The sequence below is a fragment of the Aedes albopictus genome, chromosome 1 (genome assembly GCF_035046485.1).
Source record: "Aedes albopictus strain Foshan chromosome 1, AalbF5, whole genome shotgun sequence".
Classification (NCBI taxonomy): Eukaryota; Metazoa; Arthropoda; class Insecta; order Diptera; family Culicidae; genus Aedes; species Aedes albopictus.
In genome coordinates this window covers 227374525-227513040 of record NC_085136.1, presented here as the reverse complement: position 1 = coordinate 227513040, position 138516 = coordinate 227374525, and the positions used below count along the sequence as shown (strand labels likewise).

Here is a 138516-nt window from a genome sequence, read left to right as displayed (position 1 = left end):
TGCTTCTTGTTTGAGATGAATGTGTAGTGGGGCAACGTCAAAGAGAACTTCGAGCGCTGCCGTGGGAGTTGAAGAGAACGCTCCAGACATCGCTATTAAGCACATCCTTTGGTGATGGCATAATTTTGATTAAACCGTTCTCACTTCACCCTTTTGCCACCACACAAGACATCCATAAGCCAATATTGGACGAACCACAGTTGTGTAAATCCATTTGATATACTTGGGTTTTAGACCCCAAGTTGTACCAAAAGTACGCCGGCATTGCCCGAAGGTCATACAAGCTTTCTTGATTCTTTCAGGAAAGCTTGGAATCAAGAATGACTCCAACGTACTTTACCTGTTCAGTCACATCGATTTCAGAATCAAAGAGACGCAAAGGTCGAACGCCATTACGGTTTCGCCTTTCCGTGAAAAGAACAATAGATGTTTTACTCGGATTAACCGAAAGGCCATATTGGCGACACCAACCCTCAACTACCTGAAGGGCGTTTTGCATCAGGTCGAAAAGGGTGCTGATGCACATACCAACTAACAATGTTAGGTAGTCGTCGGCAAAACCATAAGTAGGAAAACCGCTATTATTGAAGTTGCCTCAATAGCGTATCTGCTACGAGATTCCACAAAAGCGGTGATAAGACTCCCCCTTGGGGGCATCACAAACACTCAATTTCCTAATCCCTGCTAGACGCAATGTCGAGAAGAGATATCGGTTTTTGAGCATTTGGTGAATCCAATTGGAAATCATTGGAGATATACCATGACTCCGTGCGGCTTCCAATATGGCATCGAAAGGCACGTTGTCAAAGGCACCCTCGATATCTAAGAAAACACCCAAACAAGATTGCTTTTGAGCGAATGCTTTCTCGATATCGTAAACAACCTTGTGTAAAAGAGTCACAGTGGACTTACCAGATTGGTAGGCATGTTGGTTCACATGAAGAGGCACGTTGGCCAGATGAACATCACGGATGTGATGATCCACAATGCGTTCTAAGCATTTCAGAAGAAAAGAGGTCAAACTGATAGGTCTGAAACTCTTTGCTTCTTCATACGACGCACGACCCACTTTCGGAATAAACTTTACAGTAATATCCCTCCAGGATTTGGGAATATAGGGTGGGGCGGAGCAAGATGGGTCGCGGGGCAAGATGGGTCAGTGCCATTTTCGGGCGCATTACTCATGTTTTGATTATGTTAATAATTTTGTTAGATGACCAGCATGAACATACAAAATTTTGGAGCATTGATTGAAAAATTATTCACTCTCATTGGAATTAAAAAAAAATGGTTTTTAGCCATTTTTCTTATGCGATACATTCCATATAATCCCCATATAAACGGCCGCGGGGCAAGATGGGTCACCTTCAATTTTGAACGTATTTTTGGAGCATTCCAAAGTTATTTATTTTTTGTTACAAGACTATCTCATTAATGACTTCAATCAAGCGGAATGAACGCTCAAAATTATAACATAAAATTATGATATTTTTTTAGTGAAAACATCGATTTTCAAGTCGCCTTAGGACCACTCAAATCGTTAAGTTTTTTATATTCCAAATAAATTTATAAAATGTTCACTAGTAGCTCTTGTTTACTCAGTATGGATATGGAGCATATATGAATGCCGAACAAATTTCATATTTTGAAGTTTTTCGTTGATAAAATGTGAATTACTTAAAAGGTGACCCATCTTGCCCCGCACTTTTTTCACGGTGCAAAATCGATCACTTTTTAAAATTGCTTGTTTAACGTCATATTTTGTATTTAATTAACTTTTTATCGACTTTTAGCATAGCTAACTAGTGTAATAAAGATTAGCGGACGAATACAAATCAATACGATTTGTATTTAAAAAGTTATGGTGATCCATCCTTAGGTGACCCATCTTGCCCCGCCCCACCCTACCCTGTAGCAAAACTGCAAACAAGTAGTTTTTTCAAAACATGTTTGAAATAATCAAATCCCTTCTGAAGCAAAATAGGATAAATCCCATCTGCCCCAGGAGATTTGAAAGGAGCAAAGCTAAAGCCTGTATCCGCAATAATCGGGACACAGAAGTATGGCTGTAGCTCTGTGATGAATCGGTAAAATTGGCCAAATAATTGACTGAGAACTCTTTGATATGTGTTTATTATTTGTGCCATATTCTATGAAAATCGATGCATTACTTTTAACTGTGGATGAAAAACAAACAGACGTGGTTTTAAGCATTTTGTACAATCATGACTTATTTCCATTCGCATAACAGATGGTTCTTTTACGCTACAGTTCAAAGTTCTATGATGATAATTATGAAATTTCGTTAGCAATTATGATACTTATAGATACACTTTCTTGCAAAATTTCATCAACTTTGATCAATTGGTTTGAAAGATACTGGTGTTGATGAAGGTGAGTGTTAGTGTAATTTTTTCGTGTTTTTGATGTGCAGTGTTTGCCCATTCATAACTTTTGAATTTCTCTGCCAATTTTCATGAAATTTTCACAAAAGGTAGTTGATTATGTTTATATTATGCCTGCAAAATTTGATGATTATTGGTATAGTACTTTCAATAGTACGATCGAAACAATAAAGGGTACTGACTAATTGCTGTCTGAGGGGCTAAAATCTCGTTCAGTCCCAATACATGTTCCGACTATAAAATTGTTGATGGTGCATCGATTTTTTTGAAATTTTGCCTATGCAACAATTGTAGATTGAGAGGTTTGTGTTCAAAATTTCAGCCATTTCCTTTACCAAATTCAAAAGTTACAGCGCTGACAAGCAAAACTAGGGGCTGTACAAAATTCAATGGCGCACATTCCACTCTTTTATTGCTACAACCAAGAGTACTGCACCGATTCACATCGAATTTTGTAGGTGAAATGAACACATCTCAAGATTTTATTAGACTAAATTTGAGCAAATTTGGTGTATATATTGCAGAGTTACAGCTGTATTTCTGTGTCCCGATTATTGCGGATACAGGCTTTATTAAGAGCCCACTCAATCGATTCTATAGTTACAATACTCCGAGCCGAAGCTAAAGAATCATAACTACAAGAAAAGACATCAGGATCATCCGAAGATGTAATATCCACACATCCAGGGAAGTGTGTGCTGAATAAGCATTCCAGAACTTCCTCATCAGAGGAAGTCAGATCGCCATTTGGCAAACGAAGTTCGTTCACCCGGAAATCCTTAGATTTCGCAAGGATTTTGTTTAACCGACTGACTTCACTCAAGCTGGAAACATTTGTACAAAGGTTTTTCCAGCCGGATCGTTCAGCAGACCGGAGAGCTTTCCTGTAGGCCTTGCGGGCCGACCTGCAAGCCTCCGAATCAGCCGAACGTCGTCTGTTCCAACTCTTTCTACATTGTTTCCTGAGTTTCGCCAGATCAGAGTTCCACCAAGGGGTTCCTCTTGTGATCTTCACAGACCGTAGAGGGCATGCTTCTTCAAAAGCTTCCATGATGAAGGTCGTTGTAGTATCAACGGCATCATCTAAATCACTTGGAGTGTCAATGGATGGTGAATATCCATGAAATTTGGCTGCAACCAAATCAGTATAAAGATCCCAGTTTGTTGACCGAGGATTCCTGAAACGCAATGTTTGCGAAGTAACATTTAAATGTTCAAAAAAGATATAGCGATGGTCAGATAAAGATTCTTCATCTGACACATGCCAATTGGTCAGCTCGTGACTAATTCTGCTAGAGCAAAGCGTTATATCTAACACTTCCTCTCTAGCAGATACCATGAAGGTTGGGCGGTTGCCTATGTTAAGTAATGCAAGATCTGTACTACTTAAGTACTCTATCAAACTGGAGCCTCTCAAGTTAATGTCTGAGCTGCCCCAGATGATATGGTGAGCATTAGCATCACTGCCAACAATTAGCGGAAGGCCTTTTGAAGTGCAGTATGCGATGACTTGTTTGAAAGCATCCGTAGGGGATGGTTCATCATGCGGTAAATACACAGAACAATAGACGTATTTCCTGTTGAGGTTTCCAACAGATACATCAATTGTGATAGCACATACATCTCTGGTTGTTAGTTCAGAGATGAGTGTAGCAACTATTGCGTTGTTGACAAGCACACAGGCTCGAGGCATGACACGCGAGTTTGCCATTTCATGTTTACTGAAAGTGGCAAACACCGGGTTCACAAGGTTTCCTAGATAGAAATTTCCCTTACGAAAGTAAGGTTCTTGTACCAAGGCCACTTGGGCTGTACCATTTTGCATAAGTCTGCAAAGATTGATCGTTGCTGTTCTTTTATGCTGAAGATTGATCTGAGCTATCCTAACCGTAGCCACTACCCAAACTAGGTAAGATTAAACTCTTCGCAACAACAGCACAACAAAGAACCGCAACAATAAAACCACATCGGTATCGATTGGAAAGCGCCCAAGGCGAGGATGCACAGAATACACTGTAAATCGCATAATGCGAAACCATATAGGTGAAAATTTAAACTAATTAACAACATCTTCATAATCCCGCCCTTGTTTAGCCTCAAGTGATACTAAAGAAGGGCAGCTGATTGTCTCGGAGAAACACAAGGTCCACTGCACCATTGCTCCGGTTAGCGCAGTAAGGGCTACATACTGTGGAGGGCGCCCTGATACTCCACAGGCTCCGTTAGCGGTTAGGTTTTTATTAGACCCCCCTAGCCATTCATTCCTAGGCACGGTAAGCATGAAGCCGCATCACACCATGAATTAGGGGTCACCTGTTGGTGGATTCTTACCACCAGAACAGGCGGTCCGTAGTGTTATTCTCAGCCAATTGAGACAATCGCTACCGACACTACACAGCTATCTAGGCTGATCGAGAAAAGAAGTTAATATTGATGATCAACTTCATACGGACTCGAACAGCCGGAAAACTGTGGAACTTGAAAGAACTGTATGGAACTTGAAAGAACTCATTGTTCATAGAATTGGGATTTATCTGTAGTTAGTATTGTTTAGATGAGAGACACAGCAGCTCATCTATGATCGGAAGCCTTTTTTTAACAGAATTGATGATGACCTTGTTTAATTTGCATTGGAGATTGCGCCTCTCCGTTTGTTGTCAATAGTACCTCCTTCCCGGGTAGGTTAGTGCTGGCCGAGGCCCCCTGTAGTGGCCTTTCGGGACTGTCAGCTGAATTTTATATAGGTCCTTCGAATTCGAATACCAGGCGCCGGTTTTTATGGAACAACGGTTGTGACGCTCTGAATTACAGCAAAGCAACTCCAGTGTGTACACCAGTGTATCCCAACATGTCACTCAATAGATCACCGAGTCTGGAAATGTAGAATCAAGAAACCCAAACGTGCTGCACCCTGTGAAGCCCGAGTCATTAAATCACGAGGTTCGGCAACCCTGGCGCGAACCTGTAGCAAACGACCAGCGTGCTCCCGAGGCTGGAGTGAATGCGATCCTGTTCGAAGCGTTCAAGGCACTGCAAGGTAGAAACGTGAAGTATTTCCCTAAATTTTCTGACGACATTATGGAGCGGACGATTTTTGAATAAGAATTCAAAGCGTCCACTGGGCAGTTTCAGTTAAGCGATCGTGACAATTTGAGGCGATTGAACTAGGCGTTACAAGGTAAGGTATGAAATACCGTGGAATCGTTATTGACTTCTCCGGCCAATGTTGCTCAGATTATGAGGATGTTGAAATCGAACTTTGGGCCGCACAGAATAGGTCGTAGTTAACCGGTTAGAAGCCCTGAGGAACCTCGAAGTCGCAAGAGATGGCAACATCGAGTCGTCTAGGACCTTCTACAATGCTGTTGTCGGTACTATGGTCGCCATGCAGAACGCAAGGCAGATAATTATCTTCTCAACCCCGAACTCATATAACACCTCGCTGAAAAGTTGCCTGTATTCAACAAATAGATGTGGGTTCGACACAAGGCAGCATTGATGAAGCAAGACATCGTGGTGGACTTCAACACTTTTGCTCCATGGTTGAAGGATGAGATGGACAGCCAGTTGGCAAGCTTAAGGCCTGCGTTCGGTACCAAGAAAACGAGTTTCGCCGCAAAGCCAAAGCCGGTTGTATTCAACGTCAACAGTCGTGACGTGTCCATGTGCTTTGCTAATAAGCTTTCCGCCAGTCTTTCGAATTGTCAATCGAAGGCAAAGCAATTCCTCGCCCTTAGCGAACTTATCATCAAGTACGGGGCTTGGTCTTCTAGTGGCTACCGCTTCTGATTCGTATGCAGAAGGTCATGGGTTCAATCCCTGGCCCGTCCCTTTTCATCCTACTTTGTATCTTTCTATCCACTTCCTCACTCCCTCTCTCTTCTCTACATATACAACTCATGTATATTCATATGTTCATAGCCATCGCTAGAACCAGAAACGAATTGGAAAAAAGTCGTTTCCCTCCCTTCCAATTTCCATTCACAGCACAGTGTATATAACGCCTACAAGTTATGCAACCAAAGCGTGCTGTGCCGCTTGACCTTATTCACCTCATTCATCACACAATCTATCACCTTACGAACCCCCTTGAGAATCACGAAGTCGACATCGCTCTGATCACGTAAACCTGGCTCCAACTCAACAACTCAATGTATCACGAAAACTACACTAATGTTAGAGCGGATCGAGACTCGCCGAATGCCACCCGAGGGAGAGGTGTAGCGATTTTGGTGAGGAACAGATTTTTTTACTCCAAGCTGGAATCTTCGATGCTCGCAATCTAAGCTTACTATGGTGGTAGATCCAATACCAGTCAACTTCATCGCTGTCTACTATCCCGACTCGGATAATAGGGCCACGCTCTGCCAGTTCAGCCGGGATGATCGCCAACAGTGCCAAATCCAACAAAACAGGACGAATTCTGCTCCAAGAGCATGCATCCGCTCCGGAGACTCCCACCTGCATTCGTACTGGGCGAGGGAGGCCTTCTACCCTGGACTTAGTCTTATCTTCAACAATGTGGAATACAAATAGCCGGTAAAACAACAATAGCACACGTCGAACTGTCGTCGGACCACCTGCCCGTAGCCTTCACAATCGACGCTGAAATTCCAGTATCCCGGTGAGACATTTATATCCGCGCTTCGATAAAGCGAAATAGATTACATTCGCTTGAAAAGCCGATCTGGAAGTCGACTTTCCGGCAGATTGAATCAACTATTTGGACCACGATCAAGGCGTCTGAAAAGGCTGCAGTCCTTACGTGTTCCTTCCACGAAGGAAATCCCGAGTGAGCTGAAGCTGCTGATTCGTTTGAAGAATGTTCGACGCAGGCAGTTTATTCTTAGACGGGACTCGCTGATCGTAGCGATCGTACACCACCTGATCAACGTTATCAGCACCAAAAGCGCAGAGTACCGATACAGGAACTTGAGCTCTGTATAATGGTAGCAACAAATTTTGAAAGCTAACGAGCAGCCTTCGCAACACGGTCAAGTACAGCCCCCCGCCGAACGTCAACGGTAACCTCGTAATAAGTCCATCACAGAAAGACAGAGCGTTCGCAGCAACGGTTGTTGCCGCTCAGAACAACGAAGAGCCAGGCGATCCGGAACCTTCAGCGTCGGTGGACACAACAATTGACCAAGTTCGCGTTTATAACACAGCTCTTGAAACCGAAAGAGATTAAATCAATCATTCGCACGAATATCGAAAATCTCCCGGACAAGATGGAATTTGGAACAACCGCCTCAAGCACTTACTAAGAAAAGGATTGGTGGTTTTGACGTAAGTCTTCGATAACGCTTGCCTGGCCTTAGATTATTTTCCGACCGAATGGAAACGTGATAGTCATCTCGATGGCAAACAAAGATATCACCAATTCAGGAAATTACCGACCGATAAGTCTTCTGAGCAGCCTTGGTGAAGTCTTGGAAACCGTGACATGGAGATGAAAGAAGTCGTTCCAGTGGAACAGTTTGCCTTCAGAACGGGAAACTACTTGCTCGTATAACGCAAAAAGTGACACACGGACAAACCGACTAATACTTGTTGACGTGGGAAAAGATTACGACTCCGTGTGGCAAGATGCCGTTTACAAGCTCTTCCGTTCAAATCTCCAACTCTATCTGGTGAAGACTGTACCCTCGTTCTTTTCAAATCGAACTTTTACGGTTGCTGTGAAAGCTCCAGCGCGCACAACATCCCCTTTGGCGTGTCCGAAGTCCGATCCTCTATAACGTCCTTACTTCTTATGTACTGACGAGCGAGAGTCTGCAAGTGAAATAGAAAAGGCTGCTGAAGATGGTTCACAAGCTGAATCCCTAGTACACGACCGACGATCTCCACAAGCTGGTCGGTGTTGACACCATTGATGCAACTTTCATCAAGCGGGCCTCGAACGAGATCGTTCAAGACGTCCTGTGAGATGTCAGCAAATCCGCTCAACGAAGAACTTTTTTCTTTTCCTTGACATCTGTGATATTGGTTTTAAGACATTCTAAAATTCATTTTCATTTATTTAGTTAACATCAAATTCATAATAATACTGAATCAACAATTTGCCGCCATAATACTCGATTTGCAGCTGCAGCTCTCCAACGTCGGTCACGCCCAACACTAGCCAGATCACGCTCCACCTGGTCCGCCCATCGTGCTCTCTGCGCTCCACGCCTTCTTGTACCAACCGGATGGTTAGCAAACACCAACTTTGCAGGGTTGTTGTCCGGCATTCTTGCAACATGCCCTGCCCACCGTATCCTTCCGGCTTTGGCTACCTTCTGGATGCTGGGTTCGCCATAAAGTGCAGCGAGCTCGTGGTTCATCCTTCTCCGCCACACACCGTTCTCCTGCACGCCGCCGAAGATCGTCCTTAGCACCCGTCGCTCGAAAACTCCGAGTGCTTGCATGTCCTCCTCGAGCATCGTCCACGTCTCGTGCCCGTAGAGAACCACCGGTCTTATTAACGTCTTGTACATGGTACATTTGGTGCGGGGGTGAATCTTTTTTGACCGCAGTTTCTTCTGGTGCCCATAATAGGCACGACTTCCACTGATGATGCGCCTTCGTATTTCACGGCTCACGTTATTGTCAGCCGTTAGCAAGGAACCGAGGTAGACGAATTCTTCTACCACCTCGAAAGTATCCCCGTCTATCGTAACATTGCTGCCAAGGCTTGTCCTGTCTCGCTCAGTCCCACCTACCAGCATGTACTTTGTCTTAGCCGCATTCACCACCAGTCCGACCTTTGCTGCTTCACGTTTCAGGCGGGTGTACTGTTCTGCCACCATTCCAAATGTCCTAGCAATAATATCCATGTCATCCGCAAAACATACAAATTGGCTGGATTTCGTGAAGATCGTACCCCGGCTGTTGAGCCTGGCTCGTCGCATAACACCTTCCAGGGCGATGTTGAATAGTAGGCAGGAAAGTCCATCACCTTGTCGTAGTCCCCATCGAGATTCAAATGAACTGGATCAGTGCTCTGTTGAAAATGCTTTGACATCCATGTGCACAACAGAACATGTGCTCGATGAACAAATTGAGATTTGAAATTATGAAAAGAAATCCACGTACTCCGGTGAGACTCGAACTCACGACTCCCAATTCGCTAGACGGGCGCTTCTATTCCTTCAAGCTACGGAGTCACTCGACTATCTCCGTCGCCAGCAGGCCTAGAACTGAACTCGATTCCACAATCGCACATGGTTATCTTCTTTTCACAATCCAAACCCCCTTCGGATGGGATTAGATGAACATCTAACACATTGTCTGTTGTGCACATGTATGTCAAAGCGGGAGAGGAAGTTATTTTTAATTGTCGAGAGCTTCGGGCACTGCCTTCCAATCACTTATTGGTATGGCAATTAGTGTGCAGTCGGACTCTCGACGGGTCGGTCCTCGGCCGACCGAATACGGTAAGGGTGACCGTAGCACCTTACAAATGTCAATTTCTTGATTTTGCTTTGGCTGACCAAGCCATGTGGGAAATTACACTGTTGAAAATGCTTTGACATCCATGTGCACAACAGAACATGTGCTCGATGAACAAATTGAGATTTGAAATTATGAAAAGAAATCCACGTACTCCGGTGAGACTCGAACTCACGACTCCCAATTCGCTAGACGGGCGCTTCTATTCCTTCAAGCTACGGAGTCACTCGACTATCTCCGTCGCCAGCAGGCCTAGAACTGAACTCGATTCCACAATCGCACATGGTTATCTTCTTTTCACAATCCAAACCCCCTTCGGATGGGATTAGATGAACATCTAACACATTGTCTGTTGTGCACATGTATGTCAAAGCGGGAGAGGAAGTTATTTTTAATTGTCGAGAGCTTCGGGCACTGCCTTCCAATCACTTATTGGTATGGCAATTAGTGTGCAGTCGGACTCTCGACGGGTCGGTCCTCGGCCGACCGAATACGGTAAGGGTGACCGTAGCACCTTACAAATGTCAATTTCTTGATTTTGCTTTGGCTGACCAAGCCATGTGGGAAATTACACTGTTACACATGGATGTCAAAGCATTTTCAACAGTGTAATTTCCCACATGGCTTGGTCAGCCAAAGCAAAATCAAGAAATTGACATTTGTAAGGTGCTACGGTCACCCTTACCGTATTCGGTCGGCCGAGGACCGACCCGTCGAGAGTCCGACTGCACACTAATTGCCATACCAATAAGTGATTGGAAGGCAGTGCCCGAAGCTCTCGACAATTAAAAATAACTTCCTCTCCCGCTTTGACATACATGTGCACAACAGACAATGTGTTAGATGTTCATCTAATCCCATCCGAAGGGGGTTTGGATTGTGAAAAGAAGATAACCATGTGCGATTGTGGAATCGAGTTCAGTTCTAGGCCTGCTGGCGACGGAGATAGTCGAGTGACTCCGTAGCTTGAAGGAATAGAAGCGCCCGTCTAGCGAATTGGGAGTCGTGAGTTCGAGTCTCACCGGAGTACGTGGATTTCTTTTCATAATTTCAAATCTCAATTTGTTCATCGAGCACATGTTCTGTTGTGCACATGGATGTCAAAGCATTTTCAACAGTGTAATTTCCCACATGGCTTGGTCAGCCAAAGCAAAATCAAGAAATTGACATTTGGATCAGTGCTTCCCAAACTGTGCGCCGCGGCGCCCTGGTGCGCCGCGAACCTTTCCCAGGTGCGCCGCAGGATTTTTGCTTTTGTGACGAAACAAAAAAAAAACAAACTCTTTATTTGTATTGCGGAACACTTTTATTTTTTTTTTTATTAGTAAAACAAGTGTCGCTCACATTTTTTTTAAATCTTTCCTGACTCTTCGATTGTTCCATAGGATTTCGGATATCCTATTTAATCATATCAATTTAAACCACATTTAAAAATTTAAACTTTTGAAATTGTTTTTGGAATTCTTAAGCATAAGCTTAGCTTTTGATTTTACTATATCTTGTCCAAAGTTTTAATTTCATGAACATTATTTACGTTCTTTTCAGAATAATTACAAGGTCTTCGGAACAGCTTAGCGGCATGCAGGTTTTCCGATCTGGTAGTGTAAAGAGCTTTGACCTTTTTGAACCGGACTGTTTCATCAGTATTGCGGCAACTCCGCTGAACTCGTTATGCTCGGTTTCATAAATGGGGTTATATATGGCCAATCCAGGACCAAAGGGTTAAGTTTGACATTTATGAAAATAAGTTCAATCAAAGCTCACCTGGCAGGTCTTTACAATCTCTTCATGTGTCCCAGTTTGCCGAAATTTTCCAAAATAATAATAGTGTTGCTTTGCAATTTCCGCAAAAAGTTGAAGCTTTGGTCAAGCTCTGTGTAGTCATTTTCATTCAATAAGAATTCTTTAATTATTGCAAACGCTTTAGAATTTTTGATTGAATTTTGGAAATTCAGCAGCTTGTTTTACCTGTACATCTGAGTTTCTTCTTTTTTTTAAGCTTCTATGATGAAATCAACATGATTTTTGGAATCTTACAAATATTTAAACTATCTTTAAGAAATTAATTTAAAAAATAGTTTTCCAAATATTGAATTCTGAAAAAATGATATTAGAGAAGTGTTTCACGATTTTGTCTTGCACACTGTAAATTGAAAGTTGCCCAAAATTCAAAAAAAAAAATGTGAAAAACTTTGGTGCGCCGCGACATTTTTGGAAATGTCAAAGGGCGCCGCGATAGCAAAAAGTTTGGGAACCTCTGAACTGGATAGTTCACCCGAAATCCTTACGCTGTTCTGCACACCGTCCATCGTTGCTCTTATCAGTCTAGTCAGCTTCCCGGGAAAGCTGTTCTCGTCCATAATTTTCCATAGCTCTGTGCGGTCGATACTGTCGTATGCCGCTTTGAAGTCGATGAACAGGTGATGCATTGGGACCTGGTATTCACATTCTGAAATCTAGGGGTTAAAAATCTACACATAGCTAGTACTTTTCTTATATGTATATTTGTATCTAATCATGAATTTCAATTATTCTCAGCTGAAAGGTAAATCAAATCTCTGAAATTTAAATGTTAATATTAAATATAATAACGTTGAATTCCAGAAAAATGAATGGAAAACTTAAATGTATACATGGCAACCATTGCTCTGCTCAATGAATTGCGTCTATTTCTGGGTTTTGTAACCGGTACACTGGCTTTCGGATCATCACAATTATCAACGAAGATCAACTTCACTGCCTTGGAACCAAACTTTGATTTTTTTTCACTGTTGGAATGTGGACCCTGAATTGCTACTCCAAACCACTTCTTATACGGGGTTTTGGCGATTACACATCAAGGTAAACGATTTTGCACAAGAAAAGTGAGAAAACTATATTTTCAGCGGTTCATATCAACCAACACGAGGTACAGGGGATACTCAAAATAACTGGGACAGGTGAAATTTTCTCTTTTCAAAAAATGTTCAACTAGCTGTAACTCTCCGCAAAGGGCATCAAATATTCTCAAATTTTTACTGTAAGCGAATGAACTAGTTGTGTATCAGTGGTTCAAATTTGGAAAAGATCGGGCTACTGTACACGAAGTTATAAAGATTCTAGAAAAGGGTATAATTATTTGATAGCCAACTTTGAGCTGTTATATCTCCGAATTCAGTGAACCGAATGCAATGAAATTTTGATCATTTATGACTAATATCGACACCAACATTTCAAAAGGGCGTAACTGCTTTTGGAATCATCACCTTCTTTTAAAGCTGTGGATCATGTGTTATGATTTCCATGTTTTTCACAACAAGTACCAGATGGGAAAAACTCTCCTCTTTCCGACAACCACGGTGGTTTGAGTAATAGGGAGGCAGTACGACCTACAGCTTTGAAAGAAGGTATTACTTCCAAATGCAGTTACGCCCTTTTGAAATGTAGGTGCCGATATAATGAACTTTGAAAACCAGTTAACTTAATTTGAAATTATTATTAAGAAAAAAAGTTATGACGATTTCATTCATTTCATGTTTTTTCATTAAATTTATCTATTTTTCATATGCATCCAATTACTTTTTCAATTTAATGAAGGCTATTTGGTTGCTTTCCTTTGGAACATAAATATATTCAATTCAATTAGAGGGAATTTAAATGAACTATCATTACTATCTCGAGTTTTAGAACGATGATGAAGTTTTGGATAAATTGGTGTTATATTAGAAAAATAATCTAATCGAAATAATTTTCTTTCGTGTGGAAAAATTTAAGTTTAGTCAAATGTTTTTAATAGCTCATTGTATAAGTCATAAATGTTCAAAATTTCATTGCATTCGGATCATTGAATCCGGAGATATAACAGCTCAAAATTGGCTATCGGGTAATTATACATTTTTCTAGAACCTTTATAACTTTGTGTAGAATGGCCCGATCTTTTCCAAATTTTGACCGCTGATACACAACTAGTTGATGAACTTACAGTAAAAATTTGAGTTTATTTGATGGCCTTTTCGAAAAGTTACAGCGATTTGAACCTTTTTTGAAAAGTGATAATTTTACCTGTCCCAGTTATTTTGAGTATCCCCTGTATCTTATCCACTGTATTATTTGTAGATAAGCTTTGAAATGTGTTCTGGTGGACAGCGCCACTAAACCTCTAGTGCTTCATTTCTTAAACACTTGAATATTGCGAAGTTGTATGCAAGATGCTATGCTAGATTTTTTATTCAAGCTTTGATATAGGGTATTGTATCATTTGGGCAGGTGTACCTATTTTGGGCACTTGCCGCTATAAATAAGTCAATTTCAAACCGATTGATTTGATTTTTTTGTACAGAGTTAGATACGGTACGTGCCTAACTCTATACAAAATTTCAAATCAATCAGTTTGAAATTGACTTAGTTATAGCGGCAAGTGTTCAAAATAGGTACACCTGCCCAAATGGTACAAGACCCTTCCGTAATAACTTCGTGTAATAATATACTACACTACGTGCAGTTTTCATGCATGATATTCATAGCAATTTATTATATTTTGTTTTTGATGGTTTTCCGTTACAGCTTACTGTATCTTTATTTAGGGTATTGGTTCCCTTATTAAGCAAGTGGCTCCCATTTTATTCCTATGAAAAACAAGGGAATGAAGCGTTGTTTGTTTTGTTTCTTATTTCTGTATTTTTCATTAGAAGTGAGCACGTATGAAACCAAAAAGAACGGAATCAATCGGTGCAGTAATCGCTTGTTTTTGAATAGGATGAATTTGAGAGCATGAGATTACTGATGGCACACATATGATATACCCTAAATATCCAAGATTAAACTGTGAGAAAATGGGAAGATTCAGCTGTTTGTCACAAACAATGAGCGACTCCATTCACTGATGATCACTGTTGTAATTGATATAACAGTATAAGAATGTTTATTAGAAATACTATAATTAATCGTAATAGATTCACTTATTGCTACGGTAATAAATATGTATAACGTAAGTCATAAAAAAATCTGCTTTCTAAAAGCCCATAAACGCATCCAGAAAACTGACAAAATCTTGCACCGATCCCGGCGGAAATTTCTTCAGCTGCCCAAAATCACTCTCGGCCAAGGTTTGTGCCAATGTTGACGGTGTGCATCGCTTCAAGTATCCCTCCTGCGCCAGCTGGTCAGCCAGTTCGGTTTGGTGGTTATCCATCAGTTTTTCGTTTACAACCACCACCAGTGGTTTCGCCGCTCCCAACACTTCTATGCAGCTTCCGGCACCGGCATGACTGATGACCAGATCCGCCTGCTGGATGTCTTCGGCGATACTGGCCTTGAGGTCGTAGAACCGAACTTCGACGTCGTTCCCTAATAGTTCCTTGTCGATTTTAGGGTCTTTACCGCGGCCTATTTGTAGCACTAGTTTCCTACAGCCCATTCTTCGTAGCTCGGATACCACTGGTGCATCAATAACGGTATCAATTAGGTCCTCGAATTGAGTGGTTCCGACGGTCACAAAAACTCGTTCATATGTTGGTCGTTTCATCGTGGATTAAGACTGAAAAGAATATCGGATCTTTATAAATTAACTATAAATGCATCAAGTCTACTGCGATTCAAAGAAAGTTTACAATTACCTAAAATATCAAAATTCCTATTGATTTTAATACAAATAACTAATTAAAGCACCAAATCTTACTTTGGGTTGTCAGTAGCTGTGGATGATAGTCTAATAGCGTTAATATGCTGATAAAATCTTCATAGAAACCTCGATTACTATCTTATGAACGAAGTGATGTGTTGTCTGTTTTCTGTTTTGATGATACCTAGTGCATGCAATGGTTTGTCTGTATGCCAACTTTATAATGTTGTATATGATGATGTCAGGCTTGTACGCGTGAGAGCTTTCACGATTAAAGAAAGGTATGGAACGGATGATTGTGTGGTAGTAAGTGATTTTTTTTCGTTGACGGCGATGACGTTACAAATATGCAATCAATTGGAGTCTGATATATTATAGTACAACATTTCTTAAACTTTATTGATTACATTGAATTGAATTCTTGAAACAATTAATAAATTAAATAATGAAAAAGGACATATATGCCGTGATCTGCGCGGAAATTGATCAGTTGATTAAAGCTAATCACCATTAGATCCACGTGCTTCGAACGCTGAGGATGCTACAATTTGGTTTCAATGGAAGAACTGCTGTAAATCAATTATGTGATTGTTCTTGAAGATATTATGATGATTTGGATGTCAATTATGTCAAATTTTACATATGTAAATATATTTAATTTTCCGGATATGTAATATAAATTGATGAAAGATTGTTTTTCAATATATCACCTCCCATCAACACCTTGTGTATCGGTCATCGGATGGCTTGTAAAACTTTTTCAATCAACCCTAATAGGCGTATTTGAGCTTAGCTTTGAGTTTTGATTAACATATCATATTTGTATGAATAATAATATTTTTTGTGAAAACCAAAAAAGTTTCAATAAACCACGATCAAATGATTAACAGAAAACACCTAACTCTTCAATAACTTGCACTCTGAAACAGCGTCTTTATATTAGACCTGTGCGCCGACTATATTTTGCTCGGCGGCGGCCAGCCATTTTTGGCCGGCGGCAGCGGCGTCATCAGCGTCACGCCGGTGGCAGCTTTCAGCGGCGGCGTGAATCGGCTTGACCAAAATTTGACCATATTTCAACATAGGCAAAGCAAAGACGTTAGAATGAATACCTTTTTTATTTCTGGTCGAGTCCATCACTGCCGTTAGACCTACTGAGACACTTTTTTTTTACTTATTCGTTTATTTGGAAAGCTCGGCCGCCACATGGACATAACAGAGCTGAAATGATTTATACATTTTTGTTTTTACGTTGTTTACATTTTTCAAATTGTCAACAGCCATAATACTAATAGTTTGGGGAGCCGAAGTACTCGCGGCTGTTTCGAGGTTAGGGATAACAAATATTTATAATTGGAAAGGAATATTGAAACATTACCGGTATCCTAAATGTAATGCATGTTGCATTACTCCAATGCAAATCAAGCTTAATAATAGGGTCACACTATTTACACTAAGGAATCCCCCAATGATTTCAGGGAGGGATCTCTGATTGAATCCTAGGAGGAGCCTGAAAGAAACTCCTGAAGCAATCCATGAAGAAAATTCTGAACTAATCTCTGCAGAAACTGCTGTTTGAAACCCTGAAGAAACTTCCGCAGGAATCTCTGGCGGTTCAAGAATCTCTTTTAGAGATTCCTGCAGAAAATTCTGAACAAATTCCTGATTGAAGTATTCGAGGAACTTCAGAAGGAAATCCAGGAAGATTCCCCAAATTAATTCAAGCAGGAATCCCAAGGGAATTACAGCCGGAATTTCCAAAGGAATTCCTAGAGTAATCTCCGTTCCGGAGGAATTCCCGAAAGAATTTCAGGAGAAATCCTCGAAGGAACTTTAGAAGGAGTCCCCGAAGGGTTTTAAGGAGGAATCTTCGAATGAAATCCAGCAGGAATCCCTGAAGGAATTTCAGGAGGAGTTCCCGAGGGAAGCTCAGGAGAAATCCCTGAAGGAAGTCCAGCAGGAATTCCTGAAGGAATTCCAGGAGAAATCCTCGAAGAAATTACAAGAGAAATCCCTGCAGAAATCCCAGGAGGAGCGCCTGCAGAAAATCTGGGAGGAATTTCCGAAGCATTTCCAAGCGGAATACTCGAAGGATTTTCAGGAGGAATCCCCATAGGAAGTCCAGGAAAAATATCCAAAGGAATTCCAGGAGGAATCCCCGAAGGAATTATAGGAGAAATCGATGAAGCAATTCCAGAAGAAAACCCCATATAGGAATTTCAGAAAGGGTCCTGAAGGAATTCCACGAGGAATACCTGAACCAATCCAGAAGGAATCTCCGAAGGCATTTTAAAAGAAACCATCAAAGAAATTCCAGGAGGAAACCCCGAAGAAATTTCAGGAGGAATCCATGAAGGATATCCAGGAGGAATACCCGAAGGAATTCCAGAAGACATTCCAGAATGAACTCTAGGAGGAATCCCCGAAAGAAGCCCAAGAGGAATCCCTAAATGAAATGCAGGAAAAATCCCTGGAGGAACTCCATAAGGAACCCAGGTGGAATCTCCGAAGGAATTCTAAGAGGAACCACCAAAGAAATTTGACGGAATATTAGAAGGAATCTCCGAAAGAATTGCAGGAGGAATCCACGAAGGAAGTCTAGGAGGAATCCCCTGAAAGATAATCTAGGAAGAATCTCCGGAGGAATTCCAAGAGGAATCCCCGAAAGAATTCCTGGAAAAAGGCCAGGTGGAATCCTCGAAGGAAGTCCAGGGGAACCACTGAAGGAAGTCCAGGGGAACCACTGAAGGAAGTCCAGGGGAACCACCAAAGGAAGTCTAGGAGGAATCCCCGAAATTCCCGAGAAATCCTTGCAGGGATTCCAGGAGAATGCTCGAAAGTATTCCGGTAGGAATATCCAAAGGATTTCCAGGCGGAATCCTCGAAGAATTTTCAGCGGATCTTTGCGGGTAGGGGGAAGGATTTACGGGAGGTAGGGAATCGCGCTACTTGGGCTTCTATATTCGTCTGTTTTCCACTATAACTCAGTCAATCTTGAACCAATTGACACAATTCTTGGGATGCGGTGAGATAGGTATAGTATCTACCCGTGTACAAAATTTCAAGTCAATCGGTTCAAAATTGACCGAGTTACAGTGGAAAACAAACGAAAATAACAGACGAAGAAAACCACCGCCCAAGTAGCGCGATACCCTATTCTCTAAAGAATTGCTCTAAAGATTTCCAGAAGGAAATCCATGAGGAATTCTTGTGGAAACTCCATGAAAGATCCCTCACGAATATCCTGGAGATATGCCTAGTTATAATCCTCAGGGAATTAATGAAGAAACTCCTACAACTCCTGTAGGGATTTCTTTTTGAGCTTCTGGAGAAATCTCTGATGTAACTCTTGGAGGCATCCGTGAGTTTTCCTGGAAAAATCTCAATCTCAACCTACAATCTGAAGGAACCCCAGGAGCAATCCTTGGAAGAATTCCTAAAGGAACTTCTCGTGAAATCCCCTAAGGAATCCTGAAGGAATCTTGGAAGGAACTCTTAAATAGGAATCCCTGAATAAACTTCTGGGGTAATCCCTGAATTCCCCTGGAGGTATCCTTGGATCTTCGTATAAGATTCTCTGAAGGAACTTCTGTAGGAATCCCTGAAGAAATTCTGGAGGGATCTCTGAAGAAACATCTGCAAGAATCCCTGAAACTCCTGGAGAAATCTCTGATGGAATTTCTGGAAAGAACTCCTGTTGGTATTTCTAAAGGTACTTCAGAAGGAATCCCTGTAGGAACTCCTAGACTAATTTCTAAAGACCTCCTGCAGAAACTAATGAAGAAACTTCTCACGGGAATTTTGATGGATCTCCAGGTGGCATTTATGAATCCTCCTAAAAGAATCTTTAAAGGGACTTCTCGAAGGATACATGAACGAACTCCCGTTGAAATAGCTTAGGGAACTTCTGAAGTAATTCCTAATAAACACCTGGAGGCATCTCTGAATCCTCCTGGAGCTATTAGGGAGATCCCTGAGAGATCACCGAAGGAACTTGTAGAGCAATCCTTAGAAAAACTCCTGAAAGAATCTCTGAAAAAAAATTCTAGGCATTTCGAAGTATTTCCAAGAGGCTCTGAAGAAATTTCAGGAGGGATTCTTGAACAAATTCCTGGAATTTCTGAAGGATCTCCTGGAGGAATCTCTGAGGAAATTTCTGGACCAGTTCCCAAAGAAATTCCTGCAGGAACTCCTGAAGGAACTTCGGAAGGAATCCTTGAAGGAACTCTCAGACTAATCTCTGAAGGACCTCCTATGAGAATCCGTGAAGGATCTTCTTCTGGATGAATCTCTGATGTATCTCTAGGACGCATCTTTGAATTCTTTAATTGAATTTCTGAAGTTACTTCTGTCGAGATCTTCCTGAGAGATCTTCTAAAAAAAACATCCTGGAGGTATGCATTATTTTTTAACGGCTGATGATTTGTTTTCAGTTCTCAGAAATCTTTTAGACGATTCCGAAAAATCTCAATAACTTTGTGAAAGTTGAACCAAATCGTGTCAAAATATCACAGCACATAGTTCAAATAAAATACTTTCAAACTTATTTATCCAAATAAGGCTGTTGTTAACATATTTTGATTCATTCCTTACCGATCGCTTGTAGTAGCCGGTTGTGTTTACCGCGTCTCCATCGCAGACAATCGTTTCCGTAGCCGGTGGAGTTTTTTTCTCCACAGAAGTGGTTTTTTATATCCCGCGTTTTCCCCCACCGAGGACGAAAGTGTTTGTCTTAGGCGAATCGCGATCGTCGTGAAGGAAGTCGACACATTTTTGTGTACGATTCCACCATCAATTATTAACCCACGCCACCGTTCGTGGGCCCGACAACATCGAAAGCGGCAGTGAGTACGGAGGGTGCGACGAACAACAGCAACAGACTCCACTCTGTGTGTACCCCCGAGTCGTCATCATCGAAAAGCTACCTACAGCCTGTGGATAAGTATTTTCGACATACGCTCTCGTTCTATTGTTACCGAACCGCCGCAGTCTATCACGTGATCAAGTGATGGTTGTCTGCACTGAGCCAACTCTCTCGATCGCAGTTATATGCCAGTCATATATTACTGCACTATTGGAATATCATATGAATCTAATCTGAGGTTGAAAATAGGAAGTGAGAGTTATATTCGACGCATGTGGTATGACTCTCAGATGGCCATGATACTGTTATATGCCATGCATTTTACTTCTATCATGTGGGCTGGGTGCGCCATTGCATATGCAATTCCAATAATATCTTTAATATATTGAAAAAAAGTTTTCTTAGGCTGGAGCGGGAATCGAACTCACAAAACCCAAATGACCGACGCCGCTAGCCACACGACCACGAAGCTCACTTACTGGAATTGCGGAATTCTGCAAAACGTGTTCAACTTTATCTGCCAATGTTGCTTTTCCACCTGGTCAAAGTTATATGCACAGCTAATGTATCGATCGTGTTATGTGCATATAACTCCGATATGTGCAAGTGTCATTTAGTTTTATTAGAAGGTTTTTCAATCGGAACTGTTTATTAAATGATACGTATAACGATTCATTTGAAGTGAACGTGTCAGACTAGGGGTACAATGTATATGTGGTGTCTGATAAAATAGGCTCTTAGAATTATTTCAGTGTGTCTGCTAGTCCATAGCAGTGGTTCTCAACTCACGACCTGTGGGTCAAAGTGAGAAGTTGTAAATAGTTTGCTTTTTTTTTTTTTTTTTGCTTATTTTTTTTTTTCTTGTTTATTATTTTTATTATTTTATTGACGCCCCATACAGTGTGCGTCAAAATAAAAGTTATTTTGAAAGTTGATTTGAGAAGTTGTAAATAGTTTTTTTTTCTTTTTTTTCTCGTCTTCCCTTTGCTTATTATTATTACCATTTAGTTGACGTGTCATATAGTGTGCGTCAATATAAAAGTTAATTTGCAATAGACAATTGTCTTTTGCTTGTGGTAGACTTTACTACTACATGGACGATCCGAATGGAGGCGGATCGCCTCCTAAAGATATTATTGCTCGGACGCGGTTTTACCAGCCATCTTCGCCTGGGCCTTGGGTTGTCTATTTCCGGCGCAAATGCAAACCTTTGAATGTGCTCTCAATCTCTCGAGAGCTGACGCGTAAGTATCCCGGGACTGTTATTCACCAAGTGAAACAGTCCAAGCTGCGTGTAACCGCACCTAGTTACAAAGCAGCAAATGAAATTGTCCAGCACGAGTTGTTCTCATGTGAATATGCCCTATACATAAATGCACAAGAAGTGGAGGTGGAGGGGAAGATCCTCGACGAAACGCTGACCTGCGACGCCATTAAGACCGGTGTAGGCCGGTTCAATAATAGGTCGATCGCTGATGTGAGTATTCTTGATTGCAAACCTCTTCAAAAGGCATCCATGGAAGGTGACAAGAAAGTTTACTCACCGTCAGGGGCTTTTCGAGTGACATTCCCAGGCTCCGTCCTCCCAGAATTTGTGGTAATTGATAATGCTTTTTACACAGTACGTCTTTTTAGGCCGAAGGTTTTTAATTGTACCAAATGCAAGCAGTTTGGTCACAGTGCTAGCTTTTGCGACAACAAGCCCCGTTGTGGCAAATGCAACCAAGCTCATCTCGACGAGTCTTGCTCACAGGAAGCTGAAAAATGTAGCTACTGTGGTAGAGAACTTCACGACTTGCAAAAATGCCCGGCCTATAAAAAGCGTATTCAAAATGAGAGTCGCTCCATAATCAAGCGCTCCAAGAAGACATACGCGAAAATGGTGAAATCATTGAATCCGCCCGCTATAATGTCTGAGTCAGCTGTCCCAGTTGAAAATCCCTATCAGGAGTTGTCTTCCGATGATCAGGACGATGGCGAAACTGATGAGGGTGGATCTTTTTCGGAGGTACACGCATCCGGAAAAAGGAAGTCACCATCTTCTCCGGGATTGCGCCGAAAGGTTTTCTTAAAGTCTTCCCTCAAAAGTTTGACAACTACCAAAGGAGGTGGAGGGAATTTAAAAACTCCGAAGAAGCAGGTCTCTGAAGGCGCAGTTCCTTGCTGTAGCAAGGACCTAGAACCTCCGCCTCCAACTGTTAAGTATACTTCAATAAGAAATTCTCGACAAGGTGGCAAGAAAAAAGCCACAAAAGCTCCTCGCATTTCAGCAAAACCTATCAAGCCCAAACGAGGACTGTTCACTTTTAGGGCCCTCGTTGATCGCTTATATGATGCCCTCGGACTTTCCGACTCCTTCAGAGGCATACTAGACATTTTTCTCCAAGCAGTAGAAGAGTATCTTCGGAATTTGACACAATCATGGCCCCTCCTTGCTTCGATCATATCTTTTGATGGATAATTCATCAACCGAGGTTCAAGATATGATCACTGTACTACAGTGGAACTGTCATAGTTTAAAACCTAAATTAGACCTGTTTAAATTTTTGATTCACAACTCTGATTGTGATATATTTGCACTTTGTGAAACATGGCTTTCTTCTGAAGACGAACTCAACTTCCACGATTTCAACATTATTCGCCAGGACCGAGATGATCATTACGGAGGAGTACTTTTGGGGATCAAAAAAAGTTACTCATTTTATAAAATTCCAATCTCAACTCATCCTGGCGTAGAAATCGTCGCTTGCCAAATAAACGTAAAGGGTAAAGATCTTTGCGTAGCTTCCGTTTACATTCCTCCAAGAATTTCAATTAACCGCCGTCATCTTTGGAATGCGGTTTCTTCACTATCACATCCAGTTTTAATTCTGGGTGATATGAACGCACATGGTACAGGGTGGGGCGAACCATATGACGATAATAGAGCGGCCATTTTCTATGATTTGTGCGACGATTTCAATTTGAACATTTTAAATACAGGTGAAGTGACACGTATTGCATCTGACGGCAAAGAAAGTCGTCTTGACCTATCACTGGGATCAAGTTCACTATCATTCGATTGCTTGTGGAAGGTAATCGAGGATCCTCATGGTAGTGATCACTTGCCCATTATAACCACCATAAAGCATAATAGTGAAAGGTCAGACCAACCAATTCAGGTTCCTTTTGACCTCACAAGGAATATCGATTGGCAAAAATTTGCAGAAGCGGTATCTTTTGGCATCGAATCATTCAACCCCCTCCCACCTTTGGATGAGTATCGATTCCTGTCTGAACTGATATACAAGAGTGCATTAGAATCACAAAAACGACGAGTTCCAAGTGCAACCTTCAAAAGAAGACCAGCCACAATAGCCTGGGATGATGATTGCACCCAGTTGTATCTTAAAAAATCTGATGCTTTCAAAGCTTTTCGTAGGCATGGTACTTCAGATCTTTATCAAGAGTATGCTAAGCTCGAAAAACAGCTGAAGAACCTGCTGAAAGCGAAAAAGCGTAGTTATTGGCGACACTTCATTGAGGGCCTCTCTAGAGAAACTTCAATGACAACGCTTTGGAGAGTGGCTCGCAACATGCGAAACCACTGTTCTTCTAATGAGAGTGACGAATACTCCAACCGTTGGATATTCAGCTTCGCGAAAAAGGTCTGCCCAGACTCAGTCCCAGCACAACCGATTTCTTGGGAAACATCCTCAACAAACGGTTCTCTGGACAGACCCTTCACTATGCTGGAATTTTCTATGGCTCTTCTTTCATCAAATAACTCCGCTCCGGGACGCGATATGATCAAGTTCAATCTTCTTAAGAATCTCCCAGATATCGCGAAAAGACGATTACTAGATCTGTTCAACTCATTCATGGAGAACAACATCGTTCCGCCAGAATGGAGACAGGTCAAAGTAATAGCTATTCAAAAGCCTGGTAAACCAGCGTCTGATCATAATTCATACCGCCCAATTGCTATGTTATCATGTTTAAGGAAATTGTTAGAAAAAATGATCTTATCGCGACTCGACCATTGGGTCGAATCGAATAACTTGCTTTCAAATACACAGTTCGGGTTTCGCAAGGGCAAAGGAACAAACGATTGTCTAGCGTTGCTTTCAACAGATATTCAACTGGCCTATGCGGAAAAGGAGCAACTGGCTTCAGTTTTCTTGGATATTAAGGGCGCCTTTGATTCGGTTTCCATAGGAATATTGTCAGAAAAACTGCACAATAGTGGACTTCCAGGAATTTTAAATAATTTCTTGTATAATTTGTTGTCAGAAAAACATATGAGCTTCAATCTCGGACAACTGACAACTTCCAGAATTAGCTACATGGGCCTTCCCCAAGGCTCATGTTTAAGTCCCTTGCTTTATAATTTTTACGTGAAAGACATTGATAGTTGCTTGGAAGGACAATGCACGCTAAGACAACTTGCAGATGATGCTGTGGTTTCTCTAAAAGGCCCACATGCTGAAATGTTGCAAAGACCATTGCAAAATTCTCTAAATAATCTGTCAATCTGGGCAAGAGATTTGGGGATCGAGTTTGCTCCGCAAAAAACTCAATTGGTTGTATTTTCTAGAAAGCGGAACCCAGCCCAACTGAAACTCAATCTTTTGGGAATTGAAATCGACCAATCTTTGACTTCGAAATACCTTGGGGTCTGGTTTGATTCAAAAGGCACTTGGGGTACCCAGATCAAGTATTTGGTGCAAAAATGTCAACAAAGGATCAATTTTCTACGCACAATTACCGGAACATGGTGGGGTGCTCACCCGGAAGACCTCATAAAACTTTACAAAACGACTATTCTCTCTGTTATTGAGTATGGCTCTTTCTGCTTCCACTCAGCAGCAAACTGCCACCTAATAAAGCTGGAATTCAATATCGTTGTTTGCGTATTGCCCTTGGCTGCATGCACTCAACGCATAATGCGAGCCTAGAGGTCCTGGCAGGGGTGAAACCTCTCCAGAACCGCTTCTGGGAACTCTCGCTAAGGTTACTTATCAAGTGTGGAGTGAGCAACACACGCGTTATTGAAAACTTCGAAGAAATGCTCAGTTTGAACACTCAGTCAAAATTCATGAGAATCTATCTGTTCTACATGTCGTCTGACATAAGCCTACCAAGTTATAACCCTCCTCGTGTACACTTCACCAATGACAGTTCCTCTGTTAAATACGATCTGTCCATGAAACAAGCTATTCAGGGAATACCAGATCAACTTCGGTGTATATCCATTCCTCGCATTTTTAACGAAAAGTACCAAAATGTCAATTCCTCTAAGAGATTCTTTACTGATGGGTCTCGAATAAATGGATCCACTGGCTTCGGTGTCTTCAATGAAAACTCCACCGCCTTCCGGAAACTTCAAGAACCTTGTTCTGTTTATGTTGCTGAGCTGGCAGCAATTGACTTTGCTTTGGGGATGATTTCCAACATGCCCGCAGACCATTTCTTCATCTTCTCGGATAGCCTTAGTTCTATTGAGGCACTCCGGTCGATGAAACCTGTAAAGCATGCATCTTACTTTCTTACAAAAATAAGAGAGCAGATGTATGCACTGGTCGAAAGATCATACAAGATTACCTTTGTATGGGTCCCCTCACATTGCTCAATTTATGGCAATGAGAAGGCGGATTCTCTCGCAAAGGTGGGCGCTCAGGAAGGCGAGATATATGATAGAAGAATTTCACATGATGAATTTTTCTATTTGGTTCGTCAAAGTTCTCTTCAAAGTTGGCAACATGATTGGCGAGATGGCCAACTGGGACGGTGGTTACATTCTATTATTCCTAATGTTTCTTTGCGAGCGTGGCATTACGGTTTGGATGTAGGTCGAGACTTCATACGCGTGATGTCAAGACTCATGTCCAACCATTACTCGCTAGGCGTACATTTGCATAGAATAAATCTTGCGCTCGACAATCTTTGTACTAAGTGCGGTTCCGGTTATGATGACATCGACCACGTAGTTTGGCAATGCCCGGATAATGACGCCTCCAGAGCGCTACTATTGGATACCCTTGAGGCCCGAGGTAGACAACCCTTTGTTCCAGTAAGAGATGTTTTGGGAACCCGTGATCTTATCTATATGCGGTCCCTTTATGATTTCCTTCGCATGTGTTGTATAAAGGTTTAATCTCCCTGTGTTTTTTTTTTTTTCGCTTCAGTTTTTTTTTTCTCTGTGTTTTGTCCTTTTGTGTTATGTTCCTGGCCACCCGGCAGATGAGAATCCGTGACAAGCCCATGCCAACACCAGAGGCGACGCCAAAAGCCATTATACCTCCCGGATGTGCTACTGCAAACCCTGAAACCTTATCCTGACCATGCCTTTCCTTAAAAATTATGTGACCCGCTAACCTCGAGCAGCCACGAGTACCCTGGCCTCCTCCCAGTACTAACCTTGACATAAGAAAGCAATAACGTTGTATGTAATAGAATACAAAAAAATGAATCTCGGCTCCGTAAAGCGTTGCACGCGATTGAGCCATAAATAAACGAACTAGTTAAAAAAAAAAAAAAAAACATATTTTGATTAATTCAGCTTAGTATACACAACAGTGACATGGGGAGACTTGATCCCTCGAGGGTTACACACACATTATTCATGTGAAAAATAAAATTCTATTCGGAAGCCTCTATTTACTTGGAATTCTAGTCTATTCAACGATAAAATGTGTCAGATAATTATAACTTTAGTACAAACCAATAAACGGGAGATCAAGTCTCCCCATTTTGAAAAATCGGCATATCCTTTAAAATTTAAGGAAATCTTACAATTTCAAACACTCCATATTCATCTAAAATACAAGGAAACTCGAAAAGAAAATGAATAGGAAGACTCTGGAATTATTTTCCCTTTGAGCACATGATTTATCAAAGGGGGATCAAGTGTCACCCATTTTTTAAAAATACATTATAAGACATGCCTCCATAAAACACAGTTTTGAAAACTTTAACAATAATTTAAAGGCCTTCTGTTGTGTATTAACTTGCAATAGATGTTTACCTGCCATTTTGTACGAAAATCGGATCTAGTTTTGTGTTTTTTCTTCAAGTTTCAGGTAAATTAAGAAAACACGCAGAAAAATGTCGCATATTTGAAACAAATGCATTACCACTTTGATTCAAATTCATTACTGTTTTTAGAATCAAAGCAAATTAGTATTTGATTCTAATACTAAGCCACTTTGATTCTAAAATAAATGTATTAGAAACAAAGTCGTTGTGTTTTTGATTTGAAAAAAATAACTACTTTAAAATAAATACAGCATTTTGCACAAGTGTATCCGTCGCTATTTTGTTTTTATTGTTATAAAGTGAAAAACTAAAAGACGAAATTGTCGAAAAAGAGGTCGTAAAACATTTTTTTTTCTGTAAAATGTTTGGTGCCTTTATTGGTAAGCACAATGAAGTGAAACTTAGTATTTATTTCTAAAATTCATATCATTCCTTCTAAATAACGGATACACAGGTAACCTGTTCAGGATAATCGAGCGCTAGAAACTCGAGGAACTCACTCTGTAGTCGTTTCTAGCGGATAGGAAGAAAAGATCTGGTAAGCTTCTACTATTCATAAACTAATGTTTTCTAAGGAAACCCTTTTTGATTTACATAATCTTCCTCAGTTATCCATCGAACCTTCCGCCGAATCTGCCTCGGCGGAACCTGCGTCTGCAACTACGCCGCTTCCACCCACCTCCACCGGCTATTGCTGATGCAACAAAAGGCAACTGCGAAAAATATAAAACTGCAAAATTCTAAAAACTTTTATTAAGAATATGTCATTAGGTAAATATAGTAAATATTGCCCCTAAAAAGTTTTATCCAATTCTATTGGATTATCTGCTTTGATTGAATACGATCTTATAACTAATGGGAGCATTTTGATCACATGTTCTCAGTATTCATAAGATCGCAATCAATCAAAGCAGGTCTCTTGAAATATATTATTATCAAATAGTATTATTTTTAAAACAAAAAAAAACTATTTGATTCAAAAATATGTGTTTTTTAATTCAAAAATAAATATTTTTGAAATAAAGTAGTAATATATTTGTTTCAATGAAAATGAATATTAGAATCAAATATTTTACACTTTGAATTTACATTCGGGCTCATGACAGCTGGACTTAAAAACAACAAAATAAATGCTTTGAAGCTAATACTGGATGTTTTTGATTCAATAAAAATTGCACTTAGGCCGTGGATCAATGCTATTTTATTTTTGTTTCAAAGTTGTTTATTTTAGAATTTAAAATATATTTTTCTGCGTGAAGGGATCAAGTCTCCCCATTCTCCCCTACTTTTAATTAACCGACGGGACTCCAAACGACGAGAGAAAAGTATACGCTGATTCAAATAAGAACGATTTAGAACGATTTTCGCACCACCGTGTGGAAGTGCTTCACACGGCGGTGATATGATATAGCACACTAACATTTTATAGGGGAAGCAGTACGGATAAGTATAAAGCAACAAAGCGCACGGTAGCACGCTTTATCATGCCTACCGTTGCTCTGGGCATTAACTGCTTAGCAATGAAAAGGAGACAATTCACAATAGTTGAATGGGCTGTTGCTGCTGCTCTGCGTATAGCGCTGCTAGCGTGTGTAACAGCCAACGACGACGCCGAGTACGATGCGAGATCCAACATTGACCTTAACCCACCATCAGTCGCTTGCGTGTACTGAGTACACGCGTCTCAGAAAAATGCAAAAAAATAATCGAAATTCGCACCAAATTGAACCGGGTGTTGGTCCTATTCCAAGATCCACTCTTCTTCTTGTTAGTAAGGCAGAAAAAAAATGAAAAAATGCACGGAAAGTACTCGAAAAATACGTAATTCTAACCTCACATTTTAAATGTGTACTCAGTACACCGGCGCGACCGCTGGCGTAACTTTTTTGTGAACCAGACCGTTACACGAGCGGTCGCGTCGTGTACTCAGTACACGGCAAACGTTTTCAATTATGGTTTATATGCTTTACTAGATACAATGTTGGTGTCTTCGGCCACGGTGTGTTGTGTAGAACAACTTTATAATAAAAAAATAAGTAAGTCTGAAATTTTGCTCAATGATACTTTGGGCCATTCCCTTCAATTTGCTGGGTCGGTGGAAATCATCCATCGGGGGATCTAGAACAAAATTTTTTTTTGAAGGTTTTTCATGCAAAAACTGTTGAAAGCTCATATTGTAAATTATTGCATCTCCTACAAATAGTCACAACTTTTTTGTCTTTGAAGATAGAACCATAAAATTTTTCGACGTTTCGAAGTAGTATGCGTAGATGACTGTGTGAAAATTTCATTGGAATATGTTGAATGGTTTTCAAATAATAGCAAAACTATCAAACGCATTCCAAAATACTAAGCTTAGTAGCAAAAGTTCAACAAAATATCTATATTTTTTTATTTAATAATACATGAAAAATATTTAATTCTAAGCACCTTGAGTCATTATGATGGCAGTGCTGTGACACACTGCCATTATGTAACTTTTCAAGTAATAATTATTTATTTCAAGAACGTGGTTTTGCGTATACTTGTTCACAAGTACAAGTATGCCTCTATTACGAATCCTATAATAAATCCAATTATCATGATTGCTGAGCATGTCGGCTCACCCCAAAAATTTTTTTGAATGTTAATTGGTAAGCCGCGAAAAGCATTCGAGGATTGAGAAACATCTCTGTTTTGAGGATCTCTGTTTTTCTCAACATCTCTGTTGAGTACTTTTTACAGAAACTAAATTATTTTGGAACTAATGTTTACAAGCTCAAAATTAAATAGTATTTCACCTTAGTCAAAGAATAAAAACAAGTGAACTCTGTTGAAGACCTCATAATAATATTGAAGTTGTGGGTATGAGTCTACATTGAAACACTGTCATGAAGAAAACAATAACGAGAACTGAATTCAAAACAGAATTCAGTTGGGCAATATTCGATCAAGGGCAACTTTACGGTACTAAACATAGTTTCCGGATTATTCCACGATATTTGACATAGCTGTTGGACCTTAACTTAAGTTTGTTTTTGAATTTAATAGCAATATGATGCTTATTGTTTATGCCACCATTTAATTACAAATAACTGATAATTTGTACTGAAAGATTAGTTGAAAGAACGGAGTATTTATTGAAAATGATTCCACATTAAGCATGAAAATAGCCTGTTCAGCATAAAGCCTAGGAAAAGCAATTTGATAACAATTATTTAAAAAGTCTTATCAATTTGTATATGATGTTTAAAAAAAATATTTTCGGTGCAATTTAAAGCCAACCATGGCATGGTTATGGCGTTGTTTACTAGTAGAATATTTTCAACATAAAACTATATCTTTCGAAAAAATAACAAACAGTTTTTTTTTTGTATTCCAAACTATTGGGCTACGCTCCCCTAAAGCCTTTAGCTTGCAATTTGATACTAAGATAAGACCTTAATTATTAAAAATTGAAAAAAAAAATGAACACTTTGAACGTTCTTGAAATAAATAATTGATACTTATGTGAAAAGCTACATAATGGCAGTGTGTGTGTTTTCCTTTCATGTATTTGACTATGTATCTGTTCATCATTTAAAAAACAAGTTTTCACAGTACCGCCATCATAATGACTCAAGGTGCTTAGAATTAAATATTTTTCATGTATTATTATATAAAAAATATATAGATATTTCATTGGACCTGTGCTACTAAGCTTAGTATTTTAGAATGCGTTTGATAGTTTTGCTATTATTTGAAAACCATTCAACATATTTCAATGCAATTTTCACATAGTCATCTACGCATACTACTTCGAAACGCCTAAATATTTTATGATTCTATCTTTAAAGACAAAAAAGTTGTGACTATTTGTAGGAGATGTAATAATTTACAATATGAGCTTTTGACAGTTTTTGCACGAAAAACCTTCAAAAAAAATTTTTGTTCTAGACCCCCCGATGGATGATTTCCGCCGACCCGGCAAATTGAAGGGAATGGCCCAAAGTATCATTGGGCAAAATTTCAGACTTACTTATTTTTTTGTTTTAAAGTTGCTCTATAAACACACCGTGCGGCAAAAATGTCCAACTGGATAATGCGCGTCTGATAGTGGACATGTGGAACCGGTCAACACGATCTGGTCCTGTCCCGGGTGTCGGAATGGCCCTCGCGGGAACCTGTTTCGTGGACATTTCAGTTATGGCACCAAAACTAGGCATGCGCCGGCTCTATTTTCATGATTTTTCATGTACATCATCTTAGTAACCATGAAAATGACCAGTGACCTCCCTGGTTAACCCGTGGCCACCGGAATGTGCCCTGGAGGAACCTGTTTCGAGGACATTTTGACCATGACACCAAAACTAGGCTTGTGCTGGCTCTATTTTCATGATTTTTCATGTACATCATCTTAGTAACCATGAAAATGACCAGTGACCTCCCTGGTTAACCCGTGGCCACCGGAATGTGCCCTGGAGGAACCTGTTTCGAGGACATTTTGACCATGACACAAAAACTAGGCATGCGACGGCTCTATCTTCATGATTTTTCATATCCATCATCTTAGTAACCATGAAAATGACCAGTGACCTCCCTGGCCAACCCGTGGCCAACGGAATGTGCCCTGGAGGAACCTGTTACGAGGAAATTTTGACCATGACACCAAAACTAGGCTTGTGCTGGCTCTATTTTCATGATTTTTCATATCCATCATCTTAGTAACCATGAAAATAATCAGTGACCTCCCTGGCCAAACCGTGGCCACCGGAATGTGCCCTGGAGGAACCAGTTTCGTGGACATTTTGGCTTTGACGCCAAAACTAGGCTTGCGACGGCTCTATCTTCCTGATTTTCCATATCCATCATCTTAGTAACCATGAAAAGGACCAGTGACCTCCCTGGCCATCCCGTGGCTACTGGACTTCGCCTTGAAGGAACCTGTTTTGAGAACAATTTCGAACAAGGCGCTAAAACTAGGCATGCGACGGCTCTATCTTCATGATTTTTCATATTCATCATCTTAGTAACCATGAAAATGACCAGTGACCTCCCTGGCTAACCCGTGGCCACCGGAATGTGCCCTGGAGGAACCTGTTTCGAGGACATTATGACCATGACACTGAAACTAGGCATGCGACGGCTCTATCTTCATGATTTTCCATATCCATTATTTTAGTAACCATGAAAATGACCAGTGACCTCCCTGGCCAACCCGTGGCCAACGGAATGTGCCCTGGAGAAACCTGTTTCGTGGACATTTTGGCTTTGACGCCAAAACTAGGCTTGCGACAGCTCTATCTTACTGATTTTCCATATCCATCATCTTAGTAACCATGAAAAGGACCAGTGACCTCCCTGGCCATCCTGTGGCTACTGGACTTTGCCTTGAAGCAACCTGTTTTGAGAACAATTTTGACCAAGGCGCCAAAACTAGGCATGCAATTTCTCTATCTTTTTGATGTTATATATCCATCATCTAGGGTAAATCGCCAATTGTTACACACCTTAAAAACTCGCCAATTGTTGCACATCTCATAAGTAATTTTTTTCCAAGGATTTCACCGGAAATTCTTCCAAAAACTCATGCTAGGATTTCGGCATAAACCACCAGGAATTTCTTCAGAGATTCAATCAAAGATTGCTGATTCCAGGAAACCCTGCTAAATTACTCCAGGGATGCCTCATTTTCTTTTTAAGCACTTCCTTTAATGATTCCTTCAGGAATTTCACCTTTTCCATAGATTCTCGCTGTGATTCCTCTAGAAGTTTGCTTTGAATCCCTCCAAAAATTCCCGCTGGTTTTCTACATAAATTCTTCATGTGATTATTCCATGAATTCCTTTAGGAATTATACCAAGAACACCTTTGCATATTTTGGTGGAAATTCATCCGGGGGATATACCACGAAATTTCGCCAGAAATTTATCAAGAAATTTCTCTAGGGATTTATCAAAGAATTTCTTAAGCGACTTTCTGCAGGGTTCTTCTAAGACAAGGCGGACTTGCCCCGGCGTTATAACTCGCAGTATCGCATGAAACCGAATTTGCTTCCACTGCTGTCTACTGTCATGTCTTTTGGAGTTTGAAGGCTATGTTTCAGTAGGAATGATATGTCAAGAATAAGTACAGTAGACGTTCGGTCGGTGCAAACGGTTTTAACTGCAATGCTTCTTACCTGTAAATCCGGTAAGTTCAACAAATTTGGAGTTATCGCACCGCCAAACGTCAAAATGATGTGCCATGTTTGCCCTAATAGGCTGGAGGAATTGAATGAATGTGGATGAATTAAACGAAGAGAAAAAGCAGGATCTTCATATAACAAAATGCAAAAGTAACTGATGCTTTATCCTCATTCACGCTAGGTGAATAAGTTTCTCTGGCCTATGAACAGTCACATGAAGTTCACATTCATTTTACATCAATTGATGGCTTGATGACATCTGTCAGGCGTTGCAGTTACTCAACTTCATTCGTTAAGTGAAACGTAAACATGTTGCAGTTAGCAGCTAAACAAATTTGCTGACACCGAAAACTATCATATAACTGAGAAATTGTTCGTATAACGCTAAACTGGCTAGCAGACTTGGTTCCAGAAGGAGCATAATATCATAAAGTCTATTCCGTGAATCACGCTTAGCAAAACATTGGAACCATAAAAAAGTTACGTTATATCGAGGTAAAAGTTACGTTATATTGAGTTACGTAATATCGAGGATACGTTATACCGAGGTATGACTGTATAAAAATCAGTTGGTAACCAAAACCACAAAACAAAAAATTTCGGCTCCGTGAAGCAAAAAAAAATATTTTTTATTTCTTTCTATTCGAAAATTACAAAACAAGATTGAACATATTTTTATACAATACAATAAACGCTTTTGGGTGGGAAATAGGTATCAAATTATAAGCGAAAATTATATGCATGACCACCCTCATATAGAGTAGGAACCGTGAGCGCTGGTCTTTTTCACGGTTACTTAGGGTGAATCGTCAATTATTGCACACCTTTAAAACTTGCTAATTGTTGCAGACTCCATGCTTTGCTTATGAGATCTTCAACAATTGGCGAAATTTAAAGGTGTGTAACAACTCGACTAGTAGATTCTAACAAAAATATAACATAATTATAACAAACCATGATATGTATAACTCATTGTGATATAATCATGTTTAACATCATTGGTGTTTAAAAATATTATAACTCGATTGTATCATATTATGTTATAAATGTCATTCAATAACCCATTGTGAAATAATTTAGTTCTGATTCTTTGACATTCAGAACATCATTTTACATAATTGTATCAAAATATGATAGAAACTAGTTTTCTTGAAGCTAAAATTTATATCATATTGTGTTATAATTTTGTTCTGATTATAACAAAATAGGTTATTATTTTGATTAGACCGGTTTACTTTTTGTTACAGTTTTAGTTATTTTAACATCATCCTGCATCTAGTTTATAACAAAATAAGTTATAGAAAAATTTCATATCATCATAACACAATGTGTTATAAACTTGATATATTTTTCTTGTCGGGAATTGGCGATTTACCTTTTAGATGATGGATATATAACATCAAAAAGATAGAGAAATTGCATGCCTAGTTTTGGCGGCTTGGTCAAAGTTGTGCTCAAAACAGGTTCCTTCAAGGCAAAGTCCAGTGGCCACGGGATGGCCAGGGAGGTTACTGATCATTTTCATGATTACTAAGATGATGGATATGAAAAATTATGAAGATAGAGCCGTCGCATGCCTAGTTTTGGTGTCATGGTCAAAATGCCCTCGAAACAGGTTCCTCCAGGGCACATTCCGGTGGCCACGGGTTGGCCAGGGAGGTCACTGGTCATTTTCATGGTTAGGGGCCGTCCATATACCACGTGGACAGAAAATTCATGGTTTTTTACCCCCTCCCCCCTCCCCGTGGACAAGCGTGGACTTTTCATTGACCCCTACCCCCCTCCCTCAATGTCCACGTGGACATCCGAAAAAAGTTTTTTTTTCATATTTCTCAAATAAATGGAAAAAGTGATTTTAAAAGGTTTTTTTTAATATTGTTTTTTTTTTGTAAACAATGTCTTAAATATTATTATTTATTATTTATTTTTATTCATGAAAACTTAAGACAATGTCTTTTATGCTTTAGATACTGAATGATAATATGAAGTGCGTTGTTGTAAAACTGAGCAATAAATAATATTTAAATGATACACTTATTGAACAAAATCTTTAACTTATTTGCTGTAAAAATGTAATTGAAAACTTTATAAAATACAAATATTCTAGAGCTTTACATAGAATACAAACAAGTAGCACAAAATAGGTACCTACAAGTTTTCAACATTGTTTTTATTTCAGCTTAATGTCTGTGAGAGTGGGTTCGATTCTTGCTCCAGTTGGTGAAAAAGTTCCGTCAAATGGGAAATTCTTCATTGGGTGTTTTTCGTGTGATGTCCATCGCCTAATGTTAGTGATTGTTCAATGTTTAGTCTGTACAGCCTCTGGTTGAAGACGGTGTTTTTAGAATGTTTGTTCAATCTATGATTGTCTGATTGTTTTGTAGAGATAACGTAATTTTAAATCTTGGATATTTGTTGAGATAAGACTTTATTTCTTAGATTCTTACAAAAAACAAGATTTACAGCAACTAAATTGTTTTGCTGAGGTTTAGACTTTAATATCCATTAGAAACATCTTAAATTTTAACGGAACCTACAAAAAAAAGTTTTTGAGATAAGCCTGCAAATCCCTACATGTATTTTGAAACTTTAAATTTTAAACTGAAAATTTTCTGACTGAAACACCATCATTTGCGTGGTCTACACTCCATTTTAAATCTCCAGAATATTCCTCGATGAAGAAAACTAAGTAATTAGAAATTCTGATAATTTAAAACAAATTAGTCTGTTTATCAATACCATGTTTTTTTTTCCTTGAACATGTAACTTAAAATAAATTGTATGAAAGAACTGTTGAAGAGAATCTTATTAATAATGCGACATAATTTGTTTCGTTTGTAGATTCTTGTTTCCTAATTTATATGTCAATGTTGTCCACGTGGACATTTGACAAACCCCCACCCCCCTCTCCGTGGACAAGCGTGGACTTTTTGCTAACCCCCTCCCCCCTACAAGCTGTCCACGTGGTATATGGACGGCCCCTTACTAAGATGATGAATATGAAAAATCATGAAGATAGAGCCGTCGCATGCCTTGTTTTGGTGTCATGGTCAAAATGTCCTCGAAACAGGTTCCTCCAGGGCACATTCCGGTGGCCACGTGTTAGCCAGGGAGATCACTGGTCATTTTCATGGTTACTAAGATTATGTACATGAAAAATCATGAAAATAGAGCCGTCGCATGCCTAGTTTTGGTGCCATAACTGAAATGTCCACGAAACAGGTTCCCGCGAGGGCCATTCCGACATCCGGGACAGGACCAGATCGTGTTGACCGGTTCCACATGTCCACTACCAGACGCGCATTATCCAGTTGGACATTTTTGCCGAAGACACCAACATTGTATCTAGTAAAGCATATAAACCATAATTGAAAGCGTTTGTCGTGTACTGAGTACACGACGCGACCGCTCGTGTAACTTTTTTTTATGCGACTGATGGAGGGTTAATATGAATATGTTTTGAAAGGAAGTTACAAAATAACCAGCAGTAAATTGAAAAGGTAATGGGAAGCATATTAAAATTATACAATTTTAATAAAAATTCATGAAATAAATAAAATCGCTGTAATTTGCTTTCTTATCAATAATTTCAAGTTCAGTCAACCTTATTTCAGAGCTGATTATATGAGTCATAAACGCTCAAAATTTCATTGCAATCGGTTCATTGAATCCGGAGATATAACAGTTCAAAGTTGGCTATCGGATAATTATGACTTTTTCTAGAATCTTTCTAACTTTATTTAGAATGGCCCGATCTTTCCCAAATTTGGACCATTGATACACAACTAGTTGGTCAACATACAGTAAAAATTTTAGATTTTTTGATGCACTTTTCAAAAAGTTACAGCTTCTTGACCATTTTTTGAAAAGTGAAAATTTTGCCTGTCCCGATCCTTTTGTCTATCCCCTGTATATGATTTCCAATGTTTCATCCATGAAAACTGTAAAATTATGCGTTTATAAGGAGGAGTGCGCCTTATGATTTGTTCTTAGATCTAGCAGAATTTCAACTTCCTACTCTCGATTATCATTAAAATATCGAGATTTGAAATCGAAAAAAGTACCCGGGTACCCTGCCTATTAAATTTATGTTTAGATATGTTCTGTCAGTTAGTTTTATGGAGATCCATACGGTATTCTGCCGTGTACAGCATAGTTGTAGCATGTTAATAGGGATTCCCATAGATGATTGGTTGCGTTAGATGTCAACAAATCCACTTCACCAGAAACGTAGAATCATATTCATATCATATTCATTTACCACCTTCTAACTCGATGAAATAGCCGAGAGGTAAGAGATATCAGGCCAAACATGTCTAAAGGTCCTATCTGCAGAAGAGAGGCTCTCTTTGGTTTTCCTCTCTTTCGTTAATATCTCAGCTGTTCATTTGAATTATGATAATCTCCTTGCATAGAACGATGGTCAAATCAATCGCCTTTTGATTTGTAATGCAAAAGTAGTTGAAAAGTGTAGCATTACATTGCAATAATTGAAAGAAAAAGTTAATAAAGAGATCCTCTCAAATGCAGATAGGACCTATTGAAATGTTCGGCCTGATATGGCTCTCAATCAGCAAATCCTGATTTCGAATCCAGACATGTCAATTTTTACTTTTATATGTTTTATCTATCAGATCGGTTCTAGCGATTGCTAGACGCCAAGATAATATAAGTCCTGGAAGACTTAAATTTACATGTTTTGACCCGTAAATTTGTGTCTTTGAAGACGCTCGTAGATGTCAGGTTCAGGACACTTAAAGTTACATGATTTTTCTAGGTGTGTGGGACAATGCACACGGCAGTATTGGCTTTGAGGTAATATTTGAATAGCTCCTAAAGTTATCCGCAAATTTTGTTTCAATGTGTTCAATTTGATTACGGAGTACACCCGATTCTTTTTAGCACAGGTCGTTTTTTTTTCTTTTTTTTATCTATAACTCAGTCAATTTTGAACCAATTTACATGGAAATTTGTACATAGGGAGACGCTGTCCGTATTTGCCGTGTACAAAAAATCAAGTCAATAGGTTAAAATTTAACTTGAGTTTTTTTTAGTATTAAAAAACAACCTCTGCAAAACAAAAAGAATTAGGTGTAGTATTGGGTTTCTTGTTGATGTTTAGACTACTGTGATAATTTGAGAATCCACTAAATTATCGTTTCCCAGCGATATTTCACACTAATCAAACTGATTTTGTTTACCTGTTGTGCATCCGACGCCCCTGTGATGAACTCAACGGAACTTGTGTATGCCAGCCGCTGCGAAGTCTTGTGCGAAATTCGACTGTGATGATAATGAATTTCGGCCGAGTCTAAATGGGTGCAAATGTCGCGATACTTATTCACGTCACTACATTTATATGGCATATTAAAAAAAATGAAACTTCACTGACCTGTTATTGATCGTAATAAAGCTCCTCTCTCTTTTCCCTCATATGGGCTTCGTGGCCGTGCGGTTAGCGGCGTCAGTCGTTTAGGCGTATTGTGAGTGCCACGGAGTGAGGGTTCGATTCCCGCTCCAGTCGGAGGAAACTTTTCGTCAAACGAAAAATCCTTCATTGGTCCACTGGGTGTTCCGTGTTGTCCGTTGCCTAATGTAAGTGATTGTTCAGTCTGTGCAACCTCTGGTTGAAGACGGTGTAGTGTCTTTTTTATATTGTATCGCTTACGTAATTTATGAACAATTTCTAACAACTACTACGTACGACGGCTTTGCTGTCGTACTCTCATGCAACAGTTCATTCAAACATTGTCCTTTTCTATCTCCGTACGCGCCGGCACTACTTGTATGTGTTGAATGTTGATTTATATAAAAAAAAACATGCTCACGGCTATAACTGTGCTTGCAAGTACGGAGGGACATGATAGAAGAGTAACTACCCACCACGTGCGAGAGAGAATCATGAGGGTAATCGCTCCGAGCTAGATTAGACTGGTCCAAGTAGTAAGGCGATAGTTGACTCTTATGTAGATAAAACTTTAATTATGGGTCAAGTCTTAAAGTCAAGAGTTAAAAAATTGTTTATTTATTGTTTGATGTTTAATCCTTTATAAGGCTGAGAAAACTAGAAGAGTTGTCAACGCATACTATTATGGAAATGATTATGAACATGACAATATGTTCAAAATAATTTTCGTTTGAAAGAAACTCTCAAAAATCGAGGTTGTAATATACTATATATAGTAGTATATATATAATATATAATATATATATAATAGTTGCCACTGCCCGTTCAGTCCAAAAACGCTAGTGGCAATATAGTTGCCACTGCCCGTTTACCCCAAAAACGAGCTTTTGAGGTGGCAATATAGTTGCCACTGCCCGTTTAGGGTACTTTTCTTCTTTTGACTTCGACATAAAGTCGGAAAGGAGATTTTAGAGTGGATTAGGGCTTAACCCATAATATAAACTGTGTAGTTCAGCTCATGTCTACCCATAATTTGATTATTTCTTAAAATATTTACCAAATCTCTAATTTTACAATAAGTTTGAGCTAATTTTCTTCACGTGGTCAAATTTAGCCGTTTTTGAGACAACAATTGGCTTCCAAATTGTTGTTAAAGCTTTGTTTAGTACCAAAAAATACCAAGCGTTGTTAGTAATCCCAATTTTGCGTAAACAAAAAAAAAAAAGCTCGAAATAAATTGTTACATAACAGAAAAAATGCAAACAGTAGGTGGCAATATAGTTGTCACTGCCTTATAAAGGGTTAAAAGCACGATTTCTAAAACAAACAGATTTACAAAGTTGTGTTAGTGTGGCTCAAAAACACTACCGATGCCATGGTTCGATTTGCAATCAGATTCTGTCCTGCCGTTCTACGCATAATTGTCCCATGTTATATGGGATTCCCATATAACATGGGACAATCGGGTGTAGACCGGCAGTGTCCCTCATCCAAAAGTGTGAGCTCATTTGGATAAATCTTGAGACGTTTGAGAATGGTCCTGGGTTGAACCTCGTGTTTCGTCTAGGGGCCATATATCCGTTGCGGTAAACGCGCGGGTATTCAGCAAGACCATGCCAATGGTGACAGTTTCGAGTATAGGAACTTTTCGTTATGGAAATTTCATTGACTTCCTTTTGCTAAAGTATCTTCGTGCCTGTCACACCCGCACATAATGGTATTGGGCATTGGCGAGGAAGCTCTCAGTTAATAATTGTGCAAGTGCTCATAGAACAGTAAGCGCTGAGAAGCAGGATTTTTCCCAGTTAGAACGTTACGCCAAGAAGAAGAAACTCATGTTTTTTTTTCACCAGAATTTAACGCTAGTGACCTCTGCATTCAGTAGTATACAAAATGGCTAAGCAAAGAAGACGGTGGTATAGTGAAGTTATCAATCCAGCTAGCTACCGACCGAATATTTTGCACCAGCCTAATTTACAATTTTGCGCCAGATAATGGGTAAGTGGGTAAAAGTCTTGCTGCTTGAAATTCAAAGGCCGCACAGGCAGTTGCACGCGAGCTCTACTGCGGCACGGTAACGTCCTGGACTAGTCTCCCCGGGTTCTTCGGGTGAAGTGAAGTGTTGAAGTGTTTGTCTTTACCAAAAAAAAAAAGTATAAGGAAGATTCCCCTCTGTGTCACGGTTCGGTGATTATTCTGAAAGAACACATATTATTTAACCGGTCTTGTACTCATCGTCAGTGATAACCGTGTGCCGGAATTTGAATATTATGTCTAGTCGGGTGATGATTCGAAGATCGCGATAAACTGGTCAAAAGTGCGCGCGAAGTTACGTAGATTGTGTGATGTACGTATATTATGCTCTGACAGCTGTGCGGTTTTGATCTGATCTGCAAAGAAGAGCTGCAATCATATCATCATCGTCATCTTCGTGTCTGATTACTTTTACCCTAATCGAATTAAAGGAGCAGTTGAATGTGCAAAATTACAACTTGCGGCGGCTGCTGGGGGACACCACCGATTGGATTGGGGCAATAGGGGAGGAGCTGGTTCAAGACCAACCATTATGAAGATATTGAATTATTTGTCCCGCTCTCCGTTGGGAACTGTTACTGTTGATTCGGGTGAAATTGATCTAGTTACATTGTATTGTGGTATTAGATGATAATGGTGTACCGAATTAAGGACAATTTCAGATTTTTTCAAATAAAAGTGTTACAGTGTGAGGATGTTTCAAATTTCTTAGGCAAATCGATGAGAAACCTCTTCGATTATTACTTTGGAAACAACTTCAAAAATTCCTTTGGAAATTACTTCGGGAGTTTCTTTGGCAAATCTTCGTTCGGCAATCCTTTCAGAATTTGTTCGAAAATTCCTTCTTTCTAAAATTCCTTCAGAAATCGTTCGGTAATACTTTAAGAAATTTTTCAAGCAATTCTTTTTCCAAAACTTCTTCGTTCTATTTTTTTGTGAATTCTTTTGAAAATTTGTTTGTTTGAGTATTTGAGGAAATTTTCATGGATATTTCTTAGAAAAATCCTTTGGAATATAGGTATTTTGGCAATTTATTTTGGGTTTAGATTTGGCCAATTGCTTTGGAACGCTTCCAAAATTTCTTCAGCAATTCGTTTGTCAACTCCATATGTAGCTCCTTAGGTAATTTTGAAGGAAATTCATCCGGCAACTCGTTTGTTAATTTTTCAGGAAATTTTTCGAAATTTTTTTCGTGTTTTCCTTCGAGCAATCCCAATAGAGAATTTATAAATTTTTCAAGAAATTGTCTGAAAATTTTCAAAAAAAAAAATGCCGAAAAAATCTTAAAGTAATACCCGAAGGTATTTCCAAAACAATATACAGCAGGAATTGTGAAATGAATTCCTAAAACTATTGTCTGAGAAATTTCCAAATTAATGGCGTAAGGAATTAAAAAACTTTCTCTGAAATTTTCTAAGAAGATTTGAAAAAAATATTGAAGGATGTTCCAAACAAATTGCTGAAGGAATAGAACAAAATGGCTGAACACCGAAGTAATTTACAAAGGTATTGCCACATAAAAACAGACATAACACTCTTCAAAACAGTTTGGCACATTCATTTAACGATCAATTCAAGTTTCATTTGATTTGCGCGATCCAGAGGCGCTAGTGTTCGATTGCTTTTACGTTTGCCAGTGTACACGTTGCTTAATGATGCAAACGAACATTACAGACGATTTGTGTAGTGGTGTGCGTGTTAGACAAACGTCAAATATAAATCCATCATAGCCGACAGTGTCTCGCGCTGTTCTACCAACAGGTGGCAGTGTGCTCATAAAAAAGACACCGGGCAAAAGTTTAACATGAATTTCCTCTAAGAGTTACGTCTGTTTGTCTGTAGTATTGCCAAGGAATTATATATCACAATAAAATATCCGATGAAAATAGCAAAGGAGATGCAAATAAAATTCATGTAGCAATTGCCGATGAAGCAGATAAATTGCCGTTGAAATTTCAGAAAAAAAAACATTTCAGAAGAATTTCAGATCAAATAACAATAGAACTACCGTAAAACGGGGTATCTTTGATAATGCAGGTAACTTTGATAGTGCGACAAGCATTGTATAGTTTACCTTATAACTATGATTCCTTCTATCAGTTAACACTCCCACTGCCATGCTATAAATCACTTACACCAACTGCCATGCCTCAAAACAGTGGGAACGGTATTTTTCAACTGCTATATCTCAGCCATTTTTTAACCGATTTGCAAAATTTTTGAAGCTATGAATTTTTCCAGCTTTCTAGATGAGTACAAAATTTTCAAACTATGAATTTGACCAAAGTTCTATTTTTGAGTACTCAAAAACTCGGAGCAAGTACCTTAAGAGCCAGTTCGCGAGAACCGCGACCCCCTTTCCAAAGGAAGTGGAATCGATGTGCTCCGATTGAGCTGAAATTTTCAGGGTATGGTTTTCCATATAAAAGATGATATCTGGCCGATTTTCAGATTTTTCCGTTAGGGGAAAGTGGGGTAAAATAGCCCTCAAAGATTTCATGTCTAAAAATAGGTAAAATCACTAAAATCGCCATAACTTCCGCAAAAGTTAACGGATTCAGCTGAAATTTTGCATGGACACTCTACTCCTATGGCACTTCCATTTAAGCCAAGCGTTGGATATTCTTTGATATTTAATTTGAAGAAATAGGTTATTTTCATATTTTTTTTGACGATTTTCAGGGCGCCTGTTTTTGTACCAACAGAACTAGGATGAAAAACTGAGTACTACGTTTTGAAGGATTACCCAAGAGCTTTCATTTGATATGTGACCCAGAGGCGCCAACTTAAAAATTTTCGAAAAAAAAAATTTTTTTCTCGGGGTATGCATTTTACCCCATATTTTTAGTGTCTAAAGAAGTGTTGTCGCAAATTATGACAACGTTATTTAACTTTCAAGGGTTTTTCTTCAATATTAATTCAACAGAAAAATGATGACTAAGAAATGCAATTATTGATTTTTTTCATTTGGGGAAAGTAGGGTAAAACGGACTAACTCAACCTCCTTTCGAAATAACGTTGCTACGATGTTCTCTGATCATACTCGAATTTTCAGAGTTCTTTATTCTACTCAAGAATAGATGCTTTATCACATATTTTTTTTTTTATTCTTGAGAGGATAACGGGGTAAAACAATTATCAAAAAAAAAAAAATTGAAAATAATCAAAATTAAAAACCTACAAATGCTTTGGTAAAACTTGGCGAAATTTCATGAAATTAGGAAAAAAAATTCTTAATTTTTATTGCTTATTCAATTGAGCAAGTCTGACAACATTTTGACGTCGAGAAATGTCACAGATTAGAACGTGTGTGATTTACTGGATTCTTTCTCGATTTTTTTGACATGCATCTCCGGTTCAATTTTCTCTCTTTTTTTCTCGTGAAAGTTGTAGAAGTGCACAATGGTCCACGAAAAAGATTTACGAGGAAAGATGCATTCAGCGCCTTCAAATGATTTTTTGGACAAATATGGTCTTCTACAAAGTTGTTCCCAAAAATCAGGCCCTCTTTTCAATGTACATAAAAATTAGGGTGGTCCATATTTTCAAAGAAATTGGGAACCAAACTTTTTTATTTGCAAGAATAACTGTATACATTCTTCGGGAAAGTTGTAGATCTATCAACTTTGAGCAAATTTCCTGAAGACACTTTTTATGTAGCTTTAAAATTTACCGATCCAGAGATTTTTTTTTGAATAAGCTTAGGGTGGTTCAAGAAAAATCAGTTTTCTGGCGTTAACTTTTTCAGTTTCGATTTTTCATCAAAGTCACACAAGAAAAACTTGTAGAGCATAGTTTTTTAAAAAGGTGTTATGACGGGTTGGGGCAATCATAAAAATATCTTTTGCCCGCATTCAAAAGAAGAAACGTTGTTATAAAACATATCAAAAAATTAGAGGGGTGTTTTTTTTTGTAACTCAAGTGAAAAATACTCGAAAAGTACCTATTTTTTTCTAGATAATCATCAATAACTTTTGAACGGAATGACGTAACAACATTCTCAGCGAACGAAAATGCGCTTTTTTGGAAGCTGTAAAAGTAGTTCTTACGCGACTTTGACGAGAAATTTTAAACAAAAAAGATAAAGCAATAAAACTATTTGTTCTAGCGTCCCCCTTTATCTTTATCTTTTTTGTTTCAAATTTCACGTAAAGTTGTCTAAGAACCATTTTTAGAACACAAAAATAACGCACGCGCTGGGAATGTTGATTCGTCATTCCGTTGAAAATATATTGATGATTTTATAGAAAAAATAGTTACTTTTCAAGTATTTTTCACACACCAATCAATCATATCACCTTTTCAAAAAAAATGATTTTTTAGGAAAAATACCTGTAACTATTGAACCAAAAGTGATAAAGACCATTTCAGCGCGCGAAACGACGCGTCTTCAAATGCTCTGCAAGTGTTTCTTGGGCGACTTTGATGAAAAATCGAAACTGAAAAGGTTAACGCTAGAAAACCTGTTTTTCTTAAACCACCCTAAGCTTGTTCAGAAAAATATCTCTAGATCGGTCAATTTCAAAGCTACATAAAAAGTCTCTTTAGGAAACTTGCTCAAAATTGATAGATCTACAACTTTCCCGAAGAATGTATACAGTTATTCTAGTAAATAAAAAAGTTTGGTTCCCAATTTCTTTGAAAATATGGACCACCCTAATTTTTATGTACATTGAAAAGGCCTGATTTTTGGGAACAACTTTGTAGAATACCATATTTGTCCAAAAAATCATTTGATGGCGCTAAATGCATCTTTCCTCTTAAATCTTTTTCGTGGACCATTGTGCACTGCAGCAACTTTCACGAGAAAAAAGAGAAAATTGAACCGTAGATGTATGTCAAAAGAAAAATCGAGAAAGAATCCAGTAAATCACACACAACGTGCTAATCTGTGACATTTCTCGACGTCAAAATGTTGTCAGACTGGCTCATTTGAATAAGCAATAAAAAATAAGATTTTTGATTTTTAATTTCATGAAATTTCGCCAAGTTTTACCAAAGCATTTGTAGGTTTTGAATTTTTTATTATTTTCAACATTTTTTTCTGAGAATTGTTTTGCCCCGTTATCCTCTCTAGAATAAAAAAAAAATGTGTGATAAAGAATCTATTATTGAGTAGAATAAAGAACTCTGAAAATTCGAGTCCGATCAGAGAACATCGTAGCAACGTTATTTCGAAAGGAGGTTGAGTTAGTCCGTTTTACCCTACTTTCCCCAAATGAAAAAAAAATCAATAATTGCATTTCTTAGTCATCATTTTTCTGTTGAATTAATATTGAAGAAAAACCCTTGAAAGTTAAATAGCGTTGTCATAATTTGCGACAACACTTCTTTAGACACTAAAAATATGGGGTAAAATGCATACCCCGAGAAATTTTTTTTTTTTTTCGAAATTTTTTAAGTTGGCGCCTCTGGGTTACATATCAAATGAAAGCTCTTGGGTAATCCTTCAAAACGTAGTACTCAGTTTTTCATCCTAGTTCTGTTGGTACGAAAACAGGCGCCCTGAAAATCGTCAAAAAAATTATGAAAATAACCTATTTCTTCAAATTAAATATCAAAGAATATCCAACGCTTGGCTTGAATGGAAGTGCCATAGGAGTAGAGTGTCCATGCAAAATTTCAGCTGAATCCGTTAACTTTTGCGGAAGTTATTGCGATTTTAGTGTTTTTACCTATTTTTAGACATGAAATTTTTGAGGGCTATTTTACCCCACTTCCCCCTAACGGAAAAATCTGAAAATCGGCCAGATATCATCTTTTATATGGAAAACCATACCCTGAAAATTTCAGCTCAATCGGAGCACATCGATACAAGAAGGGGTTGCGGCTCTCGCGAACTGGCTCTTAAGAAATGCTGTTTTCCTGGAGCCATTCCGAAAGTAAATTAGTTTCCACGCATATTTTAATGTTGAATTGCCCATATAAATAAAGCAAAATTATTGCAAAGAAATATATGGAGATAATATTTAAGACTATAAAATCTTCACAAAATTACGTATAATACAGAAAATTTGTATATTCGATTTGAACTTTGTATTCATCGCGACAACCCCTGTGTTTTATTGCTTGAAACCAATCACGTGCACATGAGAAATCTTTTTCCAAACGATTGTGAAAAGTGTGAATCTCAGACACTACAAAATTTTCATAAAATCACGTATAATACAGGAAATTAATATTTTCAGTTTGAACTTTACGTTAATCGCGACAATCCCCATGTTATATTGCTTGAAAACATTCACGTGTACATATGAATACATTTACAGATAAATGGGGACAAGTGTAAATCATAAAAACTACAAAATCTTCACAAAAATACGTACAATACAGAACATTTGTATATTCGGTTTGAACTTTACATTCATCGCGACAACGCCTGTGTTTTATTGCTTGAAAACAATCACGTGTACATGAGAAAACTTTTTCAGAACGATTGTGAAAAGTGTGTGTTTTAGGAACTACAACATTTTCACAAAATCACGTATAATACAGGAAATTTGTATTTTCAGTTTGAACTTCACGTCCATCGCGACAACCCTTGTGTTTATTGCTTGAAACCAATCACGTGCACATAAGAAAGCTTTTTCCAAACGATTTTGAAAAGTGTGAATCTTGGAAACTACAAAAGTTTCATAAAATCACGTATAATACAGGAAATTTGTATTTTCAGTTTGAACTTTACGTTCATCGCGACAATCCCTATGTTATATTGCTTGAAAATAATCACGTGTACATAGGAAAACATTAACAGATAAATGGGGGCAAGTGTGAATCATAAAAATTACAAAATCTTCACAAAATTACGTATAAAACAGAAAATGTGTATATTCGGTTTGAACTTTACATTCATCGTGACAACCCCTGTGTTTTATTGCTTAAAAACAATCACATGTACATGAGAAAACTTTTTCCGAACGATTGTGAAAAGTGTGTATCTTAGGAACTACAACATTTTCACAAAATCACGTATATTACAGGAAACTAGTATTTTCAGTTTGAGCTTCACGCCCATCACGCCCATGTGTGTTTTAGTAACTATAAAACTTTCACAAAATCACGTATAATACAGAGAATTCGTATTTTCAGTTCAAACTTTACGTTCACCACGACAATCCTTGTGTTTTATTGCTTGAACACAATCACGTACACATAGGAAAACTTTTTCAAAGCATTTGTGAGAAGGGTGAATCATCAAAACTACAAAATCTTCACAAAATCTATATATATAAAAATGAGTTTGAAGTTCCTTTGAGGCAACAAAACTCCAGAACGGATGAACCGATCAGCATGACTCTTGCACAGTTCGGTTCGTATTCGTGGTGGCTGTGTTTATATGTATAAAAAGTTACAAAAATGAACTGAAAAACAAAAAAAATTGAGAAAATACTGAGATTTGTGTAAACTGGGTACAAAGTCAACATGACCGCAATGAAACCAATCTAGAGTGCTGTGCTGCAATGACCTCAACAGCTGTCAACCACCGCAACTGGCAAGACAAAGTTTGCCGGGACAGCTAGTTACCTATAAAACAGAAATGTTGTGTATTCGGATCGAACTTTACATTCATCGTGACAATCGTTGTGTTATATTGTTTCAAAGCAATCACGTGTACATAAGAATAAATTTACAGATCACTGGAAACATGGATTCCTACATTTTTTTTCTAGACATTCCTACAGAAATTGTTTTAAGAATTGTTGAGAAAACTTTCCTGGGATTTCCTAAGTAATTCCTCGGACCTGGTGTGATAGTTAAAGCACAGGCATTTCACCTTGAAATTGCTTCCAGGATTCATCCTGGGGTTTCTACAGGAACGCCTGCAGGGATTCCTCCAAAAGTGCATCCACTCTTTCTAGAATTACTTCAGGATTTCTCCAAGAATTCCATCTGTGATTTATTCAGGAACTTATCATGGGATTTATCCACGAATTTGTTCAGGAATACCTCTAAGAATTCTTCCAGTGATTTCTCTGGGGATTGTTGCAGGGATTCCTTTAAAAACTCCTCCAAGAAATCCTTCTGAAATGCTTCTAATTTTTTTTATCATATTCCTCCAGGATTTCCTTCAGAACTGCTTCCAGGAATTCTTCTAGAGATTCCTCCAGGAGTTTCTCCAGAGATTCCTCAGGGAATCCCTACACGCTTTCATCTAGAACATCCTCCGGAAACTTCGCCAGGATTATCTCCAAGGCTTCACTCGGGAGTTCCTTCTGTAATTCTTTCTGGAACAACTTATTTTAAAAATTCCCCCAGTAACTCTTCTTAGGATTCCTTCAGGAATTTCTCCTTGTATACTTTAAGGAACTCCTCCAGGTATAAGTTCAGTACTTCCTTCAGGAACTGTTTAGGGATTCCCTTGAGAATTCCTTGGGATTCTTCAGGAATTCCTCTAGGATTTTCTTCAGGAACTGCTATAGGGATTCCTCCAAGAATTCCATCAGGAATTTCCATAGGAATTCCTACAGGATTTCTTCCAGAAATTCTTCAAGGGATTCCTACAAGGGTTTTTCCAGATACACCTACAGGAATTCCTCCAAAGATTTCTCCAGGAATTTATTCAAGAGTTCCTCCAAGAATTTCACTACGAATTCTCCTCGACATTCTTCCAGGAATTTATTCAGGGATTTTCCAGGGATTCCAACTTGGATTCATGAAGAAAATTTTCCAGGATTCTTGTCAGCGATTCCTTCAGAAATCCCTCCAGATATTCTTCCAGGAATTCATGCAGCCATTCCTCAAGGATAGGATTTCATCCAGGAATTTCTTTAGGATCTCCTATAAATTACCTTAGAAATTTCTGCAGGGATTCCTCCAGAAAATTCACCAGGAATTGATCTAGAAATTCCTCCATAAATTCTGTCATAAATTCATCCAAGAATTTCTCCAGGAAATCCTTCAGGGATTCCTTAAAAAAAATCTTCCAGGATTATCTCTAGGAAGACCCTTTGAAATTTTTCCAAGGATTCCTTCAGGAATTCTTCCAGATTTTCCTCCAGCAATTGCTGCAGCGATTCCTGCAGGAATTCTGCAAAGAGAATTCATCCAGAAACTTCTTCGGGGATTTCTGCACGAATTTCTCCAAGGATTCCTCCAGGGATTTTTCAAAAATTCCCTTGAGGATTTCTTCTTGAATTCCTCCAGAAATTCCTCTAGAAATTCCTCCAGGAACTTTTCACGATTTTTACAAATTTTTACAAAAAAATCTCCCAGAGTTCCTCTAGAGATTCCTCCGGAAATTCATCCAATAATTGTTTCAATGATTCCTCTAGAGATTCCTGCAGATAATCTTCCAGGTATTCCTCTAGAAATTCTCACAGAAATATCTCCAGGAATTCCTCTAGGATTTAGTCCAGGAATTGCTTCAGGAACTCCTGCAGGAAAATCTCCAGAAAATGCCCCAGGAATTTCTTCAGGAGTTGATACAAAAATTGCTCCTGGACATTCTTCAGAAATTATGTCAGCAATTTCTCCAGGAATTTCTCCAGAAAATCCTTTAGGAATTTCTTCAAAAATTCTTGCAGGAAATTCTCCAGGAATACCTTAAGGATTTTTTTACGAATTCCTTCAGGCATTTCTACAGGAATTACTCCAAAGATTGTTTCAAGAATTGTTTCAATGATTCCTCCTGGGATTTCTCCATGAATTTCTCCAGGGCGTTTCTCAAGAATTCCTCCAGAAAATCCTTCGAAGATTCCTCCAGAAAATCGTCCAGAAATTCCTCTAAGAATCTTCTAAGGATTTCTTCAGAAATCCTTTCTGGATTTTTTCCAGGGATACTTTCAGAAATTCCTCTAAAAATTCCTCTAGGAGTTGCTTCAGAAATTCCTCCTGGGATTTCTCACAAATTTCTCTAAGGATTCCCCTAGGCATTAGTTCAGTAATTCCTTCGAAAATTTCTCCAGGAATCCCTTCAGAAATTCCTCTAGAAAATCCTTCAGGAATTTAAAAAGCGATTTTTGCAGGAAAATAAATTTCCCAGATTTCCTTTAGAGATATCTTCAAAAACTCAACCAGTAATTCTTTCAAGAATTTCTCTAGAGATTCATCCAGGCATTCCTTCAAGGATTCCTCCAACACTTCTCACAGGAATACTTCAAGGAATTCCTCCAGGCATTCCTTCAGGATTTTATCAAGGAATTTCTCCAGGAACTCCTCCGGGAATAACTCCAGGAATTTCTCCTGGGCATCTTGCAGATTTCAGATTTTTCCAGAGATTCTTCCAGGAAATTCTTTGAAAATTCCTCCAGGAAATCCTTCTAAGATTCATCCAGGAAATCCTCCAGAAATTCCTCTAAGGATTCTTCCAGGAAATTCTTCTCAAGGGATTTTTCTAGAAATTTCTCCAGAAATTCCTTCCAGAGATTTCTTCAAAAACTTTTCTAGGGATCCCTCCCAGATTTTTTTTTTTAAGAAATTACTCCAAGGAACCCTCATGAAATTTATCTAGGATTTCTTCTAGGAATTCCTCAAGAGATTTCTTCACAAACTTCTGGAAGGACAGATACTTACATGATAAAAGTGCTTTCATGCATTTCTCCAGGGAATCCTTCAGGAATTCACCCAGAAAATACTCTTTCGGAATTCTCCCATGAATTCATCCCGAAATTTCCTCCAGGAAATTCTTCTCAAATTCTTCCAACTATTTCTTTTTAAATAAACTCTAGGATTTTTTTCATTCTTCTAAGGATCCTTCTGGAATTACGTTCATTGACATTTCTGTAGGATTATTCTCTGACATGAGTGCATGCAGTATATGGGTATTCCAGCAAGGATGTACTCGGAACAATTCAACTGAAGGTTATTTCAAAATAATTATACAAAGAGGATGCCGCTACAAACGTTGTGTTTTCACCAAAAATTAAAAAAAAAATCTGTATTTTACGTAATTTTGTAAAGATATTGTAGTTCTAATAGTTCCACCTTCTCACAATCATTCTGAGAATGTATTCTTATGTACATGATTATTTTCAAGCAAAATAGCAATAAGGTTGTCACGATCAATGCTGAGCTTGAACTTAAAATACATTTATCTTGCATTATACGTACTCAATGGTATCTCGTTAAATTTAAAGAATTTGCGATTAAAATCAAAATGTGAGTGTATGAAAACAGTTATTTATGTAATGTTCTCCTAATGTTCATGAAGTTCAAAAATGTATACAAGTTGAACAGGTGGGTTTGAGATTAGGGAACCGCCACTGTACGTAATATCGTAAAGATTATACATTCAAAGTTTACAAACTTCTCAAAATTAATCTGGAAAGTATTCTCATGCACACTTGATCGTCTTCAAACAATAAACCCCAGGGGTTGTTACGATGAATGTGAAGTTTAAACTGGAAAAACAAATTCTCTTTATTTTTCGCAACTTTGTGAATGTTTTGTAGTTTATAGGAATCAAAAGGGCCCATATAGCCGAGGCGGTAAACGCACGGGTATTCAGCATGACCATGCTGAGGGTGACGGGTTCGATTCCCGGTCGGTCCAGGATCTTTTCGTAAAGGAAATTTCCTTGACTTCCTTGGGCATAGAGTATCTTCGTGCCTGCCACACGATATATGCATGCAAAATGGTCATTGGCAGAGGAAGCTCTCAGTTCATAGCTGTGGAAGTGCCTTGGGAAGTGCTCATAGAACACTAAGCTGAGAAGCAGGCTTTGTCCCAATGAGGACGTTACGCCAAGAAGAAGAAGAAGAAGAAGAAGGAATCAACACTCTTTCAATTGTTTGGGAATGTTGTTCTCATGTTCTTGTGATTGTATTCAAAAAAATAAACACAGTGATTAACGCGATGAATGCTGAGTTCGAACCGCAAATACAAATTTCCTGTATTATACGTAAAATTGTGAAAACTGTGCAGTTTTTATGATTCATACTTCTTCCTATCGCTGTGGAAATGTATTCTTATGTAAGTATGTGATTGTTTTGAAGCAATGAAAGACATGGATTGTTGCAACGGACGTGAAGTGTAAAACTGAAAATACAAATTTCCAGTATTTCACGCAATTTTGTGTTTTTTTTTCTTAGTTCCTAAGATTTACACATTTCACATTCGTTTTGAAAAAGTATCTTATGCACATGCTATTGTTCTCAAGCAATAAAACACAGGGGTTGATACGACAAATGTGAAGTTCAAACCAAATATACAAATTTTCTGTATTATACGCAATTTTGTGAAGATTTTGTATTTATTACGATTCACACTTCTTACTTTCGCTTTGAAAAGTATTCCTATGTACACGTGATTGTTTTCAAGCAATAAACACAAGGGTTGTCGTGATAAACGTGAAGTTTAAACTGAAATTACAAATTTCCTGTATTATACGCGATTTTGTGAAAATATTGTAATTCCTAAGATACACACTTTTCACAATCGTTCGGAAAAAGTTTTCTCATGAACACGTGATTGTTTTCAAGCAATAAAACACAGGGGTTGTCGAGATGAATGTAAAGTTCAAACCGAATATACAAATTTTCTGTATTGTACGTAATTTTGTGAAGATTTTGTAGTTTTTATGAATGACACTTGTCCCCATTCATCTGTAAATGTATTCTTATGTGCACGTGATTATTTTCAAGCAATATAACATGGGGATTGTCGCGATAGACGTAAAGTTCAAACTGAAAATTCGAATTTCCTGTATTATACGTGATTTTATGAAAATTTTGTAGTTTCTAAGATACACACTTTTCACAATCGTTTGGAAAAAGATTTTTCATGTGCACGTGATTGGTTTCAAGCAATAAAACACAGGGGTTGTCGCGATGAATACAAAGTTCAAATCGAATATACAAATTTTCTGTATTATACGTAATTTTGTGAAGATTTTATAGTCTTAAATATTGAGTATCTCCATATATTTCTTTGCAATAATTTTGCTTTATTTATATGGGCAATTCAACATTAAAATATGCGTGGAAACTAATTTACATTCGGAATGGCTCCAGAAAAACAGCATTTTTAAGGTACTTGCTCCGAGTTTTTGAGTACTCAAAAATAGAACTTTGGTCAAATCCATAGTTTGAAAATTTTATATTCATCTAGAAGGCTGGGAAAATTCATAGCTTCAAAAATTTTGTAAATCGGATGAAAAACGGCTGAGTTACATCAAATTGAAATTACCGTTCCCACTGTTTGGGAGGCATGGCAGTGGGAGTGTTAAGAAAAAGGCAAACGTTGATCAAAACTATACACATGGAAGTCCATCTTAAATGTATTTTCATCAAAACCGAGTTTATATTTAACTTTTTGGGCAAAAACTAAAAATGGTTGAAATTTTTGTCATTTATTAACCCCTTCGAACAATCTGCTGCTTTCAACTACTTTTTTCAATGAATGGCCTATTATTCTCGGTAGATTCATCATAGTAAATTCCAAATCTGTACTTGAATCTCTTAACGAAGTGTGTTTTTACAAACTGAAATCAATTAAAATACATACATAGTATATGTAGGTATGTGTCTTTGATGTTGGTTTTCCTGCTTTTTAGTACATATATTAAATTCAAAAATGGGTTATCTTGATTTTCCGTGTAATGATCATGCATCCAAGCATGCAACACTCGAATGAATCAAGGGCCCCAAAAAAGTTACAACGCAACTAAAAACTGACAGCACAACTTATCAAAATTACTCATAAAAGCCGTTTTTTGAATTTACCAACACAGCTAATATAATCAGTATCCACTTACTTTAACAATACCAATACTTCCTATTTATTTGGTGGACAAATTGCTTCAGAATCGCCTCATCAGGTGGCGCAAATGTAGCTGCAAAGATCACATATAGGTAGACTTTTGAACCATATTTCAGAAATTTGGTTCGTTGATATCTCGATCGAGAGAAAATATTCGAAGTTGATGTCTTAGGCGGAACTATTCATGTGAATGTAAGTTTTCAGTTTCAATAACTTCTTATTTGAAAATAATATAGGGATTCTTTCCATGATTCCTCTCAAGGTTTTTTTCAGGGCTTCACAGCTAATCGCGTTCGGTAATTTTTACCGAAATCTCATCCGCTGAGCGTTCGGTAATGGATCTTTAACGAAATTCTATAAAAAATTACAAATTTCGGTAAAATGTTCTCGTTTATCTGTCAAACTCTAACGAACTTCGGTAGAAGTTGCTACCTTTACCGAATTTTTCCTGCAAAACAAACTTAACGGTTGAAATTTCGGTAAAATATTACCGAAGTCGGTGGTTTTTTTCTAACTGTGTTCATCTAGGAAATACACTTGGAACTCATTCGCATTTTTTTTTCCAAAAACTCCTTCCGGGATTTATCCAGGAATTTATCCAAGTATTCCTCTTGGAATTTCTCCAGAAATTCGTCCCGGGAGTCCTTCTGAATTTCTTCCCGTGATTCCTCCAGGGATCCCAAGTAACCACGATGCTGAAGCCTTATTGCATGCAGATATACGGTGTACTTAGAGCAATCATTACTTTACATGCAAACTTAAAGTTGATTTAAAGTAGAAATGGGCAATTATGCGACTGCTTCAAGATTATACCAGATAATCTTAATTTGATTCTATAATTGCCCACTTCCACTTTAAACCAACCTTATGCGTGCATGTAAAGTAATGATTGCACTAAATACACCGTATATCTGCATGCAATAAGGCTTCAGCACCGTGGTTACTTGGGATTTATCCCCGGATTTCTCCAGGAATGCCCCGGGATTCCTCCGGATATTCCTTTCTGGATTCATTTAGGAATTTGTCCCTGTATTGCTCCTGGGATTCCTCCAAGAATTCCTTCTGGAGTTTTTCCAGCCACCTCCCACGATTGCTACAGAAATTCCTCCTGGAATTTCTTTTGAAATGTCTCATAGGATTCCCCCGGAATTCCTCCAGGGATTCCTCTAGGATTTTTTCCTGGGAAGCCCCCAGAAAATCTTACAGGAATTCCTCCTGGGATTTTACTAGGAATTTCTCTTGGGATGCCTCTAGGAATTTCACCTGACATTTCCCCAGAAATTCTTACAGGAACTCTTTCTGGGATTCCTCCCGGAATTTCCCTTATTCCTCCCGGGATTCCTCTAAAATATAAACTGTGCTCCAATTACATTACTGAACTATGTATCCGCATGTCTGTTGAATTTATTGTATCTATATTTGTTAGGCCCAAATCCTGCCAAAAACTTTGCCGTAGACACCATCTCTATAAATAATAAGTATCCCGTTGTACAACAGATATAAAAAGAAAAAATGAAAAAGAAAAATAGAATTTTGACCTACCGAACATTTATCTTTCTAAGTAGTCAGTATTCTGAGATATATGAGATATGCATTTTGGATGCTCACTAGCGCTGCCTCTCTGAAGCAATACCTTCTTGGTGGTTCCGGAGAGACGTAGGGTTTGGCGACCATAGGAATGGTTTAGTGGGTACGAGGAGAGAGTAGTCCTGGATTTTACTTTTGTTGTAGAAGACGGCCTGTCAGACCTACACTACCCTAACCTTCTGTTAGGGTGTCTGTTGAGCAGATTATCCCCCTATGGTTTAGAAGGAAAAAAAAAAAAAAAAAAGCGCTGCCTAGTGGAATATCAAATCAAATGGTCCATCACTTATAATTCCTTCACCAATCAAACAACTTTGCCAAAGATACCAACTCTATAAGTAATCAGGATCTTGCGATATATGAGATGTAAATTTCATAAATATGATGTCTATTTGTCTGTGATGTCTCTTTGGGTTCATTCAAATAATACCTAACTTAAAATTTGACAATTTTAGAACTCCTCCCTACTCCACGTAACAACCTTTGTGTGATAAATTTTGATTTTTTGTATAAAGCGTAACACAACGCTTGACTCCCTCGCTACCCCTAGCGTTACGTAATATTTGAACGAATCCTTTTGAGCTGTCGCAGACATATATGTCACCCTGAGTAGACATATATGTCACCCATTTACAGAATTGCGGTTTATCCATTTGTTATGTGCGGTTTGTCCGCTTGCTTTGGTATGTTACATCCTGTTGATTAGGGGCGTTTTAGAATGCTCTCTAGCGCCAATTATCGGAAATTTCCCAAACTAGTTTGTTCATCACTAGATAAGCCTTGACTTAACTAACATCTTTGCCGAAAACATGAACCTCTTAAAAAGTAAGGGTCACGATACGCGAGAATATATTCAGGCCAAACATGTCTAAAGGTCCAATCTGCAGAAGAGAGGCTCTCTTTGGTTTCCCTCTCTTTCGTTAATATCTCAGCTGTTTATTTGTATTATGATTGTCTCCTTGCATTGAACGATGGTCAAAACAATCGTCTTTTGATTTGTACTGCAAAAATAGTTGAAAAGTGTACCATTACATTGCAATAATTGAAAGAGAAAGTGAACAAAGAGAGCCTCTCAAATGCAGATAGGACCTATTGAAATGTTTGGCCTGATATGTTGGGGTCCAATGGACCCCAGGGTCCTGAAACGGTCCTTTTTTAAGGTATCCTCTTGGGGGTAATAAATTATTATACCGTCAAGGCACCATTCACCGTGGATCTAAGAGGATTCGGGGCAAATTAGGGCTGTCATTTGACACCATTCTTATAAACATTGTTGGTGCCGCTTTTAATTGCCTTCATTATAGGTTAAAATTAAAGCAATATCCACAGAAGTAGAAAAATTTTCACAAAATTTGGTGATATACAGGGGATAGACAAAATGATCGGGACAGGCAAAATTTTCACTTTTCAAAAAATGTTCAATTAGCTGTAACTTTTCGAAAAATACATCAAATATTCTCAAATTTTTACTGTAACTTCTTCAACTAGTTGTGTATCAGTGGACAAAATTTGGAAAAGATCGGACAATTCTTCACGAAGTAATAAAGATTTTTGAAAAAGGTAAAATTATCCGATAGCCAACTTTGAGCTGTTATATCTCCGGATTCAATGAACCGAATGCAATGAAATTTTGTCCATTTAAGACTTATATAATGAGCTATGAATAACCATTGACTTAACTTAATATTCTTAACACGGAAGAAAATTATAACGATTAGATTATTTTTATAATAAAACACTAGATTATCCAAAACATCAACATCGTTACAAAATTCAAGATGCAAATTATAGTTCATTTAGTTTCCCTCTAATTGACTTATATATAAATGCGTTTTGAAGGAAAGTAACAACATAGCCGCCAATAAATTGAAAAAGTAATGGGATGTATATTAAAAATAGACCAATTTACTAAGAAATCGTGAAAAAAATAAAATCGCTATAACTTTTTCGCTTGTTTAAAATTTCAAGTTAAGTCAAATGTTTTCCAGAGTTCATTATATAAGTCTTAAATGGACAAAATTTCATTGCAATCGGCTCATTGAATCCGGAGATATAACAGCTCAAAGTTGGCTATCGGATAATTTTATCTTTTCCAAAAATCTTTATAACTTTGTGAAGAATTGTCCGATCTTTTCCAAATTTTGTCCACTGATACACAACTAGTTGAAGAACTTACAGTAAAAATTTGAGAATATTTGATGCACTTTTCGAAAAGTTACAGCTAGTTGAACATTTTTTTGGAAAGTGAAAATTTTGCCTGTCCCGATCATTTTGTCTATCCCCTGTAGTACAATTAGTAAAGGGTAGTAGGGTCGCCTAATTCCGTGGTAGGTCACCATTCACCGTGGTAGTAGGGACCCATTCACCGTGTATGAGAAATTTTATTCTACTTTGTTTAAAAATGATCAAAACAACCCAGCCAAGGGAATTTTCTTCGTTTAAATTAAATTCAAGTAATAACTTGCAAGATTTTATTAGAAAAACGAATGTTCAAATTTTCGATTTTTTCTAGATATATGGGACAATATGGGACACGGTGAATGGAGACCATTGATTTTTAGGGTACCCATTTACCGTGCCTTTTTGTTTCAATTGAAAAGTACGAGTAATCGTACTTTCTTGTTAAACCTACTTCGGTAATGCAAAATATCCCAAGTAACCCCAAGCATTATATCATTGCACGAATTAGACTGAATATTAACATCTGCAATGCGAAATGCAGTAATTCCACACTTCTCATGCAATAATCCTTTAGATTGGCATTATCAATGTAATGATGCATTGCATTTTTCTTTACATTAGGGTTCATTAAAAGGTGATATAAGATAATTCAATAATTCAACACTGCAAAAACTGAATAAATGCAATGTACAAACTAGCAAAGTTTGCTTTAACAATACATTTATAAAAGCTTGACTCTAATGGTAAACAAATCAAATCAAGAAGATTCAACAACTTTACGTTCAACTCCATCAGTATTCAACACTTCTGGTTCGACTCCCGACCAACTTAATCACCATTTGAGCCACCGATCGACGACAGCAAAACCATTTTGTAGATGACCTTTTCTCTTTTCTGTAGGCTGCTATCACATGCCAATAATGATGGAAATCACAATTAGCATATGAGCAGTGTGCGAAGGGTGTTTTAATTTTCTTATTGATTGAATATCTTCTAAAATGCATTATGTATTTATCATTAATTTATCAGAATGTGATAAATTACTGTATTCTATTACATACTAGCTGGCCCGGCAAACTTTGTGGTTGTGGTGGTTTGACAACTGTTGAGGTCATTGCAGCACCGCACTCTAGATTGGTTTTATTTCAATCGTGTCAAATTTCTTCCCAACTCATGAAAACTCAGTAATTTCACAATTTTCCTACTTTTTCAATAGATTTCCGTAACTTTTTATACATATAAACACAGCCACCACGAATACGAATCGAACCGTGCAAGAGCCATGCTGATCGGTTTATTCGTTCTTGAGTTTTGTTGCCTCAAAGGAACTTCAAACTCATTTTTATATATATAGATGACATAGTCGTTTTGGCTTCTACTGCAATGATGTCTCAATCAATCAAAGATCAGTTTCCTTTTAGTTAATGAAAAATCTGTTGTTATCACTGCAGCAGAAACGGTCCAAGGCGCCAGCGCGATGGAGCTCATCTAGCGGTCTTCAACACTTCTGGTTCGACTCCCGACCCGGCGACAAAAAAATGGTTAAAAAAGTCATGTGCGGGGGAGGGGGGGGGGGGCATCATACCGTCGATAACGAAACGGTGCTAAAAATAGATTTTTGTTTTGGTTTTTCGTGTTGCACGTATTAAGCATGTGCAAATGCAAATGTACAGCACATGCATTTATGTTACTTTAGTAATGGCTGTCAGCGTGCTGCAATATGTGGCACTAATTTGATTTTAGTGGGGCCCTTTTCGACTTTACCCAAGTAACCACGAAGCCGTACATAAGTGTATCAATTTTGCCATATATTGATAATGACAGCCATTGCTAAAGTAACATAAATGCATGTGCTGTACATTTGCATTTGCACATGCTTAATACGTGCAACACGAAAAACCAAAACAAAAATCTATTTTTAGCACCGTTTCGTTATCGACGGTATGATGCCCCCCCCCCCCCCCCACACATGACTTTTTTAACCATTTTTTTGTCGCCGGGTCGGGAGTCGAACCAGAAGTGTTGAAGACCGCTAGATGAGCTCCATCGCGCTGGCGCCTTGGACCGTTTCTGCTGCAGTGATAACAACAGATTTTTCATTAACTAAAAGGAAACTGATCTTTGATTGATTGAGACATCATTGCAGTAGAAGCCAAAACGACTATGTCATATGTAATAGAATACAGTAATTTATCACATTCTGATAAATTACTGATAAATACATAATGCATTTTAGAAGATATTCAATCAATAAGAAAATTAAAACACCCTTCGCACACTGCTCATATGCTAATTGTGATTTCCATCATTATTGGCATGTGATAGCAGCCTACAGAAAAGAGAAAAGGTCATCTACAAAATGGTTTTGCTGTCGTCGATCGGTGGCTCAAATGGTGATTAAGTTGGTCGGGAGTCGAACCAGAAGTATTGAATACTGATGGAGTTGAACGTAAAGTTGTTGAATCTTCTTGATTTGATTTGTTTACCATTAGAGTCAAGCTTTTATAAATGTATTGTTAAAGCAAACTTTGCTAGTTTGTACATTGCATTTATTCAGTTTTTGCAGTGTTGAATTATTGAATTATCTTATATCACCTTTTAATGAACCCTAATGTAAAGAAAAATGCAATGCATCATTACATTGATAATGCCAATCTAAAGGATTATTGCATGAGAAGTGTGGAATTACTGCATTTCGCATTGCAGATGTTGATATTCAGTCTAATTCGTGCAATGATATAATGCTTGGGGTTACTTGGGTTATTAAATAAGCTTTAATCGCTGAAATTTTTAGAATGCATTTTTTTCTCGTTTTTGAGTTATGGCTAATTTTTTTGAAAAATGTCCAAATGTGCCATGTAAGCCTTTTCTTTGAAAAATCATAACTCAAGAACGAAGCATCGTAGAAACAAAGTTTTTTTTTTAATGAAAATGAAAGCAAATTTTCTCGGGAATCCAAAGAACAAATATGAAGTGGAAAAAGTTTTCCACGCAATTTTACACCGTTGAGAAAATTCACGGTAAAACTATGCCTGAAATAGCGGAAAATTTAAAAAAATATTTTTGAGTAGCTTATTTCATAAGCTTTGATCACTGAAATTTTTGGAATGCACATTTTTTTCTTTCCTGAGTTATGGTCAATTTTGTGAAAAATGACCATGTACGCATATATTATATGGTCATTCTTCACATAATTCATAATAATCGACGCATATTCCATTTGCATCCTATGAAAAACAAAGGATTGAAGCGTTGTTTATTGTGTATCTTATTTTTGTATTTTTCGTTGGAAGTGAACACGCATGAAAACAAAAAGAACGGAATCAATCGGTGCGGTAAATTACGGACCATAATCGTTTTTGAATAGGATGAATTTGGAAGCATGCGGTTATTTATGGGACTCATCATATGTATAATTGAAATGAAATCGTATGATGAATGGGTAACGCAATGGGATCAATTTCACCCGACATTACGGTACTACTATCCTGGTCATAAAGTTAATAGAGAGCATATAAAGAGTAAAACATGAAGCGTGTCCTCTAAGGCAAACCCCAAGCTTTAGAAGCAAAACGAAGAAGAGTTATTATATCCCGTTGGAGGAGCAGCAGCAGAAGTAGTGTGACCATCCAACCAGGAGACGCTATAAAGTGTGATTAGCTTCAAGGTCTCGTATCCGAGACACACAATCTATCATCATCATCAGCAGCAGCAGCAACATCGACATCAAACACAAGACCCCACTGACTGACTGCTTTAACTGTGCTGGTGCTGTGTGCCATCGCCATCGGTAATTGAAAAGGATAAAAGTTATATTGAATGTCATCTTGTGTGACGGTGTAGTGCGCGGATTTCCCCCAGAGTGTACAAGCGCGAAGAAAGGATTGGACTTTTTCGAGGTTGAACCTTGAGATCTTTGGAAAAAGGTAAGTGGGGAGTGTTAACCTAGGGGCATCTTAATCGTTGATAGCACTACACGCTGCAGTAGGCGTTTTCCTATTTTTGTAATTAACATCAATAGATCTTAGACTTAGATGATGAACCATGAACCTGGGCGTGTTAGTGAAATACCTGTAAGTAAAACGAAAATCGGGTTAAGTACTGTTCCTTTTAATTTCACTAAGAATTTGCATCCTTAATCCGATATTCTTTTTACTTATCAATAGATCTTGGGTTTTATGCCCTATCTTTATATTGATAAAGTAGTGTGTTATTTACTACTATTTTAATGATATTGAGAAATCTTTTGGATTCAAGTTAGTATCATAATGTTTATATTATATAATTCATTTCACTATCATAATGGCTTTCTTTTCCGTACTGGATTATTATGCAATTGAAATGGATTTCCTTATGAAATAGAGTTGCATAATATTTAATATGTACCGTAAACCGGGGTCAAATTGATCTCCGGGTCGAAATTGATCAGACGATTTTCCGTTAGATAAAACATTCTTCAAATAGTTTTCAAGCATATATCGTTTAGTATCGATTCCCAACTGCACGATAGTTGAAAAGAAATTACTTAAAATATGCTAAACCTAACCGAAAAACGTGTGATCAATTTCGACCCGAAGATCAATTTGACCCCGGTTTACGGTATCTCTTTTAAGTTGCGTAAGGAATATTAAACAAGTCAAATGAGTTGTATGATAAATAAATCATTGCATGGAATAATGACAAATAACTAATTAACAAATTTCTAGGCTTAACAAAAAAGTAGGCACAACAAACATTTACTAGTTTCAACAGAATCAAGTACTAGTTTACGACACAGGGTTGCCTGGAAAAGCCTGGAAAACCAGGAATCCTCAGGGAATATTTTGAGTTCCGTCGATGGGGGTGACAATGGGTCCAAGGGTGAGATTGGGTCAAAACGGAGAAACATAAAATTTGAAACAGCTCATCAACTATCGCTAATTTATATTGAAAACTTTATATTATTTCAAAGAGGAGATGTTTTTACACGTCTTGATGCAGAATAAGATGTTTTGCAAAAATCGTTTTTTTTTGTTAAATTTGTGGCTAAACTTATAATAATGAAACTACTAGTAAATCACTCTGAAAAAAATTCTCCTTCGTAATGTTTAACACAAGTACCTAACCATAAATTTTCTTATAAGTGGTTAGCTGTAGGTATTAACTGGTTGATGTAATGAAAAAAGCGGGCTGTCATTGCTATTTATTATTTAAAAACTCAATATTTTCGACCCTATGTCTAAATATTAAGGATGGGGGTGAGATTGGGTCAAGCAAGTTATCGAGTGCGCATAATCTTTACTAAAAATTCAACTTGTTATCCAGTCCCCATGTGATGTTAGAGTGGTACCATGTTCACCGTATCTTCATAAAAGCACGTTTTCTTTCAACAATATGTCGAGAAGTGTCAAACGAGTGTGTTAATACGTTTAGTGCCTAAAATCATTTATAACAATACACCCATGTGTTTGGACAGCTCCTCTAATTATCATCTAATCTTTAGTGTACTCCAATATCGTAAGCTCACAAAATAGACTTAACATAATATTTGAACGACCCTCTATCTTGAGATGGAGTGATTTGCTTTAGCAATATAGAGAGAGGCCAATGATCATGTACATAAGAGTTTATAACGGAGTATGCAGTATACTAAAACTATCATGTTTTTTTTTTACAATCAATCTTTCAATGCGCCCCTCCCTAATTGTAATCTCCCTACCTCTCATGGAGGTTGAAACTCTTGATGAGTATGATTATGATGGCTAAAAATGGTGATTCAGTATACAAACGTTATTTTTGAAATTTCAACCATTTTTTCGGTTGTATTAGCCTTTTTAGGAGGATTAATCATCTTTTAAAATTACCTAAGTTTTAATTCGTTATGATAACGTTATGTTTTAAGTGGGTTATGATCAATATAATATGATCAATAAAATTAACTTATATTCTTAGATAGGAGATTTTGAATTTTTTGACCCATTCTCACCCCCTCTAAGGGGTGAGATTGGGTCAATTTTCAATCATTTGTAGTTTAGTAAGAAATTCATATAACGTGATACTTTCGTGCTAAACTATCATTACCACATAGGGGAGTATACATACCAAATAAAAAGTTATTCCGACTTCAATAGGACAGATCGGTGAAGTACTAGATTTGTAGTAATGAGCTGAATTTTAGTATGGTGAGAAGGTCAATTTTCCGTTTCTGCAATGAAATGGTGAAAAAAGCGTGGGTATTATGATTCCTTGCCTAATTTGATGCTGTTTGAGCAAAACTTTGGGCAACATTGTTGTTGTTTTCTCCATTTCTTGCAACATAAACAACATAGTTATCCAAAGTTTTGCTCAAACAGCATCAAATTAGGCAAGAACCCACGCTTTTTGCAACAATTTCAATGCAGAAACGGAGGAATGACCTCACCATACTAAAATTCAGCTTATTACTACAAATATAGTACTACACCGAACGTGCCCCGGTGCTGTTACGGGTATAAATATTTGTTACAATTATAAGACAGAATAATTGTTGAATGTGTTATAAATTCTATATTCGTGCGTTCTTTGTGTTACATGTTTTATTTTAACTTGTAAATATTCCCCCAGTTTTAATACACATTTATAGGGTTCTGGAAAAAATAGAGGCCCATGAAATGCAATCCAATATTGATTGCCAACTTTCAGGCCATTTCGGGCAGAGGTCAAGTACTAGAGATGTAAACCTTTCCCTGCCACGGACTTCAAGTTGTTGATCTCAAGTATCGAACCCCGAAACGGGATGCCCGATTAGGATTAGTTTTCCTAGACAAAACCAAGCTATGAACACAATAACAACTACTGTGAACTAAAAGGCATACTGCCAACTAAAATACAATTCCAGGATGACTGATGGACCCAAACCAATAAAAGAAACCTCGTCATCCTGTGATCGGAAGGAGTTATCCATCTGGATAACAGAGCACATTTATGTTATATGTTGTGCTGTGTCCACTTGTGACGTTTCTTGTTTGTGCATTTATAAGGTTCTATGTGTATCGTGCAGTGTTAATACTTTGTAATAATTAATTTCTTTTATTTTTGTAACAGTGCCCCATTGCATTTGTTATTTAACAAACAAATTTTGAGTATCCTGTTTTGACCCATTCTCACCCCCAACGACGGTACTCAGGGAAATTTTACTCCGATAAAAAAAACATTGGGTCGTATGAATAAAAACCTGGTAGTAAAAATCCGTATAGAAATTTCGCTACAAAGATTTTTTCCAGAAATTCCGTCAGGGTTTCTTTCTGGAAGTTTTTATGAAATACCTCCTGGAATGTCTCTCAGGATATCTTATAAAATTCCTTCCGCATTTTTGACGCTATTTTTCTTGGTATTCCTTTTTGATTTTTTTCCGGATAGGTATACTTCCGGATTCCTTCCAGGATTACTGAATTCCAACCGATTTCTCCTGGAGTTTTTCACGGGGATGCTATTTCTTCCCAGAGCTCCTCAAGTGTTATGCTCAAAGAAACCTGCGTAGGATTTCTACCAGAATTTATCCCGAATACTCTAAAAGAATTTCTGTCGGAATAAATCGTGGAATTTCTTTCGGAGTTGCTAATGGAAATTTTACACGATTCCTTCCGGTGTTCCTCTTGGGACTTCCCCAGAAGATCTTTCCAGAATTTCTTTCGGAGTTGCTAAAAGAGTTATTCCTGGGGTTTCTGCTAAACTGCCCATATTCGCATAGTCGATGTAACCACCAACGTCTGCTCTGATGTAAAAACACGATTTTATAGATTTTTCCCGGATTTACATATGCACCGATTATTTGAATGAAATAATCTGTCAGTTTCGTGGATTACAGCTACAAAAAGTGAGCCGCAATTATTTTAAGATGTTTCATGTAATTTTTCCATATTTAAAACGTGTACGTCAGTTTATGTGACCATTCAGTCGTTTTGATGAATGATTACACGGATAAGTTGACGTAACAACCAGATTGCTATGACCGTTATGTTAGCTATTACGGTACACGTTTTCTGAACACGTGGTAGATTTTTTCCTTAATGCCCGTCTTCTTCTTCTTCTTCTATATGGCTCTACGTCCCCACTGAGACTTGGCCTGCCTCGCTTTAACTTAGTGTTCTTTGAGCACTTCCACAGTTATTAATTGAAGGACTTCCTTTGCCTGCCATTCAGCATTCATTTGTGAGCATGCATTTGCATTTATATTGTGAGGCAAGTGCAATGATACACCATGCCCAGGGAGTCGAAAACAAATTCCCGACCGGAACGGGAATCAAACCCGGGTCTCCGACTGAATGTCCGAATTCGTGCGTTAAATACATTCTTTGTTGATAAGCAGCAGTCCCGACTCGAAAGAAAATGTACTAACCGTGGTTTCAGAAAAAAAGCTAACACGTCACATTCTGAAAATGTGAACTACATATCTGATAGTGCGGTCGAGCATACCATAAAGCGTGGGCATCGCAGTGAGATTCACAGTTGGTCGGCTTTAAATCCCTTATCCAAAATATGGTATTGTACGTTACTATTTATTAAGAAATACCTTAGTAATATTTACATTTTTTTTTGATATTTACTTAATAAACTGAAACATTAAGTGTCACCCGCGGGCCTCATTTATTTTTTTTTCTCAAATTTGACAAATTACGAAATGTTACGAAACTAATTCGCCACCAACATTTCAAAAGGGCGTAACTGCATTTACAACCAATGCCTTCTCACAAAGCTATCTATCCCATTCCTCTCGAGCAATCCACTAGCACAAATAGAAAGATAAAATCCTCCTCTTTCGATTAATGGATGTGAATTGCGTGAGATGAATGAAATACGACCCACAGCTCTGTGAGAAGGCATTGGTTGCAAAAGCAGTTACGCCCTTTTGAAATGTTGGTGCCGAATTTCATTTTAATAACCTTGTACTATTCCTCTAAACTAAGTTTTTACAATTAAATTAGTAAACATCAAAAGCTCATACATTCAACGCCTAATCAGAAACTGTTAAGAAACTGCTATTCAGCTAGTTCTGTTACATGGGACAGCAGTTCTGTAGTATTGTTTCAATGATGGTTTTGAAACAAAGCGTAAAACTCTTAATAGTTTTGCTGTGGAATGATTTTACTCGTGGCTAACCATGAGTTTACTATTTCATAAATCAATCAGGTGCCACAAAAACTCACGTTTCGGGTTTCAATGAGTTTGCTTCAAGCACTTAGTAAGTAGCTGAAAGGGGGTTTGAGGAGTTGACGTCGTAATTCAGAGGAAGCGATAGAGATCTACCACAACCATCCATACAAAAAATATAACTGTTCATTAGAGTGGGTCAACGTTGTATGGAGAAACTTTAAATTTGATCGTATCAACCCGGAACAAAGCTTTTTCAATCTATATTAGCGTCCAAAACAACTGTGCAAAATCTGGGAGCGATTGGTTGCGTCCCCGTATGCCGCATTGCGATTGAAATTTGTATGGAAATTAGTATGGGAAAACGTACTTTTTTGCATTTTACTCATAAGTTGAAATCTTTTATTCAATACCATGTAACTAATGACGATAAAGTATAGCCTATGATATGTCGAAAAACTTTGCCGAAGACCGCAAAGCGATCCGGCGCTTGTGAAAAAAGTTATATGCTTAGTAACTTAGGCCAAAAATTGAGATTTTATTATTGATGTTATTCTTTTACATGTTAAACGTTAAGCACCACTGGGCAATCTGTACGTTATAACTTTCTTCACAAGTGTCGGATCACTTTGCAGTCTTCGGAAAAGTTGTTCGGCATATCCTAGGCTATACTTCAACGTCATTAGTTAAATAGTTTTAGACGAAAAAATTCAATTTACGAGAAAAATGCAAAAAAGCACGTTTTCCCATACTAAATTCCATACAAATTTCAATCTCTATGCGGAATACGGGGACGCAACCAATTGCTCCCAAATTTTGCACAGTTGTTTTGGACGCTAAAAGGAATCGAAAAAGCTTTGTTCCAAAAAATCGACTTTGTTGACCCAGTCTACTGTTCATACATGAAGTGTTTGGATTCTATACTTAGGAGATTTGACAAACATCCATTTAAGAGTAATTTAAAGTAAGCACATTAACTGCGAACAATACTCTCCGCTAACCAGGATTACGGCATATGGCGGCGTTGCATGAACTACGAATTGTACCAAGTATATAAATAAATCGATACAGTATGAACACAATTTTGTCAGCCCCACAAACTTTTTGCTCTCATTAACTTACGGTCAAACTTTTACTAATTCAATCATGTTCATCACTAAACTACTGCTTGAAAATCTATTTAGAGAACAAAAAATGTGTCCCCAAAACAGGCTGACAAAATCGGTTAACTGATGTATAATAAAGCGAATAAAACACGGCAGCCTGCGGTGGGCTGGGTACGTAACTCGTATGCCGGAGAAATGACAAACTTATACCATATTAGCAGAGAACCAGGAAGGAGCCGTTGGCTTCGTGGCAGGGCGCGCACGTTGGCCTTTTGGGTCTTCCTCAACTGCATTTTGCGGCCCTAAGGGGCTCCAAAATCTCAGGGCGGCAGGAAGCGATTGATCCAGAACTAAGACCAGTGGAAACGATTGCTTCAATCGGCGTAGACTAACCATTACGAGTTGTAGGCTATCAAGTATTAATTTGTTTGATTCTGCGCATGTTGTTGTCAAAGCATCATAAATGTTTCAGTATCTACATTGCATCCATAATAAGTAATAAACATAATTGATAATATTCACTATGAAAGTTGTTTATATTGAAAATGATTTTCAGGCATCTGAAATCAAATAATTCAATAACCCAAATATAAATTATGTTTATGTCAATAAATTATCTCAATAAATTATGTTCAATCACGTTTTATGAGGGAGATTTTAGTTTTCTTGTACACAGACGTCAGTATTGCGACCACATGGTGGTTACGTCAAAACATTCTTTTCAATATACTCACATGTTTTAGAACAAACACATTTTTTTAATAATTGGAGCATATGCTTTACATGGTGTAGGATATGTTAAGCTAAAAAAGTGGATTTTGACCTATGTGGCGTTTACGTCACCTATGCGAATATGGGCAGTAAAGTTCCTCCAAGGGTTTCTGAAGGAGTTTTCACGAATTTTCTGCAAGAGTTCCTCAAGAGATTTCTTTCATTTTTTTCCTGTGATATCTTCAAACAATTGCTTTGGGCTTTCTTCGAGATGTTCTTCCTGGTCACCTAAAGGAGTTTCTTAAAAGTTTTCGCGAGGTTTATTTTGAAGTTTTACCTGAGATTTCTCTCGTATCTCTCGGAACTTCTCTCAGAAGATTCTTTCCGATGTTGGTCATGAGATGTCTCTCAGAGTTTTTCTTAATTTACCCTGGATTTCTCCTATGTTTTTTTTCCAGAGTGCCTTCTTGGATTTCAACAGGAGTTATTGCTGATATTTTTCATTGAATTCTTTCAGAGACTAGCTGTTCCTTGATTGTAGTTGTACCGGATTTCTTGCAGTGATCCACTTGAAATTGTGCCGAGATTCTGGATACTCCTTTAGGGATTTCTCCCAAAGTTATTGCTGGGATTCTTCTACGGGATTATTCTACACGTTTTCCTCATAATGTCTCCTGAGATAACTTACGAAATATGTTATAGGAAATTCCTGGGGAAATATTCGAGGGAATTCAAATAAAATCTTGCGAGAAACTCCGCAAAGTGTTTTTGAAGAAATCTCGACAGGAACTTGTGCAAAACCTAAGAAAAAAATGAGACATCTCGAAGAAAGTTCTAGGTAATAGTAATCCCGAGAAGAAATATTAAGAGCATCCAAGGAGGAATTCTGAAAACCTCATGGAATCCTGAAAGCAGCTACGGACGAAGTTCCGTGGGGAAAACAAGAGAAATATCGAAAAACTATCGGTAAAAATCCCGACATAAACTATTGGATAGCTATCCTGGAAAACCACTAAAAAAGACACGGACACTGGCTTCAGCCGGCGACTGTACCGATTGAACGCAACTTAACAGGATAAAAAAGCTATTCTCGTGAAAAAGTTCATCGCTCGGAGCGGGAATCGAACCCTCATCCATCCAGACTCTAATCGCATGGCTACGAGGCTCAACCAATGACATTCTTGAAGAAACTTTGGATAGTTTTGGATGGATCTTCAGGAACAATGCAGCGAGAATCTCTGGAAGTATATCGGGAAACCTTTACAAGAAATATCGGGACGTACTCAAACAGATATCCCGTGAAAGAATCCTGCGGAAAGCCAGGAAGAAACATTGGAAGAAATTCCAGGAATTACGCTCAGAAATCTTGAAAGAATTTTTGAAGAGCAGGGGAACTTATGTATTTTTGGCAGTTGAACTCAGAGTTTGCATCAAATCCTTCCCAACCAAGCTGAATATGATCAAGTTTCAGGCAATTTTGCTGACATAAATCCCTCATGACGAAGAGTACAAACCTGCCGATGATACCCTAAGCCACTCTTTATAATTTTTAGAAAATTTGGGTTATTTTTTGAATTATAAACTTTAAAAATTTCATCTGGAAAAACCTGAAAACTTAGGGAATTTTATTTTGAATCTTCTTCTTCTTCTTCTTTCTTAGCGTAACGTCCTCCTGGGACAAAGCCTGCTTCTCAGCTTAGTGTTCTATGAGCACTTCCACAGTTATTAACTGAGAGCTTCCTCTGCCAATGACCATTTTGCATGTGTATATCGTGTGGCAGGCACGAAGATACTCTATGCCCAAGGAAGTCAAGGAAATTTCCTTTACGAAAAGATCCTGGACCGACCGGGAATCGAACCCGTCACCCTCAGCATGGTCATGCTGAATACCCGTGCGTTTACCGCCTCGGCTGAATAGACACCCTGAAATGCAAAGGTGTAAGACAACAACGACTACAGCAGCTCCAAATTGTTTCGTGTTCATAAATTGAGCGAAAAATAATCAGCTGGAGACAAAAACGGCCCATATTCGCATAGTCGATGTAACCACCATTGGCAATGCCTCCGTACAGAAGCTAATATCTAAAGCGTGTGCATATTTGTGACCAGTTTTATTAAAAAGATCACAAGGTCTAACCCTTAGTTAGATGTCAACGCGGAAAACATCTTGAATTTTATACTTATTCATTGTTAAAATTTCAAAAGTATGTTGAAAAGTACACTGGCGCTTACATCGACTATGCGAATATGGGCAGAAGAGTCGTGAACTACTTAAGAGGATACTCTTCTACCTTCAGATAATCTGGAATCCAATACGATAGTGTCGAACCGGCCGAATTAACTACTAATGTTCGGCAACTCAACACATCTTTCATCCACATGTCCACGGCGGTTATGCTATTGATTTTTGATATGATTTAATATTGTCCTAGTGGAACTTACAACATATCTTCGGCAGTTTTGTTCTCTTCGTCAAGAAGGGTTTTTGAAGCCTGGCCTCGCATCTTTCACAATCAAGCTGAATTATATGACCAAGTTCGAAGCAATTTGTTCGACAAAGCGCCCCATGACTAAGAAAATAAACCTGTCGATAATACCCTTAGTTACCCTTTATGATGCTCTCGATAATTTCGGTTCCAAAAATATTGGTTCTGGGTTGGCCAGAAGAATATGTTTATAGCCTTATATATTAACTAAATAACGTGAAGCAAAGTGCAGGGATCCTTAACCACGGACGAACTGATACTTATAGTTTATTTTAAATTCCTCAGAAAATATCTCAATCATTCCCAAAAATGCCTTTCTAATGCCATACTGAACCCTACCTTCCAATAACAAGATGAAGTTACAGTTCATGGTGATCGAATGTAGTAAGATAGTGACTTACTTTTTTCCCCTTTTGGGATTGGTACCGCAAAAGATAATATGGCTAGGAACCTACGCGGAAACACAATTTCAGGAAATCACAGACAAAAAAAGTCGTTTGTTAGCATTTCACATTCATTGGTTCCACTTCTAGTGCAGCTCGTTCTGTTTTCGTTTTGACACATTGCATTGCACAATTGTACTTGCCTACTAAGCACAATTTTCATCTCGCAGTGTTCCCAAAACCGAAAGTAAAACATCATCACTAAAGATTCGAGATCAAATGTTATTGAATAACATTTTTTCTATGGGTTTTACATGTATATTCGGCATTTTAATGATGGCAATGTAAGCTGTATGAATATATCAGTTTGATGTTTAGGACATCATAGAAAAAAACTTCAGCCTTTGCAAACGAAACATTAGATTTCCCATAGTGATTTCCATAGGTACAAAATTTTAATGGCGTGTGCTCAGTCAAATTTGATCCGAGTAATTTCAAATTTTGGTAGGATAATCAGAACCCAAATTGCCATTGTTTAAGCCTTGGGGAGCAAAAACTTCAAAATTTGCATCGGTCTATTGTGGATACCTCAACGTACAAGTCCACGAGTCGTAGACTACGACACATTTCTGAGTTTATTCAGACGGCATAACTGTTGACATAGCCTTGAACTCCATTCAAATTAAGATAAAGTAAATTCAAATGTCTGCCAAGCATTAAACAATGATGTTTGCATAAGTTATTTTCAACAGTTCAGTTCAGTTCGCCGAGCTCAATTCATAATATACGTTGTTTACTTTTCCAAAGTGATTGACGTAATGGAGGAAGATGCACATAGAAAGACACCAGAGAGCATCATCAATCGGTGCGATATCGCGCTGCGATTGAAATCCACTTTTTCGAGCTCAATTTCGACGGACACGGATTTCCGAAAATAGATTCTAGTAGCATTCACTATATGTGTGTAGTTTGGTAGCTACACCTTTTTGCAGTGCTTTTTTGCCGATATAATTAGTGACTGTGAGCCTGACAATGACTGATTGATGTTCTCTTTAAAATTGTAGAGGTGAAGATTCGTTTTTCAATTCCTTGGGGGCATAGATGCAACGGTTATTGAAATTGCGGTTGCCGTAGTAGGCTAAGGTGAGGTTAATGCCATTTTTCATTTTTTATTTTATTTTTAAAGATATAAACCAAGATAAGTACCTATCTTGATATAAACGGACTTCGAAGTGTTAAGAGCAATTCAATAATATTTGACTCAGTGAGGAATAAATTACAAAACAATTGCAAAAGTTGGTTCGTAAAACGGAAGTAGTTTAAAAATCTACCATGGGCAAGAAACAACTCAACATGAGTGGTATAGGCACGAACAACCATGCGCTTCCATGTGTTTCTAAATCTCCTTGGAAACACATGGTTGATAACAAAATCGTGCAAACAAGAAAAAACCGTAAGTCGTAAATTGCACCAAATATTTAGACACTAAGCCCAATTGCCACTAGCAAAAACATTCTATTACAATAGAACATTCAATAGCCTTGGCTTCCCTTTCTACGCGATCCAAAACCTTTCATGTTTAATTAGAGCGGAAGAAATTTGATCCATCGTAATTGAATAATTATCCAGCGAGTTGCCACCGCATCGAAAATGTGGTATGTATTTGCAAAGTAAACGGGATTACAGGCAAAAAAGAGCCCAAATTTTCAGAACAAGCAATGAATTGCGATCACATGCAAGTAAACCGATTACAACCGATTTCTGTCGGTTTGTACCACAGCTGAGCAATAACAATCTGAGTGCAAATCCGGTCAAGATTGTACTGCAAACTGTCCACTTCCCCGGTCATACCGGGTCGGGTCCGGTATGAGGTAATTGTTTAAACGATTGTTTAGCGACCGTATGCGAGGGTGACAATCGTGTTCGCTCAACAGGTAGGTACCTACACACCGCGCACCACTTGCCTGGCACAGACATGCCATATTGTGCCCGGAGATGATGAGATGATATCGCCAAACTACCATAATATTTGAGTGCACTTTAACGGTATGTGGGCATGCACGTGCGCGTGCCGGCGATTACATGTGATTTGGTTGCTAAATGAAGAATAAAAATGTACGTTTCTCTGAAGAAAAAATGCGTTAGAATGAATCAGATAACTAAATATTTAATTAAATTAAATAATTGTAACACATTATGTAACAGAAAAGTGTGACATAATGAAATCTACTATGCAACACTTCATGATACCCCAAAATAACTCAGGATAACAAGCAAGTGATGTCTTCCATTTGTCTCCATTACTAACTTTAGCTGTTTTACTTCTATTTCACAGTTCAAATCTGAATCAAAAAGGTTACTAAAAGTCATTCTCTGAGTCCACGCGCCACCTCCTCTGTAGCTCCCAGACGATATGGGTGATAGCCGTTGAAACGGCGTTCCAGCTAACCTCATCCCTACACATCCTCTGAATCAAATTGTCCGGAGTTGTGTCCTCCCCGCATGTGGCAAGCGTGCGGTCACGCATTGTGCGAAAACGCGGGCTCAAACAAAACGTGTTCCGCCGCTTCCTCTAAACCATTGCACACTGGGCATTCGGGAGAATCCGCATGCCCGAAACGGTGTAGATACTGTCGGAAGCAACCATGACCTGTAAGGACCTGTGTCAGGTGAAATGTAACTTCCCCATGGCGCCTATTAATACAACTATCTTCTCTCGGTATTAACCTATGGGTCCGCTTTTCCTTTGATGGAACTGTCCCACGCGCGCTTCCATTTGACCATAGAGGCCATCCTGGCAGTCCTGTGTATGCCTCTTGTGCCGCGCATTTCGAAGCACTCCATGTCCTCACTGATAAGGATGCCGATAGGCACCATACCAGTTATGACGCAGAGAGCGTCGTGTGACACGATACGGTACGCGCTCGCAACCCTCAGGCACATAAGCCTGTAAGTACTTTCCAGCTTCCGTCGGTAGCATTCAGTACTTAGCGCGGTGTACCACGCCGGGCCGCCATACCTAATTATGGACGTAGCAACACTAGCCAGAAGCTTGCGCTTACTGGCATACACCGCAGAGCTATTGGACATCATCCGGGACAGTACCGCAATAGCTGTGGAGGTTACAGGCATAATCGACGTGGTTACCGAAGGTAAGCTTATCGTTGATCATCACGCCCAAGTGTTTGACGGAGCGCTTTAACAGGATAGTGCACTCTCCTACACTGATCTCCGTCTGCTGCTCCGACTTCCGGTTGTTAACAACCGTCACCTCTGTCTTGTGGTGAGCCAACTCCAGTTTCCTGGACCGCATCCACGCCTCCACAACCTGTATCGAGTGGTCGGTAGTCAACTTCACCTCCTCGATCGTTTCACCGTAGACTTCGAGCGTAATGTCGTCGGCAAATCCGACAATCTCCACTCCCACTGGGTACTCTAATCTCAACACCTCGTCCTACATGACATTCCATAACACCGGACCCGTACATGACATTCCATAACACCCTTGCAGGACTCCTGAGGTTATGTGAAAGCACTTCCAACCCACCTCCGTGTCGTAAACTAGTACGCAATTCTGAAAGTAGCTTTCGAGAATCTTGTACAAGTACTCCGGTATCCCCAGACGCAAGAGCGCATCGGCAATAGCAGACCAGCTGGCGCTATTAAACGCATTCTTTACATCCAGAGTCACTACTGCGCAGAAGCCGATTCCCCTCCTCTTAGGCTCGAGTGCTTTCTCGGCGGTTTTTGTAACCGACAATATAGCGTCTACGGTGGACCTCCGCTTCCGGAAGCCGTACTGGTTGCTCGAAAGACCATTTTCGCCCTCCGTGAACCTCAACATTCTATTGAGGATGATCTTTCCGAGCACCTTCCCCGCCGTGTCAATCAAGCATATTGGTCTATATGCCGACGGGTTTCCGGGTGGTTTCCCCGCCTTTGGCAATAGTACCAGGCTCTGCCTCTTCCAAGCTTCTGGGAAAACTCCCTCGTCCAGGCATTTCTGCATAGCAGACCTGAACATCTCGGGAGCCTCTGCATTAGCTACTTTTAAGGCCAGGTTCGGAACTCCGTCCGGACCTGGGGCCTTACCTATGCTAAGGGACTTAGCTATCCCCGCAAGTTCCACATCGGTGACCCTCTCCTCATCGCCAGCCCCAGTCCTCGCCTGTCCTACGAAAGGAGGCCAAGGACTAGGATTATGATGCGGAAAAAGTCCTCCAATGATCCCCTCTGGAGATTGCTCTGTAGGAGCCATCACACCTCTCGTCTTGGCCATAACGATCCTGTAGGCGTCACCCCACGGGTTCGTATTGGCACTCTGACAGAGACCCTCAAAGCAGGCCTTTTTGCTTGCTCTTATCTCGGTCTTAAGCGCGGCTTTTGCAGCGGCGAACGCCACCCGCCGTTCGTTTCGCTCTTCCTCTGATCGTGCTCGCTGCATCCGCCGCCTAGCCCGTAGGCAGGCGTGGCGCAGGTCCGGAATCGCGTCGGTCCACCAGTAAGCCGGTGGCCTCCCATTTCTAGGGTGGACTCGCCTAGGTATGATCGCATCACACGCACGTGAGAGCACCGCTACCAGCTCGTCGCCGTCTAAATCGATTAAGTTTCGCTCATGGCGGAACGCCTATCTAAATACCTCTTCGTCGAAGTATGATGTCTTCCACCTGCGAGGGCTTGGCCTTGGCCTAGCCGCCTCTTCTTCTATCCACTGTCAGCTGTTGTTGTAGTCGATACTGTAGCGAACCGCCAGGTGGTCGCTGTGAGTGTAGCCATCATCTACTCTCCAGTTCGAACTACTTGTTAGGCCAGGACTACAAAAGGTCACGTCAATAATTGACTCCGCTCCGTTTCGACTATAGGTACTCTTGGTACCGACGTTAGTCAAGTCGACATCTAAGATGGCCAGTGTTTCTAGCAGGATCTGACCCCGCTGGTTCGTGAAACGGCTTCCCCATTCCACAGCCCAGGCATTAAAGTCACCCGCTATTACCACCGGCCTTCGCCCTGTTAGCACGTTCGTTAAGTGGTCCAGCATTTGCGTGAACCGCTCGATCGGCCACCGCGGAGGTGCATAACAGCTACAGAAGAAGACCCCGTTTACGTCGGCGACCACGAAGCCCTCATAGGTAGTAGACATCAACTCCTGCACGGGGTATTTACCCGTCGTCTCCCACTCAGAAACCGCCTGACAAAGCAGTTGCTGAGCCGCATCACAGTGGTTCAAGTTCAGCTGCGTTACCTGCACTGTGATTTGTTGTTCACTGCGGCTTTCTTGAAGGCCAGGCACCCTGGACCACCCATCGGATGTCTGTTTTTCGAGGATTTCCCGGTACAGATCATGCAGATGGGCGGACTCGTGCAGCTTTGGGCCTTATGACCTTCAGCGCCGCATCTCCTACACAGTTTGCGCCTGCCGGGCCTTTGCAGTCCCACGACTTGTGTCCTGGTTCCAGACACCTGAAGCAAACCTCTGGTGGCTCGTGGAATGTCAGGTGACATACACACCAGCCCACCTTTATACTCCCTACTTTAACGGACTTTTTAACATCCGCCACAGGTAGCTGAACCAAAGCTATCTGTGTCCCTGCTAGCCCTCTCCGTAGCTTAACGGCTGCGGTGGCCACCTGCACATCACACTGTTGCCGCAGTACCGTAACGAGCTCTTCCACTTCGGTGATCTCGTCAATGTCCTTGACCTTCAGAGTCGCCTCATGTGTCAGAGCCCTCACCTGCACACCCTCACCAAGGACCTCTTCTGCCAGCCTCTTATAGGCGTCGCCCTTGTGTTCCTTCTGGCGCTTCAGCTCCAGGATCATCTCGCCCGTACGAGTACGTCTAATGCTGCGTACGTCGGCTCCAAGACCCTCAAGCTTGGCGTCGCTTCGCATCGTCTTCAAGACGTCCGAGTACTTGGACTGCTCCGTCTTGATGACGATAGCGTCGCCTTTCTCGCGCCTGGCACCTGCCCTCCTACGCCTTGGCTTGGCGTCCTGCACTACTACCTGCGGATTCGCCTTCTTCTTTCTCTTCCGCTCTACCTTCGTCCAAGGGGGGTCCTACCCTTGGATCGCCCTGCTCTGTGGCTGTTGAGGGTCCACTAGCGGTCGCAACCCCTAGTTCCCATCGTTTCGGGACGGGCCAGCCTTTTCAGGCCCACCCTTCCCAGCTTTCCGGGAACCCTGGCTGGGGTCCGACCTTCCGGCATTATTACCGACTTTCGGGGTAATGATTCGCCTTGCCTTGCGGGCACCGCCAGACAGCTCCTCGCCTGACGGCTGCCTCGCCCGCTTCTGCGATTGCTTGTCACGTTTGTCTCGAGCAGTCGCTTCCAACTGGTTCGGACTTCCTGCGAAGGAGAAGGCCTCCGTTTGGGTAAACTTCGGCACTTTCCCAATTGCAGGTTCCGCTGCTTTAGCAGTCAGCAACACGAGTGCCGCGTGCTCCTGCTTGGCATCGTCGATCGACACCCTAAGCCGAAGCAAGGCCGTTTTCAGGTCCTTGCTTATGTTCGACTTAGTGGACGCAAAGTCGATGATTTTGCTAAGCTGCTGCGCAGCCACCTCTATTGCGGACCGTCCATTGGATTCTTGGTTGACGGCCTTCAACAACCACGCTTCGTCCATAACCTGCACCGGCTGGCTTGCCGGGAAGTGGACTGGAGCCCCCACGCTTGAGCTGCGTACGCAACTCCCAGCGCCTATCTCCTCACTTCTCCTTGTCGGAGATCTCATCAACCCGCTTCTTGCGAAGGGGTTGATCGCACCGCTACTTCCACCTAAATTTTTAGTTTTTGAATTTTTGCTCATTTTTTCATCCCACGAGTTGCACGGGAAAGAATGTCCACCACGCCAGAGCCCTGCATTAACGCGGTAAGGGGCAGCTTACTGTGGGGGGTGCCCAGGTACCCCACAGACTCCGTTAAAGATCGAGCATCTTTTTCACCCCCTCGATCACTCATTCCTCAGTACGGGTCGCTTGACACCTTGAATTGGGGTTAGTAGTCCTATTCTTAGCCGGCGACTACGCGGCTGACTCGCAAGCGGGGGGTGCGTCAGACCCCAGGACTTCCGTCCCTGCTGCCCCAGATACGGGGAGCTTGATCGTTGCGATCTGCGTGCCTGCCTTGATACATCTACCTGGCACTGCTGTTGAAATGCGGCTCTTCTGCGTCGTTGATCTCGTCCAGTTTTTTTTACACTGGAGAGTCGCCTCCACCGTTAGAGCTCTTACCTGCACTTTTTCATGTAATACCTCTTGAACTAGTGCTCTGTGGGAAGTCCCTTTCATGGCCACCTCCTTCTTCAGCACTGCTTTTTACATCCGTGCATCCCCCCCCCCGGTGAGAGGTGATTTTCACCTCGCATGGCCCTCAGCACCTCGGTGTCTGCCTTGGTTTTGAAGACCAGCGCATCACTCCGTTCGCTTTTGCGGGCTGACTTCAGTTTTTTCACCACCTTCATTTTTCCAACCGTAACCCAAGGCACAGACAAACAGACGTCTCACTTCTCATCGTTACCCTTTTTAACGGTTAGTTCAAATATTTTGTAGTTCGAAAATCTCGCAGTCACGGCGCTCGCATCGTTTTTGTTCCTGTTTGACGTTTGCTCACTACTGCCACCTACTGAGTGATTTGCGTAACACAGCCTGGTTAGCATTGGGCGATTATTTTTTCGTGACGATGATTTTTATCGCAATTTGTTCCAAGTGATACGTCTATTTGTCTGTGCCCAAGGATTTTTCTTCCCTTGGTCCGGTTGGCCACCTTTCCTTGGGCTCTTGGGGCTTGATTTCCCTGCCCCTTGCGCGTTTCGCATTTGCCTTGTCACTCTGGTTACTGGCGCTGGCCCTCCCTTTCTTTCTCTTTGGCTTTTTGCCCCCCTCTGCCGGATGCCGCGTCTCCTTGGCAGGTTTCGGCCATGCATCTTGAGTTGTAGGGCAGTTTGACCTCAACTACGGCTCCGACGACCTGCATCGTCGCGTTACCAGTAATGTGGAAGCTGTCCGTTTGGGTGGACCGCTCCTTCTTTATCGCTTCAGCCGCACTTCGCTTTTCGACCAGGAGATCTTACTTTTTCTTGGCCAGAGCCAGCGATTTTCGGAGCTTCAGCAAACCCTGTTTCAGATCTTTGCTGGTCCTTGTCCAACATCTTTGGTAGTTAGCTCCTGTTGCGGATCAGCACCTGCATCAGGTCCGCGCCGGTCATCTGCACTTCCTCAGCCGGTGCTGCGCCATCTCGTGCTCCTCCTGTTGAACATCTGCTCGCTGGTAGGTACACCATCCGCTCGTAGTAACGATCTTGCGAGTCCTCCTCGCACGAACGGGTTCAACGCCGTTCCTTCTGCCTCTCCACTCTTGATCATATTGTTGTTCATGGATTTAGGATTCACTGCAAATGAAGTAGTCGCCATTGATCCTGATGGTTATCTGTGCAAGAGGGCTCTGCCTCTCCCAAACCTCCGGGAAGTATTCCTCGTCCAGACAGTTCTGTATAGAAGTTATGAACATGTCGGGAACCTCTGCAATAGCCTCCTTAAGGCCAGATTCGGAATTCCAGCCGGATCTGGGGCCTTACCTACGCTAAGGGATTTTGTAATTCCTGCAAGTTTCTCATCGGTGACCCACTTCTCATCATCCGTCCCAAACGCCAGTGATGCTATGAAAGGAGGTCAAGGACTCGGGTCAGAGCCTCATGGATGATCCTCTCCAACACTTTTGGAGACTTATCAAGCATTACATCTCGCGTCTTAGTCATCATGGCCTTGTAGAAGTCATCCCATGGGTTCATATTGGCACTTTGATAACTGTCCGTATACATAGCAGACCTTTTTGCTTGCCCTTATCTCGGCCTTGAGCGCAACTTTGGCAGCCGCGAACGCCACCCTGCGTTCACTTCGCTCCTCAACTCTAGACTGTATCGAGCACGTAGATGACATCCCTATTCCCACCCAATAGGATTGTTTGTAGCCAACATCAATTGGGTTCCCCCATTGGCAATGCATTTGAGTTCCCCAAACATTGGTACAAGATGCGGGAATCGAAAACGTGACGTCACATTACACCCTGGTGGTATCGAACCAGTCGTCGGTACCGTACAAAATCAAGCTTGCCGATACTGATGTTCACAGGTCCCAATTTTCTTTGACTTTCTCGCATAAATCATCGTTGCAGAGAATCAGAACAGCGATTGTAATATATTTGATAATGCAAAGTACCTTTAAATAATGGCACCACGTCATTTCTCGCTCGAACGACCACGTGTTGCCGATCACATCGCACACCATTCCCTGTACGACGAGACCTACAACGTACTACGTACGATGGATAGATGGCTGGGCTGGACGGCTGCTCCCACTTTCAATGCAAATTGCTTAATTTGAGTGAAAGAGTTTATTGCCGCTGGATGGTTGGACGTCGCAAAATTTACTGCCGGGTTCGCGTGAATAAAACGCATTGTAGCTGCGCTTTGATGGCACTAAAGGGGGGAATATTTGTATATTGTTGTCTTACCACACAATGGATTCCATTCCGCATGCTTTTCGTCGTTCTAACGTAAGTGTGGAGAACCAACAAAGTCATTAGGAGAACACAGACAGTTTGTCTTCGTCTCGGCACATGAAGTGAATCACCCGACGAAACCATTCGATCCCATATCTTCCGAAAGTCGCTCTTTAAAACGAGGTGTGAAATAATAATTTTAAATAAACATAACTCCTCAAGAAGTGGGAGAGTTTTCAATCTCAAATGTAATTATCAATCAACTCTTACAGTAGAATGACCGAACGTGTGACCTTACCGATAGATTAGAACACACATAAGTGAAGAGATAATGTCGCTCGATATGGATTTTTGAAGCGTAGAAAATTGAATAAAATGGGTTCATGCTTGAATGCTTCTTGGTAAAACAACTAGTGATAGAGCCTCGCCGGCCCTGGCCAAAGTCTGAATGCGTCCAGTCGCCTATTTTACTTAACTTTGATTGCGGTCGTTTTAACAAAATTGGGACTATATAATGATAGAATGAAACCACTGAAGTCAAATGAATACAAGCTATTCATTACGACATATCTAATGTTGCACTTTGGAAATCCTTTCATGAAGTGAATGCAGAGTAAATATGAAAACAATAAAGATGTCCGCTTGACTAGGTGACATGAGAAAGGAATGCACCGGCACTGCTCCTGTGTTTCCCAATCAACATTATCCAAAACGCAGGCACGAAAGTTTACCCCGGACACCATGTGATTTATTTAATGGTAATTTGTATTTGATGGTGACAGATTTTTCTTGGAAATGCCATTGGTGACCTCCCTGAAGAAGACCCAATTCAAGATTCGAAACGTTGGATGAAATCCAGACCGAAAACCAACCGTAGAGGAAATTGAGAATGTCGAGAACCACTGCACAATCACTATCGGATGAAAGCACATCACTAGCCGTAACATCCATTTTTGGGGCACCTTCGCTCATATGCACAAGCATATTGCTACTGCTGGTACCAATGCTCTGGGCATCATGCATAAGCTTTTATGAATGGATGCAATGTGTTGCACTTCCGTACTGTACCGTTGAAAATGTGATTTTAAAAACGCTTAAGGATTATTTACTGAACGGAATTGACGCTTAAAATGCCACGATGAGGACCAATAAAAACAGTTAATAATGAGCTCATGCGAGAATGGGCATTTGCACGAAGAGGAAAAGACGATAGGGTCACGAGAAGACATCGACGACAACGACGATGCCACCCTCATGATGTGAGCACAAAAGGGAGAACACCCGAATGAACGGGCTGGCTGAATATGATGGCATCCGGCCGGCCGTTTATGATGTATCGCTTCCGATCATTGATCGTATTACGTTACGCTTTAGAGCGATGATTATATTTAACACGTGCCTGTGGTTTACCGAAAAATCGTGCCCATGCTGATTAATTGTCGTTAATTTTCTGTATGCGAGGAATCAGAACCTAGTCTGGCAGCCTGGGGGAGACCAGAACTGGTTTGATTAGCAGATTTAAAAAAAAATAATCATAAAACGAATAACGAAAATGAAAGCTTAGACAAAACATTTTCCCCTGAACGCCAATAAAGAATACCACGCTCGGCAAAGATTGGCGCTAGAGCCTAGTTATTTAGCACTGTATTTTGGAAAAAATGTAAATGCAGAACTCGTGTTAATTAGTTTAAATTTTCACCTATATCCCTTTCGGGACGAAACGCAAAAATATGAGATTTCCATACAAATAGCAAAACTTTAGCTCCCCAGCACTCTTAGATTTCCCAACAAAACAATAATTGTTATCCCTCATTTGGAAGAACTTGGAATACGTTAAATCTAATAAATACAATACAATACAATAACTACCTACCTACTCTTAATTTTTCTATTTCTAGCTTTCACTACTTAGATAAATGAATAAAATACGCGACAGATAAAACTTTTTTATGTTTTCGGTTTTTGCCACCTTTTGTTCAACTTGTTGTGGAGAATACCACATGCAACTGCAACGTAAACAAAAGTTTGTTTTCACCAGTGGCGTAGCTAGGGATTAGGGGGCCCGGTGCGGAACCAAATTTGTGGGCCCCATGAATATTACACATATACATATTTTACAATGACAAATCTATTCTTCTAACTCTTAAATAATCGCGCCGTTTTATTTTAAAAAAGACACGGACAACGTCTTCAGCTTTCGGCTGTACAGACTGAACGGACAACGGAGCATATACCAGTGGAAACGGGGAAGAAACTATTCTCACGAAAACTTTCAACGCCCAAAGCGGGAATCGAACCCTCACCCCATAGCATGGTGCGATTATAAGCTTGGTGACCCTAACCGCACGGCTACGAGGTTCCACAAGATTTTGTACAAAACGTTGAAAACTGACTGACGGAAGATTATTTTTTTCCCGTATTCCTTTATGAATTTCTTCAAGGATTTCTGCAAGGATACATCCCAGAGTTCCTTCAATGAGCGTAAGATTGTTTTCTATGAATTATGTCGAAATTTTTTAACAATTTATTTAGGAAATTATTATTATTATTATATTTTATTAAAGACACTTTACCAAATAAGTTGGCATTCGTGTCCATATTTATTTAGGAAATGCATCAAGTAATTCTTTAGGAATTCCTTCAAAAATTGCTTTACCGTTTTCTTTAAAAAAATCTTCCTTGAATGAAGAGACGAACCAGCCAAGGGCTGAAAGTCTTTTAAATAAAGACAAATGAATCAATCAATCCTTGAATAATAATTTGTCTTCAAGAATCTTTCTAGTGATTATTGCAAGGGTGTCATTCAACATTTCTCTAAACACTCTTTCTGATATTCTTACAGTGTTGTCTCCGAGGATGTTTTCAAAAGTACTTCATAGTACTTCAAAAGATTCTTGCAAAGGCTTTATCGAGTATTTCTCGAAATATTTGTTTATCTTATCAAAGAATTGAAAAATTCTAGAAAAAATCACTACAAAAAATTCTCCAATGATTTTTTTTGTACAAGAAATTACATCGGAATTCCGTCAGAGAAGTCCTTCTAGAATTTCTTCAAACATTCCTCCATAGTTTCTTTCAGGAGATCATCCAAATATCCCTTAAATGATTTTTTCTCGGAAGTAAAGCATTTCTCCATTGATTTATCCAAGAATTTATCTTGACATTTCCTCAAGCATTTATTACTCATCTTGGCGATCCTTTGAAGTTTTCTTAAGAATTTCTTCCAAGGACTCCTTTAGAAATTCTTCCAAGGATTGTTTCAAGAAATACTGCAACGTTTTTTTTTGTTAATTTCTGCAAGGATTCTTCAAAGAGTTTCTCTAAAATTGTATTAAGAGATTCATCCTAAAAATCCTCCAAGAAATTTTAAAAGAATCCATGGATAATTCTTAGAGGAACTTCTGTAGGAATTCTTTTCAAAAATCCTTCTGGATTTCTTCAAACGAATTCTTTAATATCCATCTAATTTTTGCTAGCATTCCTCTAAGAACTCTTCTGAAAATTTTCATAGCGACTTTTGTTAAGACTCCTTAGAAATTCTTTCGAAAAACCTTTTGAATAATCATTCTAAGTTGCCATCAAGCATCTCAGTCAAGCATTTCTTCAGGATTTATTATTGATTCCTCCAGAAATTCCTCCAGAAATTCGTTCAAAAAAATCTCTGAAAATTCCTGGTAGGGTCAACGTGCCTTAGTAAGCTTATAATCCCAAATTCCTATCCTATTTGTTATCATTCGTGCCTTCTTCTAAAAAATATAAAAAAGCGCTTCATTCCTTTGTGATCAGTAGGATGATAATAGGAGCGTATACGCTTAAATAATAAGGGAACAGCTACCTGATTTGATAAGATAAAATCAAATAATTTCTTCAGAAGTTTCTCCAAGGATTCCTGTTTGCCAATTTCTTCGAGAATTCTTTAAGAATGCCTAGAAGCATCTTTTAATTGGTTAATGCAAGTTTAAGATTTCATATAGGATGCCCAACGAGAATTCTTCAGGAGTCGCTTCAAAAATTCATACGGGATTTTTTTTTAAAGATTTCCTAAATATTTCTTCAAAAAAATCTTTCGGAATTTCTTCAAAGATCTTGTTAGGAACCTCTGTGTAGGTTTCATCAATCGGATAAAGCATTCTTTGCTTAATTTAATCAATAATTTCTCCAAGAGCTTCACAGAGGATTACTTTTGGGCTTATTCCAGGGATTGATTAAGGAATTCTACCAAGGATTTTTCCAAAATTCTAATGGAATTCATTCCAAGAGGCCTTCAGAATTTCCTCTCAAACTTCCTTCAGGAATAAAATAATGTAAGAATTCTTTCAAGAATTCTCACAGAAACTTCCCCAAGAACAGTAGCAAATAAAAACCCAAAAATTCTACTGGTATTCCATCCAACATTTTTTGTGATTTTTTTTAGGAAATGGTTTGTGAACTTCGTTATATTTTTGGGAATTCCTTAGGTAATTCTTTGAGATTTTTCCGGCCGTTAAATACTTTTAAATGCTATTTAAATGGCCATTTTAAATGCTTGTTTATTTTAATTCGCAAGAGTGACTCTCAAAAAAAAAAAAAAAAACAACAGACGGAATTCCGTAAAAAAATATCAAATGAAATTTTCAGAGGAATTAACGGAGAAATTTTCTAAAACGGTCGTGTTCAACGGTCGTTTCTAAGGTACGCCTTAAGGAAACTTCCTTGGAATGACCCTCTGAGGCTCCTTATGAAGACAGGTGCAAGCTCATTAATCTTCAACCATTGACAAGTCGCCGTGTAATGCTCCAAGGATTGCTGATATAGGTAGGGTAAAAGGGTATAATGCGCCCCACCGGGGCAAAACTCCCCTCTTCATTTTCTAGCGATTCTAGCGCATTTCGCATGCGTGATCGATTAGAAATCTCAAATATTGAAGAATTATTGTCATCAAGCTGGTCTGTTAGTGGATTGGTGCAGACAAGCAATAAAAATATCAAAAAGTCTGAAATCGAGGCTTTTGGCGTAATATTTTACCTCTTGTAAGCTGACTTCATTGTAAACGAAGCTAGTTCTGTTCGCTTGTGTTACTTTGCAACTTTTATGCAGTTAAACACTTGTTGAAAGACCCTCCTAGGATAAGCATGTGGTGGAATTATCCCCTGGGACAGTTTTATCACGGGGCTGGACGTTTTTCTTTTGATGGGGCGTATTGCCCCGTTTGTTTTGAAAAGGCAAATTTTGTAACATTTTCGAAAAACGTTCCAAAGCTCCCATAGCCACCTCTCCAAAGGCAAAGTTCGCATGCAACACTTCACTAACTTTAGTAACAACGATTTGCAGTGAACAATAGATGGAATAAGGCGCCAGTTTCAGATATATTGCCATTTCTGCTTAGGGGGGGCATATTATACCTGTTTACCCTATGACATTTTATCTGGTAAGACTGACTGCTCATCATTGCTAGCCGACATTAACATCCATGCACCGTGTCGCCGGTTAAGAAACAGAGGTTTCATCGCTCTACCGTTTTGCAGAACACTCTACGGGCAGAACAATCCTTTCAGCTGCTGCTGCCAACACTTCAATTAAGTTTTCGACGTGTATGACTTTGGGATGTCTAGGAATATATTTAAAATAGCTATTAAGGACCTATGATAGTTTTTATGAATCAGTCTGTGCAGCATTTGCTGGAGGCGTAGTGAAATAAATAAATAAAATTGCCGCCTCAATTTACGAATTAACTAAGGAATTTTCGAGGTACCAACCGAATGAATTTCGAAAGGAACTATTAAAAGAATTTCAAAAGTAATTGTCAAAAAGTATATTGACTGAAAATTTTTTAAATCAATTTCAACTATTATTGCCCAGAAATTTCCGAATGAGCTACCAAACCAAATTTCAAAGGAATTGCCGAAATAGTTTTCAAAAAAAATTATCCAAGAACACCCCAAAAATAATTAAATCCAACAAAAATGGCTAAAAGGGTTTCCAAAGGATTTGCCAAAAAAATCTCCACCAAAGGTAATATGAAAGATTTCCACGGGTTAGCTCACAAGAAGTTCCCCAAATACATTTTCAAATTAAGTTATTCCCAAAGTAATTACCAGAGGATTTTTAAAACGAATTTTCCGTAGAAAAAATATTCTGAAGAAGTTCGCAAAGCCATTGCTGAAGCATTGCCGAGAACTGATCAAAGTAGTTTCCAAAGGAATTGCCCAACAATTTCTCAAAAAAACTGCCGTAGAAATTTTCAATGGAACTTATAGCAGAGTTCCTAAAAAAATCTTGATAATTTTTACCAAAAGAATTGCGAACTCAACAGCTGAAACAATTTTCAAAAGAATTGCGAAAGATTTTTTTTTTTCAAATAATGAAGGATGAATTCATAAAAAAAATACTTAAGAAATTCCCAAGCCAATTTCGGAAGGAAATTTTCAGAGTAACTGCCGAAGGAGTTTCCAAATAAATGTTCAAAGATATTTCCTAACGAATTGCTGCACGGATTTCCAAAGTAATCACTAAAAAATATCCAAAAGAAATTTCCAAAGAAACGTAAGAATTCTTTCAAGAATTTTCACTGAAATTCCTACAAGAAATTTTGTTGGAATTTTTTCAATGAATTCTTTAGGCATTCTTCCAAGGTTTCCATCTATTGATACCATTAAAGATTTACTTAGCGATTACACCAATTTTGTCCGGATTTTCTTCACAAAACTTCTAAGAAGTTTGTCTAAGGATTTCATCAAGCATTTGTTCCAAATGAGGAACTCCAAGAATTCTTTCTTAGGTATCTTTTACGATTCATCTATGGAATACTTCAAGAAGTTCTTTACAAACTCCTCCAAGATTTGCTTCGAAAGTTGTTACAGCGATTGCTTCGGGAACTCCTCCAAGTGTTTCTGGAGAAATTTCTTCAGCAATATGTATGCCCAAGAATGCCATAAAGAGTTTCTTAAATATTTCAACAAACGATTCCTTTGGGGCTACCCAACATGATCCCTTGAGCAAATTTCCCAGAGGAATCCTTTAGGAATTCTTTCATTATTTGTTTTTAGAAATTTCAGCAAGAATTCTTTTTGTAATGCCTCAAATGGTTTTTCTTGAAGTCCTTTCAAGGATTTTTACGAAGCATTGTTCAAGCATTTCAAAGATTTCTTCAGATATTCTTCCAATAACTGCTATCGTCCAAAGATTCCTTAGGCATTTTTTTTTCAACTACTCTTTCACGATTCGTGAAAAAATTCAAGTGAAGACTTAATCTTTTTCTCCAAGGATTTTTCAAGCTACGTTACAAAGATTCATTCAGGGATTTCTCAAAGTTTTGCTTCAGATAATCCTACAAGGGTGAACACATTCATCCCCTAAAGATTCCACAAATTAAAAAAATTCCCCGAAGGCTTCCAGCAGAAATTTCTCCACAAAAATCTATAGAAATTCTTTTGCAAATCAACATCAACGAATTTGAGAGGAATTCTTTGGGGTTTATGCCATTGATTTTTTTGAAAAATAATCTAGGCATTTCATAATTCATTCTTCCAAAAATCCCATAGCTTTTAAAATTTCTTCAGGAATCCTTTATGTAATTCCTCATAGTACTTCTAATATTTCTACTACTACTTCATGGTACTGTAGTAATCCGTCAAGAATTATCAAAGATATCTTCAAGAATTATCAAAGATATCTCCAAAATCAACCCAACCCAAGGAACAATTCAAAGTCATAAATAAGCATGCATGTTGAACTATAGCTGGTTTATAACATTCACAGCTGAACAAAACCAAATGCTGAAAAATGAGCTGAAATGATGCTATTTACATTATAAATAAGCCAAAATGCAACACTTGGCACGTATGTGAACAGCAACTTAATTATAAGCTTAACAAACGTCAGAAGTTTTTGTTTGTTCAATTTGTCCTTACTAGCTTTAATATAAGCTGAAGAAGAACTTTTTTCTACACGTTAAAAAGCTTATGTTCCACAGTTGCCGAAAGCTGATTATTCTGGTCTACATAAGTTGAACAAATGCTTTTAATGTTTAATACTTCAGCTATTGTGGGAACGTTCAATAATGGTTTAACAGTAAGCTGTATAAACGGATTTATGATTTATTTGTTCGCTTATCACTTTTCGATTGAACAACAGATCATAGTGATTATAATAGAGCAGTACTGGAACGTTCCAAAGAAACAATCACTCATTTAAGGACAGACTTGTTAGAATCCCAATATGGCCGCCACAATGGCCGACTTTGGCACCTACTCACGATTTTGAGGGCACAAATCTCTTCATAAACAAAACCAGCGCACCTGAGCTTCTTATTTTAAGCTTATTACAAGTGAGCAAAAACAGAATAATAAAATGCATTGTTGTTTGAAGCTTGTTTCTTGAGATTTGTGCGTCTGAAGTTTTGATGCACTGTTGAACCGGGATTTCAAGACGTTTGTCCTTAACCAACATTGCAATGACTTTTTTATTCCACATTTAATTGAATAACAGTTCAACATTATTTCATCACAGCTTGTAATATGTATTGATGTTTGTTGCACACCAATGCGACATATTCGAAACATTTGCTAATTGTCGTAGCAATTTCAAAGTTGTAGTCATCTTCACAAGTTTTTTTTTAAATAAATATTTACAACCTTTCAAAAATCTGAACATTGATCTTTCACAGCTTTGTGAAGATGTTTCACTCTCAGCGAGCAACTTGCGAATTCCAGGATGGCGTAGTCGGTAAGGCATGCGACGGGTGATTGGGAGATCACGATTTCAAATCCCAAGTTGAGAAATTTTTAGAAGAGCTTGTGTGTTATAAACGCGTTTAGATGCGACAAATAAACATGATTTAACTATAATTGCACCTCGCACTTCAATTTGTTTATGTTTTCGCAGCAGGTTATTATAGCTGAATACAAGTTTAATATGAGGCTGATATAACACAGATTACTTCCTACTGTAAAGCCTGTATCGCGCTTGCAGAAAATATTGCTGAATAACTTCTCCACTTTTGTTTGAACAACGCCTGATTACAAGCTGTGATGAAATAATGTTAAACTGTTATTCAATTAAATGTGGAATAAAAAAGTCATTGCAATGTTGGTTAAATGAGTGATTGTTCCTTGGGAATGATTCCGAAAACACCTTAGGATTCATCTAGAAGATTCTTCGAGGATTCCTTTAAAAATTCCTCCAAAACTTCCTGCAAGCATTTCTACAAGGATTCGTTCGGGAATTCCTCCGAAATTCCTTTAGGAAATCTCACAAGAATCCATTCAGGAGCCATACCTGATCAATCATGATCTCAGAAATTCATCAAAGATATTTTCTATGAGGAACTCCTGCAAGAATCCTTCTTGAAGAAGTCTAAAAGATTCCTGGAGAAATTTCTTAAGGTTCATCTGAAGGATTCATTGAAGTACTTCATAACATAATCCTTGAAAGACTTTATGAAGGGATCCAAAGAGGTATTTCTGAAGGAATTCGTAAAAAATAATTTTTGGAACAAGTTTTTGAGAGATTCCTTGATAAATTTTTAAAGAAATTCTTGAAGAAATTCTTGGAGATATTCCTGAAGGTATCAATTCAAGTATTCCAAAATCAATGCTTAATTTTTTGCTTAATTAATTTGGTTAATTAATTCCTAAAAAAAGTTCCTAAAAAAACTGCTAGATAAATCGTAATACATATTCCTGAGGGAAAGGCAAGTATTTACCTTGCCCGAAGGAATTCTCGCAGAAGTCCTTCAAAGAATACTTGGAACGAAATACTTGGTGAAATCGTTGGATACGTTGATTGCTCTTATTTTTCATACGAAAGCAAAAAAAAAACGATGTTAATACGGTTTTGACCTGACATGTGTTCAGATCTTAATTCTTATAATTGTGGCCCCTGAATTTCAGCTGCTACCTTAAGCTAAGTCAATAACTATGTTTGGTCCTGTTATTAGGATATCAGGGACGTTTTCACAATGCTCATGAATTTTACTTCCATATCGATACTGAATTTCGTAAAAATCAATTTTAATAGGAAGCAATCAGTGAAGTACTAGATTGAAAGTAGTGAGCTGGATTTTTGTATGGTGAGATGATCAGTTCTCCATTTCTGCAATGAAATGGTGCAAACAACGTGGGTTATATGGTTTCTTGCCTAATTTGATGCTGTTTGAGCGAAAGTTTGGGTAACTGTGTTGTTGAAGTTGCAAGAAATAAATAATACAACAACACAGTTTCCCAAACTTTTGCTCAAACAGCATCAAATTAGGCAAGAAACCATATAACCCACGTTGTTTGCACCATTTCATTACAGAAATGGAGAACTGATCATCTCACCATACAAAAATCCAGCTCACTACTTTCAATCTAGTACTTCACTGATTGCGTCCTATTCTAACGCATTTTTCTTGTAATTTTGGACCATCAGTGTGGCCCATTCCAAAAAACTCCTGATAATTACGAAGGGGGCCCCACAAACCTATCAGCAGTTCTGCGAAGTGTTGAGCTTATAGGAATCTTTCGCTATGTTAAGAACTTTATTCAAGCTTGTGTTACAAACCTTCCTTGATTTGGAGGCCCCCTGAAATCGGGGGCCCGGTGCGGACCGCACCCATCGCCCCCCCCCCCTTGCTAAGCCACTGGTTTTCACACATGTAAGTATAAGTAATAGTTCAAATACTAAAACAGTTTTCATCATTTAAAACAAATACAGTCGGGGCCCGTGGCTACACGTTCACTTCATAAGTGGATGGTCATGGGTTCGATCCGGCACTTGCAATTTTTCGTCAGTTGCTCTTCCCCCCGAGAGCGGCTGACACCTGACCCTCTTCAGTGAGCATATGCTCTACAGGACCCGGCAACTTGGATATCGGCTAACGGCCACTCATAATGGACCCCCAATGGGACTGCAAAAGTAACAAGAGCCACGCATCAACATCCACGTGCTCATCATTCTACCATCGACAGAGTAATTGACAGCAGCGCAAAGGCAACCAGTTCGATATAGTAGTATAAATTTAGGCGCTGTACAAAGTGCAAGTACAACTGCCAATTGGAAATGCTCACGTAGTGCCTTAGTAGACATAAGAGCTGTACATTAGATTAAATGATTGAAGAATAAAAAAGAAACTGAACAGATGAAAAAATATGCAAGCTTGATATTGCTCAACAGCACAACTGTGCTGGTTCGTCACGAAAAAGATATGGTTACGCTTTATGCGATTTACACAGTGTATTCTGTGTATCCTCGGCTTTGACGTTTTTCAAACGATACCGATCTGGTTTTATTGCTATAGTTCTTTGTTGTGCTGTGATTGTAAAGAATTTAATCGTGACTAGTTTGGGTAGTGGCTACGGTTAGGATAACTGAGATCAATTTTCAGCATAAAAGAACAGCAACGATCAATCTTTGCAGACTCTGGCGAGACAGGAGTGTTGGCGTAGGCCCAATAAGCCACCCGTAAAAATTCCCATTGCGAATAACATAGGAGAAAATACGACTCGATACAATCGTCAAAGACCCACGCGACGAAATAAGGACTACGATTGGAAACTTGGAACATGGAATTGCAAGTCACTAGGTTTCGCAGGATGTGACAGGATAATCTACGACGAACTACATCCCCGCAAATTCGACATCGAGGCGTTGCAGGAACTTTGTTGGACTGGACAGAAAATGTGGAATAGCGGGCATCGAACGGCTACCTTCTACCACTTTATTTACGTTTTTTTTGACAACTCTCTCCTCTCTACCCTCGCACTTCCTCTCTCTGACTGTAAAAAACTACCGTGTTATGGAGTGATAATGATGATTGCAATTTTAACTCATAAACAGCGATCGATTGTTCTTTTACTTATTGTAATCTCATTGTCAGTATAATATTTAAATAGTTACAATGTTTGGCAAAAATACAGCCTTATCTCAGTGCTATGTTGTTTGGACGACTAATGAAAAGTGATTTAAAAAAAAATTCTCGACGTACATACTTGCCGAGGAAAAAAGTGCAGTGAGTGCTTCTTTTTGGCACGAAATTGTGAAAATAAAGTGAAAAATTAAATGTAGTGCTTCCCGACGGATGAGAAATATAGTTGTCTACCACAAGTAGCAACCTGAGTGCATTTCTACAAGGTAAGCACGAAAAATTTGGAGAATTTGTTCACCAGCCTCCACGCTATTCGATGACTGTGGTGAGGGGAGTGAGGTGTAAGGGGGAGACTGGCTGCCATACTCGCTGCCATTTTGAAACCCCTGCAACTATGTCCTTAAGGGCCGTTTCTTCAACTACAGCATCATCAACGTCCATTGCCCACACGAAGGGAGACCTGATGACGAGAAAGAAGCGTTCTACGCGCAGTTAAAGCAAACATACGATGGTTGCTCGCCGCGTGACGTGAAAATCGTTGTCGGCGACATGAACGCGCAGGTAGGAAGGGAGGAAATGTACAGACCGGTCATCGGGCCAAACAGCCTGCACACCGTATGGAATGATAACGGCCTGCGATGCGTAAAATTTGCAGCCTCCCGTGGTATGGTAGTCCGAAACACCTTCTTTCTCCGCCAAGATATCCACAAAGCCACCTGGAGATCACCCGACCATCAAACAGAAAACCAAATCGACCACGTTCTAATCGACGGTTAATTCTTCTCGGATATAACCAATGTCCGCACATACCGCAGTGCGAATATAGATTCGGATCACTACTTAGTCGCTGTATGCATGCGCTCAAAACTTTCGACGCGTCGAAGTCGAACGCCGCGGCTCAACATTGAGCAGCTGCGTAACGTAGAAGTGGCTCAAGACTACGCGCAGCAGTTAGCAGTGGCCCTACCAATGGAAGAGCAGCTTGGCGCAGCTACACTTGAAGATGGCTGGAGGGACATCCGATCCGCCATAGGTAGTACCTCGGCTACAGCACTAGGCTTCGCGACTCTGAATCACAGAAACGACTGGTACGACGGCGAATGTAAACAGTTGAAAAACGAGAAGAATGCAGCATGGGCGAGAATGGTGCAACACCGTACGAAAGTGAATGAGGTACGTTACAGACAGGCGCGGAACAGGCAGAACTCAGTCTTCCGGATGAAGAAGCGCCAGCAGGAAAAACGAGATCGCGAAGCGATGGAAGAGCTGTACCGCGCTAAGGACACACGAAAGCTCTACGAGAAGCTGAACCGCTCGCGCAGAGGCTTCGTGCCACAATGCCGACCTGTGCCTAGATAATCACGGGAATATTCTCACGAGCGAGCGTGAGGTGGTCGAGAGGTGGCGGCAGCATTACAATGAGCACCTTAATGGCGACGTTGCAAGTACCGAAGGTAACAGATCTAGGAGTATGTGCACAGGACGAAAGACTTCCGGCCCCTGACCTCCAAGAGATTGAGAAGGAGGTTGGCCGGTTGAAAAACAACAAAGCCGCTGGAGCAGATCTACTACCAAGCGTGCTTATAAAATACGGTGGAGAAGCACTGGTGAGACCACTACACTGGGTCATTACCAAGATTTGGGAGGAAGAAGTATTACCGGAGGAATGGATGGAAGGTATCGTGTGTCCCATCTACAAAAAGGGCGACAAGTTGGATTGCGGGAACTACCGAGCGATCACACTACTGAGCGCTGCCTTCAAGATACTCTCTCAAATTTTATGAAGCCGTCTATCACCGATTGCAAGAGTGTTCGTGGGGCAATATCAGGCTGGATTCATGGGTGAACGCGCTTCAACAGACCAGATGTTCGCCATCCGCCAGGTGTTGCAGAAATGCCGCGAATACAACGTGCCCACACATCACTTGTTCATCGATTTCAAATCGGCGTATGATACAATCGATCGAAAACAGCTATGGCAGATTATGCACGAATACGGATTTCCGGATAAACTGATACGGTTGATCAAGGCGACGATGGATCGATTGATGTGCGTAGTTCGATTATCAGGGACACTCTCGAGTCCCTTCGAATCTCGCACAGAGTTACGGCAAGGTGATGGTCTTTCGTGCTTGCTAATCAACATTGCGTTAGAAGGTATAATAAGGAGAGCGGGGACAAACACGAGTGGGACGACTTTCACGAAGTCCGTTCAGCTGCTTGGTTTCCCTGATGATATTGATATTATTGCTCGTAAATTTGAGATGATGTCGGAAACGTACATCCGACTAAAGAGTGAAGTCAGGAGAATCGGATTAGACATTAATGTGTCGAAGACAAAATACATGATTGCAAAGGGCTCCAGGGAGGAATCTCCGCGCCCGCCACCCCGTATTTATATCAACGCTGATGAAATCGAGGCGGTTGAAGAATTCGTGTACTTGGGCTCACTGGTGAGCGCCGACAACGACACCAGCTGAGAAATTCAGAGGCGCATTGTGGCAGGAAATCGTGTTTACTTTAGACTCCGCGCAGAACTCTACGATCGAATAAAGTTCACCGTAACACGAAGTTAACTATCTACAAAACGCTGATGGGCACGAAACATGGACCCTACGTGCAGAGGACCAAAGCGCTCTTAGAGTTTTCGAACAGAAGGTGTTGCGTACCATCTACGGCGGAGTGCAGATGGAAGACGGGACTTGGAGAAGGCGAATGAACCACGAGCTGCATCAGCTGCTGAGAGAACTAACCATCGTGGACGGGTCACGTCATCAGGATATCGGATAGCAACCCGACTAAAATGGTTCTCGAGAGTCATCCGACCGGTACAAAAAGACGTGGTACGCAGCGAGCTAGGTGGGTCGACCAAGTGGAGGACGATCTGCGTTCCCTACGCAGAGTGCGGAACTGGAGACAAACAGTCGTGGACCGAGTGGAATGGAGACGGCTACTATGTACAGCAGAGGCCACCCCGGCCTTAGCCTGATCCTTACAGAAATATACAGGTAAAATAACGCTAAATAACGAGCAAATCAAAGCAAAGATAACCGTACACATCGTAGTTGCTACTCCGTGATTGACCAGAACAATTGAAGTTGCACAGAGACCAATGAATGGTGCCATTTAAAAGTCAATAACGGCACCGGCCACGTCCTGACGACCATCAGGAAATTATGAAATTCACAGCATTCAACAGGTGTCTAGGGAAGGAGTATATATAATATTCCTAACCCATCTTCTTTTTTCTTTTCGTTTTCCTGCTCCAACTCTAAAGCACGCTAGGGCCACGAGTGCATGGGGTCAATATAACATGGAAAGAACTAAAGAGTAAACATCTGTTTGACACTAATGAAAATTCAAAAGGGAAAATCTAGACGTTTGAGCATTGGTTTGTATTTGGTCAAATGTTTGACCCTGTGTACTATCGGCTTAAACAGTGAGACCTTAAAAACTCTCCTGAAACTGTGAGGTACCTGGTTTTTTTTAAATCCGATCATTTCTTTTGCTTCCCGAATGCATGAGCATATCGCACCTTCATTTTTGCTGCATCATAACATTGTTCGTAACTGTTATTTAAAATACACATTGCACAGCGTGTATTGCAACGCAAGCATCGAAGAAATCCTGCAATCTGAAGCGGATGTTCCCATGATCGTAATTCATGTGCAAGGCTCCCGGTCCCTTATTCTTCCTGTAATGCACAATTTTTGCACAATTTCCATGCGCCTCTACTCTACAAATGATAAAAAAGTGACTGGCACAAAATGATTTTAAACGGAATAAAAAAAATCTTTCACACACTTCGTCCACACCATATGCTGTTTACCATAGACGACATGAATATCCTCTTCCTCCTTTCTTGGCGGCGGAGTGTGACGTGTTCTTTACGGGAGACAACAACAGCTCGACGACAGCTGTTGACAAATGATCATCGAAAGTCATTTATGTTTTAATCGGATTAAATATCTTTTCTGGCGATTTTAGGAGGGCATATCGGAAGGAAGCATTTAATCTATACATCGATGAGGGTGAACTTTCTGTACGGCTTCAAATTGAATCCTTTCTAGCAAAGAGAGGGGGTCTGTTTTGGTACATATCTTTATGCAGACAAACATGTTTCCATGCAGTTTTCTCAGACATAGGAAAAGTTTAATGTTTGGCATGCCCTCATTGGATCAATTCGTCTGATATGTCCAAAAGGAATCAATGATATTAGTTTACCCCTTCTCCAATCAATCAAATAATTTTATTGTGCCTAGAGTTATGGAGAACGCCACAACTGCGGCGGCGGCTCCCAAAGGCAATTAAGCAATTACTAGTAGCTTCATAGTAGCGAATGCATAGACAAAACGAATGTTCGCTCTAAAATGGTGAACTCCACAGATTGAATTATATTCCTGATGCCTCTCGGTTACGATGCAATCTCCAGCAGAACAGATTCTACTGATGGGGTTTCTGAGTCCCAACGGACGTCACTGTTGGTTGCCAACAACGAACGACCCATATGGAGGAATTATTCGTTTTTCGCTTGACTGGTGCTGGTCGGTTCCGATCTGGTATGATACTGGAATTTTTGGATGCGTGAGCTGAGCAAAAGCAAAAAATTTCCAACTGCCATCATATCATGCATACACCACCACCGCTTAGGAAAGTTTCCACTATCTTAAAGTTTATCCTCTCGAGAGATAAAGATTTAATTCATCTGTTTGCTCAATTGGTTCCATTTGATTCGCTTGGGCTCCAATTAAAAGTCACTCGCTTCGATGGCGGAATGTGATTGATTGGGGCGAAGCCCTCTGGAGAACAGTTTGTCTTGATTTAGAGTGCAATTTAGGTTACAAAGTTTTGTGATGCTTCATACTTTGAATCGATTTTATTCTTGCTACAGCAGCCGCTTGATCCGCTTCTTCCAGTGAGAAATGTAGAGAAACGAATCATTCTGAAAATTTGAGCACATTAGGTTCTTATGAGTTGTTCGGCATTTTTTTTTTCATTTCTTCTGTAATACAATTGGAAATTTGTTTTTTGTTTCGGATTTTTTTTTTTATTTTTTTGTTTATTTCAATAATATTCCCTGACCGATTCTCTTCGAGATTCCTTTAGACATTTTTCAAGAACTCCCTCCAGCAATGCATTCAAAATTAATGCAGAAATTGATAAGGAATTTTGAAAATAATTGTGCAGTGAATTTTTAAATTGACTAGCGAAAAAATCTTTGAAGAAATTTCGGACAGAATTCCGAAATGCCCTACCTACCTTGATACCTTGTTGGCTACAAAGTAACTTTACTCCAATGCCGAGCGTATAGTAGAGCTCCATCTTCGTCGGTCTTGGGCGATGTTCCTCCAGTTTCCCCGAACGTGTAGGGATCGTAGATCTTCTTCAACCGCGTGCAGCCAGCGAGTTCGCGGCCGCCCACGAAGTCGCCTACCTCTACCGGGTTCTCTGCTGAATATTGTTTTCGCTATTCTTTCTTCCGACATTCGCACTACGTGTCCAGCCCACTGAAGTCTGCCGTATTTTATACGTTTCACAATATTCGCATCTTCGTACACTTGGTACAACTCGTGATTCATGCGTCTGCGCCACACTCCATTTTCTTGTTTCCCACCGAGAATTGTCCGCAGCACTTTGCGCTCAAAAACTCCAAAAGCTTTTCGGTCTACCTCCTTTAACGTCCACGCTTCGTGACCGTAGAGGGCAACCGGAAGAATCAGCGTCTTATACAGAGCGAATTTTGTTTGCGTTTGCAAGTTACGGGACCTAAGCTGGCTACGCAATCCGTAAAAGGCCCTATTCGCAGCTGCAATACGCCTTTTCACTTCACGGGAAACGTCATTGTCACATGTCACAAGTGTTCCAAGATAAACAAATTCTTCAACAACTTCAAACACTTCCCCATCAATCACTACCTCAGCACTAACACCAATAGGCCTGCTTCTGTCTCTACCCGCTATCATGTACTTCGTCTTGGTAGAGTTAATCGTCAAGCCTATCCTCGCTGTCTCTCTCTTCAGAGGAGCATAAGCTTCCTCCACTGCCCTACGATCGATGCCGATGAGATCAATATCGTCCGCAAAACCGAGGAGCATGTGCGACCGTGTGATGATAGAGCCATTCCTCTGCACGCCTGACCTCCTAATCGCTCCTTCGAGTGCAATGTTGAACAATAAATTTGAAAGAGCATCCCCCTGCTTCAATCCATCCAAGGTCACAAACGACGTAGACACTTCGTCCGCGATCCGAATACTTGATTTTGATCCATCCAGCGTTGCGCGTATCAGCCTAATTAGTTTCGCCGGAAAACCATGTTCTGACATGATCTGCCAAAGCCCATTTCTTTTCACTGAATCGTACGCTGCTTTAAAATCAATGAACAGATGGTGAGTCTGCAAGTTATATTCCCGAAATTTATCTAGGATCGTCCGCAGGGTAAACATTTGATCCGTCGTTGATCGGCCCTCACGAAAACCAGCCTGGTATTCGCCGACGAAGGACTCCTCAAGAGGTCGCAGTCTGTTGAACAGGACACGCGACAGTATCTTATACGCCGAATTTAAAAGGGTAATCCCTCTGTAATTGGCACACTCCAGTCTGTGCCCTTTCTTGTAGATTGGGCATATGAGGCCATCCAACCAACTGGTGGGCAATTCTTCATCCTCCCAAATCTTTATAATAATCTGATGGATTGATTGATGTAGCTGCTCGCTTCCGTGCTTAAGAAGTTCGACCGGGATCTCGTCCTTCCCAGCAGCCTTGCTGTTTTTCAGCTCCTTAAGAGCCTTTTTAACCTCATCCAGTGTTGGTGGTTCCACTGCTTGACTGTCATCCATTATGTTAATCCTGTTCCTGGGTGCTCATTCGCTGCTACCATTCAACAAATCTTCGAAGTGCTCCTTCCACCTGGCTGCCACCATTGTTTTGTCTGTCAGCAAATTTCCTTCCCGGTCATTGCACATGGCGGGCACTGGCGCAGTCTTGTGCCGCGCGCCATTGACAGTTGCATAAAATCTCCGCATATCGTTCCTGTCCATACTTTCCTGCGCTTCAGCAATAACACTCTCTTCGTGTTGCCGTTTTTTCCTGCGGTGGATTCGTTTCTCTTCTGCTCTTGCAACCCTGTACCGCTCTCTGTTCTGCCGGGTACCGGCCACTAGCATTCGACTTCTGGCGGCATTCTTTTCGTTCGTCGCTCGTTGGCAGTCCTCGTCAAACCAACCATTACGTTGGCGTCGCTGAGCGGTACCAATCACCTCTTGCGCTGTTGTTGTCACTGCTTCGTGGATACTTCCCCATAAGCTGTTGACATCTCCAGATGCGTTGGTCTCTCCTATCCTCTCGTCTAGCTTCTGATGGTACTGTGCAGCAACCCCTTCGGCTGACAAGCGCTGGATATTGAAACGCATCGTCCTGTTGTTTCTTGAACTCGTGACGCTGGATAATCGCGCCCGAATTTTAGCGGCTACAAGATAATGATCCGAGTCGATGTTCGGGCCTCTGTAGGACCTCACATCTATGACGTCCGAGAAATGTCGCCCGTCGACCAGCTATCTGGGAGCAAGTGTCACCACTCGGGTGTCGCCAGGTGTGTTTTCGGATATTCTTACGTGCGAAGTAGGTACTGCTGATTGCCATCCCTCTAGCAGCAGCGAATGTCACAAGGCGCAGACCATGTCACAAGGCGCAGAAACTTTCTCTGTCGATCTGCGCATTTGCATCTCCGATGACTATTTTGACATCTTGTTTTGGGCACTCTCCGTAGGCCTTATCAAGGCTCTCATAGAACTCATCCTTCATGTCATCGGGTTTGTCGTTCGTTGGCGCATAGATGCTGATCAGGCTGTAGTTGAAGAACTTGCCCTTCATCCTCAACACACAGATTCGGTCGCTTATCGGCTTCCACCGAATAACTCGCTTCATCTGCTTCCCGATCACTATAAAGCCAACTCCGCGTTCTGCCTTATCGCCGCCGCTGTAGTAGATGTGGTACTTGAATGAAGTGTTGGCGATGGGATCCACCGCTCGGAATTCGCGTTCTCCAGTTTTGGGCCAGCGTATCTCCTGGATAGCAGCCACATTAACGCCGGCATTATGCAGTTCACGAGCCAGGAGCCCAACACGTGCGGGTTCATTCAAAGTTCTCACGTTCCAAGATCCGACTTTCCAATCGTTGTCCTTTATTCGTTGCCGGGTCTGTTGCCGTTGAATCAATCCGTTTACTCTACTATTGCTTTTCTGGGTGTTTGAAGGTTTTCAGCAGGCTACCTTACCGGGGCCGCGCTGCCTACATTGCGTTGAAGGGGCTGCCTTCTTAGGTATAGCTGACGCAATACAGCATTTCATACTCAGCCGCTGGATGCCAGAACAGACGCTGTTTGAGCCGCACCTCCTTGGTGAACAGACGCTCGGGACGTACCTCCTCAATCTAGCTGAAGTCAGAAGGACAACAGTGCCCAGGCTGCACTACCAGCTAAGCACACAACTCTTAGCTGGCGGTCTTTGTCATCGTTTGACCCGTGGAAGCATGAGGTAGGAACTTGTGAGGACCAGAGCTATGTTGGACGCTCTCCTTATCGACTCACCGTTTTGCAGCCCATGCGAAATGCATTGATACAAAAATCCCCAAGAGGTTTACGGATGTGTTTGGAAAAATAAATTGCCAAGGGAATTCCACAGGATTTGCCAAACAAATTCGTACAAATCTGCAAAGAAATTATCAAAAGCATTATCAAAATAATTTCTGAAGGTAATACCGATGGAACTCTCAACAGGATTGTCAAAGGGATTGTCCAGAAGCTGAAACATGTTTGAGAGATTTTCAAAATGATTGACAAACAACTTTTTTAAGAACTTCCGAAGGTCTTGTACCCTCTTCGAATAAGTGTAATCAGTTTCGTACCTTTTAATTCCGCCCTAATTGCTTATCCTTTGACAGATACGCGTATTTCGACTACCACTTGTAAGAGTGGATAACTGACACTGAGGAAGATTACAAGTGGTAGTCGAAATACGCGTATATGTCAAAGGATAAGCAATTAGGGCGGAATTTCTTCTTCTTCTTTATGGCTCGACGTCCCAACTGGGACTTGGCCTGCCTCGCTTCAACTTAGTGTTCTTTGAGCACTTCCACAGTTATTAATTGAAGGGCTTTCTTTGCCTGCCATTGCATGAATTTGTATATTGTGAGGCAAGCACAATGATACACTATGCCCAGGGAGTCGAGAAAGTTTTTCCGACTGGAACGGGAATCGAACCCGCCGTCTCCGTATTGGCGATCCTTAGCCTTAACCACTAGGCTAACTGGGTGGAATTGAAAGGTACGAAACTGATTACACTCATTCGAAAAAAAACTTCCGAAGGGTTTGCTGATGAAATTACTGAAAATATACCAAGTTTACTAAAGGATTTTCCCGAGCATTTTTTTAAATCAATTTGCTTCTATTCAATTACAAAGGCCACCAGCTAAGAGTTGTGTGCTTAGCTGGTAGTGCAGCCTGGTGATTCCCGTTGTGATGTAACGGAACATTAAATCGTCCACATCTGCATCAGACGAAAAGGAAGACGGATTTTTCTTGATGTAAGGAGCAAACGTAGCGCCGACATTGCATCCGATCATCATCTCCTAATCGGCGAGATCCAGCTGCACATTGCTTGCCGATTGGAAGACGCTGCGATAGAAAGGTCGTCGAGGAGCTTGAGAACCGTGCTGCAAGTTGTTACATTTAGCATGTTCCATAACAAAAATAATAAATAAAAATTAGGAGTTAGGTTTTTCTATTTAAAACTTGCCCTCAACGCGCCGTCGGTAAAATGCCGGGGATAGTCTCCCCCGTTCGTCCGAATCCGCTCACCTAAAAGTACGAGCAAAAAAATCACAGTCTACCGAAAAAATCGGGCGAGTTTGTTTTCCGTCCCCGATTACCGAGCCGAGATTCGCGCGGTGTGACTCGAACAAACCAGTCGCGTCCAACTAAACGGTCCGCGAGTTGCGTAACAGTGAAATCGTAGTCGGTATGGAAGGTGCTAGAGAACCTAGGATGTCGGTCGGCGGCTAAAGGCCGCAATATCCCTATTGCGAACGTGAAGTGGGAAGATTATGAAGAGGGTCCATGTGATCGTGCGATTGACCGCCGAGAGTGTCGCGGAAGTCAAACGGATGAAGAAAATCTATCCCAAAGTCTCGTGAATTCTCGTGTGCTCAGTGTGGCGTGGCCAATCGTAATGCGCCAAAGGATATCCCCCCCCCCCCTTTTGCGCAAAAGTGTGAACCAGGCGTCCAGCAACCGACGGCCTCGGGCCATCGTAAATTAGTATCTGTAGGCTAGGCAGCCCCTGGGATGAGACACTTCACCCTGATGATAAACTATACCCCAGATTAAGGCATGTATCACGTCTGGGCAGTGGGCATGTACCACGTTTAGAATGTCCTGCACGGTGATCCCAGCCCACATGTCATAAAGGTTGGGGCAGTGAAAGTTTTGATAGTATAGAAATCGCTGTGGCTTACTGATAAAACAATTTGTGACTTATATGCAACCAAAACGCGGATATCACTCTAGCATTATTTTTCTTCATCGTTGACCGTAAGAACGTGGCTAGCGCCAGTACTGATTAAATAAAGTTCTGAGGGTTCAGAAGGTGACACATTTCTTGTGAGAGTAAGCAGGCCAGTATAAATCCGTGCAGTAATCCATATGTGTGTCTAGAACACGACATATACAAATCATGTTAAATGACTACTTAAGACTGACTGACCAATTGAAAATTTTCCAACCTCCTACCGTAACTTTCTGAATCAGTTTGCAACAGTGCCTCAATGGATGTCAGTAACCGCGTACATCTGCTTCTGAAATACTACGTATTCTGTTCTATCTTCAGGGCTAGTATAAAGAATTTGATTCTATTGGGTAATTTTCCAATTGTTGCACGGCTAAAAACTCGCCTATTGTTGCACACTCCATGTTATTCTTATGAGGTGTGCAACAATTTGCGCGTTGCGTTGCGTTGCGTGGTAACGGAGTAATTCGTAGATTGCATACTGAAAGTTGTCATGCTAAAACTCTAATACTCCTATTTCGATTGCTTATGGAATGCTATTTGGGAAGGAACAACTATCCAATCAGAGGTTGAAGTAAAAAAGACATGAAAACTTCCATTGCTGGCCACGCCCATCTTCTCCGTTACGAGGATAAGAAAGGATGTGATGATATGACACCTACTTTATGAAAGGCCAGCGACTCGCCGACGCCCCATAGGTGTCAAGGAGTTGGATATTTGGAATGGGTTGTTTTGGGATTCACTATGGGGCTGTCCATAAACCACGTGGTCATTTTTTTGGGACTTTTCAAACCCCCCACCCCCCCCCGCGTGGTCATTTGTCCATACAAATTTTTTTATTTGTCCATACAAAATGATCATTGGCCGAACCCCCCCCCCCCTCATGACCACGTGGTTTATGGACAGCCACTATAAGCGAGCGATAAGATTCAGATTGTGTTAGTGTATTTGAGTTGATCATGTGTAGACGTTTAGTTGGGAGTGTAAGTGATTTAGTATATTTTAACACCAACGTTGGGAGTGACGTAGCTAAGAAATTTTGTCACTCCATGGGCCTTTTTGCTTCCAGGGATGGGGCACAGGCATTTGGACCATGTGTCCTGGCTAACAAGCCTAGGCTTAATCGTGTCCATTGATCGCTCTCTGAAACGATAAGAAACACGCAATGTGGATGGGAAGGGATAGTAGGGAAGGGATAATATCTATTTATCGAGGTGCCAGCGACTCACCGACGCCCTCGTAAATAGAAAGGAGATGGGATTTGGTACGGAAATGGTATGGAATTCAGTATGATTTGGAATTTGGATAGGATGTAATAAGCGAAAAATTAAGTTTTAAATACGATAGTAAAATAATTTTCCTTTTACCGTTGAAATAGAAATTACTAGGAATAAATTCAATCATGTCATTTTTATGACGTATTTGTGGCCATTGAGTTTCTTCGAACTCGAAACAAACGAAATTAGATGAAGATGATGCAATAGTTTTAAAAACATGATTGTTATCTTATTTGGCAAACTTTTATGTTCACTACTTGTTCTAAAAACGGAACTATTGATAAACAATAAAAATACTAACTCAATCAATTAGAAATTGAAAAACAAAATTGTTTCGATCAATTTTGAGAAGCTAAAACGTCGATTCAGAACATCGATGCTGCGCACATCTATTCAAAAAATTCCCATTGCTAATTCATAGGAAAACTAGTTGTTTCAATAGTGGAACTATTGATAAAAAAAACTTTTCTTTCACAACCATTGTTTTACGTTGATTTCGAAAAATTTGGCCAATTTGCAATAACTTTTGCTCAAGCACTTTTTCGGGAAACGCTTTCTTGGCATAGAAATAATAGTCGTTCACAGTCGTAAGAAGGAAAGGATTGAACAGCTCAATGGATGAGACTAGTCCCTGGACTGTGAAACAATTCTTAGTTTACCGTATTGTAGATCTTACGTTGTAATGCACTATCCACATCGGGATGTACAAATAAATTGGATTGTTCTTACCATAGTTTGGTCACGGTCACAGCAAGTCCCTGGTCACGAGTAACATCAGCATACTTGCAGTCAGATCCGAGACACCGCACACAGGCGTAAATGGGCCAAATTCCTGGCCATAAGTCGAAAATGTTTTTTCAGGGTTTTCCAGAGTCTAATATTTTTTAAAGATAAATGAAGTAATGCTTCATCATGTGGCAATCAATAAAATACTTTGGGAAGCATATTTTTTTAAGAATAAATGCCGAAATTTGACGATTTAAACTACTGTTTTTTTCATTTGCATTATAACTAATCGGAAGAACATTAATTATCGAAATAATGACAGTTTGAAAGAATAACTGAGTATGTAACACAGTTCTCCTGATAATGGTGTATCATTGAAACAAGAAACTTCATCTGGTTTCATTTATTTTGCTCTTTTACAGAAGAGTTTTCAAAATCATGTTTTTTGTCAATTTTGAACCATTTTCAGCATTCAAAAAGTTTTCAGATTCTGCAGCATTCCGCGATCTGGATAAAATTACAATAAAATATAAGGCATATCCTTTGTGAATCGCAAGAGAACGGGTACCAGAAAGTACCAGACGAAAAAATAAAACATTTTGAAATTTACACCTTTTTACTAGTTTTTAGTAACAATTTAGGTTTAATTTCGAAAAGCAACTTCGTTTCGATTATTTTTTCATTGAATGGCCACTTGTTCTCGGTAGATAGATCATAGCAGAATACAAATCTGGTCTTATATCTCTTAACAAAATGTGTCAAATGGAATTAATTTAGTAAATTTGGGCAGAAACCTCCATTCACTGATAAACGCCTAAATGTATGCAATGAAGATGAAGTCTAATGTAGCTAGAACTGTTGTATTCAAAATTTGTTATAAAAAAATCTAAAACAACTCAAATAAAGAGCTCACTATTTGTAGCATGTAATCATATGTTGATGCACCGTACTGAAAATATTTTCAGATAAATATTGTTTTTTTTTATAGCTAAACTCATTGAGTTTTTCACTCAGTACTACACGAACTTACTTTTATGTGTAAAGTTGTGTTAAAATGCCATGTTTTAATAGAAAAAATCAAACTGATATATTCCACACGGCTTCTATCATCATGTTCAAACTCCTAAAATGTCAATCCATGATCAATTTTTGAGTTTTTATGTGTTTTCCAGGGCACTATAAAAGTTACCCCAAATTGAAAATGTGATTTTCAAAATATTTAGAAAAAGGTACAACATTTAAACTGAGTTTGAGGGGCCGTTCAAAAATAATAACCCATATTCCCAAAAATTGTGAAGATAGAACAATTGTTCAGCAAGCTTCCCAATAATGACACTCCTTACAACTTTGCTGAAGACATAAACACTTATAAAAGAATTGAATTTCTCTCACACTTCTTGAAGAATTTCTATGAAATGAGGTGGCCCTTGTTTGGAAAAAAATATTTTTCATGGAAATATTGTTATTTTTCAGTTGTGTTCAGTGTTGTCAAATAAAAATGTTCGACGCTTCAAGCGATTTTTGGGGGTGAAAATAAACGTTGTCCTTAGAGAGGTTATTAGAAATCATTTCTAGTCTTTAAGTGGATTAATATGGCTATTTATAATCCAAAATGCTTCCTCAATATCTAAATTCACAATTTTATCGCTAGTACATACATAATACACCATGAAAACGTGTTAAAACTTTTTGGCCATGAAATGGACCCTGTTACTCCAGTGTGCACCGTTTGGAAATAGGATCCTCCTGTAATACTTGTTATACCAGGAAGTTGGCGAAGACATTTTGAAACACATTCTGCAGCTTTTGAAAATGGGCGATTCAGATCTTCGGAAATCCTATTATCCTTGTGCCTCCAACGTTCCGACTCACTGGGCAACTTGTTTGAACAATCATTCTTATGAGGTGTGCAACAATTAACGAATTTTCAGCCGTGCAACAATTGGAAAATTACCCTACAGAGTGCAGTCAAAAACCTAGCAAAATAGTCAAAGTAATTTAGAAAAAAAATCTTGGATTACTCATCCTATTCGATTTTGAAATCCTAGATCAGCAAAAGAACAATGATCTACGTTATGACATAGAACCCAATTGCAAAAACATACGGAAGTTCATTATGCTGTAAAACATCACGCTGTTAATTCTACCCACAATGCCCTATCTTGAACATGACCCTTTTACAATAATATTTGGTTGTTTATTCTGCATATCTCTACAGCATGATACAATAGTTAAGCAGCTTTTCCTTCATATCGTTCATCAAAATCTATACAACGCAAAACTATACGAAACACTAAAACAGCAATCACTCTTCATGTAGATTTGTACCCACAACACTCTCCTAAATCAATTTATTAGGTCCCATCTTAATCAAAATAAATTAGTGGCTGGTTTCATTGTTTCATGCCTCTTATCTCTGCGTTTTTTCTTCTCTTCGTCCGCAGATTATTCGAATGAATTGACAATATCCAGCGCCTTAGCGTGCACGCTTCCATCGCTATCCCCATTGGACCCGGCAGCAAGCGGCACGGCGGCTCAAGATGCAGAACAACAGCACCAAGATGCAGATACGGGAAAACTTCACGATGGACGGAAACACCCGGACGTACAGCGACAATCGGGGTTACTTCATCACTCGGATGACACTGCTGACGACGGTGGCCATATTCAGTTGCCTGCTGGTGGGCACCGGGTTGCTCATATATCATTTTGCCGGTTGTCAGGAGCTACCGGTTCACGCCAGCATATGCGATCATCGTTACCACTTTGTGTCCAATCATTCCTCGCTGATACATCCCGAACAGCAGACGACCCCTCTGTTGTTGGAGGAGGACGCGGCGAGTACAGCGCCGGTGACAACCTCTACGAGCACGTCTTCGAGCAGGATGTAAGATTGTAATTGATATAATTGTGATTGAAATTTCTATTGTGGTACAAAACGAAAATCTGTAGCGATGCCCTAGAATTACACTTTGTCAGAATACTTCGGTTTTGAATTCCCTTAATTTATTTAGCCTTTCGTTCTGTACTCGTCGTTGAACCATTCGTTCCGTCGACTCCGTTCCACGTTCCACTCCTGGCTGCATCGTTGATGACTGCTTTTACTGTACGCTGCCTAGACATGCTGCGCACATTTTTTGTATAAGCCGTAATGCACGGCCGTACTCCTCCTCCCCCTAGAGCGTTAGGGGCTGTGCATAAACCACATAGACCAGAATTTGGCAATCTCAGGCACCCCCCTCCCCCTCGTAGACTTTTGTCTATACATAAATTTGGAAATTTGTATGGAGCGTAGACTTTGGCCAGACCACCCCCACCCCCTTCCCCCCAAAAAGTCTACGTGGTTTATGAACGGCCCCTTACGTAATTTGTGGACGGCGCCTTTTTACATATACCCAAGAGGTGGTTCCTCGGGTTATGTGGGATCGACACTACAACCTATTTTTCTCTCTCTTCCTTACCTTCTCGGTACGCCACCCAAAAAACATTGTTTTTGTACTACGGATGAATAAGCCGCTATTAAGCTTATTTGTTTGAAATTTTGACTGAGTAAGCTGTTATTCAGCTATCATTGTTAGTTGGGCAGTAAGGGATGACTTACTACATGAGTACACTCTAATGGTATGCGTTCCACCTGCTACCGCCTTAAGTTGTTCACTCTCCTCCGGAGGCTCGTGTCCTGGCTAGTACTTAGACTACCCGTTGGACTAAATCTCCTGGACGGAGAAGGAAATCCAACTCAACTTGCTGTTGTTAGGCTTGCTATTATCTCTGTAGTTCAAGTACGATTCGACAAACCGTGGAATACCACTTATCCTTCGTCGTACACATCCTCTCAACAACGTTGTCAGGTCAGGAGTGATATCTCTACCGCATACCCCCTGCCTAATCGACCTTCGCTCTATGGACGTGGGCATTCAAAGAGTACATGCTCCGCGGTCTCGTCGCAGTCTGCACACATCGGGCTTGCGGGGGAGCCTGCGTGTCCGAATCTGTGCAGATACCACCTAAAGCACCCGTGGCCTGACAAAAATTGCGTCAAATGAAAATTCACCTTACCATGGGGCCTGCTCGACCACTTGGCCACGCTCGGTATGAGCCTATGTGTGACCATCTACCCTTGCTGGAGGAATCCCATTCTCTCCGCCATTTCAACATCGACGATGTTTTGGCAATCCGTCTCGTGCCTCTTGTACCGCGTTGCTCGAACCACTTCTCATCTTCCACCACCACAAGTGCTATGGGCATCATACCCGCTAGCACACATATCGCGTCCTTTGACACCGTACGGTATGCGCTGACGACCCTAAGGCACATCAACCTTTGGGTACTCTCAAGCCGCTCCACCGCTACCGCGGTTGGAAAGGGGTCCCCGGCAAGGGTCGGGGTAGGTGAGATCCTGCTGTCTGCAACCTACGGGTGCATCTGATAGGGCCTGAAGGGTAGTGATACCCTTCCTTACGGGCAGGTCAGATCGGGTTGCACGTGGGCATCAGTTCTTGATGTCCGCTCAGCAGTAGGGCGCGGGCGGGGTTGACCCTGCCCGCCTTCCGAGGACAAAGGGAGTGGCGAGGACCACTCGGGAAACTGGCTAAGCGCCAGCATGCTACCGTGATGGACTCTCCAAAGCGAGTCATCGATGTTCGTTGCTGCAGGCTACGCAGCTAACCTTGTGGGTGCGATGTGCACTAGCCCCTCTCTGAAGCAATACCTTCTTGGTGGTTCCGGAGAGACGTAGGGTTTGGCGACCATAGGAATGGTTTAGTGGGTACGAGGAGAGAGTAGTCCTGGATTTTACTTTTGTTGTAGAAGACGGCCTGTCAGACCTACACTACCCTAACCTTCTGTTAGGGTGTCTGTTGAGCAGATTATCCCCCTATGGTTTAGAAGGAAAAAAAAAAGCCGCCCCACGTTTCGGTTAACCGCTAGCGTGCTATACTGTAGTATGGAGACCGCTTCTGTCGCGAGAAGTGGCCCATGGTCTTACATCGTGGCTACTCTGTAGTCATGGCGAGGGTGTCGTATTGGCTTCCTGGCAGAGATTTCCGAAGCACGCTCGTTTTCGTGTTTTAATCTCTTTGTTAAGGGCCAGTTTAGCCGCTCTGTAGGCTTCGCCTCTTTCCGCTCTAACTTCATCGGTACGAGCTCTTTGCATCCTCCTCCTAGCTCTTAGGCAGGATGCTCGCAGCTTCGCGATTTCTGGACACCACCAGTATGCCGGTTTTCGTCCATTTCTGGGTAGCGAGCGCCTAGGCATTGCGGCCTCGCACGCACGGCTTGGAGTTCAGATTAGATCTTCATTGGGTAGATAGTCGGTATTAGCCTCCTTAAGTAGGCTTTCAACAAATGTCGCCTTGTCGAAGCGCGAGGCAGCCATCCTCGATGACTGTCGATGACCTTCGACTGTGCCCTCCTTCCTCCATGTTCCACCCTATATCGTACCGCCAGATGGTCACTGTGCGTGTACCCATCGTCGACCCTTCAGTCTGAGGTAGGGTTTAGACCCGGGCTCCAGAAAGTCACGTCAATGATGGACTCTGCACCGTTCATTATGTAGGTAATTTTTCCTACGTTCGCGACATCCACGTTCAGTCTCGCGTTAGTGGATCGGCTACCCCACTCAATCGCCCAGGAGTTGAAGTCTCCGGCGATGACCACAGGACTGAACCCTATTAGTAAGCTTGTAAGCGCATCCAGCATTGCTGCATACTGGTCTATCGGCCACCTGGGTGGGGCATAACAACTACAGTAATACACGGCTTAGCCAAAGGGGGGGGGGGGCGTGCCCCCCCCCCTCTGGCCGACAATTTTTTTAAATTCAAACCGACTCAAAGATTGTCAATAATTCAAGTGCTCCAGAAATTATATGAAAAAAAAAACTATTCTCTAGACTATTCTAATAGTTGAGGCTTTTATCCACAATTATCCAACCTTTTTTTCTTGAGAATCACAGGAAATTTCGCCAAGTATTTCTCCAAGAGATCTACTTCAATCTTATCATAGAATTTAACCAAATAACAAGCTTGGATGAATGGTTAAATTTTGTGATGTTTATTCATGGAACATAAAAACAGCATGGCAAGTTTCCGGTAGAGAAAAACAAGGACTTTGTAGAATTATATGCTGCTATAGAGTGCAGTTATATGCTATTGCTACACGAATTTTCACTTGTATTCAATTCAAACAAACGTCATGCCAAGATAATAATACCTGGGATTTCTTTACAAATTCTTTCAAGGACATCTCCAGAAATTCCTTTAGGCAGTTATTCAGGAACTTTTCCAAGGATTCTTTCAGAAATTCCTCAAGGAACATATCCAGGAGTTTCTCTTTCGTTATTTCTTCCATAGACATCTTGCAGACATCTTCAGATAGTCTTTCAGGGTTTGTTCCAAGAAATGCTTTAAGAATTCCCCCCCACGATTCCTTCAGTTTTTTACAAATACTTCTGCAAGAATACATTGATGAATTTCTTCAGGAATTTTCTATAGCCTCCTTCTGTGATTCTAGCATGGATTGCTCCAGAGAGTTTTCCAAGAATTCATGTATGGGTTTCACCAGGCATTCCTCCGGGAATTTCTCCTGGGATATCTTTAGAAGATCCTTTAGTGATTGTTCCTTTAGTGATTGTTTGCTTTTTTCGATAATTCCTCCAGAAATTTCCAGGAGTTCCTTAAATATTTGTACAAAACATTCTCCATCCAAAAATTCCAACAATAATTCGTCCAAAAAGTATTGAAAATTCTTCCAGGAATTTGTTAAGAAAGCTTTCCTGGGATTTCCTAAGGAATTCATCATGGGATTTCTACCGGGATTCCTCCAGATTTTCCTTCAAGCATTCCTCCAAGAATTCGTCCGGAAATATCTTCTGTGTTTATTTCAGAAACAACTCCAGGAATTATTTGAAAAAATCCTCCAAGGGTTCCCCCATGAACACTTTTTAGGATTCCTTCAGAAGTTCTTCAAAAAATAATCCAATACTTCCTCCAGGAGCTATTTAGGAACTCCCCAGGATTTCTCCTGGGGTTTCTTCAGGAACTGCTACAGGGATTCCCCAAGGCGTTCTTCCACGAACTCTTATTAGTATTCCTTCAGGATTTCTCCAAGGATTCCATTTGCAATTTCTTCAGAAATTTTTACTGGGAATTCTCGATGAATTTCTTCAGAGATTCCTCTTAGATTTATTCCAGGGATCCTCTGGGAATTGAAATGCGTATAGATATTTCTCCAGAAATTCCTACAGGAATTCTTATAGAGATTCCTCCAGGAGTATTTCTAGAGATTCCTCCGTTAATCTCTACGGGTATTCTTCTAGGATATCCCCCAGGGATTCCTCCAAGAATTTCTGCAGGACTTAACTCGGGACTTCCTTCTGTGATTCTTTCTGAAACAACTTATTTTAAACATCCTCCAAAGATTCTCCCACGAACTCTTTTTAGGGTTCCTCCAGCAATTCCTCATTGTTTTAAGGAACTTTTCTAGGAATTGATTCAGTACTTCATTCAGGAACTGCTTAGGGATTCCCTTAGTAATTCCTCTTGAAATTTCTTCCGGGTTTCCTTCTGGAGTTTCTTCAGAAACTCTTATAAGGATTCCTCCCGAATTTGTTCAAGAACTCCATCTGCGATTTCTTGAGGAATTATTTCTGGTATTCCTATACGAATTCCCTAAGAGATTCATCCACGAATTTCTTCAGGAATTCCTCTAGGAATTACTCCAGGAAATCCTTCAGAGATTCCTTCAGAAATTCTTCCAGGATTTTTTCTAGGAATTCCTTCTGGATTTTTTTCCAGAAATTCCGCCAAGAAATCTTCGAGTGTTCCCTCCAGGAATTGCTAAAGGCATTCCTCCAGGATTTGCACAAAAATCTCCTCCAGGAACTTTTCTAGTGTTTTTTCCAGGGATTTCTTCAGAAATTCCTCCGGGAATTTCCCAGGCGATTTTTTCAGAAATTTCTCCCAAAGCTCCTCTAGAGATTCCTCCAGAAATTCATCCACAAATTGTTGAAGGAATTACTACAGAGCTTGCTCCTAGAATTCCTTCAAGGATTCCGCCAGCAATTCCCAAAGGACAACCTCCAGCAATTCCTCCAAGATTTTATTTAGGAATTTCTCCAAGAACTATTCCAGGAAATTCTCCAGGAATCACCCCAAGAATTTCTTCAGGAATACCTCCAGCAATTTCTCTAGGAAATGATCCAGGAATTGCTCCTGGACATCCTTCAGAAGTTATGTCAACAATTTCTCCAGGATTTTTTCCAGAAATTCTTCTGGAATTTTTTTCAGACATTCTTCCAGTAAATTCTCCAGGAATACCCTCGAGAATTTTTTAGGTATTCCTCCAGGAAATCCTCTGAAGATTCCTCCAGGAAATCCCCCAGAAGTTCCTCTGAAGATTATTTTTGGAAATCTTCTAGGGATTTCTTCATAAATTCTTCCAGGAAATTCTTGGAGGAATACCATCAGCATTTTTTTCAGGGACTACCCCAGGAATTTCTTTACAAACTGCTTCTAGGATTCCTCCAAGGATTTCTTCGGGAATTCCTTCGAGGATTTATCCAAGAATTCTTCCAGAAATTCTGCTAGAAATTCCTCCGGGGTTTTCTCAAGGGATTTTTTTTTCAGAAATAGAAAAATAATAGAATAAAACTAGAAATTTCCCAGAATTCCTCTAGAAATTCATCCAGTAATTCTTCCAAAAATTCTTCTAGAGATTCCTCCAGAAATTCCCAAAGGAATACTTCTAGGAATTTCTCCTGGATTTTATCCAGGAATTTCGCCAGGAACTTATCTAGGAATTACCCCAGGAATTTCTACATCAATTCCCCCAAGAATTTCTCTAGGAATTGCTCCTGGACTTCTTGCAGAAAATATGTCAACAATTCCTCTAGGTATTTCTCCGGGAGTTTCTCATGAGATTCCATCAGGAATTGCTTAAGGGATTTCTACATCAAGAGATTTCTCCATGGAATCTCTTCAGGAAATTCTTTGAAGATTCCTCCAGGAAATCCTGCAGAAGTTTCTCCAAGCATTCTTCCAGGCAATCCCCTAGGGAATCCCCTAGAAATTTCTCCCAGAGCTTCTCCATAGATTCCCCCAGAAATTCATCCAGAAGTTGTTGAAGGAATTCCTCCAGAGATTCCCTCACGGATTCCGCCAGCAATTCCCAAAGGAGAACCTCTAGCAATTCCTCCAATATTTTATCCAGGAATATCTCCAAGAACTATTCCAGGAAATTCTTCAGTAATTACTCCAAGAATTTCATCAGCAATTCCTCCAGAAATTTCTCTAGGAAATGATCCAGTAATTGCTCCTGGACATCCTTCAGAAATTATGTCAACAATTCCTCTAGGAATTTTTCCAGAAATTCTTCTGGAGATTTTCTCAGAAATTCTTCCAGGAAATTCTCCAGGAATACCCTCAGGAATATTTCAGGGTTTCCTCCAGGAAATCCTCCAGAGGATTCTGCCTGGAAATCCTCTAGGGATTTCTTCATAAATTCTTCAGGAAATTCCTGGAGGAATACCATCAGTAATTCTTCAGGGATTCCACAAGGGACTTATTTACTAACTGCTTCTAGGATTCATCCAGAGATTCTTTCAGGCAATCTTTCAAAGATTTATCCAAGAATTCCTCCAGAAATTCCGCTTGAAAAATACTAGAATAGAAATAGAATTCTCCCAGAATTTCTCTAGAAATTCATCCGAGAATTTCTCTTAGAGATTCCTCCAGAAATTCCCAAAGAAATACCTCTTGTGATTCTAGGTATTCCTCCAGGATTTTATCCAGGAATTTCTCCAGGAATAACCCCAGTAATTTCATCAGGAACTACCCCAGGAATTGCTCCTGGAAATCTTTCAGAAATTATGTCAGCAATTCCTCTAGGTATTTCTCCAGGAATTTCTCCGGAGATTTTATCAGGAATTGCTTCCTGATTCCTCTAGATATTCCTCCAGGGGATTTGCCTCCTGAAGGGATTCCTCCAGAGATTTCTCCATGAAAAATCTCTTCAGGAAATTCTTTGAAGATTCCTTCAGAAAATCCTCCAGAAGTTTCTCCAAAGATTCTTCCAGGAAATCTTCTAGAGATTTCTTCAGAAATTCTTCAAGAATATTCTCCAGGAATTTTTCAGGGATTCCTCCAGGTATTCCACCAGGGATTCCTCCAGATATTCCTCCAGGGATTTCTTCACAAATTTCTTCAAGGAAACCCCCTGGGATTCCTTCAGGAATTTCTTCGAGAATATCTCCAGGAATTCCACTTGCAATTCCACTAGAAATTCCTCCAGGAATCTCTCAAGGGGTTCTTTCAAAAATAGAAAAATAACAGAAATAGAAACTGAAATCTCTCAGAATTCTTCTGGAGATTACTCTAGATATTCATCCAGTAATTCCTTCAAGAATTCCTATAGAGATTCCTCCAGAAATTTCTACAGATATACCACTAGGAACTCCTCCATTATTTCCTCCGGGATGTTATCTAGGAATTTCCCCAGGAAATTTCTTCCGGAATACCTCCAGGAAATACCCCAGGAATTTCTTCCGGAATATTCCTGGCATCCTTTAGGGATTATGCCAGCAATTCGTCCAGGAATTTCTCCTGGAAATCCTCTTGGGATTTCTTCAGAGATTCTTTCAGGAAATTCTCCAGGAATACTTTGAGGAAATTTTCAGGGATTCTTCCAGACATTCCTCTAGAGATTCCTCCAGCAATTACTTCAGGGATTTCAGGAATTTTTCGAGGGGTATTTCCAGAGATTCCACCAGGGAATCCTCCAGAAATTCCTCCAAGGGTTCTTTCAGGAAATCCTTCTGGAATTTTTCAAGGGATTTTTTCAGAAATTTTTCCAGGAATTCCTCCCAGAGTTTCTCTGGAGATTTCTTCAGGAACTTCTCCCAGAATTCTCCTAGAGATTCCAAGAATTCACCCAAAAATTTGCTCAAGGAAATTCTCCAGGAATTCTTCCAGGAATTACACCAGGAATTTGCTCAGAAGTTTCTTCAGGCATTCCTCCAAGGATACCTTCACAAATTTATCTATGATTTCATATAGGAATTTTTAAAGACATTTTTTATGAAATTTTACTAGGGATTCCGTCCAGAATTCCTACAGGAATTTCTCCATAATTTTCTCCAAGGAATCCTCCAGAAATTTATCTAGGATTTCCTCATGTGATCTCTTCAGAAATTTCACTAGGTATCCCTCCCATAATTTATCCAGGAATTCGTACAGGTTTATTTTTTAAAATTCTTACAGAAATTCCTTCTGGAATCCAAAAATTCAAAAAATTCTGAAGGAATTTCTCCAGCAAATAGTATTGGAAGATAAATGGAAGCATACAAGAACCAGGAAATTCTATCAAAAGAGTTCGTAATTTGTAGACATTGACAAAAAATCAGAGAAAAATATTGCACAAGTAAATAAAAACCCTTAATCTTCCAGAAATTGGCCATCGCTACGAGCACCACGTTAGTTTGTGTAGATCAGGCGAGTTTTTGTTAACGTATTGTATAAAGTACAACAGGGTTAAGGGCAGGCATGGAAATAATCGTTCACGATTCATTCATTTCGAGCTCTCTCACAAACATTCTCGCGGAACGAAACACAATCCCAGCAATCCTGTACGTAGTGTGTTACGCACTCAGGCGAATGAAGGGGAAAAAGCAAATACACGAAAATTATGGCAGCGTTCATCGTTGTTCAGGTTCACCCGTTGACTCATTCGGTACGGGACTGCAATCGCAAGGCGAATGTCTTGAAAGGATCACATGTGAATGCATTCCTTCAATCGCGGCGATTCTTTCGTTTCGTTCATCGTACTGCTGCTGATGCTGATGGTGCTAGTTTTATCTATCCCGTTTGTTGGGGGTATTATGCAATTGCGTGTTTTATCTAATTAGGAAATTAACTAGTATCGATGGTAAATATGAAAGGGCCTATAGATTTCCACGTAATTTGAAATCAGGCAATTTTACTAGTGCATGTGGATAACATCGCCAAACGTACATTATTTATTTGGGCTTATAGCAAAGATGGGCTAATTTCTGGTTTAGGAAAACAATATTATAATATAACCGGAAAAGGGCAATAAATTATCAAGTTTACATACTTGACAAAGGAAAGAAAATACTACCGCTATGTTATACCGTGTTTTAATAGATCAGGAGAATTATTACTCTGGTTTATTTATGTTTTTAATGTTAACCAAAGATTTCACTATTTCACTAATTTTGACAGTTACATTTTGGCCAAGGAATATTTGTCACACTCAAAAAACAAATCAAAGAAAAAGCCGCAATGTATTTGTCAAAAGTAGTCAAATATTTATCGTCCAGGCAAATCAGGCACAAATCGGCGAGTTTGTTCCTCATCAATGTCCCGGCGGCGCGGTAGACATGCATACATTCAAGTACGGTAGAAGTATGTAGAAATATTTTCTGATAGAAAGCTAGCACATCTAATCATGATACATGTTACAATTGTAGATATATTTTACCAAATCAACCGTTTCCGCGCCGCACCATCTGCACAATGTCACCGCCAAGGTCAACGCATTTTCCCCCTTTGCCCTCGCACGACCAAGGAAATAAAACACGAATAGACATGCTTTACCTTCCCATCTAGCAATAAATTAAGAAAACGCACCAAACCCGCCAAATAATATTGTCATAACAATCACGCGAATGCAATCTTTCATTCACACTGAATCTAAAATTTGATTCGTGTGTGAACGTTCGCGTAAAGATTCATTGAATCACGGCCCAACCGAAGAACCACGATCGACATGATTCAATTGCTTCGGTGCCATTCTCTTTATGTAATCTTTCTTTCTGCAGTTCATTTGTATTGAGACTCGGTGGAGTTCATTGGAACGGTTTGATCCAACCGTGAGCGAACGATACAAAGCAATCAAAACAAAGAGCGCAGTTTGCAAGATGAATGTGAGTGAATGAATTTTCCCGTGCCTGGTTAAGGGTTAAATAAAGCTTTTAGAATATAATGTTATTATATTCAATTTCATCGTGTTGCGTTTAGTTATAAAAGCTAGTAGGTACATTTTTACTAAGGGTGCTTGCCCCCCCCCTGACCGAAAAGCTGGCTACGCCCTTACACGCCATTGATCTTCGCTTTTGCGAAGCTCACGTGCGACCTGGAAATTATTTCCTGGAACGGGAAACGAACGGTTATACAGATCGCCGCTAGTTTGGCCATATCCGCTACCTAGTTCTCGTTATCGGGGTTATTGGGTGATGTTTGTACTTGACTTCGAGACTGACTGCCACAGCAACTGTTGTGCGGCTTCCGTCCTGGTGCGCTGGATGCTTCTTACATCTGCGCCCAAATGTGAGAGATGACTTTCGCCTCGCATGGCCTTCGCACCTCGGCGTACGTGTTTGCCTCAGTTTTGAAGACCAGCTCGTCACTTCTCTCGCGTTTGCGGGCTGGCTTCACAGTTCTCACTCTCTTCTTTTTTCTACCGTAATCCAAGGGTTCTCTTTACCTTGGTCCGGTTGGCCTCTGTTCCTAGTGTTGGCCTGATGGGACTTGGTTTCCCAGCCCCTTGCGCGTTTCGCAACCGGCTTGGCAGTCTGATTGCTCGCGCTCGCCGTTCCCTTCTCCATCTTCGGCCTTTCACCTCTGCACGCTTCTTGGGCCGCATCTCGTCTGCAGGCTTCGACCATGCAGTTCGAGCCGTATGGTGGTTTGACCTCTTCGCTACGGCCCCTGCGATCTGCATGGTTTCGTGCTGCATCATCGCATTGGAAGCAAAGAGGAAGTTGTCCGTTTGGGTGGACCGCTCCTCCTTGCTCGCGTCAGCCGCACTCCGTTCCTCAATCAGGAGAACATACTCCTTCTTGGCCAGAGCCAACGATTTGCGGATTTTCACCACTTCGTGCTTCGCCTGTTCCACTTGTTGAACTACCTGCCGTTTGCTTGCTGGTGGGTGCACCAGCCCTCGTAGACGATCTAGCCAAACCTCCACGCACGAACGGGTTCAACGCCGCTCCGTTCGCTACTCCATTCTCGATCACGTTGTTACTGTTGATGGATTTCGAAGTCATGTCTGTTGGGTCCCCTTAGAGCCGCTATCTCTCACTGCAAATGAAGTAGTCGCCAAGGACCCTGTCGGTTATCCATGCAAGCAGGTAGGCCACCCGAGGGTTGGCCCAGGCCCTTATGGGGACTAGGCTCAGAGCCGGATCAGCGCTAATCAGGAGTGTTTCATCTGAACCTACTTCCACCCAGTTAGTTGCCAAAGCTGGGCACAGATCAGGAACGTACTTTAAGGGCATGCCACGGTTTTATGGGGTGGGAGACAGCGTCGACATTGGTCCATCCGCCATTTCATGTCAGTGTCACTCGACCTTACTGCGAGGATAGAATGCCGTCGCCATCAGCTCACTTGTGCATAGTTACCTAACTCAGTACCATCTCAGCTACCAATTACTAAGCATGGCCAGTATACCATAATCAGGAACTTACTGGCATCGTTCTTGATGTGCCCGAAACATTCCTAGCTGGGCTGTGACACTTTGGAAGCGATGTCATGTCACTTGTACAGAGTTCGCTTCCGAATGTGCGGAAATACTGAAGAGGACCAGCAGAGCCCACTGCTAGTCCCCTGCCACGCCTAGGCTTATTCCACTTGAGCAGTTCGTATATCTCGGTACTCGGTCACCTTCCGATGCCAAAGGTGGTAAGTCCACACTGGTTTATGGATATGGTTAGCTTCGGAAAGAATTATTCGCTCCCACCTACTGCTTCAGTCACTATTAGGTGTAATGATAAGGGAAGCTGTGTTGGAAAAAGATGCTGGATATGGCCATGTTCTTGGATGCTGTGAAATCGATGAGTTCGTTTGTTTCCAGTCCTGAGCATCTATGGTGGTACAGGGTGCCGAGATGAAAGATGCCCATCCTGGGCGATTGCCCACCATCGCCAAAGCAAAGCACCCCTCGCCTTCTTGATCCGTGCACCTATGTTGATCTTGGTGCCGCCATTTTGCTACCAAGGTATTGGAGGCATTCAACATTCTCCACTAGTTGCCCAGTTGCATGCCCAGCTATCGTAAAACTAGAATGATTGACCGTGTTTACATTTCGTAACATTACTTTAGGCTCCTCCCAGTTTGCAGACAGTGTATTTTTAAGGCATACATAAATACTAAGATTTTTACTTTAATAAAAATTCACACTTTCCATCTTTTTCCAATCCATATTCCCCAGCTACGCAACGTCCACCAGCACGTCAACGGAAATTAGCGCTCATCAGACGGGTCCATCGGAAACCCATCCGCCCCAAGAAGACGACGTCCGACTGCCGAGATCGATCGAACCGATTGCGTACGCCATTCGATTGATACCGTTCATCTTCGAGGACAATTTCACATTCGCCGGCACGGTCGACATCGTGGTGCGGGTGGTGGAAGACTGTGATAACATAACACTGCATGCGGTGGCCCTGCAAATACACGAGGCACATGTCCGGCGGCATGAGCCCGGCGCTAGCGATGATGATGATATTGTTGCTGATGGTGGTCGCAACGCGCGGCATTTGAGCGATGCAACAGGCAGCAATAATGATAATCGACAGGAGCACAACGAAGTGGACAATGATGGTGACGATGCAGCAGCAGCAGGACACATCGAAATAGACAGACAGTTTGTCGTGGAGAGTAAACAGTTTTATGTGCTCATGTTCAAGCGGAAATTACTTGCTGGCGAGCAATACGTGGTGAGGATTAAGTACGATGGGGTACTCAACGATTACCTGCAAGGATTCTACCGGAGCTCGTACACCGTACGGAATGAAACAAGGTAAGTTGGATGGGCTTACATTTTTGGTTTCTTGAATGCGTCAAAACGTTGAAACATCACGATAGAATGTGTCTTCTACATTACCGTAAATTTGCATTATTTCATTTTTTTTTTACTTTTCCAAAGTTCCAAAAAATAGCTCACAATTTGTGTTAGGCCAATGTTAGGCTGAGTTTACCACCCAGACAACTAATTTGCACGTTTAATGCAGTTTATGACAGTGTTAAATACGTACTTTTATTCGGATAAGTTATATCGCATAGATGCAGCAAAAGTGCCTTATGCGTGCAAATTGGAAGCGATATACAGTTATGTTCATTAAAATAGCAGTGAAATTTTCAGCCCAATCGCTCATATGAGAACTGCTATTTTTATGAACACAGTTATACGTGCATTGGGGGGATAACAACAACACTCAACCAAAACATCTTAGGAAGAACATAAATTGAACCTTATGATCCATCGAAAATGACAAAATTCTCGATTTCATTACGAACCTTATGAAAGTTTGACGGTCCAGAATAATACTCATGACAATACCTTATGAAATACGCATGATCGTAACCGATCTGAAAATTTTATAAGTTGTCCCTTATGTTTCTCATCACTTTTATTGATGTGAAAAAGTCTTAAGGACAACCTTATGAAATCAGAAGTGAGCATGATGGAGTACGTTGTGACTGAACTCGCTCTGGATCATGATCGCGAAGCTTTTTTCTGATGTGCCAGTGGAGTGCAGTGAAATCTTCCTGCAAGTGCGACTGCGCACCAGTCGAGCTGTTGACCGTTCATCAAGAAAATTTCGAGAGATCATAAACGTAAGTGTTTTTTATTCAGTTGTTTTCCTATTTACAATTATTTAATATTTTTACAGAGTCTTGTTGGCATCTGCATTGTCAAACAAGATAACATTACCGGCAGCAGCGAAAATCGCCCAGGAGACGGAGTCCGAGCCCTTGACCAAACTAACGATTGGTGTGTTTAGACCAAAGATTGAGTACTAATCATTTAAAATCTATTTCGTGAAATAAATTGTTTCTAATTTAACATTGTTTTTAAATTATATGCTATACCATGGACGATAGTCAAACCAGCATTCTTCTTCTTCTTCCTCTGCATTCATGCAACGTTTGGTCGCCTATATGTAAATCATCTTGAACCAATTATAAAGTTCATACTAATATTAATAGGGATTCATAATATCAAATTATGATTTTTTATAACGGAATGCAGAACCAATATGGTTTTCATAAAATAATCTTAAGTTTATAAAATTCATATAGAAATTACTATAACCTCCATATGTAATATGCACTGATAATCATAAGATTGTGTTACACTTTTTTTGTAACAAAAACGATTCTCATAAGACGAACTTATGATGATCATTCTGAGCTGTATACTGTCGAATTCATAAGGTAAACATTGAATATTCATAGAGATACCTTATAGCAAAAAAACATAAGGTGTTCTTACGATATTTGCTAGTTTTTTTGGCTGAGTGAACGTCATATAACAAGCGATATTTTATACTATGTACGGTCACGGTGTGCACTTTTGCGCCGTAATATGGCATCACATGCGACTTAATAATATTCGAACAAAAAGCCATTTTGTCACCTCAGTGTCAAAATAATAATCTGAACCTTTGGATTATTGAGCCCCACTTTACAGCTAATTTACCGTATATGCGTCATAAGTGCTGGTTAAATGCAGGTTTTGGCCCAATGTACGGCTGATTAAATGCTTAAATGTCTTATCCCCCAGATTGTCAAAAATAAAAAAACGAAATATTGCACCCTGCCCATTTTACGGCTTCCCTTTCTCTTCTATTTTTATCCTCACTCTCCTGTGAAACTTTTGAGGCTTGGGGACTCTAACTTATACTTATTAAAAATAACCTTGTTAGAGTGATCCATGAAATTTAGCTTTTTTTTACTTTGTTCCGAGCACTTTTAGAATTAAAAAAAAAGATATTTGATTTCATCATTCATAAATCGAAGGTTGAGGTTGCCACCAGAAACTGTTACTAAAGATTTCGTCAGTTATAACCGTAAGACGTCATTCGTTGGTGAGCTACCGCGCGAGACAGTCGACAGTTTCACGCGTCCGGGATTCTCCTCGTTTTTTTTCAAATCCATTGGTTTTTCCGAGGTGCAAGTGCGACAGTGTGCAAGCAGTGATTGTCTCAAGCTACGCTTGCAAGATTTGTTTCATTGGCAGAGCCATTACCCGTCGAAAAGTGCTATTTTCGTGCGTATAGCCGTCCACGTGGTCCGGTATTTTTCCTCAGCGTACCCACGCTCACGCTTAGATCACGTTGGTGAGTGTCCGATCAACGTGTGTGTGAGCAGTCTTCGACCAACACCAACCCAGCAGCAGTGAGAGCAGAGAGAGCAAATCATCGTGCGTTTCCACCCAGACAACCAATTTGCACGTATAATGAAGTTTATGTTCATGTAATACGTACTTTTATGCGGTAAAGTTACATCGCATAAGATGCAGTAAAAGTGCCTTATGCGTACAAAAGTGGAGGCGCTATACGTGCATTGACGGAAAAATAATGACGCTATATGACTTGAAGCGATATCTTAAGCGATGTACGGTATGCACTATTGCGACGTAATATAGCACCTTATGCGACTTAAAATATTCGAAATAAGAAAAAATCTAGTCACCTAAGTATCGAACTAATAACCTTTGGATTATCGAGCCGCACTTCATACTTAGCACCAAACACTACTTATGAAACACACTTTAATCAGTCATGACATTCTAACTCACCTCAGTGCCTGTTGGAATGCACTTGGTTTCTGTGCGCTGTACTTGTTCGGCAGGCTCTTTGAAAATCAAAATGATATAGCATGATTTCCCGCACAGTTACCACTACTCCTCTCTTGCTAACACCACCCGTTGTTAATTATAAGGTCAACAAAACAAAAATGATGACTTTGTAACTTGTTTTGTAACCATAATTATGACTTATCACTTTCTTTTAGCTTTTTGGCACTCCAACAGGCACTCATTGTTATCACATATCACATCGCCCAAGTGTGTTTATTGTGGCAGCGATCGTCCACATGATCTGATTGCTTGCTCAAGGTTCGTACAGCAGAAAAAACATCAAAAACGATCCTTGCAGCAACGATCACGGCGAAGCTACGCTGAAATGCTGAAAAAAAAAAACTGCCCCGACCGTTGAATCCCGTAACATCTAGTCGTCTTTATCTCTCGATGATCAGGGCTCTGACTCTGAGGTCGGGGACGGGGCTCCCTTTGTTTTTAAAGGTGAAACGAGGAAACGGATGAGGCTCCAGAGACCCACCAAAAACCTCGGAATCCGCCTAGCAGCGACTCCCAACCCACCATGACAAATTTCAAGAGTGGTAAGAAAGTCACAAAACGTTCCCCTCCGGGATTCAAAATCCAGGACGAACGAGACTTTCCATCACTCTCGGGAACATCTAAAATCTGAGATGTCCCACGTTTTTCGAATTCTCAACCGGAAAGACAGCATTCGGAGCACCAGGAGCAACCTCAGGATGCGCCATTGTTTACGCTCTCTGGCATCGTAGACATCATCCTCAGCTTCTTCAATGCTTCAGATTCCGTGAAGAACATTGTAAAAAGACTTCTTCCTTGTGTGATCTCTCTTTTGAAGCAGTTGGCTTCTAAAATGCCCCTCCTTGCGACAATCGTATCATTCGATGGCTAATTTAACCACCGAGGTCGAAGATACGGTTCCTGTTCTACACTGGAACTGACGTAGTATTACACCGAAAATAGACGTCTTTAAATTTTTAGTTAACAATTAACAATGCGATGTTTTTGCACTATCCGAAACATGGCTGACACCTGATGCAACCTTACTTTTTCCCGATTATAATATCATTCGCCTTGATCGATCCGACTCGTACGGATGGGTGATTCTAGGGATCAAGAAGCAGCACTCATTTTACAGAGTCGATTTTCATCCGATGACAGGCATTGATGCCGTCGCATGTGAGGTGACCATCCGAGGTAAAAGCCTCAGTGTTGCCTCCATATATCTTCTTCCGAGAACTGCGATATCTCGCAGGGATTTCGCCCACATCTCCTCGGGGCCCGAGCCTCGGCTGCTCATGGGAGATTTCAACTCCCATGGTATAGCCTATAGGCTGGGGTGAACTGTACGATGACAGTCAATCAACTTTGATATATGACCTCTGCGACGATTTCAACATGACAATTTTGAATACCGGAGAAGTTACACGAGTGGCACCTCCAGCTCAAGATGGCAGCCCTAGAAACAGCCGATTAGACCTCTCAATCTGTTCGAGCTCACTATCGCTGGAGTGTACATGGAAGATTATCCAGGATCCCCATGGTAGTGATCATCTGCCGATCGTTGTTTCTATTTCCAATGGTTCACATCAACCTCCATCTATCGACATCGCCTACGATCTCACCAAGTACATTGGCTGGGAGAAGTACGCGGAAGCAATTATCGACGGTGAGCAATTGGTAGAAATTCTTTCACCGCGGGAAGAGTATCGGTTTCTGTCCGAGCTGATTATTAGTAGCGCGCTTCAGGCACAACGTCGACCAGTGTCAGGGCCGTCTGTTCGCAGGAAACCCCCCAATCAGTGGTGGGATAGCGAGTGTGCAGAAATCTATCGCGAGAAATCCGCGGCGTTCAAAGAATTTCGGAAACGCGGTTCGGTCGAAAACTTTAACCGGTATGCTTCCCTTGAAAGCAAATTTAAGAACTTGGTCAAGGCGAAGAAAAGCGGTTACTGGCGTCGGTTCGTCGAGGGTTTGTCGCGCGAGATTTCAATGAGAACTCTTTGGAACGTCGGAAGAACAATGCGTAAAACCCGAGAATCCCGCGTCAGACCATAACTCGTACCGTAAAATAGCGCTGTTGTCTTGCCTACGGAGTTGTTGGAGAAGATGATTCTCTTTCGACTGGACAGATGGGTTGAGTCGAGTGGCATGTTGTCAGATACACAATTTGATTTCCGCAGAGGCAAAGGAACGAACGACTGTCTTGCGTTACTTTCTTCAGAAATTCAGCTTGCCATTGCTCAAAAGCAGCAAATGGGCTCAGTGTTTTTGATTGTCGATGTTCTTTCCGACAAACTACACGAAAGTGGCCTTTTACCAATTATAAACAACTTTTTGTAAAATTTGCTGTTTGAGAAGCAGATGAGTTTTGCTCATGGTAAATTGACAGTTTCACGAATTAGCTACATGGGTCTCCCCCAGGTTTCATGTCTAAGCCCCCTTCTTTACAACTTTTATGTTAGAGACATAGATGATTGCCTCATGAAAAATTGCACGTTAAGACAGCTTGCGGATGACTGTGTTGTTTCTATAACGGGATCAATAGCAGTCGATCTGCAAGGACCACTACAGGATACTTTGGACAATTTGTCTACTTGGGCTCTTAAGCTGGGTATCGAGTTCTCTCCGGAGAAAACTGAGATGGTTGTCTTTTCTAAAAAACATAAACCGGCTAAGTTTCCGCTCGTTCTGATGGGTAAGACAATCACTCATAGCATGTCTTCTCAATATCTCGGCGTCTGGTTCGACTCCAAATGCACTTGGGGGAAGCATATTGTGTATCTGATACAGAAGTGCCAAAAGCGAATCAACTTTATGCGAACTATTACCGGAACATGGTGGGGAGCGCATCCGGAAGATCTGATCAGGCTGTATCAAACAACCATTCTGACGGTTTTAGAATACGGTAGCTTTTGTTTTCAATCCGCGGCGAAAACACACTTTCTGAAGCTTCAACGGGTTCAGTACCGTTGCCTTCGGATCGCGTTAGGTTGCATGAACTCGTCTCACACAATGAGTTTAGAGGTACTTGCTGGTGTACAGCCTCTGACAGACCGCTTTGCGGAGTTGTCGTTCCGGTTCCTCATCCGATGCGAAGTTGTGAATCCGTTGGTCATAGAAAATTTTGAAAAGCTGCTCGAACAGAATCCTCAAACTCGTTTTATGAGTGTGTACTACTGGTACATGACGCTGGAGGTTAGCCCATCTCCGGTTAACACCAATCGTGACAACTTCTCAGACTTCGACAGCTCCTCAGTGGATTTTGATCTCTCTATGAAGGATGAGTACACCGGTATTCCGGAATCTTTTCGTTCCATAGGTATTCCACAGATTTTTGCAAGTAAGTTCGGGCATGTTAGCGGGGACAGACAGTTCTTCACAGATGGTTCAAAAACCGATGAGTCGACTGGATTCGGTGTCTACAACGAATTTCATAGCGCCACCTTCATGCTTCAAAAGCCCTGTTCTGTATACGTAGCGGAGCTAGCGGCTATATACTACACCTTAGAGTACATTCACACTCTTCCACCTGAGCACTAGAGATGGTCGGGTTTCAGATTTTACAGACCCGAACCCGACCCGTACCCGAACAATTTTCAATTTCAAAACCCGGACCCGACCCGTACCCGAGAATTTTTTGTTCCGTCAAACCCGGACCCGACCCGAACCCGAAAAATTTTCGTCGATCAAACCCGAGCCCGACCCGAACCCGAAAAAAATTTTTCCAATAAACCCGGCCGAAACCCGAGTTAAATAATAATCATTAAATGTATCGGATACAACAAATGAAACATTTTTCTGAATACTGATTTATCTACATTGGTATCAAACCCGACTTGAACCCGACATTATTCAAACCCGACCCGACCCGTACCCGAGAATTTTGAAATTGTTTAAACCCGGACCCGACCCGTACCCGAGCTTTTTTCAAATTTCCAAGCCCGAACCCGACCCGTACCCGTCGGGTTCGGGTTCGGGTCGGGTTTCGGGTTTGAAAACCCGAAACCCGACCATCTCTACTGAGCACTACTTCATTTTTACCGACAGTCTAAGTTCTCTGGAGGCTGTTCGGTCAATGAAACGGATGAAGCACTCAGCGTACATCCTGAATGGAATACGCCAAGTATTGAGTGCTTTGACCAAACGCTTTGTTACCGATTTTGGTAACAATGGGAAAAATCGACCCACTTGCCAGAGGAAAGAATTAATTCCAACTAACCACCCACGTCAACCCACTGTGAGACTTCGCATGGAGTACTAGAATTTTTGTCAACACTAACGCCAAAAACCAAATTCGCTCCTGTCGGGCGAAATCCACGGTGGTAACACCAGGTCCGGCGGCGAAAAGGCGAAGAAAGAAGAGAAACGAGAGATGCGGAAAAACCTAGAGGATTCGGGATCAGTCGAGTCGAGTCCTCCAAGCAAACGAGACGAAATTGGAAAAACTATCGTGACAGAGGGAAGACCTGGAAGTCCCCACGTGGGTAATTCGAAGAGGACCCCGCGAGTGCCCGCGAAGTTGCGTCGATCCGGTGGCCGATTGTCGGGAATTACGGCCTGTTTGGTGCCCGCTGTTTTTGTGAAGTGAGTGCGATTTGGTTAACCCGGTGCTGCGACGCTGTCAGGAAGTCCCTACGGCCACCCGCCACCTGGTAACACACCCAGGACGAAGAGAACAATACCACGTGGACAGTTATCCACAGCAGATCCCTATCCGGCGCTCGGAGGCCGCGAAGTCTAAAAAGTTCCGTGCCCAAACACGTTGTCAGGGAGCCACCTGCTACGCGGACCAATCGTTCGCCACGAGGGCCCAACCACCGTCCAAGAACCCTCTCGACCCCTCCGGCCCGCCAAAGGCGCCCAAACACCAACATCCGGTAGCCGCGCCGGCTCACAAGCCAGGAACCACCTCGGCCACGACGGGGCCTCCACCAGCGTCAAAGAACGCCTCCGAACCCGCCGGCCCACCAGGGGCGTCCGTGCAACAACCTACAGCCCCCTCGCCGGCCCACAAGCCTGGATCCACCGGCGACGCGGGCCAATCGTCCGCGACAAGGCCCCCACCAACGTCAAAAGAACCCCGGCAAGTCCACCGGCCCGCCAAAGGCGTCCGAACCCCGACATCCGGCAGCCGCGCCGGCCCACAAGCCTGGAGCTCCCAACTACGTCCGCGACGAGGCCTAACCAACGTCGGAAGAACCCCGGTAAGTCCACCGGCCAACCCCGGGGCACCCGAGTACCAACATCCGGCAGCCAACAAGCCATCGATCCTGGAGTCACCTCCGGAACGCCAGTCCGCTTGGATTCCGCCCAAGCCTAAGCCTAGCATCAGGGCAGCCTCTTGGAGTAAAGGTATGTCTCCGTCGCCCCTTCCTCAAAGGGCCCCAACAATAGGTATCGGCCGCAACGTCTACTAACCCTAACCACTAACCCCAAAATGGAAATAAAATAATTAAGATGTAACTTTTCATGGTTTCAAAATCAATTTTTGAACTCTGGTACTTGTCCTTGCATGCGCAATTGCGTCGATTATTCCTCGTATCGTCCATTTCCGCTTTTGTTAATGTCCCCTAAGCAGGTGGTGCCGACCCTGAGAACCAAACCCACGGTGAGCTAGTTTGGGACGTTCGGACGTCCACTGCACAGGCGTGTGGACGTCATCCGCAGTTACAGCTTTTACACCATCACCATAGCTTGGGTCACTAGCGAAGGCGATATTTAAATACGAGCGTCAAATCGCCTTCGACGAATTTTTTGCATTGGCCCGTCAGGAGATCTTGATCAGCTGGCTACAAAAATGGAGAGATGGAGAAATGGGTAGATGGTTGCATTCCATCATTCCACAGGTGTCGAAGAAGCCATGGTTCAAAGGGTTGGATTTAGGCCGCGATTGCATTCGTGTGATGTGTCGGCTGATGTCCAACCACTATTTGTTGAACGCACATACCTTCCGTATTGGGCTCTTAGAAAGCAATCTCTGTGTCTGTGTCGTGGCTTATCAGGATATCGAACATATCGTGTGGGGATGCAATGAGTATCGTGAGGTCAGATCTGATCTGCATGAAATTCTCCGGGTCCGAGGAAAACAACAGAAACCCGTTAGAGAAGTGTTGGCAGGACTTGATTTGGAATGCATGAACCAGATTTACCAGTTTTTGAAACGTGTTGACGTCAGAGTTTGATGTGTACGTTCCTTGTTTTCGTTGTCCGCCTTTTGGTTTTGTTGTTCGCCCCTGTCTGTCGTCGCCCCCCTTCTGTTTGTCCTCTTCTTGTCGTTGTCTACCAATAAAGTCCTTTCTTTTTGGTTCCGTTACAGATATGGACAATTTGTCCCATCAATGTTTTTAGTATAAGTTAGCAAATAATTTAGTTTTAAATCCATAAATCCCTCCTTCCCAATTTTATTTTTTTCTTTTCTTTCTCAATCCTTAACCTCGAAATAGCAGTAATAAATTGTAAAATGAAAAATCAATGTAAAGACAAAAGATTCTGGCTCAGTTATGCCCATGTGGCGCCCGAGCCTACCAAATAAACGAATAAGTTAAAAAAAAACCGCAAGACTAAGAGCTAACAGTTTATTGCTTCCGTCTTGTTTGGTGGTTCGCTAAGTAATGCCATTTTATTTCTCTTTTGGAATCAAGGCCTACAACTATCATAACTAATCAGCCGAGGCTTGCTACAGTATGTTTGTTACGGTTTCCATTTCAGATGGCTGGCCACAACACAGTTTCAACCTACGGATGCCCGCCGAGCTTTCCCTTGCTTCGACGAGCCTGCCCTGAAGGCTCGATTTAGTATAAGCCTTGCCCGTCCCAAAAGCATGGTATCGCTATCCAATATGCCAAAACTGAAGTCTTACAATGCACCGTAGGTTGATTAGTCCATCATCATCCGAAACAAACAGGATTGTAATTTTGTTATTGATCTGTTTCAGAGAACCCGAACTGGAAGATTACGTATGGGACATCTACCAGCAGTCGGTTCCAATGTCCACCTACCTGGTAGCGTTTGTGGTATGTGACTTCGTACACCTCAGTTCGGGGAATTTCGCCGTATGGGCGCGGTCCGATGCCATCTCGTCGGCTCGTTATGCACTGGATGTGGGACCGAAGATTCTGAAGTATCTGGAACAGTTTTTCGATATCAAATATCCGCTGCCCAAGATGGACATGATTGCGCTGCCGGATTTTAGCGCTGGAGCTATGGAGAACTGGGGTTTGATAACCTATCGGGAAACGGCAATGTTGTATGAGGAAAATGTGTCCGCTAACAGTAATAAGCAGCGAGTGGTGACGGTTGTGGCTCACGAGTTGGGTAAATTATAGTTGGGAACATTTTGAACTAGGAAACTCATGGGTTGAATTTCTATCGACAGCGCATCAGTGGTTCGGGAACCTGGTGACGCCGACCTGGTGGACGGATCTGTGGCTCAACGAGGGCTTTGCTAGCTACATGGAGTATCTAGGTGTGGATGCTGTGGAACCTGCTTGGAAGTCTATGGAGCAGTTCGTGGTGAACGAGCTGCACAACGTGTTTTCGCTGGATGCTTTGTCTTCGTCGCATCAGATATCGGTGAAAGTTCACAATCCTGAAGAAATAAATGAAATTTTCGACAAAATATCCTACGGCAAAGGGGCAGCAATCATTCGCATGATGGACCATTTCCTTACAAGTGATGTGTTCAGGAAGGGATTGACAAATTATTTGAATGAAAAGTAATTATCTAGCTATTTGTTCTGCTGTATTCTAATTTTAACGACTCTTTTCCGCAACAGGAAATACCAGAGCGCTGAACAGGATGACCTATGGACTTTTCTAACTGCAGAAGCCAGAAGCCAAAACGTGTTTGATGATTCGATATCTGTGAAAGAAATCATGGATACATGGACATTGTTAACCGGATTCCCAGTAGTATCAGTAACTCGAGATTATGACAGCAAAAGCATTGAGTTTTCCCAAGAACGGTTTATTTTCATCGAACCAAGTAATGATACGTCGTCGAAGAAAGGGGAAGAACATCCTTTGTGGTGGATTCCAATCACATTTACCACTCTGGGTGAAAGTAACTTCAACAACACAAAGCCTTTCATTTGGATGAAAGCAGAAGATAAACTGGTTTTACAAGACATGGATATTCCTAATCATGACTGGATGGTGGTAAATATTCAACAAACTGGTAAGTACACTAGTAATAGGTATATACATATTTAGTGTGAGATAGCTATTCAGAGTCCAAAGATTGTGACAAGATGGAGGATCGAAAATTAAAATGGCGTCCAAAAATGATGACCAGATAATCGAAGATGGCGAACCAACATTAAAGATAACAAAACAAAATACATGATTGCAGTTTTTGTGATGGTTTGAGCTCTGAAACCATGTAATTTTGGACACAGAACGGACAAGTGTGTACTTGTACTGGGTATTTTTCATATAAAATGGTCAAAATGGAAGTGCTGTATCTTGGCTTCTAGAACATCAGTTGCCCTGAAATTTTACCTGCGGCTCAAATATTAGGACGTATGAATAAAGTTGAGTAAATACTCTTTACTAAATCTATGTGAAGCCGTGGAGCAAATCTCTGTGAAACTTTATCTGAGTAAAGAGTATTCACTCAGCTTTATTCATATGGTTTATTATTGCAACTAACTACCGTATTCTATCTTGTTCTCAAATTGTTCTGCTCTTATGAGCGTAATCTTGTTTATTGCTATTTAAAGCAACTTTTTAGCATTGAAAAGCTGTTCAATTACCGTTATAATGCGACAAAAACAGTACTTAGTGATTACCTGGGTAGAGTTACGAATAAGGAATCAAATAAGAAGCATACTCAATTTGATAAATATTTTCAGGGTATTATCGGGTAAACTACGATCAAAAGAACTGGGCCATGATTGTGGACCATTTGATGAGTAAGCAGAAGCACACCACTATTGCACCTTCCAATCGAGCACAGCTAATCGATGATGCTCTGAATTTGGCCCGTGGAGGATATCTGAACTACAGCATTGCACTGAACGTTACCCGATACTTGGTACACGAAACTGAGTATGTCCCATGGAAGGCCGCCATTGGAGCGTTGAACTTCATCGACTCAATGCTCATCAAAACAAGTAGTTATGATAAGTTCAAGGTAATCAAGTTGTAATAGAACTTAGCGCGTTATAAATTTGCTTTGAATTGTTCAATACTTCCAGAAATATTCTTTGCACTTGCTAAAACCTATTTATGCCAAAGTTGGTTTCGAGGATCCCAAGGATAGTCCCCTGTTGACGGTTTACAAACGAGTTGATGTACTTACTGCTGCCTGTCATTTAGGCTACAGAGATTGTGTTAGCAAATGTGTTCAAAAGTTCTACGAATGGATGCACGAACCCCATCCGGACATCAACAATCCGTAAAAGCGGTTCAATTCTACTACTTGATCAGTCTTTTAACAGTCTCGAATTTTTTACAGTGTGTCTCCAAATTTAAAGAACATCGTCTATTGTACGGCCATCAAGTATGGCGATCAAGCCGAGTGGGATTTTGCCTGGGAGCGGTTCCAAAAGACCACCATTGCTAGTGAGAAGGAAACGCTTCTGTCCGCACTGGGATGCTCGCGGGAAACGTGGATCCTGACGCGCTTCCTGGAGTACTCGATGACCGACGAGTACGGCATCCGTAAGCAGGACGTTTTTCGGGTATTCATAGCGGTGTCCAACAATGTGATCGGGCAACCGATTGCGTTCAGCTACATTCGAAACAACTGGAAGAAGATGAAGGACTAGTGAGTATCTGTGTCGGTGGTCTGTAGAGCTTTCTTCGACAAGAGACCAACTGTAAAACTGTTTCTGTAGATTAGACTTTCTGTTAGATCATATTGATCAAACTTTTAATTAAGGACCCTTAATTAAAAGTAGTGTCAACCAAATTTTAATTACTTTTCCAGCTTGGGAACGTCTATGTCCAACTTGAATATGATCCTGAAATACTCAACCAAACGCCTGAACACTCAATATGAGCTAGATGAGGTGAATTGTAAATTTCATATTACCAAGTTTTCCATGTGATAACACAGCCGCCTTTCAGCTTAAAGAATTCGCTCAATCCCACGTGAAGGATACTGGACGGACCATCCAGCAAGCCATCGAACGTGCTCAGGCTAATATCTTGTGGATGGACATGAACGCTGATACCATCGTACAGTGGCTCAGTGATGTAGGCTACGATCCCGACGATGAAATGTAACCGGCAACGCCGTACAAGTTTGCAGATAAATGGCAAATGTTTCCACAAAATCTGTAGTTTCTGTTGTTCATGTTGAACGAGGTGAAGAAGATCAATGAAGTGTGCCAAACAATCGATCCGTTATTTGCTGTTTTATTCCACATACGTACGTGAATGCTGCTTTAACCGTGAGGAATCTCTCATCATCTTCCATCAGAATCATCGTTAGTGTATGCTCTATGCAAAGGAAGACTGTACATTGGTTGTCAAGTTAAAGAAAAAGAACATTTCCTATCTTTGGCAGCCAGTTTAGTGTCATCTGTAGTAAGAATCGATGGATTTGAGCAATCATTTTAATTTATACTTTAAGCTCCACAACCAAATTCAAAAGTCGATGTAAGTTTTAATTAGTATAATAGTTTTTTGTACATTAATTAATTATATTGTACTTAAGTGGCTTTAATTAAATTGAACATATTTTTTTAATTGCTTGAAACTTTGTCTCTATATCATTTAATAACGGAGAACAATAAAAGAAATGCCCCACCAAAGCAAGTTAAAAATGAACCCCTTGTGGGACAAAAGATCATTGTTACCTCTGTTTGGCAGCGTATCGTAAACAAATGAAGCTTGATTGCAAGCTTCATGCCCTTCATTAATCACTGTGGAAGGGCTGAAAGAATACTCAAAGTGAAAAGAGGTTGAGTTCCTGTGTGAACGTAGCACCTAACCAGCAAGAAGCCCTTTTAAATCTCTGGAACGCTCCTGAAATCTACAGAAACGCCCCTGAAACCACATGAAAACCTCTCAAGTCCCCTGGAATGCCTCTGAAACTCCCCAAAACACCCTTGAAACCTTGTCACCGCTCCGCAGAGGGCGCATGAGACTCGGAGACAAAAATAGGTAGTAAAGAAGAAGAGTTGCCTTGGGCATTGGTCCCCCGACCCAATGACTTGACCCATGGCAAAAATCTGGTTCGATAAAAGGCGGAACCACACGCTAAGTTATACGAGCCATCCCAGACAAAAAAGAAATTTCACTTTCCCAGATAAAAAATGTAGTGATCAAATGAGGTGTACTTACGTATATTGTTGAACTTATCCTAATTATCCTTAACCTATTGGTAATGTTGAGTGTGGTGATAGTGTTCGCGTGTATCCCACGGCGACAGCACATCTTGATCTGTCCGGACAGTCGAAGGGGGGAAATACCACCGGCGCCATGCCGGCAACCCCGCTGCTTGGCACGCCCTTGGCGCTATCACCACCACGACACCACCTAATCATGGCACAAAGCACCACCATGATGTTGGATCAAAGAAAAGGCCTAAACAGGCATCAAGAATAAAAATTAAATCTCTGGTACACTTGGCCCCTACTAAACTTTGTCTAGCTTAAGCCTTACCGATCTCGCAGAATTTGCTCTACTCCCTAGGGCACATAGCTGAACTTGGAGTATTCATGCTGATTTTTGCTACGCTCTGCAGAAGTGGGGAACAATAGCACATTTGTTAAAACATATAACATTCTTCTCACTTCACCAACTCACATCGGTCAGACCCGAACTATCCACAACTAAACGAACTAGGTACTTGTAACTTGTACGCGCGCGGTCTGCTTGTTGGTTAACCGATAACTGATGGCTCTCGTTGACCCTCATAATGATTTTATTGGCTTCAGAGATGAGTGTGATGAGTGGTACTAAAGTGAGTGGTGCTCAAGATCGATCAATCTAGCTGATAACGGGAGATCATCCTCGATCCTACCAGAGAGTGAGGGTATGCTTAGGGTTCCTAATACCGGTGCGTGGGTTTTATGGTGAACTAAGTTAGGTGATGTCGGGTTGAATTTAAGTGGTGTTGAAGCAGCTTGCGCCCAGCGGAGCATACAAGGGGCATGCGGCGCGATCGACCGACAATTTGCAACGATCGATCCGATGATCATGTTGTGTTGTTCGTATTGTATCAGTGTGATGATTTGACATGGCAATATATAACTGAAACTCCTATTTTGGTTGGCGAGGCTGGGAGCTTCATAATCGACTCAGTACGCGAGAGCAATGATTATGTACCATAGCCATCAAACCAAAGGAGCAGGTTACAACCTCCTGGAACACCCCTAACATCTCTGAAGGTAGAATGGTGACGCTTTTGTTTTTCCTTCTCTAAACCATAGGGGGGAAATTTGCTCAACAGACACCCAAACAGGAAGGTTCAGGTTTTGTGGAATTAAGGCCGTCTTCTACAATTAAAAAAAAAAGCCAGGATTACTCTCTCCTCGACCGACTAAACACGTTCCTATGGTCGCCAAACCCTTCGTCTCTTCGGAACCATTGCTTAAGATAGGGGCTAGTGTACATCGCACCCTCAATGTTAGCTGCGTAGCCCGCAGCAACGAACATCGATGACTCGCTTTGGAGAGTCCATCACGGTAGCATGTTGGCGCTTAGCCAGTTTCCCGAGTGGCCCTCACCACTTTTTTTGCCCTCAGAAGGCGTTAACCCCACACCCGCGCCCATCTGTTTTGCAGACATCAAGAAACGTGAAACCAAATCTGACCTGCTGGAGGCAAGGGTATCACTACACAGTTAAAAATAATGAGATTTACACGTCACGTAAACTTCAGTTTACTCATGTAAACTTAATGTTATGATGGTTTACATGATATATCATGTAAATTTGTGTTATATGTCATGTAAACTCTCAGAGTCATGCTGAATTACATGACATATAATGGAAGTTTACATGATATTTCATGAACTTTACATGATATGTCATGTAAACTTCTATGATATCCCACGCTCCAATTATGTGCATCATATGTCACAGAATTTTACACTCTTTTTTCGATCTGTGTACCCTTTGGGCCCTATCAGCTACACCAGAACCTGCGCCGGCCCTTACCGGGCACCCTTTTCCAACCGCGGGCTCGAATCCAACCCAGTAGACCTACGAATAACATAGGAGAAAATACGACTCGATACAATCGGCAAAGACCCACGCGACGAAATAAGGACTACGATTGGAAACTTGGAACATGGAATTGCAAGTCACTAGGTTTCGTAGGATGTGACAGGATAATCTACGACGAACTACATCCCCGCAACTTCGACATCGTGGCGTTGCAGGAACTTTGTTGGACTGGACAGAAAGTGTGGAAAAGCGGGCATCGAGCGGCTACCTTCTATCAAAGCTGTGGCACCACCAATGAACTGGGAACAGGATTTATAGTGTTGGGCAAGATGCGACAACGTGTGATCGGGTGGCAGCCGATCAACGCAAGGATGTGCATGTTGAGAGTTAAGGGCCGTTTCTTAAATTACAACATGTAAGTATTGGGTAGTCAGTCGGGTGTACTACAAAGACTCCCCGACTCAATGGCCTCAGGGTCGGCACGTTCACTATACAATTAACTCGCGGGCAGGTAATTTCCGTACAAAATGGAGGAAAACCACAGCACATTTACGCGTTACAACAGTTTATTTGTACTACAACTTTCTTGGCTTATTCCTGGCACTCTCACTCCCACTTTCTTACATACTTTCTGACCTTTGTGTTGCGGGGCCCCTTATCCTTCTGTTCCACCACCTCTCCTTCCTCGTCTCCAACGGCGACTCG

At 40.6% G+C, this 138516-nt stretch overlaps 2 protein-coding genes and 1 long non-coding RNA gene across 14 annotated transcripts; 1 reads left to right on the top strand and 2 right to left on the bottom strand.

Annotated features, from left to right (window-relative positions):
• Nucleotides 1–14698: 14698 nt before the first annotated feature.
• LOC109430195 (UDP-N-acetylglucosamine transferase subunit ALG13 homolog) lies at nt 14699–15633 on the bottom strand. 2 transcript variants are annotated; one of them, XM_062848577.1, is made up of 2 exons: nt 15496–15633; nt 14699–15354 (listed from the first exon to the last, which is right to left on the bottom strand). In XM_062848577.1, exon 2 carries the CDS (start codon nt 15340–15342, stop codon nt 14830–14832), a length of 513 nt encoding a protein of 170 aa, XP_062704561.1. In that variant the 5' UTR covers nt 15343–15354; nt 15496–15633; the 3' UTR covers nt 14699–14829. The 2 variants fall into 2 exon arrangements, with proteins under 2 accessions (XP_062704561.1, XP_019561791.3); XM_019706246.3 differs by having other exon boundaries at nt 15434–15631.
• Nucleotides 15634–40851: 25218 nt separating this feature from the next.
• Nucleotides 40852–135396, top strand: LOC109432155 (aminopeptidase N). 11 transcript variants are annotated; one of them, XM_062846353.1, is made up of 13 exons: nt 40853–41218; nt 62212–62294; nt 108493–108935; nt 121275–121865; nt 131400–131558; nt 131626–132005; nt 132067–132406; nt 132467–132867; nt 133544–133824; nt 133889–134088; nt 134149–134460; nt 134623–134704; nt 134763–135396. In XM_062846353.1, the coding sequence occupies exons 3-13, from the start codon at nt 108589–108591 to the stop codon at nt 134919–134921; spliced, it is 3252 nt and encodes a 1083-aa protein (XP_062702337.1). In that variant the 5' UTR covers nt 40853–41218; nt 62212–62294; nt 108493–108588; the 3' UTR covers nt 134922–135396. The 11 variants fall into 11 exon arrangements, with proteins under 11 accessions (XP_029712806.1, XP_062702337.1, XP_062702336.1 ...); XM_062846352.1 differs by having other exon boundaries at nt 62078–62294; XM_062846349.1 differs by having other exon boundaries at nt 62075–62294.
• Nucleotides 135252–137005, bottom strand: LOC115257684 (uncharacterized). Its single transcript, XR_009996434.1, has 2 exons — nt 136449–137005; nt 135252–136380 (listed from the first exon to the last, which is right to left on the bottom strand). It is a non-coding gene; the product is annotated as an uncharacterized LOC115257684 (long non-coding RNA).
• Nucleotides 137006–138516: the final 1511 nt, after the last annotated feature.

Bases quoted from the DNA above. Each gene is read 5' to 3' on its own strand.
- LOC109430195 (XM_062848577.1), bottom strand. From the start codon at position 15,342: ATGAAACGACCAACATATGAACGAGTTTTTGTGACCGTCGGAACCACT.
- LOC109432155 (XM_029856946.2), top strand. From the start codon at position 108,589: ATGCAGAACAACAGCACCAAGATGCAGATACGGGAAAACTTCACGATG. The intron at 133,825-133,888 runs GTAATCAAGTTG...CAATACTTCCAG, and splicing joins GTAGTTATGATAAGTTCAAG to AAATATTCTTTGCACTTGCT. The intron at 134,089-134,148 runs GTAAAAGCGGTT...AATTTTTTACAG, and splicing joins CATCCGGACATCAACAATCC to TGTGTCTCCAAATTTAAAGA.